General features: G+C 33.8%; 6 protein-coding genes across 7 annotated transcripts; 2 read left to right on the top strand and 4 right to left on the bottom strand.

Annotated features, from left to right (window-relative positions):
- Window positions 1–1,269: 1,269 nt before the first annotated feature.
- On the bottom strand, window positions 1,270–15,040 carry LOC149901021 (zinc finger CCHC domain-containing protein 24-like). The gene is made up of 4 exons (XM_090111891.1): window positions 14,769–15,040; window positions 4,583–4,777; window positions 2,522–2,686; window positions 1,270–1,923 (listed from the first exon to the last, which is right to left on the bottom strand). The coding sequence occupies exons 1-4, from the start codon at window positions 14,877–14,879 to the stop codon at window positions 1,810–1,812; spliced, it is 585 nt and encodes a 194-aa protein (XP_089968017.1). The 5' UTR covers window positions 14,880–15,040; the 3' UTR covers window positions 1,270–1,809.
- Window positions 15,041–31,949: 16,909 nt separating this feature from the next.
- Window positions 31,950–38,363, top strand: LOC149901022 (cyclin-dependent kinase-like 2). Its single transcript, XM_090111875.1, has 14 exons — window positions 31,950–32,024; window positions 32,206–32,346; window positions 32,976–33,170; window positions 33,435–33,604; window positions 34,203–34,324; window positions 34,706–34,892; window positions 35,581–35,653; window positions 35,749–35,820; window positions 35,978–36,044; window positions 36,277–36,359; window positions 36,729–36,868; window positions 37,288–37,397; window positions 37,713–37,801; window positions 38,160–38,363. The coding sequence occupies exons 1-14, from the start codon at window positions 31,950–31,952 to the stop codon at window positions 38,217–38,219; spliced, it is 1,584 nt and encodes a 527-aa protein (XP_089968001.1). The 3' UTR covers window positions 38,220–38,363.
- Window positions 38,364–42,712: 4,349 nt separating this feature from the next.
- LOC149901023 (SH2 domain-containing protein 4B-like) lies at window positions 42,713–80,428 on the bottom strand. Of its 2 annotated transcripts, XM_090111528.1 has the most exons (10): window positions 80,225–80,426; window positions 49,919–50,033; window positions 47,543–47,656; window positions 46,988–47,161; window positions 46,524–46,730; window positions 46,066–46,240; window positions 45,011–45,115; window positions 44,311–44,412; window positions 43,675–43,869; window positions 42,713–42,975 (listed from the first exon to the last, which is right to left on the bottom strand). In XM_090111528.1, the coding sequence occupies exons 2-10, from the start codon at window positions 50,021–50,023 to the stop codon at window positions 42,878–42,880; spliced, it is 1,275 nt and encodes a 424-aa protein (XP_089967654.1). In that variant the 5' UTR covers window positions 50,024–50,033; window positions 80,225–80,426; the 3' UTR covers window positions 42,713–42,877. The 2 variants fall into 2 exon arrangements, with proteins under 2 accessions (XP_089967654.1, XP_089967653.1); XM_090111527.1 differs by lacking the exon at window positions 42,713–42,975 and having other exon boundaries at window positions 43,406–43,869; window positions 80,225–80,428.
- A 12,458-nt stretch (window positions 80,429–92,886) lies between these two features.
- LOC149901024 (glyoxylate reductase/hydroxypyruvate reductase-like) lies at window positions 92,887–95,792 on the bottom strand. The gene is made up of 4 exons (XM_090111341.1): window positions 95,693–95,792; window positions 95,238–95,382; window positions 94,885–95,001; window positions 92,887–93,522 (listed from the first exon to the last, which is right to left on the bottom strand). Exons 1-4 carry the CDS (start codon window positions 95,788–95,790, stop codon window positions 92,887–92,889), a joined length of 996 nt encoding a protein of 331 aa, XP_089967467.1. The 5' UTR covers window positions 95,791–95,792.
- A 2,910-nt stretch (window positions 95,793–98,702) lies between these two features.
- Window positions 98,703–101,263, top strand: LOC149901025 (glyoxylate reductase/hydroxypyruvate reductase-like). Its single transcript, XM_090111490.1, has 3 exons — window positions 98,703–99,162; window positions 99,881–100,142; window positions 100,543–101,263. Exons 1-3 carry the CDS (start codon window positions 99,008–99,010, stop codon window positions 101,176–101,178), a joined length of 1,053 nt encoding a protein of 350 aa, XP_089967616.1. The 5' UTR covers window positions 98,703–99,007; the 3' UTR covers window positions 101,179–101,263.
- Window positions 101,264–101,343: 80 nt separating this feature from the next.
- bug (thioredoxin domain-containing protein bug) lies at window positions 101,344–104,649 on the bottom strand. The gene is made up of 2 exons (XM_090111491.1): window positions 104,507–104,649; window positions 101,344–102,217 (listed from the first exon to the last, which is right to left on the bottom strand). Exons 1-2 carry the CDS (start codon window positions 104,553–104,555, stop codon window positions 101,388–101,390), a joined length of 879 nt encoding a protein of 292 aa, XP_089967617.1. The 5' UTR covers window positions 104,556–104,649; the 3' UTR covers window positions 101,344–101,387.
- Between the last annotated feature and the right edge of the window lie 385 nt (window positions 104,650–105,034).

Consider the following 105,034-nt stretch of genomic DNA (forward strand, 5'->3'; position numbering starts at 1 on the left):
AAGATATAACATTTATGTAAGATGTTTTTGTAGGATATATAATAATATCGAAACAAAGAAGGGTGTAATAATTATTTATGTTGTAGATAAGTTTCACGTCCTCCTGTAGTGGTGCATATACATCAAACGAGAGAACTCATTCTAACCCCACTATGTCAAATACTTTTTGTGTAAACAGGCGCTGCGTAGAGCTTCTTTGCGCGTTCGAAAAGATTCTATGCAATGTTCTTATAGAATTAAGAAATTATAATAATCTATAGTGATCAAAACTTATTAGCAATCTAACTCAGAATCTATTCTTACACCAAAATATTAGTAAAATATGGACAGTTAATCATCAGATGGAATTCATAAAATTTATCGAAATATACATAATATCAATATAATTAATAAGTTCAACGCCCTGGAGATATGTTATACATTAATTTAATTAATATATGTAATATGTTTTAAGTAACTATAACGAAATATACATTTCATAATATACCAGTAACGAATAGTAATATATTTTATAATCTCGTTTATTTGAGTATTAAATATAAACCTCTTCTTATATAGTAATAATAATGACGTTATAATTATATTTTTTTCAATAGGAAAAGCGGTAAATTTTCTACAAGATGGCGCTACTTCTACGTATTGTGATAATATTATTTTTGTATTATTGGTTTATTGTATTTATAACAATAAATAAGTGAAATATGTATTTCCAAAATTCAAGTTCATTTGAGAGTTAGTAATTATAGTTTAAAACCGATTAAATACCATTACTTACATACATACAGAAGAAATGTTTGATTACGAATTGAAATGAATAACCTCCGAAACTATTGGACAGCGGGGAAATTATTTAACTACCAAATAGATAGCTACATTATTTTGTATATAGCCTATGTCACTATCTTATATTCTTTAAACAACGTACCGGGTTAACCCGGACAAAGCCGGGACGAATTTATAATAGTCGCTGTTGTATGAATAACATTACGATTGCATGAAGATTGCATGCGAAGTAGCGGCATCTAGGTATTGAAAGAATACACCAAATTTCTTATTGAGTAAAATCTGTGAGTAAAATGGCATAATATATCGTAGACTTATGACCTAAAATTTTATTAAAACCTCTGTCATTCTATAAGAAACTATAAAAACACTCTTGATAATAAAGAAATACTTTGGTAGCGAAATATCAAAAATAGCTTACTTAGGTACTTAAATCTATGAAGATTATCGAATAAAATAATCTGATTTTTTTGGTTAATTATATTTTATATATTATAAAGGCGATGAAAACATAGTTTGAACTATTCTATATTCATCAGAATATACATAAAAATACTTTTTTAATGTACGTATTTTGGTTTAAAATTTGGCTTCTTTTTAACATATACCTACTTGTAAAATCGCCCATACCCGAGTAATATAATAATTGACATTGGCAATATTATTTTACTATTTGTAATGAAATATTTAGAAAAGTTTGAAAACTTTAATCCAAATAATTTTATTTTTTTGGTTTTAAAAGGGAAGCGCTTGACCACGGTGAGCTGTGGTCTAATAAATAACAGTGCATTTACATCAAAGGAGCAAATGCTCATTCTAACCCCACTAAGACAAATTATTTTAGTATGAACCGGCGTAGAGCATTCTTTCATTTTAGTTTACACTTATAGGTAGATCACGAAAGAAGCACTTGCTCTAGCTCTATGTTTGTTTGATGAAAATGCACCGTTAGAGCGTGCTTGCCTAAAATGTCTCCTCAATTCTTCCTTTTACTGTCTTTGATAATAAAAGTTTCCTGTACTTTGATTAATATTCCCGTCGACAGTAATATCCCAAGGATCTGCACTTCTGACAGAGATGCTGTGGGTGTATCTTCGACTGGTCGCTGACGTCCAACCCGTCGGGTTTCTCGAGAGGCCTCTGGAATTTGAGAGCATTAATCAGTTGTTTTCAATTTGAGTATATAATAGTCGTGTATAGGATGATTTTGCATTTGAAATGACTATTGATTTATTTGGTTTTATGAAGATAACCTTATATTGTACCTTTGCTTGATGGTGAATCTGTAATTTTTAAACTAATTATTGATGTAAGTTCTTCTTTTCTTTTCTTATCGCCGATTGTTTCAAAAAGATATATCTTAATATATGAAATCTAGTGTCACAATGTTTGTCCTCAATGGACTCCTAAACCACTTAACCGATTATAATAAAATTCGCACACCATGTGCAGTTCGATCCAACTTGAGAGATAGGATAGTTTAAACATGTAGGTACCACGGGCGAAGCCGGGGCGGACCACTAGTAATACATAAAGACGGACAGTATTTTTTCAACATAGCCTTATAATTGATGTTATATCCGTGAAACAAAAAAGTATATCAACTATAATCAGATTGAGTCGCCTTACTCCATGACGTGACGGTATTGCCATGAAGCGACCTTGAATTTTTGCTCTCAACGCGCCTAAAGAAGTTTCCATAAACAAATCAAGCATTTTTATATGTGTGCATTTCTACCTGTTTATGTGGGAACACATTGATCCGGCACTTGATGCACTCCTGTCCATTATTGGCCCAGCTGTTCCCGCTCATCCATTTGCGCTTGCATTTGGGGCATTTGTACTCGCCGAAGCAGCGCTTTTTGCCCTGGTACGGGGTTAGGCCTTCGCCTTTCGGACGGGCCTGGAAATTTTTATAAATAATATTATGTAAATGTGAAAAGCTTGTTTTTAAAAAACCTCTTATCGAAACCTATTATCGGTAATTATAATCTAAAAATCCACCCCATGCCTAAAAAATCATTAATTTTGCCTACGGGTGAACTATAACTATAGTGCATGAAAAACTCTTGGCTACTCAAAATCGAATTTAGCTGATGCGACCGAAATTGGGCGGCCTCTATCTGTGCTAATATGAATCTATGGTAAACATAACATTCTATTCTCATTGTATTGCAATGTTTTCGGTTAACACGTCAATAATTGTTTATGCGTTTATTATTTTAGGCGCTTGTCTAATTTAATAACAGCTGTTTGTATTTTAAAATGGTTCTAGTAAGTATATAGTTTCTAATACATATAAGTTAAATCTGACAGTAGCATTTTTAAGCTTATGTTTACGGCTTAAAATGCTACTGTCCTTGGTTTGAGTTACTCAGGTACCATAGTATAGGTACCCAAGTAACTCAATAAATACATAATATTTAGACTCAATATTTAATAAACCTCAATTAATGTTAATTTTATACCAATAAAATATATGTATGTAGGTACATATGTAGTTCCCAATGAGTTCCAAGAAAAAATGTGTAGAAATTGTGATAAGTATCTGTTATAGTTTCTGTTATAGGTATGTTATATAACTAAATGAAAGAACTCATTTTATTTATTCCTAGTTACAAATTACATATTATTGTTATGTGCCGCAAAGAAAGCAAGCCACTTCAATGTAACGGGTGGCTTAGAGAGTAAGCCACTTCAGTTTAGAATTGTTTAGTCTAATCGCATTCAAACGTTTCAATGTACGATAGAAATCAAAACAAAGAGGTTTGTTATTTTAAGTTTGCAGCGTAAACCTGAACTCGAAGTAATAAATTATAGTCGACACTTGAACCTCTCCGAAAATTGGAGAGCCCATAAATTACTATTTAAACGATACTAAATTAAACGGAACGTTCTACGGGCATAGATTAAAAATGTTAGTAATTTTTTGGCGGGAAGTTTGACAGTTTGACATTAGAGAATGGAGTGGTGATATTTTGTCGTACTTTTCTTATTTTAATCACTTTCACTTATTATATCACCACTTATAATGTCCAACATTTAAATGTATATTCAATACATATTTCAGCACTTGTAGCATTCACTGTTATGACTTTATTCTTGGGCCTCTTAAAGATTGAAGTACTTATAATGTTAACAAATGGGGGTACAGTTGCTTGAATCAATTTTTAATAAAAGTTTAAGAAAGTTTATAGCTAGGTTTTTATAGCACTATTTTTCGTTGCCCTCGCGAATGAGATTCTACGTCTTTAGATGTTCTTTATTTCATTGGATTTTGACAGTGTGTCTGTCAGTCTGTCCGTCTATCCTGGTAGTAAACAATTAAGATCAAGCGTGATCTTGACACACAGTTCCATTAAAAATTCCTTTGAATAGAAAAATATGTAAAAATAAAACTTATTTGGCAAGCTGCCTGCTGGATCTAAAGCGCGGAAATAGAAAACCTATTTGGTGATAAATTGGTAAATAATTTGACGGAATTGTGGTACTAAACTGTTTATGTCCTTGTTTTCTATTTTACAAATAATAAAGATGCGTTTATTAAATTGAGAATACATATCAAAAAATATCTCAATATATGAAAGTATGTACGTGTACTTATGCGTGTGTAAAAAAGCCTTTCTAAAGACGTGTGAAACTGTAACTTACTACCCATCACGTGATCGCTTTCAAGCAAAGCATTTTTCCATCAATTCTGGCATAAAAATCTTAGTTATTATTAACATTTTTATGCTAGTGCTAATTCTTGAATAAAAATGTTAGTTTTGTTGAAGAGGCTGGTGCTTCTCTTGCTCACCTGTGGACAATCTCCAATATAGTGTCCTTTCTTGAAGCACAAGTGGCACATGTAGGCCGGGGGCGGAGGACGAGGTGGTCGCCGCAGGGACAGGGCCGCCAGCTGCTCCGCTAGTGAGCTGGTGTCGTCTGCTGGCGGCTGGGCAGTCCCGGTAGCAGCTGTGGGCAGCGGACCCCATACTGAGCCGGGTACCCACTGGAATGACATAAATGATAGGTAGTGACATCTAGTTGAAAAGTAGGGAATCGTGATTTGGAAAGAAGTTCGTTTTTGATTAAGGGGAAAAAAAGCTTTTTAAGAAGGAAATAGCTATAGGTAAACCAGAATCTGATGGCAATTAGGGAAATCAAAATTTTGAGTGTGCAACCCTAGGGAAAATGGACTGAACGATCTTGATACTGCTTATTTTTTATTTTGTCCTCGATATCATTAGTCACATTACATAAGTGGACAATTATACTGTACTTAATAATGAGATATCCACTTAATATTATGAAGGTACATACTACATACTTACACATATTACTTTTTATAGGTAATACATATTAAATGTATTTACACGTACCTATATTTGTATATTTCATTATCATTATGTCATGTAATAATATAGATGTAATGATAATGCAGATCAAAACTAGATTGTTTATATTTTTTTATACCTAAAATAAAACAACAATAAAATAAAATCATGTTTATTTTCGTAAGTATTAACGGATAGACACATTATAAAATTAACTTGGACAGCTTGGACTTGACAAATAGCCGTATTGGAAACTCCTGTAATAATTTTTCATAAAATTATATTGTAATCAACAAACAATATTATAGTTACCTACTAATAATATTTTTAATTTAAAGTGTCAAAACGGGTAAGTCTAATTTACCAATAAAATCTTCAAAATTGAAAATTGTGATGTGTTTGACCCTTCTTCATGGGATATTTTCTCTATACACATTATAAATAGCACCTCTTGCTTCTGATTGCAGCGGCATTTTCGACATTTTCGAAGATTTTTTAGACAAAATCCTAAAAATTATTCATCAACTGCGAAGAAACAAATAATTTGACAACCAATTTGATAGTTGTCAAATAAAGTTGCCACATGAAAATCTTTTATTTCTTAAATATAAATATGCCATCAGATTCTGGTAGACCTATATGTGCGGGTTTCATTATGAACCGAAATGAATGCATGCTATTTGACAACACTTTCAAGTCCAAAACTATAATATAGAGATAAAGAAGATTGATTAAAAGGATAAAAATAATCGTACAAAGGGTAACAATTATACCTAACGAACATTTCCAGAAATTTGCGCATTTTCTGGTATTGCGAATATTTGATTGTGCTTAATACATTATTTATACCTATTTTTATACTCTAATACAATTATAATATTTTCGCGTGTAACGGAATGTTATCTTTTAAAATAATTTTTACAACGACCTCATCTCACCGAGATGCTCTAATTAATTTTACAGATCAACGCGATATAAATATAACAGCTGTACGATACTTTGGTCATACGCATGTGTTAGATGGATTAGAATGCGTAATGGTAGTAGTTTCATCCGCTAAGAATTATACAAGACTAGCTTTCCGCCCGCGGCTTCGCCTGCGTTTTCAAAGAAAAACCCACATAGTTCCTAAAACCTATCCTATGTGTTAATCCAAGCTCAAATCTATATGTGTGCTAAATTTAATTGTAATCGGTTCAGTAGTATTTGCGTGAAAGAGTAACAAACATACACAGTACACACACAACCATCCTCACAAACTTTCGCATTTAGGTATAATATTAAGTAGGGCCAGTAGGATAGACAAATAGTTTTAAGAGCAGAGAGAAAAAGTAAATAAACAGAAATATGCAGAATTTAGTTGTATAACTGGATTTTGATGTATATGTTGTACATCGTTTATCAGAAATAATAAGTTTTACGGTATAAAAATATGTAAAAAATGCGTATAAAACTAACAATTTACAAACATACATTAAACAAATGTAGGTACAATTCGGCGGTACATTATGGTCACATAATATAATATGTATTACATGGGCGAGACGCTAGTAAATAATTATAGATAATTTTTTTATGAAATTTGCCTTTATAATATGTGACGTTTTCCGTTCGAAGATAGAAGTATGTTCGTTTCCGTTCGTTCCCGTAAAGACGCTTGATGTGTGATTAATCGATTTATTTCTGGTTTTTCGTTGAAGAACAGTTGGTCAGAATAATAGGTAACGTTTTGACCCATTTAATTTCCGTATGTGGGTGATATTTGTAAGATTCGATTAGTCTTTTTTCACATCTTCTTCGATTTTTCACATTCATATGACTCTACCGCCGGTCTTTACCATACACTCTACTTATATACATATATTCTTCTATCAAGATTGTTTATGAATTTCCTCTAATGTTTATATAATTAAACAAACCTATGTATGGAGTATGGACTGTGTGTTGGATGTAAAAGTTTCCAATAGTCATTGACAAAGATTCATTTTTAAAAATGCATGTTTTTAATGGTACCTATACCTAAGTTAGACGTGCATATTAATTTATACTAATATTATAAAGAGGAAAGGTTTGTATGTATGTATGTATGGTTTTCACGCATAAACTACTGAACCGATTATAATGAAATTTAGCACTTATATAGAGGGTAACTTGGATTAACGCATAGGATAGGTTTAATCCCGGAAATCCCACGGGAACGGGAACTATGCGGGTTTTCCTTTGAAAACGCGGGCGAAGACGCGGGCGAAAAGCTAGTTAATAATTATAACTAAAGTAGTTTTACCCGTGGTTTCTCTAAGTTTTGTTATTTCAGGTTTCTATCTGCAAATTTCAGCTGAACCATTGTAGAGAAGTTTATACGTGAAAAAACAACAAATATCTTTAGATCAGCAATTTTTACATATTTATGTCAAACTTTCAGATTTATAATATTAGTAGGAGTTAGATAACTACCATAAAATTTACGTTTCTGAACGTTAGATTATAATTTATTACCTAACGATAAATAAGAAGTTTGTAGATTGTTAAAAAATTGCTGTAAGTTATGATTGGGTATGGAAATTATTCCGTAACATACAGCTATTCCGCTTTTTTTTATACAAACAATGTTAATCGTCGAGTTTTCCAAAATATTCGCATGTTAATTTACTTTTTGATACTAAGTATTATGGTTATAACTCGTGTTTTATATCCTATCCTACTAATATTATAAATGCGAAGGTTTTTGAGGATTAATGTATATTGTATGTGTATGTATGTTTGTTACTCCTACACGCAAATACTACGCTCCTACTGAACCGATTACAATGAAATTTATGGATTAATACATAGGATAGGTTTATCCCAGAAATCCCACGGGAACGGAAACTACGCGGGATTTTTTTTAAAACGCGGGCGAAGCCGCGGGCCGAAACCTAGTAATCCTTTAATAATGCAAAACTCGAGAACTATTCTGCATTCACAATACTTTTTCATTACGTTTTTATTGTTTTTAGTCTACTAAGTATATTCAAAATATATTGTATCCATAAAGAGTCCACACCATCAAGCAAAGTTTCTTTTACCGCTCCACTTTCATGGTCATTTATACAAATATCTTATTAACCAAACAGCTGAAATATTTAATTAAAACTAAACATAACCATCAGGTGTTATATATCACAAGTGGTGAAGATCAAAAGCACGGGATGTTGACAGTGGTAACACGACGCTGATCAGCCATGTTATTGTTAACTTGGTTTGGGATCAAATTAAACTAACTCATGTTCAACTCATGCTAAAAAAACTCAAGTTTATTTATTCTCATTTACTGTGGATTTGAGAAAAATTATGCTACGGATGCAACTCAACTCATTGAACATTGAACTTTTACTGTTATTTCTTACTAGCTGTGCTCCGCGGTTTTTCCCGCAGTGCTCAGCTCCTGTTGGTCTTAGCGAGATGATAATATATTATAGCCTATAGCCTTCCTTGATGAATGAGCATCTAACACCGAAATAATTTTTCAAATCGAACCAGTAGTTCTCGAAATTAGCGCGTTCAAACAAACAAACTCGACTTCAGCTTTATAATTTTAAGTATAGATGAGGCATTATTCTTCTTTGTAATGACTAAAGTTACTACGAATAAGAATATAATAAATCATAATAAATGGTAAAACTATGTTATGAGTTATGACGACTCAAAAGTGCTTCTAGAATTGGTCTATTGAATAAATATATATTTGAGTTTGAAGTAAGAGGAAAAGGATACGGGCTACCTAAATCTATGTATACGTAATTTTATAATCTACAGTACTGTTAAGTGTAGAGTAAATATGTACTTGTACTGGCTAAATTTAAACCATCTACTTATAACACGTGGTGTTACATGTCTATTACCTGACTGTGGAAGTACACTAAATTAGTAGAAGGTAATCGACCTTAGTAAGCAGGTATTTGCTTGTACACAATTATTTTGTTGTTGTATGAAAATTATATAGCGCTTCTAGCGATTTGTAGTGAAACTAAATTAGTAGTGAGTCTTGATGTTAATAATTATGACTGAAACTTTTGCAATTATATGAACTGTTATAAGAAGGTACTATCGTACAATCCAGTTTTGTCTTAACTTACCTTATTTTTGTAAATGTAAATATTATAGGACATTATTACACAAATCGACCTAGTCCCACAGTAAGCTTAATTAAGGCTTGTGTTGTGGGTACTAGACGACGATAAATATAATATTTAATAAATACATATATAGATAACACCCAGACCCAAGAACAAATAATTGAGTTCATCACACAATTATTTGCCCTGACCGGGGATCGAAACCGTCGGCTCAGTAGGCAGTTACTTTCCCACAGTATTACTTTACTCTATGCTTTACCACTGCGCCAACCGCGTCGTCAAGCTTATTACCTTATCTCACCTTCCAAAACAATTTTGTAAACTCCTTGTTTACAAAATTGTTACACGCTTTATATTAGCTTCACCTGTATGTTTGTAAGTTTGTAACCGACTTCTTTGGACGCGATTTTGACCCACTTTAAACGACCAGATTTCGTTCAAACTTTGTAGATTTATTGAGGACCGATGGCAATACACTAATTTGATAAAATAAATAATAGTTAAAAAAAAATAAAAAACACGCTTTTTATAGAAAACCGAACTAAAAGCGTGTTTTTTAGTTTTCTTAACTATTATTATTTACTGTAAAGTTTAAACATATAAACTATATCGTTTATAATATTGTATGTACCTAAATCTATATTTTTTATTCCTTAACAGATATAGACAGCTAGGTAGTAGTATATTATTCTTAAATCGTAAATGGGGATGTGTATTTAAAGAACGGTTTACGATAAACATTAGATTTAGTTTAATTACCACATTAATTTTATATTGTTAGTACATATTACCTTTGCTATAGTAAACAGATTTTCAGGAATTGTCCAACAATTCGGGATCATGCAGATTTTTAAAACAATATGCGTCAAATAAAAAAATAATCGGAACTCACAGATTTCTTGATATAAAGTAGAAAAAAATCGTAGAAGTAATTAAATAAATTACTGATTATAGATATGTGTATAAACGTGTTTTAATTTTCATACGCGATATGAACTTTCGACTTACGTAGATACATATATATATTATACGTATTTATATAATAATATTATAAAGATGTAGAGTTTGTTTGTTTGATCGCGCTAAAATCAGGAAGAAAATAATATTTCAATGTTAGATAGCCCATTTATTGAGGAAGGATAATATACGCTATATATCATCATGATAAATATCCAAGGAACGAAGCAATGCAAAACCGTAGAGCAAAGCTAGTATTACATAATTGGTAGATAATATGTTACATTGATTCATTAGGTACTAAATATTGCATATTGTATTATACAGGTTCATATATGATAAGTGTAGGTAGATAGCATGGAGTAATCCATACTAATATTATAAATGCGAAAGTAACTCTGTCTGTCTGTCTGTTACTCAATCACGCCACTACTGAACCAATTTGCATGAAATTTGGTATAGAGATATTTTGATACCCGAGAAAGGACATAGGATAGGTTTTATCCCGGAAATCCTACGGGAACGGGTTTTTCTCTGAAAACGCGGGCGAAGCCGCGGGCGGAAAGCTAGTTTAGATATAAACTTGTATAAAAATGTTCCGGAAAGTCCTTGTACTATCTAAAGTTTTCTATTTTTACCTGATTACGGCGAACCCAAGAGGGTAACGATTTTAGCTTGTTTATATATTGTGTAAGTAATAAGTATGTTTGTGTATCTGTTTCAGCGTAAATACTAAACTAAGTACTTTCGCATTTAATGGTAGAGCTTTAAGAAGTAGTTCACTACTAATTTTCCATATAACACTATTACAGTCATTTTATGTCTCAGGGTGATGATATATAGCCTATAACCTTCCTCGATAAATGGGCTATCTAACACCTAAAGATTTTTTCAAATCGGACCATTAGTTCCTGAGATTAGCGCGTTCAAACAAACAAACAAACAAACTCTTCAGCTTTATAATATTAGTATAGATGTAACTTGTGTGGTTCTTCAAAATCCTTCAACATAAATTATTTTAGATAACTTGACAAATGGAGCAACTGAAAATAATGTTATTTTTAACAATGTAAGATAGAAAACACCTGTACCCCTGTAATTATTCATATTACATTTCAATTTTAGTTGTGTTTAGTTTTAGAAACCACGTGTTTCTCATACTGTTTTGTATTTAAAAGTTAAATTATAATTAATATGCTGTAGCACGCGTTAGTGTCTGTTACATTGACTCTTCCGCTGTTTATATCATGGCTTTGTTTCATATTGTGTAATTTTGATTGCCAGTTGTTTTATCATTAAAGTTCTAAATGTAGACTTTTCAGAATTCAGGGAGTTTTCAGGATAAAAATATATTATATGAAATCATTTTATATCGTCTGCTATCTTATTTACTTCATCTGTATCATAATTACATAATATATCTTTTAGATTCAATGAATTACTTCAGAAAAGCATGTTACTAATTATGTTTTGTAAAAGTTTAAGGATATTTTTTATTCACACGCCAAATACCTAGTTTTATTCACACACTAGATTTCCGCCCGCGGCTTCGCCCGCGTTTGCAAAGGAAAACCCGCATAGTTCCCGTTCCCGTGGGATTTCCGGGATAAAAACTATCCTATGTGTTAATCCAAGTTACCCTCTATATGTGTGCTAAATTTCATTGTAATCGGTTCAGTAGTTTTTACGTGAAAGAGTAACAAACATCCATACATCCATACATCCATACATCCTTACAAACTTTCGCCTTTATAATATGTATTAGATTAGATTTAACGTCTGCCTTTCCAAAAAGCTTGTTCTAGTCTTTATCTTATATATTTAATTAAAAAATCACAATTAAATTGAATAAGTAGTTTTACAGAGCACGGTAGACAAACATCATGATTATAAAACGGAGTGGTCAGATGTTCAAAAACAATTAATTTGTGTGTCCGCCATGACCCAATTGACTGTATTTAAATTGATCAGCTCGCATGCGCCCGTTATTACAATTATAGATTTTCCGATATAAATATTATGATTTAGATTCTGAAAGATAAATTATGCCAAATATTGTTGTTTCAGAAAATAGTGTACAAGGATGCATGAATATATAATATCTCAAACAAATAAGAAATTTTATATCTCATGCCTGTTTATGTATTACTAACGATCCGCCCCGGCTTTGCCCGTGGTACATGATTACGTTTTCTCTCCATCCTTGTTCTTCAAGGAATATTATAAGAACAGAATTAACGAAATTGGTCCCACCGTTCACGCGAGAAACAGTGACCAAGGGAAGTAGGGATTTTTTTAAACATAGAGATTTGCTTGAGCTTTTAAATTGTCAAGAGTTTGGGTTGGCTTTAGTTAACTGCCGCACGAATTTGTTGGAAATATTTATATTTTTAGTTAGCTAGGTAATGTAAGATTGTAATTCCAAAATATTATCGTTAGGAAACTTGTAGTTTTTTAGTTATTAATTTTTAAAGTTAATAATTTTTTGTGCGAAAAAAGTGCATCTATCCGTTTTGTTGTGCAAAAAAGCGGACCAAGACGTTCCATTTCACTGTACTGTGACTTTACGCTGCGGCCGGCGAGTGCCAAAAGCGACTTTAGGGCGATTCCTACTCAAACAAAAAAAAATCTACGTAGTTAGGTACTAGGTAGGTTAAAAAACTATTAAACTTTTATTTTTAATATCCAAATAGGTAGCGAGGAGCGAAGCGACGAGCGTGTTAGGTTAACTCTTGAACTGCCGCACGAGCCGAGCGAGCGAAGCGAGCGTGCCGCGGCAGCGGCCGGCGAGTGCCAGAAGCGACTTTGGGGCGATTCCCACTCAAACAAAAAAGACGTGTGGCACTCGGGGACTGCCGCGGCAAAGCTATTGCATAGCATGCCTTCAAGCCACACCTCCGTGCCCATCGGAGTGGGTAGCGTGAGGTTTTTCGTTACGCAATTTCTGGATTCGGTCCCCGCGCTCAAGGCCCGCGATAGAAGCTATGCAATAGCTTAAAAAAAATCTACGTAGGTTAAAAAACTATTAAACTTTTACTTTTAGTATTCAAATAGGTAGCGAGGAGCGAAGCGACGAGCGTATTAGGTTAACATTTGAACTGCCGCACGAGCCGAGCGAGCGAAGCGAGCGTGCCGCGGCAGCGGCCGGCGAGTGCCAGAAGCGACTTTAGGGCGATTCCCACTCAAATAAAAAAAACTACGTAGGTTTTCACAACTTGTTTGTATTTTATTTATGTATCGTAAAATTTTTGTTACTATCGTCTAAATTCTAATGCTTAGTTAAAATGATTTTACACCAATTCCATACATTTTGAGGTTAGAATAGGAAAATTGATTTTTCTCCAAAACTATTGGTTTCCTAACTTTCCCCTTTTGGTGGGAGGGTCCCCCCCTCCTCCCCCCACCCCCCACCCCACAAAAAACCTATAATACGTGCGGCAGTTCTCTAAAGAAACCCCAAGAGTTTATCTAAGTCTATAAGTTAACTACACTAATATTATAAAGAGTAAAACTTTGTTTGTTTGTTTGATTGTTATGAATAGGCTCATAAACTACTGGACCGATTTTAAAAATTCTTTCACAATTCGAAAGCTACATTATCCACGAGTAATATAGGATAGGTTTTATTCCGGAAATTCCACGGGAACGGGAACTATGCGAGTTTTTCTTTGAAACCGCGGGCGGAGGCGCCGGCGGAAAGCTAGTATCATATAATATCACATATTATGTCATTATGTGGGGATAAATGTTGAAAAGTTTAGGAACCACTGAATGCATAATTATGTACCTATATTCGTTTTTATCAAAGTTATAAAAACTGTACTGTACAATTTCTGGTAAATAATGAAAATATGTATATCAAATATATTTAGTGTCGTTTATGAAAAGTATTACCCATATTCAATTAAATAAAAAAGTGGTTTCAAGGTCTATAAGTACCTATCTAAAATCGTTAATAAATACATTGTATTTTATTTTATTGTTTTTATTATGTTTTATAATCGAAAAAAGTCACCAAAATATTACTTAATTCCAGTTACGTGTGAGTGTCAATGGTAGGTATAAAGTAATTCATATTTAAAAAGTACTTATTATTGCGTTTTTGATACCTAATTACACTTATCCATATTTCTAGTTTCGGTAATACATTGTCTCTTGTCTGGAAGAAATCTCTGCACGTAATAAGACCGCTTTCAGAAATGCGGACCTTATGAACCATGTTTGTTATTTGTGTGACTACGCATAGCATGGAGACTGGAGTATTTATTGTGTTTTTAATAGTCACATAAACTGATGTAAAAAACACATGTTATATAAACTATAAACGTATTCATATGTCTGTTATGGCACAGCTTTGGAATTGTCGAAAGTTTCGCTTAATTTCGATAGAATTCGTTTATAAGACAAAGTTTGTAACCAATTTAGGATAATTCTGACAATACATATGGCTTTCTTAATAAAATGGAACGTAAATGAATTAGAGTATTGGAAATATTATAACCTATTTACCCATGAAATCATATATTTAGATATTTATCATGAAATCGTATGTAGATATTTGGAAATGCGCATAACAATGTAACTAAGAGCATACCTGATCGTTCTGATCATGAGTCAGATATAGCCAGCCGAGCAGCGCCTGGGGGCAGCCCTCTGTCTTGCCGCACCATTGAGGTAAATCTCCGCCGAGGGCGGTTGGCGACATCGCCGCATCGGTGGCACACTTATCGATAAACGAACAACACTAATCACACAAAATTAGATGATTTAATCGAACTTGAATCGAAAATGTTTTCACGGCATGTGCGCCGGTCGGTCGGCTGGGTGAAGATTATTTTTGGATCGTGCGTTGTGCGGGATGCGCGCGCGCCGTCTAAACAGTGACTGTGGCCGCTCCTTGAGACGGGAGATGTAGGGATTAGGGACGTGTTGCTGTTCGTTTGTCGAGTTCGTTGATCGGTGTTATTTAATTGACACAGTTAGGAATGTGACGTCAGTAATTTCTTTTTAATACATTTTTTTTGTTCGATAAGTATTACACAATAAGAAGAATATATTTTTTGTAAAAACCCAAAAAGTATAAAAACAGGCGAAGTTTATTTTAGCTTATAACATCTTTTTAGAGCAGAACTCTATCAAAATGAAACCTGGAATCAGTTTCCTTTGGCTATCATTTCATGATGTAACCACCAATGAAAGTAGTTTATTATGGAAAAAATTAATAACCATAACATAATGCATTCTCTTATTTAATGAAAACACATAAAGGGCTGTCTATCCTAACCATACTGAATTCTTCTAACCCATATTTTTTTGTGTACACTATTCATCGATAATACAATTTATCGTGTAGCATCGGCACATCACTATGAAACATGTGGGCGCACCCGACGCGACGCAGGGACTCTGTAGAGTAATATTTTTGTTCAGGCCCCCCTACCATGATATAAAAGGTCGGTTTAGGTCGCCTTGTTGAATTTCGGCAAATTAACAAAAAATAAGCAACGTGCAACGTATCTGTAGCTTTTTTAGTTGAGTTTATTCTTTTTTTAGAAATTTGTAAAAAGCTTACTTCCTAGTTCCTACTGGTATGGTCAATTCTAATTTTATAGCTTAGACAAATTTATAATATAACATTGTGTTATGTGTAGCGTGTATGAACTATGAACTACAGTAATATCTTACTTCCTATCAATACAAATATATTATATCCGTAACTTACAATTATCGCGTCTTGTTAAAAATACCTCAATCATTTTTATTGGAAATAAGGACAAATATTATAAAGTTAATATTATTGTTGAAATTTGTAGCACGATCGAGTATACAATAAGTAAACAGAAATACGATTCATATTCTATCTCCTCGATACTGGGATCCAACATAACAACGACTTACATGTTTTTTTTACACGTAATTTAATGAATAAATCGCGTTTAAAATCCGTCAAAAAGTCTTTAATTTCTAAATCTTTTTACACTTTTTAAAACAATTTTGTCAAAAAATATTCTGATAAAGAATTGGGATTTTTCTCTCTTGCAAGCGTGTCATGTTTGGGTCCCAACAAAAATTACTTATTTGTACAAAATCAAGTTTTAATGATTTTGTTTTATGCAATCAGCATTTGCCAAGTTTACAAATCATAACGACTCCCTGAAATAAGAAAAAACAATTATAAAGTTCAAATCAGTTTGAGCACCTCTGCATAAGCCATAGCAAAGCGCAGCATACATACTTTCGCCTGCAACTTGATCTAGCAATGTTTATCAAAAATTTGCGCACAAGCATTCTAGCGAGCGTGATAGAACGGGAGTATGGCTAGTGCATTCTCGGAAATGCGACCGTGCGAGTTTTATACACGTTATTTATAACAAAATAACGCCCGGATGTTTATGTACGCGATATGTAGATGAAATTGTGTTGTGTTGCGTTCAGTAATCAGTTGTTGTCAAACTTATCACACTGAGGGCTGATTTTTCAATCCTTGGTCTTACTTATCCGTCCAATAAATTATTACACGGTAATATTAAAATGTCACCTGTAAACTGTAAAACGCAGGTACCTAATTAGAATACATTTTTGAAATGGTAGTTTACTACGTTATTCAACGAATAAATTTTAACCAAGGATTGAAAAATCAGCCCTGAATGTGAAAAAGATGGCACCATCTCATAAGTTCGGTTGTATCTTTTTCTGAAATGATTGATTTGGTAATACTTATTACTATGTTTGTATTTTACGTAATTTGTTCAATAGATTTTCAGTAGCTTGGTTTTCCATCAAATTAACATGTATAGGTAATTTGTAAAATGATTTTTTTTTCTTCTTTTTATAAGGTTGCTAATTTGAAATAGCGCCTTATATAAATAACAATCTAGCCTACACGACTAATAAGTAATTTTATGTTAACCTAAATTTCTAAATAACTTATTCTAAGAGAGTGTCCAATGTCACTTGCTTAGTGTCTGATAAGGGGAAGTAAGCAATGACTCTATTATACTAGGAAGTAAGTCACTTTGCTCGTGTGCTTCAGTATACAGATAATTGTAATTGTAAAATGAATGTAACGTAATTAATAAATTTACTCATACTTTACGTAATGCTATAAGTAGTAAACTCTACTAAATTAATTTTTACATTCATGATAGTAAAAACGAAGTTAAGTTCCAATTATGTCGGTATAAGCAGAATCAATTTACTTAATATGTATCTACAATATATTCGATATTTAGTATTCTGAAATGATGAAAATTTCTTACCTACAATTTATATAATAGATTAGTTATTAAGTAGAGTGCTGAAACACAATATGTCACCATTAATAATATTCAGAGGTTATGGCAACATCAAAGAATGAATTAAGTATTCATTCTTTGATTTAGACTCTTGTTTCAAAATAAGAAAATGAATAAAAATGGAGTGACGAAAGGAATCTTTAAATACGCTGACTTTTATTAATTGGTTCATCTTTACATCCATTATGGAAACGTTTTATATTTTGTTGCACGCAATCATATAAAAGTTAATTTGTAATTATAGTGTTAGCACTCCAAAACATAATCTAGTGCTGACTGTCTTCACTATTTCTGTAAATTTATGATGAAAACAACCAATATTATTAATTTTTTCGAGACCTTTTCAACTACATAGTGCATAACTATACACTTATACATATTTTATAGTAATTTAGATATTTAAATAGGGATTCATGAATTTCAAAGTTCCATGAATCTTCCATACAAACACCTCGAATTGATGCTCTTTTTGAAGTCTTATATCGACACCAGAAAGTCTATGTGTCATTCCTATTTGAAGTCGGCTATTGAATGAAATTCAGGTAGTATATAGCCCTCATGTATATTCGGCATCTGGATGCAGTCACGATTTATGCTATCGATATAAATAGCGGCCAATTTATTGACCATAATTATTCCACTTGGATTCTAAAAACGTCAATGTTACATTCCTTTGCGTGGACTGGGAATGATTGTGATTAGAAGTTGGAACGTAACTTCAGGGCTATATTTTGAAAAGGTATAGGATCATGTTCGTGGGATCACGTCAACGTAATATGTACATACTTATAAACCATTGTAAATTGCTTGAACTAAAATTGGTTTTACTATAATCATGACTTATATTGTAAAAATTACTTTATAAAAATAATGGTACTTAATATTCTGTTTTTATTTGTTATGCGGACACTTTTCTGTAGAAAAATATTTAGAATAAGCAAACAAAATACAAAAAATTCAACTTGAAGATTTTTTTATGAATAAAAAATTAATATTGATAAGTTTCATAGCTAGATTTATTCCTTTATCAATAGAACACAAAGCGTGTCGGCACAACGTCTTTAATATTAAAATCACGCTCCCGTAACAAGTCCATCAAAATCTATTAGAAAGCATCTATTCATGGTACAACCCGACCAAATAGGAATGACCTACAATTCAATACATGTTCAATACATTCTGGTGCATTTTACGAGGTCGGGTTATTGTGTTGATAGCGCCTCATTGTACTCAATTAAAGAGGGACATACTCAGCAATTGAGTTTATTAATCGTGATGTAAGAGCACTGTCACGGAATAAAATGCATTTGTATTATTATAAAAACTGACTGAACTAGCTCGAGATATATCTTTTAGTTTTGAATTAATTTTGGTTCATGAAAGAAAATAAGTAGACCGCGACTACCTACCTACCTGTGTATTTGAAAATTTGATAGTTGTCTACAAAATAAGCAGTCTACAATTGTTACACATTGGAAGTCTGGTTATTCGAATCTAACGAAGTTGTAATTAATATTATTCTGTATTACTAGAAACCTACTATTTTTAAATGTACGTGCTATTTTATTGCAAAAAATAGAGCGCTTAACAATTTTTTTAAATTCTGTATAAAATATGTTATCGAATATATTCTGTTTAGCTATGTATAGTCGTTTTATAAATGATATATTAATTAGTATACCTTTGACATCACAATCTGGCTTTGATCAACCATGAATGAAAGTTTTGTTTAGCATTTCTGATATGTAGAGCTATTTATAATGTCGTATTAAATAGATAAACATCAATGAAATAACTATGTATAAATGGTTTAAACTAAATACATATTGAGAACTAAACGTAAATACGGTTGGACATATGTAAACAGATAAGAAAGAGCGTGTGTGCCGAGCACACGTGTCAGAAGTGAAACTGCTTTGGTAAAACTAAAAAATACCAATTCGTCGCAAAACTCCATGACGCGACTCGACGTGAAGGTATTATATTATCTTAATATATACAGGGTGTACCAAAAAGTAGTGATGAACGGAAGCTGAGAGGTAGAGGACCTAGAGGGCTATCCGAATCACCCCCATGTATGTTATGCGATTTTTCGTATTTTCGGAGTTATGACGATTTTTTCAATTTTTCACCTATCGCCGAGTACGATGATATTTTCACTCATGCTGATGTCAATGATTGCGGAAGATGCTTGATTTTTTTTGTGTGCTAAGCTGAAAGATAGGCCAATTCAGTATGGTAACATTTACTATCGTTAGATCTTTGAATGGAATAAAAAAAAGAATTAAATGGCAAGAAAGATAAAATTACCCAGTATGTTCACCACTTCAAGGGCCCGTAAAAAAACAAAATCACATAAAAAAAGTTTTCCGTTTGACTTTTAAAAACTTGCTCTATCTATCAGATAGCTACCCTGAAAATTTCATTTTATTATTAAGAAGGCTTCAATCGAAAAATTTAAATCTAAATGTGGTAAGTGCAAAAATTGAATTAACATGATGATCATTAAAACCAATAAATAGGTGTTTAATTACCAGAAATTTTTAAAATAACCCCGCTGTTGCTCAATGCAAGTGCGACATCACCGTAAAAAGTTGTCTTTTAAATGCCTGAATGCCCTTTTATCATTTTTAATGGATTCTTCTGCTACTATGAATTTCCGGGTTATTTCGTCCAAATTGTGGCATTCTCTCATGTAGCCGAGGTCTTTTTAATATTCCCATTGGAACAAATCAATGGGGTTTAGGTCGAGGGACCGTGGAGGCCAGGCTTTAAGGCAGGCGTCACCGGCGCATGCGCAGGCTGCAACGACCAATCCATCTTTCAGGGTATCTTTGCCCTTTAGCCTGGCCTGCGCGGTCCCCGGACATAAACCCTATTGATTTTTTTCCGTGGGGATACTACAAAGACGAGAGACTGCCACAATTTGGACGAAATAACCCGGAAATTCATAGTAGCAGAAGAAACCATTAAAAATGATAAAAGGGCATTCAGACATTTAAAAGACAACTTTTTACGGTGATGTCGCACTTGCATTGAGCAACAGCGGGGTTATTTTAAAAATTTCTGGTAATTAAACACCTATTTATTGGTTTTAATGATCATCATGTTAATTCAATTTTTGCACTTACCACATTTAGATTTAAATTTTTCGATTGAAGCCTTCTGAATAATAAAATGAAATTTTCAGGGTAGCTATCTGATAGATAGAGCAAGTTTTTAAAAGTCAAACGGAAAACTTTTTTTATGTGATTTTGTTTTTTTACGGGCCCTTGAAGTGGTGAACATACTGGGTAATTTTATCTTTCATGCCATTTAATTCTTTTTTTTATTCCATTCAAAGATCTAACGATAGTAAATGTTACCATACTGAATTGGCCTATCTTTCAGCTTAGCACACAAAAAAAATCAAGCATCTTCCGCAATCATTGACGTCAGCATGAGTGAAAATATCATCGTACTCGGCGATAGGTGAAAAATTGAAAAAATCGTCATAACTCCGAAAATACGAAAAATCGCATAACATACATGGGGGTGATTCGGATAGCCCTCTAGGTCCTCTACCTCTCAGCTTCCGTTCATCACTACTTTTTGGTACACCCTGTATAAATCTCGTGTCACAATGTTTGTCCTCAATGGACTCCTAAACCACTTAACCGATTATAATAAAATTCGCACACCATGTGCAGTTCGATCCAACTTGAGAGATAGGATAGTTTAAACATGTAGGTACCACGGGCGAAGCCGGGGCGGACGGCGGACCGCTAGTTAATTATAATACCTAATCTGTAGAGTAGGTATGTAAAAATTGAAAAAGGTAGGTAACAAAGTTTTTAAAAGCAAAGTTTACTAAATTTTTCGCGCTTATTTTTTTTCAATCACATTGTTTAAAATTTTTTAAAATTAAGTACAATAAAGCACAACTTTCACCAATACCCAAACACGTGTGTATCCGAGACACAATTGCGTTTTATTTATTATCCTTCGCTTTTTGTTTTTACCATCTGGTTATTGAATGTGGTCCTTTGTGAGTGGTGTGAACAATACTTTTACAAGTCTTTCTCGGTTTAAAAATTATTACAGATAAAAAATACGCTAGGGTTTTGTTAGAGGTGTACAATATGAAAACAAGTTTCTAAATACATAATATTATTTACATGTATTTTTTCTATTATGAAGAATATAATAGAATCATCATCATCAGCCCATATACTTTCTCACAGAGAAGAGTATATTGTAATAAAGTATGTATATTAGAACATATAAGTACATAAATAAAATGCTTATCTGTGACTCTACCTAAATCCTTCCGAAACGATTAAGCCGAAGTTTTATATTTTTTTACATAATATACGGTAGTTTCAGAATAGCTCGTTAAATTGGTATAATATTTCATACCACTAGACTCTTGACTAGATTACCAGACAGTACTTACATTTGTAAAGATAATATACTAACTCTTTACAGTACATTATTTGATGGGTAAGCACTAACCAGTAGAGATAACAGATAAAACTGTAGCTAAAACCAAGAAGCTTAGTTAAAACCTTAGATTAAACCTAATATTTAACCTATTTTTGTTAGAAATATTTCAATAAATAGAGTTTACTGGCACAAAATAGAAAAAGTAATGGCAATTCCCAAAAATATTCCAAAATTGACAGTTGCTATATGACACGGACTGGTTTAAGAATTTTATAGACTTTAATAATTTTTTAACGAACGAAAAAATAAGTGGTTTCAAAAGTAACAGACTCTATTTTAATTGTGACGCTCTATACATTTTTGGAAGTATTATTTTGGTAAGCTGTAATTCAACTTTATTTAACGTTTAGTACGGTGTAAATATTAGGAGAAAACAAGTATATTTCTTTATTGAATTACAATGGACATGAAATATTCAGTGTTTACTGAAAATTTAATGCCCTTGTAGTTCTGCACATTTTTCATAGATGGCGCTATATTCAAAACTGCGCATATTATTTTAATAATTGAAGCTGAATTAGCTAGTGAATGCGTGTTGATTGTTTTAAAACAATTCTATGAACGCCATTGCATCTCAATTCGCTGAAGCATGTGTATATAAACAGTAATAAACTAATAACTCATTACTGAGAAGTGATAAGCTGTATAACTAGCCTAGCAACTTTGTAGACCAAACAAATATTATTACGTAACCATTTGGCGCCAATTTAAGAATTGCTGGAGGATTGGTCTAAGATATTTCAGTATGATATCGTTTAGAAAAAAATCCATTATTCCTTGAGCAGATCAACAGTATTCATTATTGCAGTTTTGTTATTTTCTACACAACTTACAAGTTACAATTTACAATTGAACAGCTTTAGGTAGAGATTTCATTTAATTATATGCCTATCTATACAAAATAGCAGAGCTTAAATAATTTCACTCATATACTATTAATCTTTATTACAAAATTAATAAAATAAAAGTTTTTAATCATTTAGCATTTATACAATTTGGATTATAGAAAGAAACCCGAATATTTTCAATATTAGATAAGTATATTTTTAATATTTTATAAAAACTATGAGGAGTTAGGTATCTTTAATTATTATAATCTGTTCCTATTATTATATTCCATAGTGCGCATTAAAAAATAAAAGCACAACAATGTAGATAATTTTGAAACCCCGTAAATAACATAGACTTAACAAACCATAGAGTAACCACGAATTTATAGCCCTCTAATCATCCCCATTCCGTTCCCACGTAAAAGCATTATTTAGGTACGGTACAATATAGGTCACTGAACTACACAATATAATGCCGATCCGTATCTTTCCCTTTGTAATAACTCTTGTGATTTGCAACTGCTGGCTTACTGTTTAATTTAACGACATTTATTGGTTTATAAGCGTTCTTAAAATTGGATGTTTAGTACCGTGACATGACCTGGTTTGTGGGAATTGTTTGAAATTTAAAGTTATAAAAGTTTTATTTGATACTAAGAATCAGAACCTTATGTTACTTAAAGCCTATATTATTATGGGCTTATTTGACCATAACCAAGTTGGCCATGTTTAGCGTGAGTGAAAGAAATGAAAAAAAGACAAAGTATGATAAAGTTCATCTAGGTAGAATTCCAACCAATACCCGCGGCCCCATCATTAAAGCGGCTCGACGGAACACAGTGGGGTTTTGGTCGGTAAGAATCCGACATAACCCACGGCTCCTTCCCCGGGTGCCGTGAGTATCTTTGGAAGATTTCCTCACTTAAAAAAAAGGTAAAATACAGCAAATATACGTCACACATAATGCTTAGGGAAAAGACTGTTTTATTCAATACTAGCGGTCTGCCCCGGCTTCGCTCGTGGTACATGTTTACGTTTTGTCTCCACAAGAACCATCCTCGTACTTCAAGGAATATTGTATGAAAATAATTAACAGAATCGGCTCAGCCGTTCTCGAATATGCGCTTACCAACACATTTTGCGATTCATTTTTAATTATATTATAGATATTTGTTTCAGTTTAGATGTAGATTACATAATAATTATAAGAATACGTCTTTATACATGCAATATACATTTATACAAAATAATGCAGGCAATAATAATTTCTTTTTGATAAAACATAGCGTGGGACTGATAAGGACGTCGATTTTGTTGTAGAAGTCTTGTAATCAATTTAATGTTTACCACGAAGAAACTTTAGCAATTTCAACTGAATTAAGGTCATGGTAATTTGCTCTAGCTTATTTATAAGTAGCGGCCTTATTTTCGATGTAATTGCAATATGAAAATTACGTTACTTGAATATTTTTTCCGCTAAGATACCTAGATAAAATAAAAATAATTGTGAAATAATGTCCAAAATCCGTGTTACAGTCGTAGCGCGTAGTATTTGTTTATTTTTTCCTTTGTATTCCTCTGACCTCTCTAATAATTGGACTATGCAACATCACAGAATTTTCGATTAGATAGATTTTCTTTCGATTCGGAAGATTTGCTTGAGCTCAAAAAGCGAGTGAATAAACAAACAAATTCTTCAGCTTTATTTAACAGCTAACATTTTTCGAACTGCATAAATTTTTTATCCTTGATTTTCTCACCTCAGCTCCGCTCAAATGATTTTTATCGAATAAAATATTGCCCTAATTCAAATTTAGATAAATACTCTACTTATCTTTTTCTTGCACGCCTCATAAGCGAAGTGCGTGAGGTAGTGCTCTGCTCTTGTATTACAAAGACAAAAAAAGACAAAAAGGAAAAGTTTTTAAATGTTTTCGTGTTAAAAATACGTCCCCTGAAATGTTTTCCTACAAAATGTACTGTCTGATGTATTGGTCTCACACCCAAACAAGTCTGTCGGTGCACATTTTGGCCACTCCCTTGACCGCGGTCGCACGCGAGGGGTGCTTGACCTGTCGTTACGTGCATACTGTAAGACGTAATGCTTAGCACACAGTGTGGTTTGGTTTAATATAGATAGTATAGTGTTATATCATCTGTGATTAAATATATATAAGAAGTTTGTAGGGCACGATTTGTATGGATATGGGATGTCTAGCGAATTTTAGATGTAATGTAATTGTTATATTTTAGTTACTAGCTGTGCTGTGCGGTTTTACATGCATTGCTCCGTTACGGTTTTAGCGTGATGATATTTAGCCTATAGCCTTCCTCGATTAATGGGCTATCTAACACCGAAAGAATTATTCAAATCAGACCAGTAGTTCCTGAGATTAGCGCGTTCAAACAAACAAACTGTTCACTTTTATAATATGAGTATAGATTTGCATCAGCCTGTGTAGTCGTTACTCAGGTAATAATAACGTAAGGGTGTTTGAAGGTAAATTTCATACTTCATGGTAATTATTGATGTTAGTGCGATTAAGCTAACGCAACGCGACAAATTTATTATTTGTAGAGTTCGTTTTTATGTAATTACCCGCATTTGATAACAAATATTTAAAATACATTTCGAATTTAAAACGAGATTTCATTATTCTAAATATTTTGCATAAATTGCATAAAAAAATTGCACAAAGTAATTCAACACACCCGAAACTGTATGATTTTCCCATACAATTCGCGGTGTTTTTCTTTACGAATATTTGTTATTTGTAGATATTTTAACCTATATATTAATACAAATACAATAATAGGAATAGGTAGGATATAACCAAGTAGGTACAAAGAATTTCTAATTTTTATTTGATAACCCAATCATGGTTAAAATATCATCACCACGGCTGAAACATCCCGTTTTCCACAGTTTTCATCACAAAAATCAACTAATACTCTTAAAATTAATAGCCATTTAGCTAAGCATGTATACAATTAAGTCTTCTATAGATAATATAGGGATGACTAAAAGGAAAATGGAAAATTGAAACACAATTTCAAAGCCCTATAATTTTAGATAGAAGGACGTCCTCGGTGATATTTAGCTTTAATATCGGTTACAGCTGATTATTAAACAACTGTTCAGAATACACGAGTTTATTACATTTTTAATCATGCCCTACTTTTTAGGGCTTATTGATTCTTTGATGTGTATGAAATTATTAAGTGGATTGTTTGAGTGGTGATGTCAGGTTGTGGAAGTCTTTAAAAAGTTATTATCAACACCTGGGTATAGAAATAAAATACCACGACCATTGTAATAATCTAAAACCAATGTTTTAAATGCCAATGTCTGTCTGTTTGTCTGTTATGCTGTAGCAACGGATAAAATAACACAGCTAGTACAACTCGCCACTGCCAAGAACTTTATTTGACATCATTTGCTTCCACAATTTTATGGATAAAAATGAAACTATACGTATACACTACTAGCTTCTTTTAAGCACTGTCTACTTTCTAGCAATGATTACTATTTGGAAATATTTTCAATCGTTTTTAAGTTTATTATGTACTGACAGTCGCAGCCGTGAGAGAGCATTTTAATATTTCATTATGCATTTTGTAGGATAATGTATTTTGATTTGAGTAAATACAGTAATGATTTTTCATATAATACTGGATACCACGTGATTCTTATCAACAAGCATTGGAGTTGCCAATACCTATCACATAAAATAACATAAGCAATCTCATTATTGATGCCAAAAGTTCCCGAGCATGTCGTGACCCTCTTACCGTCATTTCGATTCGTTGTTGAAGGATTATGCCTATACTATTTATGTATGTCCTCGTATAAAATGTATGTTTACCATTACTTTGGTGAAATTGACAAAAACATCAGCTGATAGCCATGTAAAAAGTAGTATTATCTTAATATAATATATAAATCTCGTGTCACAATGTTTGTCCTGGACTCCTAAACCGATTATAATAAAGTTCGCACACCATGTGCAGTTCGATCCAACTTGAGAGATAGGATAGTTTAAACATGTAGATACCACGGGCGAAGCCGGGGTGGACCGCTAGTTATCACATATATTTTACGATGAAGAGACATAAAAGTATATTTATACAAACATTTCTTAAACAATAACGGGACTATATAATGACTATCCACCCAGAGTAGTGTCTATAGATATTCTATTTCTATCAAATCCCGTGAACATTACTGAGCAATACCTCATAAGTTATTCATTCATGGTTCATGCTTTATAATACAAAATGAAAAAAAATAACACCTCTACATGGATGCATATTGCATGTTGCCAAATGAAGCAACTTATTGTACTTTTATTAATTTGAAATACTTGAACGTATTATTAATTGTAGGTTAATCTTCTTATATATAAAAATGAATCGCAAAATGTTTTGGTAAGCGCATAACTCGAGAACGGCTGAACCGATTTCGATAATTATTTTTTTATTATATTCCTTTAAGTACGAGGATGGTTCTTATGTAGAGAAAACGTAAACATGTACCACGGGCGAAGCCGGGGCGGACCGCTAGTATTTTCATATATTTTTTAGTATGAATTGTAATCTATTTTACCCTAATAATAATATGTGCTTCAAACGCAGTCTACGCCGTCGCGTGTTCGTAGACGCCCGTTACGTTAGCTACGCCGTAGCGATTCGTGAAAGTTTCTAGTTCTACATTAATTTGAACATTTATTTTAATTGCTTCAATTGCATTTGTGCGAAGTGAAAAATTTACTTTTATCAAGGAAAATCGGTTAAAAAGGACTTGCTATGAGTCGTAACTCAAAATGCGAGGTATTTATTTTATATCATTTATTACATTATCTTCGAAAAAATTATAGGTCAAGTAAATATTAAAAAAACATGGTTTTTTGCCATATTGTAATAAGCTTTAATAAAAAAAAATATAACGTTATTTGAATTTTCTATAGATTATTTTTGTTTACGTTGTTATTCTTTTAAAACAGATGCACCACGCATTCTGACTAGTGTTACTATAGATTTTCGTTAATTTTATTTTTAAATAATAATTTTTATTTAACTTGGGTTTCTAATTCATTAAATTAAATAAAAAAAATTTAGATAATTGACTTTTTTAGCGATAAGGCCTTTTTGTACGTGTTTGTTTTGTATGTGTTCTTTTGTATTGTTTCCTTATATTAGTGCAAATAAAGTATTTTCATTCATTCATTCATTCATAATTAATTAATTAAATTTTTCCTAATATTGCTTAATATATGAAGCATCCCAATGTCTATTTCCAAATACCATCCAATTCAAATTGTAATCTCTAATAATTGAAATAGTTTTTATATCAAGAAGTATGTAAGTTTATTTCTGTATGCGAGTGTGCTCTAAAGTCGATAGTGTAAGAAGAATGTTTTTGAGTGTATGTATATTTCTTTGGCACGCCCTACAGCCCAAACCGCTGGACGGATTTTCACTTATGAGGGTTCGTTGTAATCATCAGAATTGTTGTAGTGATATGACATAGGTACATAAAGTCAGTTTTTTCCATAATAATAATTGCCATTCTTGTTTAGTACACGATCCTATCATATATTTCGATGTAGCTTTTTGCAACGTTGCTCGTCTATACAAATATTATAAAGAGGAAAGGTTTGATTTTTTGTTTGTTTGTTTGTATGAATTGAATAGGCTCCGAAACTACTGGGCAGATTTGAAAAATTCTTTCACTGTTGGAAAGCTACATCATTTCTGAGTGACATAGGCTAGGTTTTATCCCGGAAATCCCACGGGAACGGGAACTATGCGGGTTTTTTTTTGAAAACGCGGGCGAAGCCGCAGGCGGATTGCTAGTATGTTATATTCATTTTCCCTATAACAGTCGCTTGCTAAATACATAAATAGGTATATCATCAGTTTTGTGGCCGATCATGGAAAAAGAAATCAAATAGCAAATGACGTCGACTTTTACGAGCATCGGCTTTTTATTGATTTGTAATTGTGTTGTCGCATAAATCGTTGCAGGCACGCGACGACTTTTTTATTTTCCAAACGACTTGGGTCGCCCGCGGATCTTGCAAAAAGTGGATTGGGCTGTCGATTAACGAAAAATAACTACACTTTAACGAGAAGTGTATACAGGGTGTTGAATTTTGAGCAAATACTTATAACACATAGCAACTAATTTATTTTATTTCATTCCACTTTATTGTAGTACATGCATAAAAGAAAAGAAACAAAATCATACAAGAATAATTTAGCACAATTATTGATAGTCTTATCACTAAGCAGTACTTATTTAGATCTTGATTAGTTGAAAGGAATAGATCGGGAATAGCGATTTAATACGTGTACCTGAATGTGACTTTGTAATAACTTAAGATTAAGAAGATTAGAAAGTTGCTGGGTCAGTTGAACGTGATTAATAGTTTCTCTATTTTACATAACACGCACTCATTTTGTATACGTACTATAGTATTTTTAATGAGTTTTACATATTAATAAGCATATATGCATGAAAGTTCTTATGGATGGATCAGAAGATCATTGATATTTATTTATGTATTGAGCAGTTTTTTTGAGAAATATTGTATTTATGAAACATAAAAACTTGCTTTACACTTCCACAACTTTCGTACTTTTGCCTCGGGATAATTATCTCCGAGAAACATTTATCTGACTTTCACATGAAATCTACAAGTATCTCCTCAAAACTATAAATTCCACAAATCTATAAATAAGCAAAACATTTTAGAATCGCATTAAATTAAATTTAAACGGAAGTTTGCAGCCAAAACTGAATTCGTTTTAAAAATAGGGTAATATTTGCGTTCCGTGCTCGGTCGCGTGACACAGTCTGCATTAATCCTGGATCGATCGAATCTTGTAAGTGTCCAACTTTGCTTGTAAGTATTTTTTGCATTGACTGGCTCGTTATTGATAGTTTCATATTGCATACGACTGCCTGCTAGAAAGATTTTTTGGCAATTTTTTAAGTACCGATGTAAGGTCGTAAGTCTTTTAAAGATAGCCTTTTTAAGAACCGCAGTAGTACTAATGTTGCGTGAATGTCAACTGCGGTTTCAGCGGTTTAAAAAACGGAAATTAGCCTGTAATAAACAAAGAAAATGCTTGGATATCCTTGAGTATTCTAGAGCTTTTAAATTCCGGGTATTTTGCTTCGAACTCGGCCAAGATTCGAGAGCTTCACAAGACGTGTAAGAATGTCATATCACCAACTTAAAACAACTGCAGACCATAAAGGATTTCTAACTTTCCTGTAAAAATATATTTGATGTTTGTTTATTGCATTGTCGAATTCAGCAAACTGTATACCAAGACTGATGCACCTTCAATAAAACCAACCTGAAAGCACAGGTTCTCCTATAAACAATGACACATTCTGGTTCTTCAAAATACCGGCATTTTATTAGTTAGAATCTGTACATTCTTCATTTTGGGCGTTCAATAGTGCTTAAGAGTACCCAATAAAGTAAAATTCCTAGACGAACATTGAGTTCTCTAATGATAAAATGTTGTTGTAAGAATAGAGAAGAATTAGAGCGAGCGCGCACGAGCAACTTTGTCTCCGCAACTATTTTGTCTCTCCCATCAATTTGTATGGGGAGTTGCGTCGCTACGTGCGCGCACTTCCATACTAGCCCATGGGTGAAGAGACAAAATAGTTGCGGAGACAAAATAGTTGCGGAGACAAAGTTGCTCGTGCGCGCACTGTCTTATAACGGCAAAAGCAACAAACAGTTTTAACTTTCGAAATTTCCCTTCACAGCTGGCATTTATCGATTGATTGATGACATTCGTATTGTGTCACGTAAACACCAGCTAATATACATGACGTGACAATTTAACTGGCCTTGCGGGACCACCTGTCCCCGTCTATTTCTGGCCAAAGCCCACGAGGGTTGACATTGACTCGTCATTATAGTCACGATACAAAATGTCAAGCTATTCATTTTTTATATTGTTTGCGTATGGATTCGATCAAACTGTTGTTTGAATATCGTTTGTAAATTACAAGGTATGTGGGGACCACGTGAATCGTGAATCGGGCAGTAGCTCGTTTAGCGGTTTTAAAATAGGCCGTTTTTCCGCTCTATCCAATTTAAAAAGAGTATTAGGACAGGATTTAATATCCCTATTCAATCAGTATTTGCAGGTGGTAATAAAGTGAAAGTAACACATTCTTCAAATTAAAGGCCTAGTCATCTCGGTAAGCCGTCATAATATCCACCATATGATTTTACTTCCGAAAGTTTTCTCCAATGATTTTAAAACCTTTGTTGCTCTTTCATAAAAAATTATGTAGCACACAAATATCTTGGAAATTTGCTATATCAATAACTATAACAGTTGGACTATATTTTTATAATAGAAATTCAATACTACTTCCTTTGTTGTTTTTATAGCTATTCAGTGAAATTATTATTTATTTGTCATGTCATGATACACAGCTGTATACCTTGATATAATTATAGGTAGGTATTACTAGTTGAAGGTCAGATAGGTATAGCCTATACCTAGGTATAAATATTAAGTAATAATTTGTAAAGCACACTTTAATATAATAATTTTATCGTATGGCCATCTAAATGTACAGCAATATAGTGGTGACTTTGACCGTGACCCGGCTGTCGCCGCGTGACAACATTAGTCATTTCGTAATTAATTCATAGTGAAATGTCAATTTAATCTAGTATCGATCGTGACAACTAAATACTGAATTACCTATAAAAAAAAGAATGATGTATTTGAATTAGATGTAAGTATTAAAAAGGCTAGGATAGGATATATATGTAGGTCTGAAAAACAATGTCGTGATCACCTTTCATCACATGATCACCATCACTTGCATCAACGTCTCCCTAATTTTCTTCCAGGTTTTCCTCACATTTACTGTTCGCGTGAAAATTTACGAAACCTCATTTCCATTATGCGTACGAAAGATTTGTAACTTTTGGTAGATTTTGAGATTTCAAACGTTTTGTTAGACGAGTTTTAATCGCGGACTTCGTATTTTTACCGTTTTGCACTCACTGTAACTTATAAAATGAGACAAAAAACCTTAATCTATATTAAAAACAGATAAATATTCAGTTGTTTCAGGTTTCCCGTTATAACTGAAGATGCCACATGAGCACAACGATGGGCCGCCGCGTGGCCATCTCGCCGTCCACGCCTAGGTCGCGAGCAATGGATAAGTACGAACAATTGTCTGTGGTGAGTTGGAAACACACATTGCATTCCAACTAGACAAAGAAACTATAAAGTATGGAAGTATAAGGCATGTTTTAATTTGATTTTGTTAAAAGAAAAAGAAACGTTACTCAATTACATTTTCTTATAAATAATATCATGGCATCTTGTTATATGTACAGCGTAGAATTACGATATCTCTCAGGTCGGTGAAGGCTCATACGGCGTGGTGCTGAAATGCCGCCGCCGCGACACTGGCCAGCTGGTGGCCATTAAGAAGTTTCTAGAGACAGAAGACGATGCCGCTGTGCGCAAGATGGCGCTCAGGGAGATACGGATGTTGAAGGTAGGGGCAATGTTTAGAATGATTCCGGTTCAATGTAATATAGTAAATAGTTATAACGTGTAGATATAGTGTATATATAGAGTGTGTAGGCAAGTTCCTATTGTTTGAGTTTATTGCTTTTTCATTAACGAGAGAAAAAAAAGTTAGGAAGGATAAACTATAGAAAAAATGAATATTTTTACCATTGAGATATACATATATGGAGACGACACCGCCTACATCACTTATGTTCCGCTCAACATACGCCACATGACGTATGTTGAGCGGTTTTTTTTAATGGTTTTAAAGTGAAACGCATCAAATATGCCTTCGTGTGTGTTACGATATTGCACAAATAATACAAATAATACGGAAATGTGCAAAGGAATAACTTTCATCGGTAAGAACCTAACTAGATAATAATTTTTAAAATTTAGTTAGAGCAAAAAAATGGCGCACAGATTTTGTTCGTGGTGTCTCCTCCATACGTATAGTAATATTATCTCAATGATTTTTACAAGGAATTTTAGCTAATTAAAATTATTTTTTCAAAATTACGAAATCCATATTTTCTGCTGTCAAAGGAAATAATGATTTTAGTATATACTTTGAAATTGACAAAGAAATGTAAAATGAAATTATAACTTCAGAAGCTCCGCCACGATCACCTAGTGAACATGATCGAGGTGTTTCGACGCAAGCGCAGGTTCTACCTCGTGTTCGAGTATCTGGACCACACTCTGCTGGATGAGCTGGAAGCGTCGCCAGGAGGTCTGGGAGAAGATACTGCTAAGAAGCATCTCTATCAGCTCTTGAAGGGAGTTGATTATTGTCATCAAAATTCGGTAAGTAAATTTATGTTATGCACGATTAACGAACACAAATTTAAAAGTATATACTGAGTTGGCTTAAAAATGATGTAATAACCACACATTAATATGATTTTAAAAGAGCAACTATTATAGAGTTTTCTGTTGTCTCTTTTCTTTAGAAACTACGTTCCTAAAAGGTGTTTAATAATTTGTGTCTCATCGATTCAAAAGCGCTTCTAACGAAGTCTACAATCTTTAAATTGAATCAAATGTTCAGTTGCAGTTTAAAAATTTCAGATAATCCACCGAGACGTGAAGCCCGAGAACGTGCTAGTCTCCAACAATGGTATAGTCAAATTATGCGATCTCGGATTTGCGCGAGCGCTGGCCGCACCCGGGGAGCCGTACACGGAGTACGTGGCCACCAGGTGGTACAGGGCGCCGGAGCTACTGGTCGCTGAGCATAGGTGAGTTAATAATAATGGTGTCCCACAACACATTGGTGTCCCACAACACACTGGTGTCCCACAACACACTGGTGTCCCACAACACATTGGTGTCCCACAACACATTAAATTCTCTAAAGGGCCTCTGCGTGTTGGACCTGTGTCCCCACGTAAGCCTTCCAAAGGACCGGGTATCTTCCTTCTGGTGGTACCCGTGTATTATGGAGAGAGATAATAATAAACACTAATTGCACACACAAACAAAACAAAATGAAACAAAAACAAACAAAGTAATATAGAGCGGTACAAAATAGGCGGCCTTATCGCTAAGAAGCGATATCTTTCAAGCAACCTTAGGATATAGGAAAAGTTTGAATAACAATAAACAATTGGAAAGTAGAAGTGAGTTAATATAGGAAAGAAATACACATATTGTGATACTAATATACTCGCACTAATATGTAATTCCACAAGTATAGGACATGCCCGCAAACATTTGTTGCACGAATATTATGGTATTATGTTATTAGATGTAGATGTCTCTTCTTAATGCAATCCTCAATCTCTGTAAGTTACTACTTGCTAGTACTTATTTACACTTTGATTCATTTTTTATCAGATATGGTCCAGAAGTGGACATCTGGGCGATCGGTTGTCTATTCGCGGAAATGTTGACGGGAGACCCGCTGTTTCCGGGTGATTCAGATATCGACCAACTGGCTCTTATAATCAAAACTGTAGGTAAGTTAAGAACTTATTATCAAATTCAATACATTCAATTGTTGCTAGTAATCATTCAGTCATTTGGTTAAAAAAGTGCGTTTATCTGGACACGTTCTAACACGTTATAATGTAGATTTTGAGGTACTGATTTTGAATTTCACTTTCTGTAATTTCTAATGTTTGAGTTTCAATTTGCACGCAATTTCTAAGACAAAAAAAAGACGGGTTGCACTCCGGGAGTGCCGGCAGAAGTGAAAACTTGATTATTAACGGGGACCTTTTTTGATATCCATCCGTCTTACGCTTTTTCGATCAGGTCACGTGTCCTGACGCGAGTTTAAGATTTTATACCCAACGCCGCTAAAGAAGTTTTCACTTCAAAAATACAATATATGGCAGGTAAGCTAGCACCGCGGCACCAGCAAGTGGTATCGCGCCTATCTGGCGGTGCTGCACTGTGCGCAGGCGGAGCGGGCTCAGCTCGGGCGGCGCTACCAGGCGCAGGGCTCGCGCGGGAGCTGCTGGCCGCCGCGCTACGCACCGAGCCGCGCGCTCGCCCCGCTGCCGCCGCGCTGCTGCGACACAAGTGAGTGTAGATAATATATGTGGGGGCCTGGATATATGTGGGAGTCCTGGCTGCATAGCAAAGAGCTGCTGCGGAGTAAGCAGTGCAGTTGATAGTTGAGACTCAAGCACAGAATACATAATAGTAGCTAAACGCTACAGAACGGACACTCCGCCTCCCGCCAAAATTAAACACTTACCTCACCCCGCACGATCACGCTATAGATGGCCCGCATTTTTCCGGAAGGACGATACGCAACGAAGATTGACAACATTAATCAAATTGACTTAAAGTAATTTTATTATTTTGGATTTGTGATTATCGTTTTTCGTAGAAAATGGTTAGATATTGTGCTGTTTACGAATATATTTCATCAGAAAAACGCGAATTTCTTTACGCTAGTCACAATTAATGCGTTAACACACACATTTGCACTCTCTACAGTGTGACTGTCAAAACTGATAATTTTGTATGAAGTGTCCGGGGTGTGATTCAAGTATGTGTGAGAGAAGCGCCGTAAGTGAGTTCTGCTTACATGGCACCGGCCAAGGGGTGCGCGCAGAACTTGATTGCCGTGGCGCTTCGCTCGGCCCACTGCGGCCTGTGATATGATCTGATAATCTGTGTCATGAGTGCTGCTTGAAAAGTATTATTAGTTAAGTTGAATTGAAAAAAAATTGTTCTTCAATATGTCTTTTAAAATTTACAGATATTTTGTTACCGATGGTTTTGCGGAGAGCTTTAATGCTGAATTGAGGAAAAAACTTGGCAAAGAGTCTGAGGTAAGTGCAAATCAAATAAACATTATTAAAGGTCGATTAGGAATTTTTTAAAGGACTAAATTTTTAACTTTTACAATAAATTTCAATGTTATTAGACTCCTCCACCGCAAGGCGCAGCTCGAGTGACCGGTAAACCAAGACAACAATGGACATTGAACATTATTTCTGTGAGTCTTTTGATAAATTTGTTCCAATTACAGCAAAAAGTGAATTCTCAAAAGTGTGTATTATAGTATGTAGTACTCCTATACAGTCTCTTTAATTCTAGTTTTTTTTTTTATGAATTACAAATTAATTGATTAAATTATGTTATGTTTGTAACAGGACAACAATAGGTCTCGAACAGAAAGTACTACGGGTGAGTCGCTGATCGACTATAACTATACGCCGAGTGAGTATTCTTATTTATATGTAATTTATTTATTTATTACATTACCAAGGAATTATTTTGACATTATTTTATTTCATTTTCGTAATATTCTAATACATTTAAAACATTTTGTGTATACCTCGGAAACACAAAACATGTAACATTGGATTTTTCATAGGCATATTATCAAATATAAGTGGAGGGTTTTTATTCACTCTTTAAATAATGTTACAAAATATTATAATTATTTCAGGTACAGAAGTTCAAATGGAAACTTGTGTTGTCGAGAAAAAGTCGCAATCGACAGCCGCTGCACCAGCGCCTACTGATGATGAGGTAAACGTCGCATATCTAGACGATATGTTACTTTTTTTATAGAATAATTTCGATGAGTTATTGTTAAATTTCAGGTAGATTTATTTGTATTATTGAAAAAAACCTGAGTTACAAAATTTTGAATTTTATCTTGTGGATTGTGACTTATGACGTGTCACGTGTGACTTGCAACTTCTGCCTTACAATTACTTACGATTCCTGACATATGATATTGTACTTTTTTTAACTACCTGAAGATGATGTAACTTTGGAGATTCGGACGGAGATCGGAGATTTTATAATTAAAATCGAAATTAAATTGGTTACAAAGTTAACTGTGTGTTTATTAAATAAATCTAAACTATACGACGTATATCTTACGTCCACAAGGTGGGTTGCTGGTGTCCTACTGCAGTAGGTGCGGGGGCGGCTGGTCGAGCACCACGGTCTCTCCCGCGCGCGCTCAATGACACGTTTCACACGTTCGGGGTGCCGCTCAACGCGTACCCGAAGACACCGTATATCAAGAAGTTTGTACATTTTATGGATAGAGGCTTTTAGTGTTGTGCTGTGTTTAGTTGTGCTAAGTAATGTTTTAGTACTTAAGTAAATGCTTTTGAAATGGTCATCGTCATACTTTTTTGCTTTATAAGTAGAAATTACAGCAAGTTGTAACTTGGAATAGATTGATTGCCCAAGACGCCAAACATTAATAAGTTTTATGTTTCACTTAAGTTTACTAAGTATTTAATTTTCATTAATTGGCTTTTGGCAATTGTTGGTTCAAAATTTATTTTTATTCCATATTGAGATATTTTTTTTTATTTTTTTCTAAATAGAGAGAGAGCTCTCTAACTTTGTTGCTAAACAAATTTTTACCATGACGTATACTTACCTTAGTTCTTACAATGAACAAATTGGTGATCAATAATTGTTGTTTTATCACAAGGGTGAACAGTAAATTGGTTATGGACGAAGAGTTGCTGCGCGGTCGGTCGCTCGCCAAGAAGAATATGAAGAAATCACCGCCGGATATATCTCTACCCTATGTACCGGGAGGTGAGTGTTCCTACCGAAATACACTAGCTTGTACACGCGAAATCGTTTGCTCTCATAAGCATTTTATCCAAATTTCAGTAATGATTCACCTCTTCCAATTTAAGAAGGCAAACGGTTAGACATAAATATAACTTTTTCATTTCCATGTGCGTGATCAAAAATTATTTACACAATGCTTTCTGGCTATACGCATAAGAAAGCTTTTTATAAGCTTTCAAAAGTATTTTACTTGTAAATTTTGTTAACGTCGCATTTTTTTAAAGCTATAATGCAAAAAAATCACACAAACAAATTGGCATTCTTCTCATAATACAGCTAGCAACAGTCCTATGAAAAAAGCGAAAAAGCCCCACCCGTCGCAGCAACACACATCTACTAAAGCACACGATGCCTGGGACAGTAATGTGAGTATAAAAGCCGTATTAAATCTTTATAATATTTATATTATTTACTAGCAGTCGTCAGTGAAACATTGTAATCAGCCTCTAAAAATTATTTCATTTAATTAACAAATGAGGGTATATTTTTCTAATCCCGGATCTTAGACCAATTTAACCAGTTGATCTCATCAACAAAATTACTCAAAACTCTTTTGGACATTAATTTTTTAATCAAACAGAAGACGTTTTTTTCATATTCCTGTGTCATTTATCAATAAAATTACTATTGGTATTTAAAGTTGTCGAATCCGAATGAATATATTATTGCGTCTCTAATTATTATTGCTAATAATTTATAATTTATTATTATATTTTCATGCAGCGTAACAGCGTAGACTTGACGTCGAGCCAGCGGACGCCGACCAACCTGCCCTACATGTGACTACAGGGGACAAGAGCAATTTTCCAAAAGCCCTTCACCATAGTGCAGGGCTTTCAGAAAAATGCCAGACATTATTATTATTAATTCTATCAAAACTATTGTCTTGTGAATTTGTGTGCTACCTACATAGTATGTGCATATTTCGGTCATGTTCATTTCGCCAAAAGCGCATCATTATAAAATGATTTTAAATTAATTAAAATTATGTTATAATGTGTAACATTGTGTATTTTTTATTTGCTTCTATAGTCGTTAAATATAAAGTATCTGTAAAAGCTTAAGGAATTTTAATCCAAATTCATAAGACATTGGTTAGGACTTGTTAATTTTAGCAGTGCATCTTTGTGGACTGCAGTCGCCTTTTTCATTAAATAATGATAAATTTAAAAATCATGCTTCGTTGACATACTTGTGTTAAATTTATAGTGCTTATTCATCAATGTTAATTTATTACTAAAAATAAAATTATAATTGAATAAAAAATGTAAATTTTAATTTAATTTGGAACGTTATGTTTGCTCGTTTAAAATAATTAGAAAACTAGATTGTTTTAGATTGAAATTTTGATGTAATTTAAAATGAGAGTATTTGTAAATATGTACAGTGTGTTGCCTTTTAATACACGATATTGGTAATTTTACTGTGGTTTTATTTCATTTAATCCTTTTGTTTGCTCTAGCAATGGTTAAATTGAACAAAAATCCTTCGAAACTGGACAAATATATTTTAATATATTTCTTTTTCTTTATTAAAGTGAAACTTTTATTACATCGTCTCAAACTTTTTGGTCTGTGTAGCGCATGTCGCGTGTATCGCGGCTGCCGAGTAGGTATACCTTTTTTTTTTTTTTTTTATAGTGGGGAAATCTTCCAAAGATACCCACGGCCCCCGGGGAAGGAGCCGTGGGTTATGTCGGATTCTTACCGACTAAAACCCCACTGTGTTCCGTCGAGCCGCTTTAATGATGGGGCCGCGGGTATTTGTTGGAATTCTTCCGCGACCGAGTAGGTATACCTACTCGGCAGCCGACCGACACGCGACATGCGCTACACAAAGCAGTGTTCGGAACCGTTCGAACAGTTTCACTTTTACCGTGGTTTCATAAAACCACACAACATTTTTTTGTATTTATAAAATTTTATCACGCTATGTTTTGTGAAATTTTCTTAGTAGGTCTGAAGATTCAGTAATTATAAAATAGATTAATTATATCCCTCTGTGATAAGTGTCATGTTAGAACCTTTGCTGGGTCAGATGTGGTCAGATATAGTATGTTTCTTTTTTAAGGTATTTATTTTTAATTTTGTTTTTGTGTGCATTGTACAATAAAGTGTTTTCTATTCTATTCTATTCTATTCTATTCTATAAAGGTGAAGGGCATGGGAGATAAAAGAAAACAACAATTCATATTTGAAATTATTCTAATTGGCAGTATACAAATAATAATAAGACAAGAAAAACTACAATAAATGGCATAACAAGAGTTTTTCTGAAACAATTTTACTTTGGCTCAATCTGTCCCAATTTCGGGAGATATTCAAAATAATACTGAAGTATCCAATCGTTATGAACCTTTAAAATTATCACAAAAAGCGAGTCTAGATAGTTCTTAAACGATAATTACAACTAAAAATGCATTTACGAAATAGAGATCTAAATCGGCCAATATTTATCTAGCACCTTAAGGCTGCAGTCTAGCAAAATTGCGTTTTCAACAAGTTATTTGACAATTTTTTCCCGGCTAATGAAATGATAAACTGAATTTTTTTTTCTTGTTTATCAATTAGTGTTATATACGCAATGCGCGTGAATTTTTTCACATTTATAAAGTTACTTTATGTTACCTTAATCAGGCTTTCAAGATAAGTCTCTTTCCCCCAAAATCATTTCGAGCTAAGTTTGTGCACTCACTACGTTGCAACCGATTACAATTTACATAATCTGATCAGCGCATTATTATCCTTATATAGTCGTTATTAAAAACTGCTGAATACAATTGCCGAAAAACTTATGATTTTCTTAATTAGAGCGTTATAAATTCATTAAATTTCCCATTTTTTGCCTTACAAAATCGATTGATAAATACTGCTAAAAGTTATTTTTTCCATTAATTTATTCGAGTTGGTTGAAGACCAATGAGTATTAATCCTTTAAAAAAATTTTTTTTTGAATTTTGATAATTCTTTAAATATTAAAAAAATATTTAAAATAACAAGGAAAAATCCTAGCGAATTTCTTTAGTCGCGCTCCTTGGGCCGGAGCGTTCTGACGTGTGCTCTACGCTCGATTTTCCTTCATACCGAAGTGAAAGTTGCTCTACTTCATTAAATTTAATATTTTTGTTAATTGATTATTTTTATCTTAGTTTTGTGCAAATATTCGTATTTTTAAACATTTGATTTCGATATGGAAAATAAACGAAAAAAATACGCGTGTAACTACTAGAAAAAAAATTATCTTCGAACATAAAGTTAATGAAACCAAATAGATTGCAAAGGTGATTGGCAACAATTTCTTTATTTTACGGGGTGTCAGTAAAGGGATGTATATTTCTTTAAAACTAAAGTAAGCTCATAAATTTTCTTATAATATAATTTTTTTGAAGTTCCAAAAATGTTTATTTTTCGTTTGAGAAATACGAAATATAATATAAACTTGTATTGAGAACTTGAACTTCCCAAGTTCATCCGGGGAAATCCCCATACGGGGAAAATGATTTGTTTACTCCAAAATTGATCCGAGGTATTTTAATTTTTTCTTCTAGTCATTTTCAACGTAGCGGCATGTTGTTTGATTATTAATTTTGTAACTTAAATACAGGATGTTGGTTTTATATTCTGATCTTACAGACGCGCTGACAAATTTAGTCCACCATTTCTAGTTTAGTCTAACTACAAAACTACCAAAAAACTCTAAGTACCAATATTAAAACGAATGGATTATCATCACATCATCAAAATTCAGTGGGGTTGAGAACTAAACAAACAGAAGTAACAGAGACGCGAAGAATAAAAAAAGAGGACGAAAACGATAATTCGTTGATGCTTTCCCTTTTCGACGTATTGTTAGGGTACATCACCAATCTGCAAAAAACAAAACTGATGATTCCCAATTGCTGATTAAAAATGAAAAACAAATAATCGACAACAGTGGTGAAAATTTGCTGATCACAATGAAACATCCTTCAGTGGTAGCAGATTTACTCATTTAAAATGTATCGGTGAACAGCGTAAGGGAGAGGAGGACAGGAAAACATTATTAATGTGGATGGTGGATTGTATATAGGGTGTAATCGATAAGTATGTGCAGGCGATTATGACGTTATTATTGCAGGTATCAAAAAACTTAAAACTGATATCGAAATTACTTTACCTAATGAGCAAAATGACAATAATAACTTTTTAAAAGTATAACGAGAAATATCTAAAAAATTTACTTTATACACTCCCATATCAAAAAGGGAAAATGGGACTAGTAGAAGTTAAATGTCTAATTCCGGCAAAAGACATGAATGCGGAAGATGCGGTTAAAAAAAAATTTAATATTTGAAATACAATGCAAAAAATAACACTTTTGTCATAGATAAGAATCATGACTATTTTTTCCAAATTCAGGGACAACTAAACGTTGCAGAAGCAGAAGTCTGCTTATTTGCTGTTTGGACTGGAGTGAATCATTCGTTAAAAATAGAATATATAAAAAAGTATGTAACGTTTAGGCAAAATAAAATGATGGACCATTATTGGATTTTACATAAATTGCCTACTGTCAGAATTGATTGATTCGAGACTTCAGCATTCGATGCCCATCAAGGACCCATCCTATATCATTCAAGCGATTGAAAAAAAAGAGATAAATCCAGTGCAACCGATAAAGCATCAGAATGCTAGCAAAAGATTTATTAGGTTTATCAATATAAATCTATATATTATACATAATATAATAAATCTGTAGAAGACGCGAAGACTGACATCCGCGCGGACGGAGTCGCGGGCGGAAGCTAGTCAGAAATAAATATCTTTTGTTTTCATTTGCTTATTTTTCTATTTTATAATTTTTTAACACAAACATTACATTTTTTTTATTAAATACAAAATTTGTTTATCCGTTTTATTAGTTAAACTGAACAACTTTCACTAAGAAACTTAGGTCGAAAAAAATGTATAGAGTTATGCATTTTGTATGGAAAGCTTATTTTTTTTATATTTCGTCCAAATTTCTTTGTAAAAGTTGATCAGTTATATAAACATGAAGTTGAAGATATCAATAGAAAGTATTCGCAAATTTTGTGTACTGATAAAAAAAATCACCCGGTGTAATTTTCACGAAAATTGTTTCAAATTGTCATTTTTGGTACTTATTACGAATATTAAATTATACGAATGATTTAATTTTTAAAAATTAAGTGGAGCAACTTTCCCTTAGTACATTTGTATTATTTACATATAGGATGACAGGATGCATTTGTTTGCACTACTAGACCAAGCCCTTAAGCACAGAAGTACACATTTTCCAAGACGATCTCTTGTCAAATAATCTTATAATAGAAAACATAAAACTATACATATAATGACTGAGTAAAATGGTCCCTATTGCTAATAGTTATATGGAGCTTAACGTAAAATTCGAATTAGTGAACGTAAACAAGATGGCGGCGGTTATATGACAGGCGTTTGCGCGGGAGGACATGACGTCACCAGCAGCTCGCCACCGCTCTCCGTGATCGGGACTTCCCTGTGATAATTGATGAGATCGACTGGAAAAGAGATATTATTTTTTAGAAATTAGTTTAGTATAGATTATTTTTGTGGAACGTTAATAATATAGTTTTGACTGGTATAAAATAATTCATAAATTTTTATACAACGGTTTATAGTTTTTAAAGTATATAACAGCACACATACATAAAATATACAATGTATATTAATTTATGTATGTGTGCTGCCCAGATGTTAGATATTTAGATGTGAAAATAATGAATAACATAGAGTAGGTACATAAAAGTTAAAGAATAATGCAATGCTTCTAATTCTGGTCTAATTACTTTATCAAATATGCAACGTATGATAAATTACATGAATTCAAACGAATTTTCACTGGAAGCTTTGTCTGAAATGGCGGTACTCTATGGTACATGTATAGGTACTCTCTATGGCACGGGCAGCGGTACGACACTCACCCAAGCTGCTGTGCACGGGCTGCCCCGCGCCCAGCAGGCGGTACCCGCGCGCCGCGTCCACGAGGTAGTGCTTGCAGCGGTACGACACTCACCCAAGCTGCTGTGCACGGGCTGCCCCGCGCCCAGCAGGCGGTACCCGCGCGCCGCGTCCACGAGGTAGTGCTTGCAGCGGTACGACACTCACCCAAGCTGCTGTGCACGGGCTGCCCCGCGCCCAGCAGGCGGTACCCGCGCGCCGCGTCCACGAGGTAGTGCTTGCAGCGGTACGACACTCACCCAAGCTGCTGTGCACGGGCTGCCCCGCGCCCAGCAGGCGGTACCCGCGCGCCGCGTCCACGAGGTAGTGCTTGCAGCGGTCGTGCGCGCGGTACGAGATGGCATACCCGAGCGCGCGCTCCGACACGCGCACGAGGAAGCTGCCCGCGCCCGCTACACGTAATGCTGCTTCCGCTTCTGATCGGCTTGTTATGCCTGTAAGGGATATGTTGCAGTAAAATAAATAAATAAATCATTTATTGCATAAAAACATGGTAGAACGTAGAAGGTAAGGAATGTAGAACGTAGAGGTAGAAGTAGACGATTAAATGCGTGTGACTGTGTTGTGCGTGTGTGACTGTGTAGTAGATTGCGAAAAATATGTTGTCGGTTAGAGGGTAAGGTATATTGGGCTGTAGACAAATGGCAGAAACGCTTATAGAATAGAAGCCACTATCGATCGAATCGACATAAGCTATATGTTATATGTTTTATAGCTATATGTTTTGCTAATAGTTCGAACACTAGACAAAAATTTATTTTACCAGCTGAAAATGATAAAATTTTTCAAAACAAAATAAATTAATAAATGATCTATTCAAAACGTCAACGTTCGTCTATTATGTTCGTTCGTGTTTCTAAATTCATTCTACGTACCATGAAACCAGTCAACAGGTTTGTTCTCATCAAACACACCGCGCGGCAGCTCGTGTGTCCTGAACCATTCCACCACCGCTTCTCTTGTTAGTGGCTTGCTTGCTGCAACATTTTGTAACTTTAGTAAATGCCGCTTGAAGGACCAAAATTAGAATGACATAAATCCAGCTCAAAGGACCAAACTATTTATTAAAAAATACCAACTTAGCAAAGGTTCAACCACAGTTATACTGTCAATTATAAACAAAAGAAGCATTCAATACACGGATAGAATTAAAGCCCAGCCAAATAAAAAATCGACCCCGAGGACCCCGAGCAGTTTTGGAATTTTAAAGCAAATAATTTTAGAATGACCTTAATCGTTACAAAAATAGAGTATATTCGCAAAATAAAGTTTAATTTAATTTCGAAGGATAATTTTTAAACGGTCAATAATAACCTGTCCCTTTCCATAGTCCAGTTATTTCTTTCCATTTTCTGTAATAGTCCTACATCGGCCGCGGACTGCCCAGGGCTGTTTCTCTATATAGTGCAGTCATGGGCAGGCTGCGGCTGATGTCCCATAACACATTAAAACTCTCAAAAGGGCCTCTGCGTGTTGGATCCGTGTCCCCACGTAAGCCTTCCAAAAGACCGGGTACCGTCCTTCTGGTGGTACCCGAGTATTATGGAGATGGATAATAATATATAAACAACTAACCCTGTGTGGGACAGACCGCCTCAGGTTCAGCACTGCGGCGGTGCGCCTCTCGCGCCGCGCGCGCTATCTCACGCATCGCTGCTTCTGCTTCTTTCGCTTTGCGTTCTGGAAATGGATATCAGTTATAAGCTTTTTTTTATTAAAAAAAAAATTCTTCATTAACAAAAGATTTTACACAAATATTGAAGTCTCTGACTCCCAACCTAGGTAAAAACCTGTATGTCAGGAGTCAGCGCCCTCTTCCAAAGATCTTTTGTTTCTTGATCTCTCTTCTTTTATATTATCAACTATATAATCTGTTTTACATAAAAATTAATTACCTAAGTAATTAACTTATAAGTAAGTTTACAGTTTCTTAATGGAATAGGTTATTTATCTCACGTTGATTAAAATTATTGTCTGTTCTACTGTCATAGTATCCTCTAGCTCAGCCATACATTTATAGCACTTCTCCGTTCTGTTAAATGTGTCTTATACCTATCTTTAACAAACAGTTGAAGGGCTCGAATTCACCTGCTGGCAAGCAAGATCGTGCACTTCGCCAGCTGTGGCCAGTTAAGCTACACTATGGTACCCGTTCGCAATATACATGTGTCCTGTTGTGCTTGCAGCTACCCGCTAAGCTAAGACGCTGCTTTCCTAGAAGATGCCCCCTAAAATTATTACACGTACCCTGTTCCTTCACACCGCGTCATCATCCCGTGCCTGCAGCTGCGCGTCCCGCAGTGTACGAGCCCGCCTCGCCCGCAGCCCACGCACGATATTACCACATATTACCCGCTAAGCTAAAGCGCATCACACACATGTTACAAATGACCCGAAATTTAACACAAAATTTCGGGTCATTTGTAACAGGATGGCGGTTCTACAGGGGTCTTAGTACGCAATGACAAAAAGAAAAATGATGGTCAGAACGCTGATACCGGATACCTTAAGATACTGCAATATTTTATATTAGAGAATCTTAACATAAAATATTATAGTATATTCACCGTGTGTGATGCGTTTAAGACGCTGCTAGTCTAGAAGCTATCCGTTAACACTATTACACTAACCCTGTTCCCGCCACACCGCATCATCATCCCGTGCCTGCAGCTGCGCGTCCCGCAGTGTACGAGCCCGTCTCGCTCTCAGCCCGCGCAGTATGTCCCCCGCCCGCGCGGCCGCCACGCGCCGCTCCCACGCGGCAACACGCAGGCTGACACCGTCCCCACGGCATACGTTCGAATCCTTGATCATATAAAAATGTTACGATCAAATAACGAAATAACACATTGAGCATAAAATTGCTCGATGGTTAAGACCTGCAAAATTAGTGTTGTGGCTATAATGAACCGAAATGTAATTCGACCACAACGCGTTGTGGCAATGAAGACATGACGCGAAAAAAATCAAGTTCAAAACATTATTGCTCTACCAGAACACGCTTTACATGCTTTTATTACTTAAAATAAGTACTTATCTAAATTCGCACACATTTCTTTTGTTAATTTCTACTTTTTGTGATGTTTACCTGTATATCTTTCTTCCCCTCAATAAAGTTGAAATGCAGCGTGTTCTTCTTAAGGTCCAGCTTGATGTCGTCACAGTAGTTCTTGTCCAAGTCCTTTTTGCCCTCTGTGTCCAACTCGTCCATCCTCTGCCGCAGCTCGTCCACGGTACAATACAGGTCCAGAGTGTCTTCTAAACTGTCCACCGTTTTCGGAGATAAATCAAATTTCTGTAACAAATACACGAAAACAATAGAATCTTCCTTCTGAAAGCTCATCTTAAGGCCAATTTTTACAGAATTTAATGGAATTTTACATCAAGTATTACCCTCGACTAGGTAGTTTATTTTTGTCTAAAATATGAAAACGTGTTATAGAGTAAGTGAAGAATAATAATTATACGCGAGAAATTTAACTTAATCGCAGATGAATAAGTTTATTACCATTCGTTGATACCTTTATCAATTGATTCTAGAAAAAAACCTACTTGTTCCAAGCTGTCCAGCGGTTTATAATCAATGAGATGTGTGAGCTCCTTCTCAACGGACTTGCGCAACTGGTGCGCTTCCTCTCTGGCTTGCGCAAGCGCACGCTGCCTCGCCTCCTCCGCCAGGATGCTCTCGATTGACTGGTCGTCTGGATGTTCACCCATTACCCAAACCTGTCACATGAATGCAGAAATATTAGCTTATATTTATCATTTTTCATTCATGCTAAGAGCGGACTGCTGGATTCATATAGACATGAAACAATTTCCTACTATTTATTTAAAGGTCATACTTTTGTCCCCATATTCCCAAAGTACCTCAAATATCTGCCGCTGGCATGTAACAAATACAATCTTAGCTACAATAGAATTTGTACAAATTATGAAATTAACTACCTTCTACAATTTTAGAAATATTTATTTATTTATTATTTACATAAAATACGAAACATTAAAAGATGCGAAACATGGCATAAAACTGCATTCCTGATTAAAAAAACAATCAATATTACTGTATACCCCTGTATACCCGATTATAAATAAGACGTAACTTACCCAAGGCTCCCCGTCTTCCCCTTTCAGAAACTGCACTTGTTTCTTCCCGTTGAATTTTGGTCGTTCGATCTCCTCTTTGCTCACTTTCTCGTCCCAGACTTGCCAACGACGCACCTGAAATGTTTTAATATTATAAGCATTAGTGTAAGGTTCATTTAAAATTAATAATGTATACGTGATGTAAATGTACCTACCCTGTGTACAGAATTTTATGAGCAAATATAGTTTTAAATTTTAATTGTAAACAAAATCGGACTTCGGTTACGAGTAACCTGTTTTTCTAAAAACTCTTCATAGATGGCGCCAGGTGCTTCGCAAACTAATACAAATGCAATAGTAGTGGATCATTGACAGTGGTTTAGTTTCTCTACATTATTTTACTTTTACTATTAATAAGCAGTGCTGCCAGCAACATGTTGCCTACAACTCCGCCGCATATTCATTCAACTTTATCGCAAATGTTTTTCATGAATTCGGGGTTTTGGGTGCTATAGTGAAGCGAAAGTAGTTTAAATCTGGTCTCAGAACCGTCTTATAAAAAAACTTATATTATTTGTTAATTTAAAAAATGCTGTTATACATTGTAGTTACAATATATTACAACTTGGAATGCTCTGATAAATAGCTAATAAATAGTAAAGCATGCAACATCTACAATATACGTAAAAACAGGTAAAAACATAAACTATAATAAAAATGCCACACCAGCCACATTGCTAAACATAATTGCAATAAAGATTTCAAACATCAAATCGAAACCAGTCGAATCACATTTTTCAAAAGTTGCCATGCGTGATTATGTCAAAATATGACAGATTATAATATATTGTTAGTCGAGCCGGTTAATTGCGAAATTGGCAACACCGTGTGTAATTAGCCATGGACTATTTGTCTGTTTGACAGGTAGCAGACAGGAATTAACTATTTTAAAATTTAAAAAATAACGGTGAAGTTGCAATTTCTATAATTTCAAAGCACTTAATAGCTAGTTTTTTTGTCATAATAGTGTCACAGAACACTTTATTTAACTGTTTTTTTTTATTAACTGTTTAATTAAAAACGAGCAGCACTATTATTTTTTCAAAATTAATTTTTGACATTTACTGTCTTTAAATATTACTAATTAATTAATTAAATAAAAATATCGTCTATAAATAGTTTTCCAAATTATTTATAACATTTATTTTTTATGCAGCATTAATATTTACATAGGTAGGTATAATATTTTTATCAATGTATTATGACATGTTTTAGACCTTGGAGAAATGTAAATCTAGTGTTAGGTTTTATAAGGTCTTTAAACTAGTTTCTGAGCTTCGCAATTTCACGCTTGCAGATTTATAACGAAGCTAATAACTTCAATAAGATATTTTTGAAAATTTTCATAAAGACTTCATATCCTAAAGTCATACTTAATTTTCGGTGGTTAAACGAAAATTTGTTGGCAAATGTGACTTACCTACCCATTTTTCTTTGGATCCTGAACATTTTTACGGATTTCATAAAATAACTTAGTATTAACCCATTTTAATTTATAAATAATTAGACTGTTTTGTTAGTTTAATCTGCAAACCAATTTAAATTGAAGTTCGCATGATTTACCAATAACCTTCGATCATGTAACTTCCTCTATATTATTTATTTAAAATCTAATAATAAATAGTAGTAACTTACTGGCATTATAGAAGTGAAGGGTAATTTGAAATTGTCTAAGCCCAGACCTTGAGTACCTATGCGGATTTACCGGTTATTTTTAGCGAACAATGATACGTGTCGAATAACCGTAAAATCGGTAAGGATATCGACTACTAGTTTCGTAAGCTTAAAGTTCAATAGATTGCAATTATGTGGTAGATGTTTATTCGGTGTTTCATAATTTTGTTCTTGAAAAAAAATTGTAGTTAAGTGATAGTCAAATTATTGGAGTACTTCTGAACTTATTTAATAATGATTCACTCGTATAGTCACTACTTATGATCACACGGATAATCAAAATCTCGAGTGTGTATGATAACATTTTTTTAGATATCAAAATTTAAATATTTACTATGGCAAAATTGTCCACCACACATCCACCCGAGTTGACTTTATGTACTTAGTTTTTAAAATTTTAACAGTTGTTAATTAATAATAAATTATTATCGTAGGATTATCGTATACCGACGCAGTCCTATCATTCATTATTAATTTAAATATAATATATTATATTATTGTCATAAAAAATAGTTAATATTTATACATATATAACAATAGTTTAGTGTGGCTATAACACGACTTTCTTTTGTAAACGGACTAAGTATATAATAAAACTGTTCTTTATTTACTATTATTTATTACAACAAAATTATAAGAAGAAAATAACTAAAACGCGCTGACCTGTTCTTCTCTCATCTTGCAGAAGAGCGTCTGCTTTTGGGTTTCGTCCAGCTCAGCGAGGATCTCCGGGTCCACCCACATGTCTCGCAGGATCTGCTGCAGCATCTTGCTGGCTCTGGAACAATTTATTGGAATTTTATTGAAAAGCTACACCGTTTTTATATTATGTAGAGAAAAACCCTCTTCAGTAAAGCTATTTTTTTAAACCTAATAAAGTGGAATTAAAGAAATATAGTAAAAAAAACGGACAAAATCACCGAATTTAATGTACCTATGTGGTGAAAATGGGGAAAGAAATCTGAAGTCTTCGATTTATATTCATTAAAAAATGCCAGTTTTTGACGCAAGTGTCTAATAAAGTTATTAATACAATATTCAAAACAATTGCATCCATATTTGTACAAATTGTGGTTTCCATCTTTATTGCGCAACGCTTAGCAAAACCAAACTATTGCATTCCATAAAAAAAGCCTTTATCCTTTCGTCTCCGAGCGTAACGAATAACCTTAGAAATATTAGAAAACGACAAGTCTCAAGTCAACATGTATTTGTGCGAAACTAAGTGAAATCTTTCTGTAAACAAACTAACTGTTAACGAATTTTCTCGCGCCTATTCTGTTTACATACCAATGATATTTATGGTCAGTTTCGTTTTTAAACAAAGTTATTAGCATCGTACAAAAAGCTGAGTACTTTTTTGGCGTGACAACGTCTTATAATTCGATAGAGCCGGCTGCACGCACGAAAAAACATGACTCATGCGGCGTTACCTCGCTCTGAGGCGTTCCATGTAAGAGCATATACGCACTATGCGGGTAGCCGCATTGCGGGTAGCCGTCCGGCTGACCGCAAGCACAATTATGTACGTAATATTCATTTCTATGCGCACTGTGCGGTCTGCGGTAGCCGCATCGCAGTGCGCATAGAAATGAATATTACGTACATAATTGTGCTTGCGGTCAGCCGGACGGCTACCCGCATAGTGCGTATACGCTCGGCTTGAAGTGCAAGCGAGAGCGCGGAACGAGCCACAAAGAAGCACAATCGGACGTTGTCACGTTCAACTATCGTCAGTAAACCGACTTTACAGACAACCAATTTTTTTCTTTCTAAATCTCTTCTTTCTGCTCTGTGCTCAATTAACAGAGGTATTAACTGGTATGTATGTCGGAGAATTTAAATAACCCTCCATAATTAATTATAATTAGGTAGATATGTGAAATAATATTAAATAATGACTCAGTGCGCACACCTTGCGCGGTCGATGGTAGTACCGAGACTATATCATCGAGCTACTGACTCAAGGAATATAAACCATAGCATGGCCCGTAAGCCCATGCATTTCATATCAATTCAATATCGACATTATGTTGTACACAATAGAGTACATTATAACAGGAAGGCACATAACAACTACTCTGTTATGATTCTCTCACACGGCCATTCTGACAACGAGCGCGTTCTCGCGCGAACAATTCGACGAGTAATTTTGCAAATTACTTACTGCGTTGTTATTTCATTTTTTGTATTCAAACTCTTTTCCTTCACGGTTTGTAACTTTTCACACCGACTCACAAATTATTACTCATCATCGTCATCATCGGCGATATCAACAACTGCTACTATCGCCTAAAGGCGAAGCTTTGAATGTATTGTGTGTGTTTATTATATTGTAAGTGTAGAGCTCTGAACAAATACTGGAACTACATGCAGCGCGGAGCCTGACATGTACTGTAGTCACATGAAGCGCAATGCTTCGCACAAAATCTGGAACTACATACAGCGCGGAGCCTCATATGTACTGTGACTATAAGGAGCTTAAAGCTACCCACAACAACTGGAACTACATGCAGCGCGAAGCCTGCCATGTACTGTGATCACAAGGAGCGCAATGCTACCCATAACATCTGGAACTACATGCAGCGCGGAGCCTGCCATGTACTGTGATCACAAGGAGCGCAATGCTACCCATAACATTTGGAACTACATGCAGCGCGGAGCTTGCCATGTATTGGTGTGTGTGTGTGTATTATATTGTAAGTGTAGAGCTCTGAACAAATACTGGAACTACATGCAGCGCGGAGCCTGACATGTACTGTAGTCACATGAAGCGCAATGCTTCGCACAAAATCTGGAACTACATACAGCGCGGAGCCTCATATGTACTGTGACTACAAGGAGCTTAAAGCTACCCACAACAACTGGAACTACACGAAGCGCGCAGCTTCCAATGTACTGTGATCACAAGGAGCGCAATGCTACCCATAACATCTGGAACTACATGCAGCGCGGAGCCTGCCATGTACTGTGATCACAAGGAGCGCAAGCGCTACCCACAACTACACGAAGCGCGGAGCTTCCAATGTACAATATGACATACACGCCTTGCTATGTCAAACACAGAGCTATTATTGAGCTATTAAATTGTGGTGTGCATGTGTGTTATGAAACTTTTGTGTAATACTTAGATTAACTATACGGAACTATGTAACAACCGAAGGAATAAATAGGTAAAAATAATAAAATAAAACAAAAATAAAATTAGACGGAGTATGTATTTATTTATTAATAATACTTTATTGTACAAAACAATGTAAGGAAATCTAGTACAGACTTATAAGGTAAAAATATTTTACGCAATATGCGGCCTTATTGCTCACACACAGCAATCTCTGCCAGGCAACCTGGAAGTTACTGGAAGTAAGGAGTAACTTGTGGACTACATTTTTTTTTTTTTTTATTCATTGACTCACTATCCAACTGCGGCCTCCAGTTTGAGACTCGATTCGATACCTCTCGTTATCGCAAATTTTAGATTGTTTTGCATGGACTGGAGAACTTCTCTCCTAACTTAGTAATTAACATCGTATAACACGCCATCAATTCGTCGTCCAGTGACACTATTTACAGGAAAACACAAAACTTGCACTTATAACTTGATGTATACTAGGTATAATAACAACACTTTACAATTGGGGCAGAGTAACAACTAATAATTAATTTACGAAGACTGAACCAAGTCTAAAATTCTAAAGTCGCACCGACTTCCATATCATTTACCACTATCGACGATATCACATTGTCATAGTCTACCTTCCGACGATTCAATAATCATAAATGACTGTTAAAACAAGTAAAATAACATTGATGTTACAATCGGCTTTTCTTTCTTACTAACACAAAATCTTCAAAATCATCATCATAAACATAATGCTGTTTTTTTCAATACGAGCCTTATAGACGTACAATTGCTCGTCCATCCTGACTTTTGTGTTATTTCTAATTTCAAATAGGTTAACTACTAAAGCGTTGAAACTCGTACTAAAACATTATTACGCGGTGGACTTGCAGCCTATAGACAATTGCAATGGGCTGTCGCCTGTGCTGTGCGTTTCTTTCATACAATACAATTCAAAGTAAGTTGAATTTTGCCAATAATTGTAGAATGCCAATATCTACGTTCATGATTTTCAGCGATAATGAAACAATGAACTTAAGAACAGACATAAACCTTTTAAAATAACCCGTTAGCGCAACTCATCCCGCTTGTAAAACTCAAAAGAACACTGTCAACACAAGTCTATGAGTTCGCTGCAAACGACGTAGCTTGATCGGCTACTATTCCTTTCAGCGCCTTAAATAAGACAACAAAAACACAGCGCTTAACATGCTCTTTTTTTTTGTGAAGACACATTTTTAACAGGAGCTAGGTGACAATATTTACCAGTAAATGCGTCAACAATTACTAATGCGCATTTCTTAAACTCGTAAGTGCCATTCGTATCGATTGTAATGTATGAAGTGGCTCTGACACATTTTCTATCGGATGTTAAGTCGACTGTCCAGCTCTAGAGGGCCTTTTATTAACTTTGCGATGTTAAAACGTTCAATGTACGTTCTAACGAAATTACACTAAATTTTTGCAGGATTTCTAAACTTAAATGTTTCAAATAATCATGAAATGATTGTATCAATAAACGAATGATAACACTTCATTTGCACCTAACAAAACAAGAAGTTTATATAGCAGGCATTTTTTTTATCGTATGTGACAACCTTAAACTTAAATCAATAATGTCATTTCATCGCACATGTCGCGAATCTTTACTATTTTTGCCCGAATTGAACATTATGTGGAGACAATTAGTTTCTACTAATCAAATCTACATGCGGTATTCTTGCACCCTTGCGTAGGTACCGACATCGAAATCAAAAGCTTGTATGTAAGCCCATCATCTATGAACACGAGGAGAAAATCTTTTTCTTATGACATGATGCTTTGAGACTATTTTAATCTGTTAATATTTTAAAATGATAACGCTTAATTGATTATGCTTGAGGTCTTCTTAAACCTTTTAACTCTATTCAATAACTATGATAACAACTTTCTGTGTCAGTGATTCTTTGATTTTAATATTCGATTTTTAAGTTGATCATTACTTTCTCGTAGGAAAATTGAACCATAATAATCTATTGAACAGGAATCTGTGTGTACTTCAACAACGAGATTTGTCCGAAAATCGTTAATAAAGAAGCAGACGTCATTATTTTTTGTTTTGTTAATTTCTCCGCAGGTGGGTGTCCGTATGCGAAGTACGCCAATCCTACTTTACGTCTTTTTTATTTATTTCATACAATAGGGGCTAAGACTTAAGAAAAGCTAGGAGTAATCTCTCTACAATACCTCACGAATAAATATCTCTTATTTATCTGACGAAGCTACCGTTCGATGTTATGAAACCTTGTTGTGAATACCTATTCAATGTTGCAACAGCAACTTGCATTTATTCCAATTAAACGAAAACTCTGATCAAGTGAGACTTTCAATACTCTTCTTAAACAAAAGAATTTAACCTCTTATAATTTTGAAAACTCGAGAACATCGTTGAATATAAAAAGTAGCTATGAAGTCACATAATTTATCTAGTCCTTGGTTAACAACAAGGGCATTACAAAGCCTTATAAACGTTGAAAGAACTATAGATTGTGCTAGTGTTGTATTCACAAGTCTTATTTCCATTTCACAAAATTCGTGCTTTTCTTTCAATGATAGGTCACACAGGGTGAACATAATTAAAATCATTGGAATCCGCGTCTATAAATTCAATATTATTGTCCGCAAAAACAAATATTTTTTATTTTAAATTCACGAATAATTTGACTCCCATTGTTATTCATAATCAAACTACGTCCGGCTCTAGTAAAAACATCTCAACCTGTTACTTCATCCCCGAAAGTACTCGAAAGTCTACAACAACCAAAGCTCATAATATTTACATCATTAACAGTTATAGGTAATGTTGTACGGGCGAATGAATAGGTTGATACAGTGCCAATTCTTGTTACGCGAGTGTATACAAACTCTAGAGGCCTGGTCATGTTATCCATGGCTATCCTTTTACAAAGGAAAAAAAAAACAATCGGACCCGCTGTCAATAAGGCACTTGAACTTAACGCCGGCAACATCTGTGACTGTAAGCAGGGTATCGTGCTGTAAACACACATTAACAGGGTATTGTTTCTTAAAGAGCGTGCCGCCCGTTGCTTAGAAAAACAAACCTCTTCTATGTGACCAAATTTATGACTATAAGTGCGTTGTTGTACTTTTTCTTAAATATTCAACGGACCTTTGTTATTCTTAATGATTAAACTAACTGATTTTGTTTCATAGGCGAGATTTACCGTCACGTTTGTAATGACATGTGAACACACAGTTATAGCAAACAATTTGCAACATGCGACGCTTTAATTGATTTGTGCCAAAATGTCTATCAAGACCCACAAAATCAATCGGCATGTATCATAATAATTCAGATCATACCTGGTCATCTGCAATACCTTCTACCACGAATTTACTATATTCGCGTAGTTCCAGCCCCTTCGCAGCCGGTCGGTTAGCACCAACTTTGTAGTGGAACACTCGATGTATGTTGAAACTCGATCACTTTTTAACCATACCATATCTCAAAAAGGTATTTTCGTTACACCATTATGCTGCCGTAAACTCGCTATCATTCGGGTTTCTTAATTATGCGTTAGACCCGGAAACAAAATGTTTCGTTTCGGGAAAGTGTATCTGCCATTTCTTTTAACAGAGATGCGCACGACATGATGATTGCGAAACCCACACACAACATTGTCGTTGTCGTGCTAACATTCTCATGATTTATTGGTGGAAACTGTGGTTCTTCTCAAACCTCATTACACTAGCTATATCTTCTTGAATCTCACTAACACTATCACTCGTTTCACTCACTTGCAGATTTGCACCGTTAAACAAAGTCTTATTCGTATTGGAATCGGGGGTAATAAGTGCCGATCCCACCGCTGCTGTCGGAGAATTTAAATAACCCTCCATAATTAATTATAATTAGGTAGATATGTGAAATAATATTAAATAATGACTCAGTGCGCACACCTTGCGCGGTCGATGGTAGTACCGAGACTATATCATCGAGCTACTGACTCAAGGAATATAAACCATAGCATGGCCCGTAAGCCCATGCATTTCATATCAATTCAATATCGACATTATGTTGTACACAATAGAGTACATTATAACAGGAAGGCACATAACAACTACTCTGTTATGATTCTCTCACATGTATATAATAAATAAAAATATTACAGAAATATAAAGTCGGTCAAGGCCTTCAAGCCGTTTCGGAGAAGCTTAGTTTAGTTATAAGCACTTAGATGAGCATTTAAATGCCCCCAATATATTTTACAATACAAGAAATTTCTATATAACATCAATTAAATATTAAAAAAATTTCAAATAAACAGATTTATGATATTTCCAGCACAATCATGACAGTGGCATTATGGATAAAATTTGACGAGGAAAAATTTCACAAAAGTCATAAAAGCGGAGAAAAATAACCTTAAAAAGTCATAATAGACCGGGAGATACTGACACAAAATTTCGAGTCATTTGTAACAGGATGGCGGTTCTACAGGGTTCTTAGTACGCAATGACAAAAAGAAAAATGATGGTGTGAACGCTGGTACTGGCGGCTTAGTCGCGTGGGCGTTAGTCCAACTCGTCGGAAAATAGCGAAAGTCAAACGATTTGTAACAGTATGGCACTTATTTTTCCTGTAAGTTTGAGGATCAACGAATATAAATACAAAATTTCAAAGATCTAGGTGTTGGAAATCTTCACTTATATAAATTAATAATAAATTTATTTTTCAAGTATGACAGCACTTTTTCCCCCTACTAGAAGTATGGCAAATATAATAATGGTCACATTTTATCAAATACTCTCCAAAAAGCCAAATGCAATACTGGTACAAAAAGATAGGCGAAATAAAAAAATTTTGCAGATTTTCGGCGGTATGGCGACCATTTGGAATCGTCCGAAAAGTATGGCATGGCGATTTTCGTAAATGGCTGCACGACGATGGTTACCTGTGCAAAAGTTAGCTTGGTACAAATGGTTGAATAATTGTTTTTTTTAAATCAACACATTCGCGTCGGTATGGCGGGCTGTAAGTCATACCGGAAAAGTATGGCATGACACTACCGCCTACTTCTTTTTTATGGGCTATCGGTAAATTCTAAAATTTTTGTGTTACAAATCGTTTGACTTTCGCTATTTTTCCGACGAGTTCGACTAACGCCCACGCGACTAACCCACCGGTACCAGCGTTCACACCATCATTTTTCTTTTTGTCATTGCGTACTAAGACCCCTGTAGAACCGCCATCCTGTTACAAATGACTCGAAATTTTGTGTCAGTATCTCCCGGTCTATAAATCATATGATCAACAATGAATAAACAGTTTTTTCTTACGATAATACCATCTCCATTGATCTGACTGTCAAAGATAAAGTGCCTTGACATTTCAAAGATAAAGTTTAAATATATGGAAATCCTCTTGAAAATATTGTTATTGGAATTATTTTTAGATAAAGTCGATGAATCAAATCGTCGCTTGTTTGTACTCCTTCGAAACAGCTTCATCGATTCTTATGAAATTTTGTGTGCACCCCTAAAATCTGAGAGTAAGACAGAACAACGTTTACGGGCTCAGCTAGTAAATAGATAATCTTAGGCATTCGCATATGTTTCCTCTTTCAAAAAAAACGAGGTCATAATACGGCCCCTGTTTTTTACACGTCTACACTATTCTATGAACTATGTAAATAATAAACATTTTCCAATGTTTATTTTTGCCATTTAAATGTGTTATAACTGTGGTTATAACAACATTCGCAGCGATGGATTATTGTTTAACATTCCACACAATAAAAACTGTTTGTTCAGCTTTAAAACTATTTATGTATGTATATGCAAAAATTTAACCCAATTAACTTAATAAGCAACCTTTCTAATCGAAAAGGTATAATATTCACGAATTTATATTTATTTTGTATTTAAATAGGTATTTGATATTTGGAGCGACCTTGGAGCGACATTTTAATCTTTGATGAGGTACTTTATTTAATCTCAATTTCCATACATTGAAACTGTATTATTTAAAAAAATTTAATAATTACTTTAATACGTCCAGCTTAGACGGCCAGTCATATTTCGTATCTACAAATTATGTCTACTGTTCTTATTCTTTCGTACAAATAACAGTTATTTAACGGTTTTTTTAAGATAAATCAGGGCTATATACATATTTACACATACTATTAGGGCGTTTGTCCACTACAAGGAATTTTACGGTCCGGCATTCCGATTTTTTACGGTCCGGTATGGCACGCAATTAATCTAAATACTAGCTTGTGCACTATACGTAATTTTACTGTCCGACATTTTACTTTTCCCTATTCCGGATGGTTTTTTGAGTTTACGAGTCGCTGTAGGTATAATTGTTTTCGAGTGCCCACTTGCTTGGATTTTACTCTTTTTATTGCATATGCCAATTGAAAGCAAGCTCTTGTTTTACTTTCTTTTAGCTGGCAATGAGATTTGAGAAGTCGGTATTGTTATTTTATATACATTGACCAAGCATTGACCTATAATTATTATCTAAGTAAGTGTTGGTAAGTTAAAGTTCAAGTGGGAATAGATTTAGCTCCTCGTCACCGATTAAAATAAATAAGTGAAACACGCATTTTAAATCTCTTACGGAACTTTACTTTTTATTATAACGAAGTAATATAATATTTCACCTTCTATATTTTTACTCGTTTCTTGTAAAATGCGAAAACAATCATTTATGATAGCATTATACCGCCATACTTCCTTGAACTGTACCGCACTGATCCGAGTAAAGACGGACAGGTGCACAAGCAATTCATCGGTTTTTTCATGCCACACCGGACCGTAAAAAATCGGAATGCCGGACAGTAAAATTCCTTGTAGTGCACAAGCGCCCTTAAAGGGAAGCATGAGTCAAATGTGCCATATGACTAAAAAAAATTCTATGTCAACAGTCCCGTTCTTTAACAGGGAATGAATCACGCACGTCGATCGTTTCATAGAAATGTAAAGAATAAACAATGGGACATAAGTACGTGACGTGTGCATTGTGTAGTTTTATGACAGGAACACAGAGAGCCATTGAGCAAGCGCCCTGGAATTCGTGACCACAGAGTAAAAATCGAACTGTCATTGTGGTTTGCAGAGGCGGGAAATGTTTCTTAAGTTCACTATGGAAATTCAAAGACAATGATGAAAATGGAACTGTCATTGCGAATTGGCGGGAAATATACAAATTTTGCATTATGGCCAAGAACTTTTGGGCTATTGGTGTGGATTCAGTTTGTTTTTTTTTTCGGTTGACGAAAATTAATATGTACCTATTATACATTTTTTCTGAATTATTTAAATATAAGTGCACAAAGACGTAACGATGATAGTGTCTACTGTATGAACCTTATTTCTTATGTGGATATCTTGTTACTTGTGTGTTATCCAAATACAAAAGGTCTCTATAATGTACACACATAGAGCTTTTCAAGATAATGAAAACACGAATAACTACTTAGCAGTACGGGTGAAAGTATGGTGCTGTGATAATGTTTGAAGATAACAATATACGGGCCATTGTATGCACTCACCTTTTTTTCTTCCAATAGTTATTAAAAAGTAAAAACATACAGAATACAGAATACAGAAAAAGCTCTGTATACTAAATTTTAACGGTTCAGTAGTTAAGCTTTATTTAACAGCTTAAAATTGTATAATATACAATTGTTAACCTAGATAGAGAAGAAAGATTGAGATAACCTTATCTCATTAAAATAAATTACAGAAATATTTGAATTGTTAATTTGAAATTGATGCGTCGATGATATAAGTCCAATAGACTTATTCAATTTTAATAATATTTTAAATTAAATATGTTTTTTTATATACTAAAAGTTTAAAACGAATATTTGCTACATAGCTGCATAGGTACGAGTATTGGATACGCTCTTTTACAAAACATTTTGCACGGGTTTTCCAAAGAATATGAAATGCAACATTTTCTATAAAACTAATTTGAGTTAATAAATAAAGAAACGTAGCTTTAACGTATATATGTTTTTACTTTTTATATTAATACATAATTATATTTACATATTCACTTGTTTCAAATCCCTCTAAGCCAAGCGTCGCACCTAATTTATCTGCATGTATTTACCTTACAAAAAGTAGTCCAAGGCAAAACTAATATGTACAATCCTTTTGTCCCGAACAATATACTCATTTGTAACATTTCTATACATCTCGTGACCAACACACAGACACCATTATCCATCATTATATCTATTGTTGCGAGAGTCACGTCGAAGTATTGCACTTAAGACTGCTTTTGTATCCCTTTGAACCATGTTGTTAGTGACTTTTCATAAGCGTAAAGCCACAGATAATAATATAATACTATACGTATAACTAAATGTATTAGTTCATTGTTTGGTGTTTGTTAATTATTTCAGAACGTTCTAGTAAAAGAATAAAGAACAACGTAACGTTTGTGTAAATTCATTTCCAGCATGCGATTTGAAAAAGTAGCCAGAAACTAGGCTGATAATAATCGATATTCCTATAAAACACCAACAAAGCTAACTTTGAATGACATAATAACCTGAAGACGTGAAAAGCAGGTTTCATTTTTCATTACAAACATCAACATTGCAGTGAAATATTATATAAATTTCAGTTCAAATATAAACGCTAACCAGTATTACAGGTTAAATAATTATTATGACTCATTCCATAACGGTCGGATTTGTATAATTTGTACGCCCCAAAATACGTAATCTTCTATAGTAAAGACTAAAAGTGAAGGTGACGAACATGCAGACTGCAGTCGTTTAGAAACTGGTTCTCTTGGCTGTATAATGTTGTTTCCTTAGCCGGTGTAGCAAAGACAAAACTTGCCGCGCCTTTTGACATTTGTTTTTTTTTTCGTTATGTGCCTGTAACCATTTCAAATCTTAGTGTTATCCAGTATACTCAGTTATCCTATATATTTGTAAAGCCTATGATTATTATAGATCAATATTTAAATAATTTAAAATTTTAACAGTAATTTGTTATTATTTAATTAAATTGTTACAATTTTATGAAAATTTTTAATTTGTTTAATTTAAATGTTACAGCCACATTGAGATTTATTTTAAACAGATTTAAGTACTTTAAGGCTTAAGCCTAATTTGTGATTCGTACGTAACAATTTTTGTTATTGGAATCCCATTTCCTAAGCAAAGAAAGCCTCGCCTACAAGTGAACGACTGGGCGCGGCGGCTCGTCAAGGACATAGCACAAAGGACTTGGCGGGCGATATGACTTGCAAATACATACAGTACTTAGAGCTTTGAAAATTGAATCGTGATATTATAACGAGAAATAAACACATTATGGATATTATAATAATCTAAAATAAGTTACACGTAGTAGTAGAAATTATTGATCTTGGCATTCTTTGAAATAAAATATATACTTACTCTTTTTCTGATTTTTTTCTATCGTTTATAAACCTTGTTATCATGATGTCCGCGAAGGTAATACTTATTAATTATTATATTAAAATAAAATAATATAATGAAAATAGGTTAAGTAATTTAAAATTTTGCTTTTCGCTTTTTTTAAACAACAGTCGACCTACTCCAAATTCATACAATTAGCGGAAGAAATCTGGGCCTTCAGTTGATGCATTTTTAGAAAAGAAAAACATTTTCACGGTGTTAAATAGGTGTCATGTAGCTGTGTAATGTGTTTCTCCGTTGTTAACCCAGAAACGGTACAGTTAGTAATTTGCAAGCATTATCTTGAACGCAAAAAATGAAACAAAAACCAAACAATTATCCGCTAAAATCTAAATAATCCGCTTCGCTTACGCGCATACAAAACATTCATTTTTCCACATGCATTATTTTGTACACCCCGACCTCGTATTTTGTGTCTTGGCCGAGCAAATAAACAAAAAACATCCTTGTGAAATCTAGTACGCTTGAAAAGTTAAGAATTTTAAACAAAGCGCGTCTTTATTCACCTGTCAGGGTGACAGATGTCAGGCGGAATGGCGGCAAAATTGTAAAAAAATGGAAAGTGGATTGCACAAAGCTGACAAATAAAAGGCCCATGTCATGAAAATTACGCAACTTGTCTATTTAAAAAGCTGCTTTCGCGAATCATACAGTGCAGGCAATTTTATTTCATTACATTATGCGATTATTTTATTCTATACGTTAACTTTCACATCACAAACACATTTTAAAAGAAAATTTATGAGTACGTTATTTCTAAGAAAGGCGGGTGCAACAAAGCTTGCGTAACCTTAATGTTAAGCTGTAATCTACATAAACGCGTAAAATGAAGATATTTAAACAAAAATAAAGAACTGAAAAACATGCTTTAATCAGAAGAAATTATTGTATTTTCACCGATCCTTGATAAGTGTGCAAAGTTTGAATTAAATCTGTCCGTTTTAAGTGGGTCAGGACTCAGGAGTCGGTTTCAACTTTCAAACATTACCTATAAGAGGTGAAGCTATAAGCGTGTCATAAGACTAAAACATACAAGCATCAGTGAGAACCCAGCTTATAAAATTAATTTCACTTTGCCGCTTGTTACGCGATTATTCCAACAATACAAGAGAATTAGCAAATAACAAAAAATGCAAGTTATTATTACGAAATAGCAAATGTTCGCGGTCAATGCTCCGTCGCAGTGGCAATCTCACTACTAGAGCTAAAAATTACACACCGTTCTAATTATTATCTGTTATCATATAAAGAGAAACTAAATCTGTATTCAGAAATGATTTAAGGATGTTAATAATCATCTATGCTAATCTCAGTAGTGAAACACAGATAAAATTATACCGATTACAAACACATATTTTAGATTAATCCATAATCCTTTATTAATTATACCTACTAGGTAATATATGTAAATTATGTACTTTTAAAGGTACATTATATGTATAAAACATAAAAATTATTCGAAAGTAAACACTTTAAATACAGTAAATAATATAGCTGAACGGTTTATTGTTAATTTTTCAAACCTGCAAAATTATCAAAAAATTCCAACGTTACGAAACAACCTTATTTTTTGCAAACATGTGCTCTAGTTAACTGCGCGATCTAAAATTTAATCTAGAATTGAATTTTAATGTGCCAAAATTGGGGCCGCGTAGTATGGTCGCCATGTGTAGGTACTAGGTAGGGCTGCTAGCTTATCCGAAAGTTATACTTATTATTTACCTGATTAAGTATAATAAAAAATATTTTAGCAACGGTGTCAGCTGTAGGTTTGCCTTGAATCTATTACCTATAGTCTAAGATCCCACCGCAGGATCAGTGCGTTCATCGGTTTTTTGCTGAAAACCGAATTTTTATGTATATTTATAATAAGGAGAATATATATCGACTAGGTTGCCAGTCAAAATTTGGCCGCAAGCATGTTTAATTAAAATTTTTCTAATCGATTTTTGGGAAAAAAATTCGTTCACTTGTTTTTTGAATAAAATGTAGTCTACATCACGTCAAATGACATAAAAATTCTAAAAAATCACGGTTGCCGCTTTTCACCTAGCCGCAACATCTTGGCAGCCTGGTGCAAACAGGTATGATTTCGATTCATTTTTACGTTTATAACGCACATTTATGAATCATATATCAAATTAAAGCTAATTGTTTTCTATTTATTATCATATATGGTTGCCTAATTAAATCCCGCCGCAAATAAGGGTTGCTGGCTTTTAAAAATTATAAATATAGGATTAGTGCGTTCATCGTTTTTTGCTGATAATCGAATTTTTATGTATATTTATTATTAGGAGAATATATATCGACTAGGTTGCCAGTCAAAATTTGGCCGCAAGCATGTTTAATTAAAATTTTTCTAATCGGTTTTTGGGAAAAAAATTCGTTCACTTGTTTTTTGAATAAAATGTAGTCTACATCACGTCAAATGATATAAAAATTCTAAAAAATCACGGTTGCCGCTTTTCACCTGGCCGCAACATCTTGGCAGCCTGGTGCAAACAGGTATGATTTCGATTCATTTTTACGTTCATAACGCAAATTTATGAATCATATATCAAATTAAAGCTAATTTTTTTCTATTTATTATCATATATGGTTGCCTAATTAAATCCGGCCGCAAATAAGGGTTGCCGGCTGTTAAAGATGTTGAATATTTAAGGTTGAGTGTAAACATGCTTGCGGCCAAATTTTGACTGGTAACCTAGTCGATGTATATTGTCCTAATTATAAATACATATAGTTACATAAAAATTCGGTTTTCAGCAAAAAACCGATGAATGCAATAATCCTATATATTTATAATTTTTATAAGCCAGCAACCCTTATTTGCGGCCGGATTTAATTAGGCAACCATATATGATAATAAATAGAAAAAAATAGCTTTAATTTGATATATGATTCATAAATGTGCGTTATGAACGTAAAAATAAATCGAAATCATACCTGTTTGCACCAGGCTGCCAAGATGTTGCGGCCAGGTGAAAAGCGGCAACCGTGATTTTTTAGAATTTTTATATCATTTGACGTGATGTAGACTACATTTTATTCAAAAAACAAGTGAACGAATTTTTTTCCCAAAAATCGATTAGAAAAATTTTAATTAAACATGCTTGCGGCCAAATTTTGACTGGCAACCTAGTCGATATATATTCTCCTAATTATAAATATACATAAAAATTCGGTTTCTAGCAAAAAACCGATGAACGCACTGATCCTGCAGCCGGATCTCGTACTACTAGTTTGAAGATTCAGCACTGCTACCAAAATATTCTTTGGCTTTATATAAGATGAGTGTGGCTGACAAAAAATATATTAAGTTGCAATTTTTTTTTTCTAATTTTTTTCAAAAAAAGCAAATTACTTCAAATATTTAATGACAATAACTATATTATGTAGGATGATACGATGAGATGTATGATTAATTGATGTTTCTAAACGTGTGTAAGGTTAGTTTATGAACGATGATTAGAATGGAAGAACGATAGACTATGAGTGAATCAATGTGTGAATGTGAAGTAGAGAGCGAATGAGGAATGATCTTTCTCTTTCATTGGGATCGTGGGTGAAGACGGCTGTTTCTCTGTTAAAGAAATTTCTAAAAAATTAAGATTGTGGTCTGAAAATAAATCTCAAGAAGAAAGTGTTTTTCATTTGGCCCCGATCCTACATGCATATGTTAGGATTATTAAAAGAAAATTAGTTCAAAAGCCTGGACATCCAAAATTTTAAGGAAATTAATACTGTACCTATAATACTTTTCGTAGGCAACCCTAGACTTATATGTGTGCTGTGCGTACCAAATTACAACACGTCTACCAAAAAACACTGTTACAGAATTCTGCGAACATTCTAATTTATAATAGAATTGTCCGCAATAGTTAGCTTTTAACTATTTATACAACTGTTTACAAAAAGTTGAAGCAATCATCAAATAAAGAACAAAATTTATTATCTACTAATTACCTATTTAATTTATTGGCTAAAAATATTATTATAATGACAAGTACAACCAACATGACAACAGTTTCTTAAATATCCTCATTTAAAAAAAAATCTCAAACTACTGAATCAATTTTGATAATTTGATGTTTGAAATGTAAGCAAAAAAAACTGTACATGAACGTACAGTCAATAGTAACACAACTAATATCAGCTAACACCACTTATGGTACAGTAAAGGCGACAATAATCTCCATCAAGTAATGAGACATAAAATCAATATTAATTACCTCTAAGTAATCATTTCAATGATTTCCTGGTTGTATGTGAAAAATGCGGTTAATGCATGTTAATTCTAAGAAATGCATATGTAACATGGCGACCTTCCTGCCATCTTCCGATTGGAATCGGAAGCCATTACGTGATTCGAGTATGTTCTTTATATTGAGTTTGGTTTCCTAGTTACCTGGGATTGGTAAGGAAATGCTCCAGTTTTCTAATTTTTTTTCTCTATACGTGTAAGTTAGTTTGTTTCAGCCTCGCCATAAGGTTAAGATGTTTTTAAATAGTAACAAAGGTCCGTTGTAATCACAGATAACAGAATAGATCTCTTTGGTTGTAATAATATTATAAACGTCTCTTTTCTAGCTGGAGGCAGTTCGAAATATAAATTGTTATTGGCATTTTTATTTTTCAATTACTTGGAGCTTGGAAAGTAGCAATTTTGTTACATCGCATCCCCTTTCATGGAACGGTACGGACGGTATTTAAAACTTATCTACGCCGACATGATCTTTTATATGTATATGTAGGTTAATGCAGATGGCTCTTATACATAAATCACTACTCACTACATAGTATAAAACAAAGTCGCTTTCTCTGTCCCTATATGTCCCTTTGTATGCTTAAATCTTTAAAACTACGCAACGGATTTTGATGCGGTTTTTTTTAATAGATAAAGGGATTCAAGAGGAAGGTTTTAGCACAGTATTACCATTATTTCCTACAGTAGTGCGACGAATGTACTTGTGCAGAGAAACGGAGGGGAACTGGCGGGGGTCGGGCGACGCGGGCCGCGTAAAGCAAACACGCTTAGTTTGCTTTACCTAGCGCGAAAGGATGACGCAGTCGTATTTTTTGTGTAATAATTTTATTATACATAGGTACTTACATATTCTATTATGGCGCGCACAAACTGTTCGGTTTACGGATGTAAATCTACATTGAAATCCCAGAAGGAAACAATATTTCAGAAAGATTGTATTAATTGTATCTGTTGAATTAAAATCAAAGCTATGTATATATGTTGTCCTCATTATTTTCTAATCAGATTGTACATCCCAATGCGAATGCATTACTTAGTTAAATGTTATAATATACAATTAAGAACATCCAAAAATAAAGTGTCCACGTAAATAATATTTAGCAGTGCAATATCTGTAATTATATATTTATGAACAAATAATTACATCAGATTTAATAATCGCAATTATTTTGAATGTACATATGAATAAAGATTTCATCATAATATTAATAATCACAATTGTTTTATTTCCCATTTGTTGCAACCCTAGCGTATTTTCGTGTGGCAGCGTCATTACCTACGCTGGCGGCGGCATCGCGCGACATCAAAGGCGATTCCTTACTGTAGGAAATAATGGTAATACTGTGGTTTTAGTATATAATTTATTAGGTTTTAGACAAAGCGGGCGAAGCCGCGGGCGGTAAGCTAGTAATAAATAAATAACAAATATTAACAAACAAATATTTTCCACATCGAACCCACATAGGGTCACTAACCCCTACATCAACCAGGTCATATAATAATATAGTAAATATCTTATCATTTTAGCAAAGATTGATGCGTTACTTCGAAACGAGATAATTGCAAGGGATACATCAATCTTGAGACCTCCACAAGTGACTAGACACAATTTATAGACATTGACCCTAGTGCCCTTAAATACTGGCATTTTAATGAACCTACATTCAATATTAGGTATATCATACATTATTGAAAATAACTTCGTTTTAATTGTAAATTAACACAAGACATAATAGGAAAGAATTTTAGTCTAATAAGACGATAAAAAAAAAACAAAAAAAATATTCCAACAAAACTTTCTTTTTAATCTTGTCGTTTGAAAAAAAAACATTGTAAACACAAACAATGTAAACTATAGCATAATACAGAAAGTCGAGAGTCTGAAAATAATCGGCTACTTGTATTATGTATCGATTAAAGTAAATACAACGTATATTATTATCATTGATAAGCAATTATCTAATTATCTGTTTCATTGTAACAATACCCATTGTTTTGTTTTTTACCGCGAATTCTTATCAGTATTTAGTTGTAAACACACAATAAATTATTACGGAATTGGCACCCTAATTTTTTATCTATTGAAAACATATTGCGTTACACTTTTAAAAATGTAATTTCCGTGTATTTGAAAAATAACCCAGAAAATTGTGTTTTTAATTAGACTAAATTTGCTGAAAAAGTAATGTATTTGCGCGCAAAGGTACTTTTGTGTCGGTTTAATTGAAAAGGCTCGATGTCGTCGATTTATTTATTTTATTTATTTATTTATTAATAACTCTTTATTGCACAAACTAAAATATGACAAAAATAACATTAATACATTTAGTTCACATAATAAAAATAAATACAGATTTAGTTCACATAACAAAGTTATGATCTACTTACATTGCGTCAAACACGGAAAACCATAAACTATAGATACTACGCATCTTTTTTACATTGCAATCTAACGTAAATTGACGCAAATGCAAACAGGAATGCGACAACTGAACAAGTAGAGTAATAATATTACATACGACAACGCAAATACCTCAAGGGCAAGTATCGGATATTAGATTATATACACGTGAGTAGACATGTGTGAACAGCCTGTGAGTATCTTTGTTTGTGAAATTTTAAAAAAGCCACCTGTCAGCTGTCACTTGTCACACGATTCTTAAGTTGGGGCCACCGAAATTTGCTATTTGTAAGACTTCCTTATCAAAACTGCTTGTGAATAAATCTACAGATAATTTGGACCTTATACAAGATAAACATTTTGAATTTAATATTAAGTCATACTTATAAGTAAATTGGCATACTTGGAATATTCTTATTTGTACTGTTCCTAGTTGTATCATAAAATGATAGGTACTCTAATATTATGTACCATTTAACACATAGCAGTAGATAACTTTGAATTGACTTATTCCAAAATGTTATTCAAAATATAATAAATTTTTTGCTGGCTATTTCACTCATGTAAATGGCAACACTATCACAGGCATATATTTATAAACAATGTCGCATTTATTATATTATCAGTTCTTAATAGGTACTGCCTAATGTTTAACTTGTTACGATAAAGTTACCGGTTCTTTCCCTTCACGAGCATCAATACAAAATACGAAACCAGAAGAAAAATAAATTGCGTGATAAGGAAATGAGCCCCCATGGCCCATACCCCTATAAACCTACATGCATACTTAACTGTATTTCAACACCATTAATAAATCATTCCTACACAGTTCAATAAATATGAATTTAAAGTTTTGTAATCAATTGAAAATATTTCTATCTCGTCATTTCGAATTTCAATAGCTTCACCTATTAATTAATATTTTCTTTCCAACAAGGATGTTAAAAGAAAACGTTCTATTATCACTTTGACTACCAATGTTCTGACTTCTTTGAATACCATAATGTAAACACAGCACATACTCGACTAAGCTCGACTACACGGTACACCCGCATATTATTTTAATCGCTGTCGAATATATTATTTTTGAGGAAAGCAGATACAAAATAGTATTGAGGCGTGTCAGCTCAATGAACTGGTTGCGTGGTGACAGATAATGTAATTCAAAAGTTAAATTCGATAATTTTCACTTATTTTTCTTACATTAACATTCCTATCATTTATACGTGTTAATGCGATAATCACAGATAATTAAAACTTATTTTTAATCTGTTAAACGTCCATAAAAAAACAATAGGGAGTCGTTTTAAATGCAACTTCCCGGCTCCCGCTACTGCTATAACATTTGGAACAATCGAACACGCTGTCTTTTGTTCATATCGCCGGTTGATTTAACGGGTCAAATACCAATACCTATACCTTACCACCTATACAATACCTTACCAAAAAGTATTTTTCTAACCGTCTCACGTCTGCTAAATTTTTTGACGTCCTAAATCGAAACGTTGCGTGTTCCTTTACGTAAGTAACACGTAATGTAAGGAAGTCTGTTGAATGCCAATGTCTTATGTTACATCAGTTTATGCTTTAAAAATACGGCCATTGTTTTAATTCGTGGGTCATATTGCAGATTTTCGTCCGACCAGTCTCATTCTTAATTTATTTAAAGCCTTTTTTTGAACATGTAGCTTTGGTTAAGAACTTAAGATCTCTAATGCTATCATTAGCTTCGCCAAGGCCCAAGACTACTTTTAAGTTTCAATTATTTAAATGCAATTTATTGATTATTGCAATACAGTGTACCTACTTTAAACTTAAAACTACAATCTTTCTAGTTTCTTATAAAATAAATATATTTTTTTAATTTTAATAAGTTTTATTCATTTAAAAACAAAATTTTAAGGACGCGCTAAATTTTACGCCCTGATTCGTTACATGAAATAGATAAAACATATTATACATAATATGGACAAAAAGAGAAACACGTTTTCTAACTAGGATCGTCTGTGGCCTTATCTGTGGCCGTATTTCGACATTCTTTGTTCTCAATCTCGTCACTGCATTCCACAGCACGCATAAGTAATTTATTTGACAAATCCTCATCAGAATACCAAAATAACCTAAATTCTGAAACGAAATTGCATGCTCATTTTTAAATCTACATACTTACGCAACGTATTTTGATGCTGTTTTTCAGTCTATTGACTTCCAGGATTTCGAAGCAGATTTTAGCATAGGTATTATTAGTTACGTTTGAGACAAAGCGGGTGAAGCTGCGGATGGAAACCTAGTTGGTAATCTATACCTACTAATATTATAAAGCTGAAGGGTTTGTTTGTTTGGTTGTTTGTTTGAACGTACTAATCTCAGATTTGAAAAAGTCTTTCGGTGTTAGATAGCCCATTTATCGAGGAAGGATATAAGCTATATATCATTATGCTAAGACCAACAGGAGCGGAGCCATGCGGGTGAAGCCGCGAAGCGCAGCTAGTATATTATAACAGTTAAATAAGTCAGTGGTTAGTCTACGCTTCCTACACTTTTCCTACATTACATCACTTCGTGTACCACCGTTACTGATAAAATACGTAACGGTACATAATATAATATTGAAGGCACGTGTCGCTTCTCAAATTACATAAACTTTATTTCAATATTCTACACGTATTATTGTTGTGACGACTGACGAATTTACATACCTGGCTATAACTAGGTGACCTGACTTTCTAGCATTGTTTTGAATAGGTACTTTTCAATTTTCATTTCATAAATAATGTATTTATGACTGACTCAGTCATCATCATCATTTCATGTTTGTTTCCATTGTAGGAAACAGGAACATGTAAGCATTCTATGAGGCTCCCCATTGACCAGCTGGGTAAGTGCAGGTTGGTAGATGTCAATAAATCAAGACATTCTCGCACTCAAAAACACTAAAATATCAGATGAAGAAGACAGAAAAATCCTCTACTATTACGTTATACAAAAAAAAAACTAATAAAAGGATTGATATCTAAGCTACCTCAAAAACAAAACGTGAAAAATAAAGAAAATCTAGGCCCGCCCCTCCAAAATACGCCAGTAACAATGTGCATGACGCATGGAGTATTGTCCCTCCCATTCGGAGCAGAACGATTGCTACTGTTTTTAGGTCTATCGGAAATACTAATCGCTATACAGTTTATACGTTGGATAAATGACAACACGTTTATTATTGTTAAGTAGGACAAATGTAAACAAAGTTTTAAAGGAAGAAATTTTGTACCTGTTTATCGTTATTATGAATCATTACTCTTATTACCTACTCATTTATTTAAATTTAAATAAATGAGTAGGTATTATCAAAGATTATCAATAACTTATAATGTAGTACTTAATCAATTAAATTCTGCAGAATTTTGATGATACATAAGTCCAAATATCTTTATAATTTAGGTAATAATATTTTATATATGCATTAAAATAGATTTCCGAAAATAAGATAGTGCTATCTTGTTTACCTGATTTACAAAATTTTGTTATATTGCCGTATTTTTATCAGAAAATGTAAACAAATTAAGCACACGTGAAAGGTGTGTTGCGATTTGATAAGAAAAACAGATTTACGACACATTAACCTGTACATAACGTTGATAATTATTATTAGATAGTGAATGAGAACAAAATAATATACTTATGCGGCAAATGTTCTGGCAGGAATCCCTTAGAACAAATGGGATATAAGAAATAGTTTACGAAATATTCACAGACCTACCATAAAAATTTCACAAAACTCGGCCAAACTCAAACTCAAACATTTATTTATTCTTCAGACTTCTTATAAAAGCACTTTTGAATCGTCATAACATATTTTTAACACCGATTCGGAAAGTTGTATACTAATAATCTATGGAGCTGGAACTAAAACTAAACTTGTCTGAAGAGATTGAACTAAAAAGATAACTTATGAAACTATGATAGGTAATTCAGGTTATAATCATTATCTAAGTTTATAATTAACCTTTTTCCTACAAATTGCGTGTTTACATTCCAAAGCCTATATGTCGTCAATCGTCATAATCTCAACATAATTATTATAATGTTACCTATATTATGTTACAATAACACACGGTAGACACACTGTATATAATTTATCTGTGACTAATACAGACAACAAAACCAGTATTGCCTTTGCTTCTTGCTCGTTAGCGCGGACAAAGCAAACTGAAACTTTCATTTCAATATTAAATCGTAATCCTTTGGAATACGGTATTGATTGATTTGACCAGTTCAAGTTAAGAATTGAACAAGGAACTGGCCTTGAACTCAAAACAAAGCATGTATTATGTGTCTTTCTAAAACACACAGCGTTGGATGAAGAAAGCAGTCTATGAATCCTATATATCTCTATCAAATAGGGTCACCTTACCGAATATCGATGGATCTTTCACCTCACTAGCAAGAGCGCGTCCCTAGTATGTCATCTGTCATCGCCAATTTGACATCGCCTTTGAAGCGCTGTCATCTGCCTCTGCCGGCATAGCGTTTATGAATTCGTGCGCGTTAACATCGCGCAGAATATAATTAGTATTTATCTCTAGTAAAAGTGATCAGATTAAGTTACTTTTACCTTAATAAAACACATAAAGCGTTAAATTTTAGTAGTAATTGGTTTAGGAATGGAATTAGTTCCAATATGAAACACAAAAGACCACGTTGTCGGAAGAAAATTCGAAAACCGGTGCTTTGGTATGTATAATAGTGGCGGGAACTCTTTTTCGTCCTCGGAGGACGAGAGAAGCAATGGTTCGTCACTGTCCAAGAGACCGGGAGACGAGAAATTCCGTAAGTACAATCAGACTTGTCATAACATGTCCGGACTCGTGCATAGAATTCCATGCAACACGTGGCATACATATTTTCACAGTATTTGACACAAATACATCAATATTTAGATGTAGGTAATTAATAATAAAACACAATGCATGCCTATAGTGAGACCGCTATATTATCATCGGGTTTCTTTATCATACACAGGCACATTGGTTACTGTGTCAAGTATTGCTTTTAACCAAAATTGTGAGATATCGTTAGGCTACCTAGGTAGAAGGTACTTAGGTTTATGGAATCGACCGTGATCCCCTATGACTAACGAGCCCCAGCAGCAGGTAGTGAGGTATCTCAATCACTTTGACCATTCAATTGTAACTACCTCAACAAAAGTGAGTACCTACTACTTAGTGCCCACTACTACACAATTAAATCAAGACAATTAAAAGGTACTTATATATTAGATATTCTAAAGAGTCGAAAAGTAAAAACCGAGAGAGTAAAAACCTGTCTATCACAATATTCTAAAGAGAAGAAATTGTTAATTAACTATTATAATATAATTTCAATATCTATCATGTATCAAACATGTCACATATAGATTTTACATTACTTAGGATATGATATAGAATGTATAATGTGAACAACGGTCTCACACAATTTTCAGTATGAGGTACTGATTACTACAAGTTGAGATTACCTAGTTTATGGTAAATAATTCTTAACATAAAGAGCATGTTTTCATAGTCAATTGGCACCAGAATAAGCTTTGATTCTATGGGTACTTATTTGAATAAGTATTGAAAAATCATAAGAAATAGACATTGCATATTAGATGTAGATATGTTTATATACATTATCATCATCAAGGACCCATATTTACCATATCCCCGAACAGTTGAATGATATCTTTCTTGGTTATAATGTTACCGATGATACTCATGTTTTTCTAATTCCTTTCTTACTTAAGTGAAAGAGCTTGCCTTAGAATTAACACACTCAGGTGTGATGACAATTCTATAATATCAACGGTAAAGTAACCAAGATCTTTGTATTTTTTATTTGTATCTTCTACAAAGATATGTACTGAAAATATGTTCAAGAAAGGTGTCCTCAATCATGATTAGTATGGTTAGTGATGCTGAAGGAACTGGTTTAGAAAATTCCAGAAAAATATATGCCATACTTACATTCAGAAATGCTTCTCGCAATAAAAGCTGATGGCTCCGCCAGGTTGATATTCAACCTGAGACACCTAGGTATTAACCAGGTAATTTTGATACATATCACAGGTTATAACGGTAATTAAATTTTTATAAAGCCAGAATTGACTTGTACAATCAGTTATCATTGGCCTATTTTCTGCCCGCATATGGCAGCCATTTCAAATGGGTCGCGGAGACCCTACAGGCTGAAGGTGCCGGCTTTCTGTTTTATTTAAACTATTAACTTTTGGTCTACTAAGACCAATACAAAATTAACTTCACAGGTCCTGTAGACTGTGAGGATTTTGGAAGAGCTTGATTGGCATTACAGCCACATAAAGTCCATTACCTTCTGGTTTAGTTAAACAATTATCTTTTGGTCTACCAGAACTATTCCAATTTAACTTCACAGGTCGCGGAGACCATGAAGATATTGGTAAAGCTTGATTGTCACAAAAAGGGTCACAGCCTTCTGATTTATTTATTTAACAGTTTTATGTACCGTTACAAATTTTATAATCATATCATAATATTAAAAGAAAAGGAAACATACATAGCACATAAGGTAACCTTATCGCTTATCAGTGATGTCTTCCAGACTGCCCATTTAGTTAGACTACCTGGATTATTCTAATTTAACTTCAGAGGTCTCGGAGACCATGGAGATTTTAGTAAAGCCACAGAATGGGCCACACCTTTCTAGTTAGACAATTATCTTTTTGTCTTCAAGGATTGTTCCAATTTAACTTCTCAGGTCGCGGAGACCATAGAGATTTTGGAAAAGCAGGTTTGGCACATCAATTACAAAATGTACATTGTAAATCTAGATACTTGTGCCTCATGGGTGACACTATAGAAAATATGTCTGTGTTATTGCCAGTCCTAGAAGCCTCAAAGATAAAGCATACTGTTGTAGACAGTAATCATGTCTTGCACTAAAAAAGAGTTGCAGACAGTTCTATACATCTGAGAGGTGGCAGACGGTACAGTTGTCGCCTCCAGGTATTTCTCTAGAGTCTCGCTCACAGCAGACCAAGAGAGAAAGGCTTTATCCCTCTACATGCTATACAAGACTTAAGAGTTGTGGAAAAGAAACATAAACAGAAATGTCTTTGTAAAAGAACAAGTTTGTCACTTCCTAACTTCAGATGCCGCGGATGCGGGCTGAGTAGGACATCTGAACAGTACTTACCTGTCAGAGAAGTGGAGAGGGAAGCAAAGGACTTGGCACAAAAATTTCTGAGTTATATGTAGTATACATAGGTATGCAATTCTTTATTGCTTCTGAGCAAATTGAAATGGGCGCACATCCTTTAGCCCAAGCTAGCAATCAGGTTAAAATCAAAATACAAAGGTTGCTAAGTGCTAACTCATTTAGCTCTCACAACTGAGTAACTTTACCTAGCTGAGAAATTAGGATAACTCTTGGCACGCTTCCTAAATGGCTTTTGGTTTAGATTGCCGCTCAAGAAATCAACCTGTACCGGAGTGGCTTCTCCTACCTTGTACAACAGGAAATATATTTCGGAGGCTCCTGATATGGACCATGTCGCTACCCAAAGGAGTGCTTTAGTGCCAAGGCGTATTTGCCATAGCCCGCTCCGAATTTTGCGACATCTGCAGTCGTTGATGGAGCTGACGCCTAGACTGAATATTCCTTTCCAAGGGTAATCCTACAAGTGTACTAGCGCATCTCGCACCCCGGGACCGGGGCAGATACATAGCACCCAAGGGTGGCTTATGGTTAATATAATAAATAATAATAATATACGGACATTTCTCCGCAGCTCGGCGTCAAGCGCCTAAAGAAGGCTTAGGGTTATTGACTATTATGGTTATAGATGTTTATTAACCCTGAAGTCATGAGCACTCAGACCATTGGTGAATGGCCTTATCCCCCAACTGCTCAGTCAGAAAAGGGGGGGGGGGAGGAAACAACCCATGGTAAAACAAAGGAGAAAGGGCAGTTAAGTTGTGGTGCCCCCCCACAGTGCCAACATATGATCCTCCAAGCAGAAGGTGACTTTCATAATGCAAAGAATGCAATGCTAATAAAAAAAAAAAAAAAAAATCCTTGTAATCTAGTACACAGAGATTCTATTTAATTAGCTTAATTCTATAATAAGCAAGCTGACCCTGTTCCCTCAGGAGCTTTTATGCTATTATTGGGGTCAGGCCGAGAAGCTCATGACATGAACATGACTTCTGAAGATCTCAAAATAAAGTTTTTTATCACAGCAAAAGCAGATTATAATCTGACCTAAATTTGGATATAAAATGGATACAACAACACATTATCCATCAGGTGGTCGGTTGTGAGGACACCCAAACACATAAATAGGTCCAGTGACCCATGTGGAAAGGATGGTTCAAGTAACAAAGGACTAATTTTCAGTCTTAAAAGTAGATAATTGATTCTTGTCTATAAAGGGGCGGACCCTTAAAGCTTGCAACACAAACCTTTATCTCTGACTAGATAAGGTCCTTCCAGATCTTAAAGACAGTAAACGTAGCAGCCCTGTCCAGCAGTGGCTTTAAGAAGGTGGTAAGAGCACCTACCCGTTGAGGCAATGGAAAGACCATACAGTCCTTTATAAAGTTTTACTGTCAATCAGTCAATTTAGCCAGTGCCAGTGAGTCTGGTTTACTTTAAGGTAACCTTAAACTGTTTAATGAATTATTTTATTCAGTGTAATTAATTTAAGATCATAGTAACGATCAATTTATATCAATGTGTAACAGACATGCTTAATGCTTAAGGTACAGTTGTGTTAACATTGGTTATTATAGTTATTTTATATACAGATGTTATTTACTGTAGTATTTAGCCTTAGAGGCATTGTTTATCATTGGTGACATTGATCTTCCTTTGAGTTATAATTTTTAAAATGTTATTTTTATCTTTATATTTGAGCTTTGATTTGTTTCAAAGATATAGCGAAATAACTAAGCAGTTCTTAGGTTCTAAGACTTAGTTCATTAGTATTGGCTTATTGAGAAGATTATCTAAGGAGAATAATTTAAAATTTGGAGGATATATGGTTAGCTCTTACATGAAAGAAAAACAATTTTGTTGTTGCTACATAACCCCCTTGTATTGTTTTTAGAATTTAAAATATAACTTTATTTTACAATACAACAGGTTCATTTAACATTCTGTAAGGAATGAAATTTAAGTTGTTAATACAGCACTCTTAGGCATTACAATATTAACAAGATAATTTATTTTCAACATAGCGTTTGTATGTCTTTCTTCACCAGCAGATATCAAACACATCTTCATCCAACGCTGTGTGTTTTAGAAAGACACATAATATTGATGTTTTGCATTAAAACAAAACATGTATTATGTGTCGAATAAAACACACAGCGTTGCAGTTTACTGCTTGCTGATGAAGATGCTATGCCGGCAGAGGCAGATGACAGCGCTTCAAAGGCGATGTCAAATTGGCGATGACAGATGACATACTAGGGACGCGCTCTTGCTAGTGAGGTGAAAGATCCATCGATATTCGGTAAGGTGACCCTATTTGATAGAGATATATAGGATTCATAGACTGCTTTCTTCATCCAACGCTGTGTGTTTTATTCGACACATAATACATGTTTTGTTTTAATGCAAAACATCAATATTGTGAGATTGAAAGTAGACTGGAGTTCGAGAGGGCTAATGATTGTGACCTCGTACATCACTATGCTATGGACACCGTTTATTTACCGATTTCGTCATCAAATACAAGGTATTTTTGGCGGTAAAATTAATAATAGTGAAAACGTTTGCCATACAAAATCGATTTAGATATCTAAATCCATGGTTAACCTCGTAAAACGTTAGTAACGTAAAATATAGAGACTTATTATTGTTATTATTTTATACTTAGTGAGAAAATTTGCAAAATTGATATGATTTTCAGTCATCATAAGTTTTATCCTGATTCTCCTCTCTATATAGAAACTGCTTTCCGAGCGCTGGTTAATAATTTATTTCGTATTTTGACGGTTTTTAAGCGCTTCTTATAGAAGTTTACTTGAACAAGTATAACTGTTTGAGTTACAGCCGGTATGTTTTCATAATATTACCATGGTAATGTTGCCATTGCCACCCGTATTGCGAAATCTAAGACGTCCAAGAATCATGTTTTAGTATCGGCATATGCGCTTATCAACTAGGCATATAAAAACTTGTATTAGTTCTAGGCATAGAGAGGAAGTGAAACAAGGACATTACACTATTGTTTAAAAAAATCTTCAAAAATTAGGTAAACATCAAAGGCATGCAGAGCAGTTATTAGATTTTTTTTGCTAAAATAATCTGTGATTTATAAAAAGTTAAATTTTTAAAACATAGGTAGTTATCTCATGTTCAAATTACAAAACGTACCTAGCAGTTACAATCAAGGTTTCCCTCCAAAATTTAGGAACATTGCATTGTAATGTGAGTGAAGGTGAAAACAATATGACGAAAAAAAAACACATCTAATCTTAAAGACTTAGCAGTGTTTGCTAATTTTATCATAAGTACTTACTGAAATCTAATTAAATATCTCATTTACCTAGCAAAAAACCTTAAAAACTGATAACTTTTCATTGATAGGTAACATTTCTTCGAAATTGAGCTACATAAATATTTACAAAGCGGTGCACCCGGCTTCGCCCGTAACTAGGCCATTAGCACCAGGGATTACGAAGGGTCCAACTGTGAAAGAATTTTTTTAAATTGGTCCAGAAGTTCCTACGATTTACGCAGTCAAACATAGGTACCTACTCTTCAGCCTTATATTAGTAGTAATTGTGCCCTGCTGTTTTATCTGTTCCTGTTGGTCTTCCGATGGATAAATTTTAAACTGAAATAATTTATCGAATCGTTCCAGTATTTCCTGAAATTAGCGCGCTCAAACAAACAAAATTATTGTTTGTTATGTAGATTATTTTTGAGAACGTTTTTAGAGATATTTTAATTTTGAATAATTTTGTACAGCTTTATTTGTAGGTACTTTTTTTTGAACTGACTTCAAAAACGGAGAACCGCATCCGTATCCAATCGAAATCTAATTCGACTGTATTTTTTTAGGGTTTGTTACCTCAGAATTTGTGATTGGTAGAAACAATTTGATGCATTTTTTATTTGAAAGCTCGTGTCTTCCGATTGGTTCCATTTAAATTTCGTTTAGTAGGAACGTACGGTCTACCAATTTGAAAATGGAAGACCGCTTTGCTTTTTGTAATATTAAAATATTTTGAATTGGTTGCTGTAATTAACTTTAATTGATGGCATGTTTAATAAGTGATTAGTAACATTTTAATTAGCTTATATTTAATTTACTTAATTTACACAAACTGAATCCACAAAGAGTATTTAATACAAATTTAAGGAAAGGAAAGAGGAAGTTGTTTCAAGTTTATGGACTCGGTCTAATTAGGTCGTTATTACACGATTAAGTCCAATATTAAGTCATTACCGACATGTTACCGACCATATAAATTAATGAGCGTAAACAATACATAAAATTAATTTGCATTTACAGTATAGGTATTCTAAATTCGTTAGATGGCTAACTAGTAACTACTTTCAAATTTATATTAAAGTTTACTTCGACCAGCTAAATCTAAAACATAATTCGAAATTAGAATAATTAAAAAGAAAGCGGCAGAGGAAATTGCGAAAAATATTTTGCAAATGCACTTACAATTCACTCCCGCGAGCGAAAAGTGAAAACAGCTCTCCAATGCGTTCCGATTCACAAACAGCACAACACTAGCACAAAATTAAAAAGTTAATAATTTCTCAATTCAAAATCTCGCTTCTATTTTTCGAAATAAAAAACAAATACAAAATTCGAATTTCAAATTGATGTCGTGCGGGCGCGCCCGACGTGGCTGCGCGCTAAAAACCAACTGACGATTGACGAATAATTCCTATAGAGATCGGCGATCGCTCAACGCGCGTTGCGTCTACGTATCGCGTATGTGAAATGTGAATCCGCATTATTCCAATCTTTGTTATAAACGATAAATAAAAAGTTAAAAAATAAATTGATTGATGCGTCATGCACTGTATATCACGATAAACATGATTTAAATTGAAAGTTACTTAAAGATAAAACTGTTAAGTGTACCGTTGAATAATGCATTCATTAGGTTCCGCATGCAATTCATTTCAAAGTAGGTACATACCTTCATTTTATTAACTGGCAATCTTTTTTTTAACTAGGATTTAAAAAATCAATCCGTCAAAAATGATTCGTTTCTTTTTTGAGGAATTTCCACATTTTTTTCGTTTGCTTGCTTACATTTTTTTTGTGTAGGTCGCCAACTGTCGTCAATCTCAACAAAATAATTAATATATCATAGTTTTATAATCAATATTATGTAAATATATGGTAACAGTATACTACATTACACATACGATTAGCTGTTCAGTGCCAAGTAAATCACGATTTGAAGCAAGTTAAGAAGATTGCAGCAAGATTGCAGCAGACATGACTGACAGTAGTACGAAAACAGGTATGCACTTTTCGATCGACATACATTAACGTAATATTAGTATACGAGTTATTTTAATTATTAGGTAATTATATTTATTATTTATGGAGAACGTAATTTGTAGGTTTGACTGAAGGTTAGGTAAATGGTATTTCACGAAGAAGTCGACTTTTTTCCAATAGATTATTAAATAAAACAAGGAATGAGGATTGAACAAGGAATAAGAGAAAAGTTTAATTTTCATAAAGACAATTTATTATCTTGTAGATAAACATTATCTGCTTTTCCACATGATATAGAAAAAATGACTCATTTAAAAACTTTCTAATCGAATTCACTGATAAAGATTCACGTAATCAGAAATCAAAATTGCAAATTTTAGAAATTCTAACTCGATAATTTAAGTACTTAATTTTTAAATATATTAACTAAATTAAATAATAATATTTAAAACAAATTAGTTAACAACGAAGATTTTAAGCAAAATTTGTGACACCAAAAATCCTAGCAAAAAATGGATGTTTGTGCTTATTTGTGTTTTGTTCGCTATAATATACATAATATACATGAAAAGTTCATATTTTAGATATATCCTTGGCATATACTTAGCAATATTCCACAATTACAAACTGTTCGATCAATTTGTTTAACGTGTCCATGTTTCTAATCGACCTTAATAACCTGAGTGCAAATGACGCAAGCACGATAACCTTATTAAAACCGCAGACATCAGGAATGTAACTAAATACAATATATTTAGTGTTTGTTGATATGCCTATGCCCTATACATCCCAGTATTTCTGTTATCACACAGAATGTTAGTAGTTTATATCATTTTATTAAATATAGAAGCCTAGTTAAGCATAGTTCCTACTTCCTAGTATTAATACCTATCATCGAACTATGTATTAGGAAATATTGGCAATTTTTACAATTTTTCGAATCTTACTGTTTAAAATTGGTATAAAAAATATTATTATAGAATATAAATGTTCTAACTAACCTAAATTTAAATATGAAAAAATAATGTAGGTATAATTCTCGTGTCGCGGTGTTTGAAGTTTAAACTCCTCCGAAACGGCTAGACTGATTCTTATGCAATTTGTGCGCATATCGGGTAGGTCCGTTTCTACACATCTATTTTTCCTACTCTGTGATAAGGTAAAACAACTTTTGCCGGGACAGCTAGTATTTATTATAAACATTTTGAAGTGAAATTTCTAAAGGCGCGAAGAGAGTAAAATTTGAAGGTCGCGTCATGGCAATACTGTTACGTCGTGGAGTAAGGCGACGATTTTGGTATTTTTGAATCTTGCCAAAGATGTTTCACTTCTGACACGTGTGCTCGGCACACGCTCTTTTTTATAATTATTACCTACTTCATCCAGACAATCCGTTGCGAAGCGAACGCGAACTTTATAAAACTTAGCTCTAAAGTCTAATACTTAACTATAAAACTAGATAGAGATTTGTTACATAACACTTTCAAAGCAATAACGCAATAAATATTTAATTTCATACGTTTCTTGCAATGATTTAGCGCATTTCGCTCGCTTTCACTGTGTGTGCTTGTCAAAAGTGATCTCTTAGAATAAAACGTCATAAAGTGTATTATGACCTTATCATTACGCTGTTTGAGGCCATGAGAAAGGTGATCACTTGATTGTAAAAAAGAGAATAATGTTTTTCGTAGTAGTGGATAAATTAATTCTTTTGGTGACATGTTTCTGTGTACCTATATTTTTTTTCTCTGCTTATCCCGACTGCTATAAAGCGTAATAAAAAAAATAGTCTTGAAATCTATACTAATATTATAAAGAGGAAAGGTTTGTATGTATGTATGTATGTATGGTTTTCACTTTTCACGCATAAGCTACTGGACCGATTTTGATGAAATTGGGCACAGATAATCCTTAGACCCTGAGAAAGAACATCTAAGGCTATCTTTTATTGCGAAATATGTACCACGGGCGAAGCCGGGGCGGACCGCTAGTATCATATAATGGGAATAAGGCAGCTTTCTACAGGTGAAATTAAATACAATATAACAGAAGTTGTTCTTGAGTATATCTATTAGAAACGTAACAAAAACAAAGCTTTCTGATGAAATATGGAAGATACTGAACTTTTTTTGTGCCTTATTTGTCAATTTTTTGTGTCATCGTTGACAAAGAAGCTGCTGGCTCATCTGATGCCAACACCACCAATAGCTACCACCGTCAATGCACATTTGCAAAGGCGTAATGCAAAAAAACAATTGCAATTTATACAGACTAAAACGAACGAATTGAATTATGAATTAGGTGTTTGCATATAAGTACTGAAAAATTCAAGGTGTAATTTAAAACATTAATTACTCTTTAAACTCGAAAGTGGGTCACTGTTACATCCTTATCATTAATAATCTCACACAAAGGCTTGTACACACGCCATAACAAAAAAGTTTTACGTTTAAAATAATATTTCAAAGGGTTCCGTATGATATTTAATTTTTAAGTTACCATTCTAGATAAATATGCACATTTTATTCAAAATTATGCCTAAACTCAATAGTTTCCTGCGTTTATTTCTAAAATTGGGTTATTTGGCAGAAATCACGCTTGTGATATGATAGCATTTATAGATTTATAAAGAATAAAAAAATTCGATCACGAGGCGGGACTCGAACCCGCATCCTTTCGCGCCATTCCGGGGGCGGATGCCTGACCAATTCAGCCACTTGTGACCCGCCAGAGCAATTTATTCTAAGCCGAATTTATTCTATTCTTTCAGTTTTATGTCTAATTTCAATGATAGCATTTATTAATTTATAGTAAGTAGGTAAATTACTACTAATAATTTCATGAACATGATATCCACATTTTTTGAAACACTTGACCTAGTTATTCCAAAACCTGTAATATAATATTATCCTGTAAACAATACTTACTTGACATATTCATAAAAAAAGTAATTAATCATCTTTCTGACATTATGAGTGATCGCTCTTTTTAGGGCCAACTCTGGAGGTCATTAGACTCATAAATACGCTTTAAGCAAAACTCAAGTGTCTTCTTAAAAGTAGCGTTTATGTAATAAAGAAAGAGGTTTACTGAATAAATATTATGTATGATGCTTCAATTTGTATATAAATCACTATAGTCTCAATATGCGGTTTTGCTTGCTACTTTTATACGCACAAATAACTGACTCTTTAAAAATATATTCAATGGAAAATATAAAATTCTAACCCAATTTAAAAATATTATAAAGCTAATATTATAAAGGTAATGCAGTTGGCTCTTCAGTCTTACTAAAATTACCTTTATTTGCTATGATTTCGCCTAAAATTATAATCTATAGCGCTACAAACATCTAAAATGGAAAGTGTTGGATTGCATGCGCAAGAGCCTAATTTAAAGTATGTATGTAATTAATGTTGCATTAGATAGTAGATACCAAGGGTCCCCGGGGAAGGAGCCGTGGTTGTGTGGGCCCTCATGTATGTAATGTAGTATGTAGAAATACATAATATAATAACTGAATATTAATCGATTGCTCAGTGCTCTATTACGACATAAACGACAAACAAACATTTAAATAATAGGTGATTTGATAAGTAAGATATATAAGATAGATAATAATATCAGTTTTTTTCTTTATTGGAATTTAGCTATTATGTAAAATGATAGAAAATCGAAAAAATGGATGAAACAATGTAAATGATAAAACTATATTTAAAAATTCCGAAACCGATTCTTGCCATGCGCAAAAAATGGCGTATGTTTTCTATTTTTCTTTTTATCTTTTAAATATAATTATAACTTTCAGCGATTTCGCGCCACTAGCGTCATTCCAGAGTTATCTAATTATAAATAGACGTAATTAGTGTAAAATAATGCTAAAAGATAAGAAATCAAATCAAAGCTAAATGGGCATGGATGTGAACTGTTATGATGTAACCACTTTCCCTCATACAATGCAGTTACGATGCAGTTTTTACGATAATGTAGTGAGAATCTCTAATTAACTGGATTATTTAATATATTTTAATGTTAATTTGAGAAGCACTTAATTGTGCAGATTGTTAGTGAATTTTTTTCGTATCTTATTTTAAGCTCATATTATCTGTGGCTGTGTGAGTGCATTTTGTAATTTGATAAATATATAAAAACAACTGTTTAGGTATCTTTAACAGGTACCTATTATCTAGGTATTTTTGGTGTAAAGCAACTGAATATATCTATGAAGTCACAAATAGGATTCATAAAAAAGTTCTTCTTTTTGTTATTTTTTTTCTGAACATTTTCTGTCCTGAAATTTTTAATCAATGTCATCATTACGTTTAATTGTTCTAAATTCGAATAAATAATAACCAATCACGTTTCATCTCGCGAATCACATGATGCGCCGACGCAAATTGATGTCACGGGATCGAAATTGAAATGTTTTGCCATATTGAATTTATTAAAGCTTTATAAATGTTGTTTATGAAAATTATGATGTCAAATTTTATAAACTACGTAATCTCACGTATTTTATAGACGATAGTAATATCGAAGCATAAAACATCTATCATATAAAAATGTTAAAATGAATCGCAAATTGTAAGTGCATAACTTGAGAACAGCTGAACCGATTTAGTTAATTCTTTTTTTATAATATTCCTTGAAGTGAGAGGATGGGTCTTATGGAGAGAAAACGTAAACATGTACCACGGGCGAAGCCGGGGCAGACCATTAGTTAATCTATAGTAATGCTATAAAGCTGAAGAGTTTTTTGTGTGTTTGGTTGGACGCGCTAATCTCAGAAACGACAGGTTTTATTTGAATAATTATTTAACTTTTTAAAAGATAGCCCGTTTATTGAAAAAAATAAAGACCAATTCGAGCGGAGCAATGCGGATAAAATCTCGAATAAATTACGAAATTAACATATTTTGAAAATTCATTCTTAGAACGTGATTGTAATATGAAAGCTATTTACAATGCCTAGTACTTAAGTCAATACGAGGTAAGAATATAACTACAAACCATTCTTGTTATTATGGAAGTAATAGCGGAACTACGACTTTTCTTTGTTAGGCATTTCCGATTTCCTATAGTTATATTCGGATGCATTCACAATCTTGTTACATGCCGGATGAAGAAAATGTTGGAAAATACATATAAATAATAAAAAATGAGAGGCCACGGTTGCATTTAAATGAAACCTATGTTTTTGTTTTGGCTTAGAAAATACTACGTCATATATTCAAATTAGTAACGAACATTATGAAGTACCTAATGAAAGAATATAGAATTTCATTAACAAAAGGTTTCCAAACCAATTAAATAAGTAAGTAATAATATAAATAATTATATCTTTAATGCTCTCTCTCGTCTGTGGATGTATTTCGGAAACAATCTTGATCGTTGTAAAACTTTTTTTTCTGAGCATATGCGATATAGTACCAAAGAAATAACATCAAGATGCATTAATTATTTTCATGCATAATGAGCTAATTTGTAAGCAATATGATCACATGACTTCCCCCCAATGGGCACTTAGAATTATAAACAAAAGTAAACTTTATTCCCTGGACTTCAAGTACATTTTACAACGATAAGGAACCTCTACGTGGGATGCGTTATTAATATGCATGGAAGGTTTTGAAATGTTCTATTGTGTGTGACAAGATGCTTGAATTTTTATTTGGCTTTGCTTGCTTTTATTAACATTGTATATTTATGTGTTCGTCGCCATGTTTGTAGGTATAAGGTACTCCTTTGCCGTATAAGGTACTCCTAAATAAGTTGTTTCGAAGCTTTCCTCTTACAAGGATATTTGGCAATAATGGCTTCAGGCCTATTTAGAGCTTTAAACACATTTCCATTTGTGATATGGTAACTAGGTTGTATAGGAAATATTAATCTATAATAATTAAGTAGTATATTAATTCTTATAAATTTGTCTTAAATGGGTCACGCATAAAATGATTTGCAATGAAAGAGATTTCCAGTACAAAAATATAAGTGTAATAATAGAACACAAACAGTTCATAACACTCGCGGTGCTGTACAAATGTATAGTCAGTTTAGCTTTTATAAATAAGTATACATATTTCAATTTTAATCACATGTCACAATATAATAAATAATAATGATATATCAAATAAAATGGCAACACATATCAAGTGCGAGCGGAAACGACCAGTGTTACAAGTTAATAACACTTGTGTATAGCTGGCAAATGGCTGGCAATTATTCTGTGCAGACTGGATCGCCATAGTGATACGTAGGGTTGTCAGAAATTTGACAAAATCTATATTTTGATATTTTATTTTGTTTTAGTGGTTGTACCAATTAACATGCTAATACTTGTCGTAAAAACTTATTTCAAATCGAATCAAAATTACTTTAAAATGTCAAAAAAAGGGGAAAAAGCAAAGAAACAAGAGAGTGGAGAGAAAATTTAGAGTACGTGCCTATTGAATTTTTACAAGTTAGCTTTTTAGTTTAAATCCCAAAACTTTTAAGATCAGAAAGTCGTATGAATCATCCTGTTGACTTGTCTAGAGGGACAATCATATTTTATAATGCTATAAATCGCGGATGTCAGTGGGTGGTGATCATCGCTTGCCATCCGGTGACGCGAACAGACTCTGTTGCTTTTATTTTGGTTCAATTTATTCTCAAGCAGTATATTATGATAAAGCATGCTTTTTGCAATTGACACTTACATAATAAACTAATAGTATGTACTTAACTCTAGTTGCGTTTGTTTGTATCAATGTCATCTGCCGTACAGATTTGCATGATTTGCATGATACAGGGTGTAATCGTTTAAATTTAAATAAATAAATAAATAAAATCTTTATTTTGCTTTAAATCGTTAAGTGTGCACAGGCGATTATTCCGTAACTATTGCAGATATCAAAAAACTTTAAATTGATATCGAAAGAAATTTAAGATCCCTTTAAATTAAGATCCCTTTACCTAATGAGAAAAATGACAATAATAACTTTTACAAAATAAAACGGGAAATATCCAAAAAAGTTACATTAAACACTCCCATACATTGAATTTTCCATACATTTTGTGTTCAAAGCAAATGTTCGAAGTGGCGTCCTCGTTTTGGAATACCATTGTATTCCACATCGAGCTCTATTTACAGTTTCTCAATGAATTTTTATTAAAATTTGTGAAGTAATTTCAGCACAAATTCAAAAAAAGAACCAAAATTTTTCATATTACATGTTTAGGATAGTCATATCTCGTAAGTGCTAAATGTATCGGAGTGTGATGTAAAATTTTTGGATATTTCCCGTTATATTTTTAAAAAGTTATTATTGTCATTTTACTCATTAGGTAAAGGGCTTTCAATATCAGTTTAAAGTTTTTTGATATCTGCAATAGTTACAGAATAATCGCATGTGCACACTTAACGATTACACCCTGTATAGTTTAAATCTAAATCTAAAAGAATTTAGACTAATAATTTTCTTCACTGAAGTCAAACTTACAGGGGAGTTATTACCAATATAAATTAACACCAAACTGCTGCCACATTATATCGTTTGCGTACGAGCAACGCGTCGAGCTATTTGCAAATTTTTTTATAAATTTAATTAAATTATTGACACTGGCAACCCTATTCAAATTATGCAGATGGCAACCAGTTACATCATCGTTTCGCTCCAAAATCTGAGACGATTTCCGGACTCGTTACTTCACCCGATCACTATAATTGATTTTTTATCACCGATGTTTGGATATACATTACGTTTTATTGTTAAATGCAATTTAATTACGTTAAAAATACGATAATGAGAGCAGGTTTGCTGTTAAATTTGCCGTTCACTCCATTAATTGATCAAGTTTTTTCTCATACTGTAAAGTGTAAATGCAATCTGACATAATATTATAGGCAAAAATTATAAGGTCTCTAATTATGTGGTGTGACCGTGTGAGTTGTGACCTCTAGATAAGGATGTTTCTGAAAACATCTATCTTAATCTTTATTTTTCTTTACATCTGCCTTTTTACCCGTCTCAGTTTCGAATCATTAAAATTCGATTAAAAAACAAACCGTCTTATCTAGATCTATTTTATAAATAAATATTATCGATTTCATTTTCAATTTCTAATACTTTCAAGCACCAAGAATTCTTAGTACATCTCTAAGAAAACGATTTATAATCTGTTCCAACAGCATTCTCATAGTTGATGTGTGCCACTTGCAATCACTTGCTGTAAATTATTGGTAGCTTTCTGTACTGGGAGAAGATGGTAGTAAGTAATAGATCAACTTTCATAATTACATATAATACTCCTATATAAAAACAAATAATATGTATCGTTCTTGGGTAGAGATATTTGAATGAAAAAGTTGTCTTAGAACTGATGGTTTAAGTTGTTACTTATTATTTTATTTTTAAGAGAATATTTTGTATATCTATTAATACCTAACTTAAAACGAGACTTATAGGTATTGTAAGTACGTGGTTGAAGTTACAAGCAAAAGCTAGATATACATAATAACAATATGAATTAAATAACACCTAAAATTATTTCAACCAAAACCGAAAATTGTTATATCATACATTATCCATAAAAACCTTGTGTAAGGGAATCATGCCTCGATGCGTCGCAAACATAATATAGTAAAGCACCATAAAATGCCAAATTATTATAAAATAATTTTAAATTTTCGTACCATGCCAGGTGCGTAGATGTTTTTTGTAACATTTTTTGTAGTGTTTGGAATTTAAAGTGAACAGTATAGCTGATTTCAAGGTATATTTTTGTTAAGTGTAGATTAAAAGCGGCTATTCACTGATCTCAGGGGCAAAATCCGTACGAAAAGGCGAATGAAATTTCGTTTTATATGGTAACTGGTTTATATGGTAACTGGATAAATCTCATAGCGTTATGACTTGTGGCCGTTGCTTATGGCTTATAATATTATGCTAATAAAGATAATAATTATCTGTCTATGTATAATGTAACAAGATCTATTCAGTTTCGATCAACCGTTTTTGCAAGACCATTGTTTATGTGGATGAATCAAATAAATAATTATAAGTAATATATTTGAATTTATCAAGTGCATTTTGGAAACAAGTTTATTTTCTTACTTGTTTTGGGGGACCTATGTACCTCGTTATGGCGTAACAGTGGAGTCCTAAAAGTGGCTGAAACGAGACTAGTACTACCTACTTTTCTTAAACTTCAAACAGAACACGGTCACCACTATCAAGGATTCGCATAGTACATTCAGATCATGCGGCAATTTCTCCGTAATCGAGTCCAAGCGAAGCGGAACGCACAATTGACACGTGGGAAAAGGTCTACCTAATCGATATTTTTGTTTCACTTTTAGCTGCATTGCTTGACCAGTAGTGTAAATGTGATTACTGGTAAGTACTAGGCAACGTTTGATCAAAATAGGGTTAAATGGTGCCTAAATTTATAAGCTCTGAACTCAATCGTGTATCTATTTATTAACACACAGATAAAATTTGAATCACAGAAAAGTGTTAAAATTACAGTTAACCCTGTTGAGGCATGAAAAATTGGCTGTAACTTTTAAACTATTAAACTATTACTTTAACTAGTCTCAAAACTATCACTTTGCATACATGTAATTCTCCTTTGGCGGTGACCTATCGGCTACAAACTGCTCAGAAAAATAAAAAAGAAAAATTCAAAAAACCGTATAATGCAAAAACGTACTTCTGTCTCCCCTGGGACTGTGTACGGTTTATACTTTATAGTAATAAACATAATTTACAATTTAATTACCTCCTATACAGATTACATATAGGTATGTAAATATAGTAAAATAATAAAAATTTAAGATAACAAGAGTTTCATATCGCGTTTGCGAATGATAATCGTGAGTTTATGATACAATTAATTAACTAACGATGTCCATCAACAAACAAATACTAGATCTAGAATGTACTTTCACTGCTTAGGGCTACCGCCCATCAGTTTATAGAATATTTATACAGTAATAAATTATTGTCAGCTGTGTATTCCGCTAACCAATGATAGAATTGAAAAGTAAGGATAGTGCAAGCTTTGCATAATTTGAAGAAAAGATAGCGCTTTAAGAATATTTTTTATATAAAACTGGCGAATAAAAATTGATGATAACGTCTTATTATTAATTTTTATTATTTTATACGATTTTTATACCTATATTATGGAGAATTAGATGTAGGTACTATGGCACACTCAAATGTAAAAAAATGATTTCTAATTATTATATAACTATATGCATGTTTATTATATTAAATATTTGTTATTGGTTTCTACTACGAATATATGTATAACCAATCATGAAATAAGTAAATAAATAATTACAATTAAAATTCAGGTGAATTCACAGCCCTAGCTTATTCACAGACTAAAAATCGTATGCACTGAAATTGCGCGCAATTTTTCATTAACGCGTCGCCGTGTCGCTTCTAAAACATTTCTGCACTTACGTGAGAATTTTCTAATTAACTGATAGAAAGTGGCTGCGTTTTTAATCATTTCGCGGGTTCCGAGCGTCAGATGACTGATTTTTGTGCATTACATACTTCTATATTTATTTGAGTCGAACGAAAGTGTGCAAAAGCATTCCACGCAGAATTCCCGCGCAAAGCGTTACAGAAAGTATATTTGGTAATTAATTTTTTCGTAGCGAACATAATTATATGTATACATTCGTTGTTGTGAAAGGCATTAATTAACTAAAACATTACCTAAGATGCTAATGATCTAGGATTATGAGTATTACATAAGGCAATTTAACGTGATTTGACAACTTTCTCGGTCAGTTTTAATTTAACTTTTAGAATTCCTAGACCAGTTTTACATCATAATATTTATCATTATTATATCCTTATTGCCTTATTTACATGTTTTGTTAAAAGAAAGTAATGTAAAACCACAGGTAAAACTAATAAGTAGATAAGTATGTAAATTTTATATCCATGCCAATTAGATTGAAGTAATGTAATCTTTAGTTGAAGTTTTATTGTTCTAACGTCGCCTCGAAAGGGATACTTCACTATTGCGGTTACATATAACACTATAACAATCTTATTGTTATATTTTAATTTAATGAATTAAACTAGTACCACCTTGGCCACGGACACCGGCGGCGCGACCGACGGCGCGACGGGCGGCGCGGCAAGTCGCGCGGCGCGGTAAGCATGCCACGGGCAGTTGCGTTCGCCGCCGCGACCAGTGTAGACGAGGAGACGAGATGGCTTTATCAAAGTTAGCTCGACGTTGTTTGGAGAGTAGCAGCTTTTTTGCTCAAGATTTAATGTTTGGAAGATATAGTGGAGTACACGAATTAAATAGAAATCGTGTTACAGACGGAGAATTCCACCAAAAATATGAAAAATATAGGCATGATGAAAAATTATGTTGCGGGTGGCTAGACTTCCAAATAGCTGGTCTAGCTAGAATTTCTGCAATAAAAGCTTCCGTCTCCATTTTCGCGAAAAAAAAAACAAACTATTTTAAATTAAGTTCGCTCCGGGAGTAGTCGCCGCGTCTGCCGCTCGACTCCGTGGCCTGCGCCGTAATAACTCATACATTTGTTTCGATCGCTAGTCGTGCCGCGCGATTCGCTCGGGGAAATTCGCCGGTCGTCTCGCTGGTCGCCGCTGCTCGTGGCATGCCCAGTACATTTCCATACATTTGATTCATTCGCAAGACGCGCCGCCAGTCGCGCCGCGCGAATTTTCGCTATAGCGAATTGTCCGTGGCCAGCACGTACTGTTAACCATGCAATTTCGATCATAATATTAAAATTACATAGATATATTCTACGGCATATATATAAAAAAACAAGATCAATATTTAAACATCATATTTATTTACATTAAACTTAAACTAGTCTACTTCAATTCTGCCGGCATCTCCGTTCCGTTTAAAGCTGCTATAATATTCTTAGCTGTCAACTCTGCCATAGTATTCGTTGCCTCTATGGTAGCACTACCAATATGAGGTAAAACAACACAGTTCTTTAGCTTAAACAATGGATTGTCAAGTGGTAAGGGTTCAGGAGTTGTCACATCCAATCCTGCTGCTCTAATCGTACCATTTTGTAAGGCTTCTATTAATGCCTCTTGGTCTACAGTACCACCTCGACTCGTGTTAATAAAGATCGCTGTTTTCTTCATCTTCTCAAATGCGCCTTTATTGAACATCTCCTTCGTAGATGGGTCTAGTGATACGCAGCAGATTACGAAATCACTTTTAGCAAGGAGTTCGTCAAAGGTAACTTTCATGGCGCCGATTTCTTTGGCTTCGGGTCGATCGCTTCGGTTGAAGTATAGTATTTGGGATGTGTTAAATGACTTGATGCGTTTGGCAACGGCTTGGCCAATTCTACCAAAGCCCACAATACCAACTGTGGTGCCGGTTAGACCTGGCCCTGTCATCCAAGTTAGGGACCAGTTTGCCCAACCTCCTGTTTTTGCAGCATGCTGCGCTTCTGGTAAACGTCTCGATGTTGATAATAGTAACGCCAGCTGAAATAGAAAAGACGATATAAAATACGAGAGAAACATATTATATTATACAGCAAACACCGTTTAAATTATATTATACAGCAATTTACTATAAATTCTAATTAAATATTCGATCGTGAGACGGGATTTGATCTATCTTTCTCTCAGACTAATAACTGACTAATTATGTTTGCCATACCGTTTTATAGCTTCCTGTAATATAAGTCTATGATTAACTAAATGGCTATATAAAGTACTAGCGACCCGCCCCGGCTTCGCACGGGTGCAATGCTGATACTAAATACACTACAGAAAAACTGTGAACGTTGTATATAAAAACATAGCCCGCTCTGGCTTCGCACGGGTATAAATTAAATAGCCGGGCGGCCGGCCGGTACCGCCGCAAACGCTACGTCCCACAATTTTTAAATCTGTAATATCTTCGAATATATTCACTTAAATCATACGGTGTAAAGGGCCATATAGATCTACATTAAATTAACAATGTATTCAAGGTATTTAATTGGTTAAGGATTAATGCTGTATTGGTTAAAATCGCTTCGAAAATTAGCCATTATTTGTCGTAAAAAGTAAATGACAAATAAAAAGTTATTGTGGGTTATCCATAAGAGATAGACATATACCATTGCGGACTTTTCTGTAGACCTTTTCAATGTGTATAATATTTAGTACATTATTTTGATATAACTCGTAGGGTTCAGCCTGCGTTTGGAATGTAAGCGGAAAAAGTGTAATTTTTTACGACATCACATTAGAAACCTCAAAAATAACAGTACTTCTCCACTATTTAATGGATGTTATTATACATATAAACCTTCCTCTTGAATCACTCTATCTTTTAAAAAAAACCGCATCAAAATCCGTTGCGTAGTTTCAAAGATTTAAGCGTACAAAGGGACATAGGGACATAGGGACAGGGAAAGCGACTTTGTTTTATACTATGTAGTGATGATATTTTTAAGATTGTCCTCCTTTATGAGGTCTAACCGTAGTACCTACTGATCACATAATACTAAGAGCTCGAATAGTAATTATCTGTGCCATAAGCTTAAACTCACGTACCTGCAGCAGGGGCTATTTTAGAATTGGACACTTAAGGTGACTAGTAGAGCTAAACGCGAGTTTGCTGCTAAATTATAATGCTTTAAAGTATATGATTAACTGCAGTAAAAAATCTCAGATAAATATATGATATTCTTCAAGAGATATACTGCGCGCCTTGGCTCCTTACTTGTGATGTGTATAAGCAAGCAGGGGGGCAATTTAGAGAACAACTGAAATTGCTCCGACCGCCGATCAACCGAGATTGTTCCAATATTGCCCCTGCGGTAGATACGTGTGTGCAGTGTGTGTGGGCCTTACAGTTAATTCTGCTGTAGCATCAGTCAAAACTCCAGGTGTGTGTCCAACTTTGATGCCTCTTTTCTTACATTCGGCTACGTCTATATGGTCGTAGCCCACAGATATTGTTGCGACAACCTGAACAATATTAGGTATATTGCTATGTTTAAAATATGAAAAGCATATAACCTATATCGTGATAGAAAGTTTTCAAAAGAATAATGATTATAATAGCCTTCTTGATACGAGGATCAGTATCCACCTTGTAATTCTAAATTATCGATATTGTTTCTAGAACTTAAATACGCTTGCTATTGAGACTTAAGTTTTGGACGAACTTTTTGTTTAATTCCACTTAACAAAAATATACTTACCTTTAAATCAGTACCAGCTGCATCCAACACGTCTTTATCGATTCTATCTTTCATAGATACAAAAATCGCATTCATTCCAGATACAGACTTTAGCAGATCAGCTCTTGGGATCGGTAAAGGTGTTTTCCAAGCTATTACGTCACATCTAAAAAAAAATTATACATTTGCGAAGAATGCACTAGAGTGCAGAGAGATGAGAATGCACTTGCGCTTCCCTGTCTACACTAAAAAATGCACTATGCAATTAATAAAATCTGTCTAAACTCTTATTGATAATATTTTTTATTGTTTTATTATTTTATCTCCGCCCGTTGGGGCGGAAAGATGGAAACTTTGGAATGAAAATTCTTTACAAATGCGAAGTTAATAAAAATTCCAGGAAATATGGAAAGGTGATAAATAATCAGAGAAGACAATTATTTGTCTATTGCACAATTATAAAATTTTATACTTACTGTTTCTTTAACATTGTCACACCGTTTTCAGGCATATCAGGCCGAGTAATTAAAACTTTAAATTTCCCAGATTGACTCATATTCCTAAGGAAATACATTTTCAACCTCTTCATTGTGGTTATATTAATTATTATAAAGTATAAGATTTAGTTTTTACGTGAAATTGTATACCTAAAATATCAGACTTGGGTAATGCTCAAGGATAATAAACATGTTCCACCTTTTATTGAATTTCTGTACGCCTTTACAAATTAAATAAGCAATACATCTCACATTAAAAGAGCAATTATTATTTCTAAATAATAAATAGGTACGTACTTAATTTCGAAGAGTTTGCTACAAACTATTTAATCAATACATTATTAAATATATTACTCCTAATAACTTTTACTAAGTGACGATTTATTACTCCTCCCTTAAGTACATAATTTTACAATAACGTAGGTTATTATCGGCTGTTAAAAATAATTTGGAAAATCCAAAAGTGCACGCCTCATAATTTTTTTTTAATAAATATTTATTAATTATTATTTTTGTTTATTTAATAACAATTAAACCACATCGAATCAGACCCTGAAAAATGAAAGGGTTCTATTCCTGAGCATACTCAAGCGTAAGAGAAAAAAAAAGACTCGATTAGTAAAGTATTTCGGTCGCTATCGTGTTAACAAGAAAAAGGATCCGCACATACAGACACACGGACGTCCAAGACAGAACTTTTTTAAACTCAAACTCAAACTCAAACTCAAACATTCATTTATTCAATTAGACTACTATTTAGTAGCACTTTCGAATCGTCATTACATAGTATTTTAACATTTACCACCGATTCGGAAAGCAGTATCTATGGAGAAGAATCGGCAAGAAACTCCATAGTTGCTCTTTTAAATAATGTCAATAAATTTACATAATATGTAACTTATATCTACCTAACTACATAATATGCCAAAGAACTGTCCTGTGGTTTTTACGCGACAACCCTCCATGGGTCTTTATCGTCCATATATTCCTGAATACTGTAGTACGCTCTCTGAACTAGTACATTTTTTATGTAAGTTTTAAATTTAGTACTACTAAACTCTTTAATATTATGAGGAATTCTATTGTATAAGCGTATACCTTGACCCATAAATGAATTTTTAACTTTAGCTAATCGGAAAAATGGCATTTCAATTCTATTCTTGTTCCTTGTGCCATAATCGTGTCTATCTCCTACTCTTGCGTGTAAGTCAGAGCTTTTGTGTACATGCAAAATATTATTAAATATATACTGTGATGGTACAGTAAGGATACCAGTATTCTTAAAATGATCTCTTAGTGAGTCCCGAGCACGTAAATTATATATAGAGCGAATGGCTCTTTTCTGTAAGATAAATATAGTTTCTATATCTGCAGCCCTGCCCCACAGTAGAATTCCATAGGACATAATGCTATGAAAGTAGCTGAAATAAACCAATCTGGCCGTATCTTCATCGGTGAGATGCCTTATTTTTCGGACTGCATATGCAGCAGAACTGAGCTTACCTGCAGCGGTGTTGACATGGGCTCCCCACTGTTTTTTAACTAGTTTAAATAACAAAAATGACATCAAAAATATCATGAACGTTAAAAATAGTGTTTTTTCTTAATATGTGTGTGTATGTATTATCTTACAAGTGCAATGTATGATACATAAAGACATTTTAAGTTTGAAAAATCAGATGTTTTGCGCGAAGTGACAGTAGTACCCACCTCAACGCTTCGCTTATGAGGCGTGCAATAAATAGGAACACACAATTTAAGTTATTTTGTGTGTTATGTTAAAATTAGTCTCCGCAGCATCGCTGTGAATCTGTGAATCTTAGCTGTGAATATAATAAGATGTTGACTAGACATTTGATTGAATTTTAACGTCTGACAACGTCGGACTATGCGTGTGCTGAACGCACTCTATAAAGTTATTAATCATAGTGCAGGTCCACACTGCAAGCCTAGCGCGGTTGCGACGGCCGCGGCGGGCGCAAAATATCAAACGTATGAAACGCGCCTTTGCGTCCACATTGAAATGACTATGGCGGAAGCCTAGTGCGACGGTAATGAGCGAGCCAGCGCGCGTAGTTTTCAAACTCTCCTATCCGCGCGTTCTGGCCACACTACGGGCCTAGTCAGCGAGCGACCCAATGCGCGGACGGCGGGGGTATCAAACCAGTTCGGTCTTGTCGCTCGACTTCTTATATTATATCCTTTATTGTTTTTCGTAAAATAGCGGTAAATACTTAATTGTTGAAGTGAAACTTCTTTATTTATAAGTGCGATTCAATCTAAAACACTTATATACACCACAGTAATTTTGTAGGGTATAATCTCAATTCTTCATATAAGATTCACCCGTTATTCCTCTGTTTTATTTATTTCGTGTACAACTTCTATAATGATCTCATCTCAAAATCGGACTGTCCAGTAAAAATAGCAAATCGTCCAAAGTTTGCAACACCCGAAAAACGTCGAACCGCTACTTGAGCTCGCGCGTCGGTGTGGCCACCGCGAGCGCCCGCTCGTCGCGCCCGCCACCATGCCACCGCGCATTCAGTGTGGACGCACACTTATAGTACATATTTGGTATAAATGCATATAATAAAAATTAAAATAATTTAATTATTAATAAATTATTAGTAAAAATGTTCTCATTCCTGTTTTTATGGGTTTTTATTATTTTAATCACAGATTTTAATGTACGATGTGTGGTATACATTACTAAAAAGCTTACAGCTACCTTATGAATAATCGTCGACATTTTTTTCTAACAATAGTCAATTATAATCATTTTATGTGGATCATAAAATGTTTAGTGAGTGTTATTTTTAAAAATTTTCGTAATTTATCTACAGACGACGCAACTATAATTATTCTGGAACGCATCTTTTTTGACAATTGACATCAGCAGTCAGCTGACTGTTGACAGGTGACGGATGTCATCACAAATTCATTGCAAATTTACAGCTGCTTGTTCTGCCTTTTTTCATAAATCATAATTGTTATCGCTCAAAAAGTTCAAGGTTAGAAGTTAGATATCGTCTGTGAAGTGTGAATAAATTAGATGTGAACTTCGTTAACATACACCTATAATGTCTGGTCTGTCATTTATAAATTCGACTAAAGGAAGAGTAATACTGGGTACAGTGTTTACGCTCCATTTAGCGATATATTTTGCGAAACCATCATTTTTCAAGCCAGAGACTAGAAAACCGCAAGAGGTCCCGCCGAAATATCTTCCGTAGACATAACCTTCAATGTACGGAAATTAAATTGTAAAAAATTAACGAGTTTCATTGATTAATGCTTTATAAAAGGATCGTAGTTTTTCCTGTTAGCTTAGTTAGAACGGGAAAAGTATTTGATTTAAACAGGAAAATGAGTCAGTCAGGAAAATTTAAAGTGTTTGTCACTCGCTCTGATATGCCAGAGGGTGGAATAAATATTCTAAAGAAACAGTGAGTATATTATTAAATATGCATTACATAGGATGATGATTAGATAAGTTATCTTTTACTTCTGATGTCTGAAGATTCATTTTCTGAAAAGAACATAATATTAGATGAATTCCTGAAACTGAATTTTATGAATATTGTTGAAAAAAGAAAGAACTAGCATAATTCTGGGGTTGACTTTAGAAACGTGCGGCACGAATTTCGGCGCGATTTTAATTTTTATCGATCGATAATGATGCCCCTAAACATACATTAACAGCTTTTCGTGAGGAAACATGTAATTACAGAGAAATCTTTTTTTTAATATTGTATATGCTATTATCAGCTTCCAACATAAGTTGTTTAAAATAACTGTTTGTGGTACGAAAACATGTAGTGTGTAGAAATGATACCTACACATATTACATAATATTATATTTCACAAATATCTAGCTTATTTCCAATAGGCTCATACATATATCCACAAATGCATTTACAGCAAATTATTTTCAAACCTACAAATAATGTATAATATAAAAGTAAAATACATGGGTATTGCATAATATAAATGAAGTACTTAGCTAAAAATAGCCAAAATACCAATTACCTACTTCCTTTAATTAAACTTAACAAGTTTCATTAAGACCCAGCATCCATATTATTACAGTGTGTTGTGTATGTAGGTATATAATTTTTCTAATGTACTAAACATTGTTGTAAAAATAAATCTTAATTATTACAGATGTGACGTTAGACTATGGGAAGCTCCACTGCCCATTCCAAGAGCTGATCTCCTCAAATCAATATCTGGAGTGAACGGTATATACTGTTCCCTCACTGAAAAGATAGATAAGGAATTATTAGATACTGCAGGGGAGGGGCTAAAAGTTGTAGCGACAATATCTGTAGGACACGATCATATTGATGTTGCGGAATGTAAGAAGAGAGGGGTTCGCATTGGGTATACCCCTGATGTGTTGACAGATGCTACGGCTGAATTAACTGTGAGTAAAGGACATTTTTGTAATAAAAGTAATTCTGACGGTGGTATACCTAGCTGCTCAGCTAGCATTACAAATATACCTTTTGGTACCATGTATTGTGTTTTTTTTACGATAATTATGTTAAACTCATCAATTCACTCAATGGGACATATTTTCTAGAATCACGTTAATATTTTTAAAACTTATTGCAGAAATTTAAGCTTTCTATGTATTGTATCTTACTTCACCAGCCTTAATTTTGTGTTATTCTTGCTATAGGCACCTACTGATGTTTGTAACCATGTGTGACATTTGGAAAAAGTACTATAATATGTACTAGCAAAAAACCCTTGTACGCATTCTACAATTCTGTATGGTAAGAAATAAAAAAAATAAACTGATTTCTTATTTATTTTTACAGCTAGCGCTTCTACTATCGACATCACGAAGACTTCCAGAGGCGCAAAATGAAGCGAAAACAGGTGGTTGGGTTTCCTGGGCTCCAACATGGATGACAGGACCTGGCTTAGCTGGAGCCACTGTGGGCGTTGTCGGCTTCGGCAGAATTGGCCAAGCCGTCGCCAAACGCGTCAAGTCTTTCAACACAGCTCAAATTCTATACTTCAACAGAAGTGAACGACCAGAAGCTAAAGAAATTGGTGCAGTTAAAGTTACATTTGACGAACTGCTAGCTAAAAGCGACTTCGTTATCTGCTGCGCCGCTTTGGTTCCAGAAACAAAGGAGATGTTCAATAAAAGTGCATTTGAAAAGATGAAGAAAACTGCCATTTTCGTGAATAGCAGCCGAGGTGGTACTGTTGACCAAAACGCGTTGATAGAAGCCTTGCAGAATGGTACGATACGAGCAGCGGGACTCGACGTCACTACTCCCGAGCCTCTACCACTCGATAGTCCATTGTTCAAACTGAAGAACTGTGTAGTTCTACCTCATATTGGCAGTGCATCCATTGAAGCGAGAAACACCATGAGTGAATTGACAGCAAATAATATCATTGCCGCTCTGAATGGCACAGAAATGCCAGCAGAATTAAAGTAGATGTTATTATAAGATATAATACACTATATTTTTTGCTATTTATATCTTTTTGATATATTATTATTTTGAATATATTTTATTTATCAGTATACATAGCCTTTTATTGAAATTTCCGAAACAGGTAACTACTACATTATACAGAGTTGAATTAAAAAAAACAACATATAAAAAACAAACACCATTTAATAAACACTTAAAAATAATTAGTCTTAATCATTATGCTCATGTTGAGCGACAGATTCCCTCCAATTGTTTTGCACCATTTCCACAATCATTGTCCACCATTTTGATTCCATGAAGTAATAAATAGAACACACAACAATAAACAACCATGACAATATTAGAAAATAGTCAGTTTCCTTTTCAACTACACTTGACACTGGGCCTTGAAAGTCCTTAGACATTACCAACAGTCCCTGGGGATTCTGTCCAGTTATAGCATTAACAAATTTACTGAACAAGTGAATATTATATTCAGTTCCATTAAATTTGCCCACCGGTCGGCCATTGTGAAACATCTTTAAAGTAGGCACACCTACAATACCATATTGGGCATTAATTCCGGAATGTTTTAAAGCATCTAAAGCCACCATTTTGATATTTGGATATGATCTTGATAAAGCATTGAAATGTGGGGCAGCATGTGCACTAAAAGGGCAAGCCCTTGCAAAAAATAGTACTAAAACACAGTCAGCTTCCACATCTCGGCCGGGAACATCAGGTTTTGATTGCAGCAACTTCCCTAAAGCACTTCCATTGATTATTTCTACCGATGGCTCTAAATCCTCAGGTTCATAGATAATATCTTTACATTTTACAAGTTTTTTGGTTTCATTTGATGTCTGTGTTTTATTTTCGACAGTAACATTTGAAGAAGTGACATGGAAGTATAGATTTGATAAGGTACGGTTCATGTCAGATACCACATTGGAAAGTAGTGATTCTGAGTCGTCTACTGTCTCCATTTCCATGTCTTCGTCTCTTGGCACATCGATAGCGACTTCTTCGTCCATATCATATTGTTTACTTAATGATATGCCTGAAACAAAATACATTTTTCAACAGAATTTATCAACGTCCATATGGAAATGAAATTCCTTTTCGTTGCAATACTTATTCAGTATTAAACATACTGCATAAATTAGTGTTGAAAGAAATATCATGAATATAGTTGAATTGTAAATTCGTGTCCCTTCGTCCAGCATACTCACCACAACTCACCATGGAATCCTGATATTTCATGAATGTCAAAAAACTGTTCTGAAATAGTGCTAAATAGTGCCCAAAGGAAAAAAATAGTGCTCTTGTACTTGCGAAGTTATAGCCATAGTTCGATGAGTATGCTGGACGAAGGTTTCGCCCAGCATACTCACCTCCGTCCAGAGAATCTGTATACGCTTCAAACATAATTCATACTTCAAAAAATAGTTCCCAAATAGTGCCAAACGGTGCCCAAAAAGAAAAAACAGTGCTCGAATAACTTCGGAGTTACAGGCTTCGTTCAGTGAGTATGCTGGGCGTAGGTTCTACGCCCAGCATACTCACCTCAGTGCGCGAATATCGAACGAGCTATAGGAACAATTTACGTCTCAAAAAATTGTGCTTGAAATAGTGCCCAATATCAGTCCAATTTTTGCTTGACTTTTGACCTAGAAAACCATTAAATTTGATTGTAAACTTCTACATACATTACATTGAGTACAGTCGAATACAATATTATTAACTTTCTTTCTAACAATTTTTGTCTTGTGTAAATTATTTGTTTTGTTATATTGTCTATGTAAGGGAGTATTTACTTTAGAATCGCAATATTATTAATTACACATTATTTTAATAATACTTTATAATAATATGATTAAGCCTTCGCGCGTCGCATGGGACCCCGGTAGCTAGGAACAATGATTTTATATATTTGTCTAGATCACGGCGCTTGAAGGATTAAGATATCAAATGAAGTAAATCATGCATGAAAAATAAAGTTGCTGTTATTAATGCTTACATTACAACTGACAAAATTATTCAAAATAATCATTTTCCGGATCAAGGACGGTACCACAACGTTTACGGAATTGACCTGTATTCCTCATGTGATAAAGTTCAATATAGTGTGGCAGTAATGGATGCACGTACGGTCAATAGGTATGGGGCTTACGACGCGCGGCGCCCGCGACGCTAAACATTTTTTTATATGTATATTATATACAATATTAAAACTACAATTTTTTCTATTTACATTGATTATATTATGAATGTTAACAAAAGCTGTGAACTAGTTAACTAGAATTCTGATTACTTTGGCCCTTTAAATAGTAATAAATAACGTAAGTAATTAAAAATGTTTTTTATTGCTAAACCTTTCATTGATGAAACTATTGGAAAGAGTTTTAAAAATTTGTATAACTATGTCACAGTACTAGTTTTGACTGGTTATAAGTTTTGCCTGCAACATATATACAAAAAGAAACTGTATAATTTCCTTTTTACAATTTTTCAAGATATTAATTTTATTGGCTGCAAATGACTGTTTTTATTCAGACAAACACACAATGCATTGAAGTAATAGACTTCATTTACGCTTAAAGTTTCATTCATTTATTATTATTTATAAATATATAATAATGCATTTAATCGAAAGTTTTTGACATGTGAGAAAATACCATAATTATTTCCAATAACATGAAGTCTACAATTAGAAAGTTTAATATTTTTGTCCAAAAACATGTGTCGACGACTGTACCCCATTTTACGTTAGTATGTAGAAGTTTACATTAAAATTTAATGGTTTTCTAAGTCAAAAGTCAAGCAAAAATTGGACTGATATTGGGCACTATTTCAAGTACAATTTTTTGAGACGTAAATTATACCTATAGCTCGTTCGATATTCGCGCACTGAGGTGAGTATGCTGGGCGTAGAACCTACGCCCAGCATACTCACTGAACGAAGCCTATAACTCCGAAGTTATTCGAGCACTGTTTTTTCTTTTTGGGCACCGTTTGGCACTATTTGGGAACTATTTTTTGAAGTATGAATTATGTTTGAAGCGTATACAGATTCTCCGGACGGAGGTGAGTATGCTGGGCGAAACCTTCGTCCAGCATACTCATCGAACTATGGCTATAACTTCGCAAGTACAAGAGCACTATTTTTTTCCTTTGGGCACTATTTAGCACTATTTCAGAACAGTTTTTTGACATTCATGAAATATCAGGATTCCATGGTGAGTTGTGGTGAGTATGCTGGACGAAGGGACACGTAAATTCGAAGAAAAACAATTTTTTATAATATTGATGCGTGACATTTATTATTTGTCATCAGAACTAAACTTACCACAAGCGAGCACCAATATTAGGATATGGAAATTTTTAAATAAGTGCATTTTAGTCAACGTATTTAGTAAATAAATATTTAATTTTTCATTTCAGGAATACTGTGTATTATTTTTTAGCATTTGACATTTTATAAACACAAAAAGGAACGTCAAAAATTAAATGTCATTTAATTTGACAAACACAAGGTGATATCAGAACTTACGTTCCATTTCATTCTCAAATAATATAATAAAGTTACAAGTTACATAATCTATGAAACATTAATAATTACTTATGACCTTAGATCATTAAGTAATGATCTAAGCTTATGACACTCATATCACTGATATCCTTCTTATATCAGTCATATTTACAACTGCACCAAGTTGAATATTGCACACGCGAGTTGAAATAAAGTTAAAAAAATCTTATAAGATTTTCCTTAGCGAACCAAATATATCGTCTTTCACAACTACTCACACTTATCCTACTAATTCCTACAGACTGGTTCCTACTATTCCTACTAATAGTACTAATATTATAAATG

The sequence above is a fragment of the Colias eurytheme genome, chromosome 17, assembly GCF_061535395.1.
Source record: "Colias eurytheme isolate Ceu_HAF_F1 chromosome 17, ilColEury1 Martin Lab GWU primary, whole genome shotgun sequence".
Classification (NCBI taxonomy): domain Eukaryota; kingdom Metazoa; phylum Arthropoda; class Insecta; order Lepidoptera; family Pieridae; genus Colias; species Colias eurytheme.

What these genes read in the sequence shown, in the direction of transcription:
- LOC149901021 (XM_090111891.1), bottom strand. Translation starts at nt 14,879, where the DNA reads ATGTCGCCAACCGCCCTCGGCGGAGATTTACCTCAATGGTGCGGCAAG. An exon ending in CTCATGATCAGAACGATCAG is followed by an intron (nt 4,778 to 14,768) that starts GTATGCTCTTAG and finishes ATGTCATTCCAG; the next exon opens with TGGGTACCCGGCTCAGTATG. An exon ending in ATGTGTTCCCACATAAACAG is followed by an intron (nt 1,924 to 2,521) that starts GTAGAAATGCAC and finishes CTCAAATTCCAG; the next exon opens with AGGCCTCTCGAGAAACCCGA.
- LOC149901022 (XM_090111875.1), top strand. Translation starts at nt 31,950, where the DNA reads ATGGGCCGCCGCGTGGCCATCTCGCCGTCCACGCCTAGGTCGCGAGCA. An exon ending in TCTTATAATCAAAACTGTAG is followed by an intron (nt 34,325 to 34,705) that starts GTAAGTTAAGAA and finishes AATATATGGCAG; the next exon opens with GTAAGCTAGCACCGCGGCAC. An exon ending in CAGCGCCTACTGATGATGAG is followed by an intron (nt 36,360 to 36,728) that starts GTAAACGTCGCA and finishes TACGTCCACAAG; the next exon opens with GTGGGTTGCTGGTGTCCTAC.
- LOC149901023 (XM_090111527.1), bottom strand. Translation starts at nt 50,023, where the DNA reads ATGCTGCAGCAGATCCTGCGAGACATGTGGGTGGACCCGGAGATCCTC. An exon ending in AGGGGAAGAAAGATATACAG is followed by an intron (nt 46,241 to 46,523) that starts GTAAACATCACA and finishes TATATGATCAAG; the next exon opens with GATTCGAACGTATGCCGTGG. An exon ending in ACCTGTTGACTGGTTTCATG is followed by an intron (nt 43,870 to 44,310) that starts GTACGTAGAATG and finishes TATCCCTTACAG; the next exon opens with GCATAACAAGCCGATCAGAA.
- LOC149901024 (XM_090111341.1), bottom strand. Translation starts at nt 95,790, where the DNA reads ATGTATTTCCTTAGGAATATGAGTCAATCTGGGAAATTTAAAGTTTTA. An exon ending in GTGACAATGTTAAAGAAACA is followed by an intron (nt 95,383 to 95,692) that starts GTAAGTATAAAA and finishes ATTTTTTTTTAG; the next exon opens with ATGTGACGTAATAGCTTGGA. An exon ending in CAGCTGGTACTGATTTAAAG is followed by an intron (nt 95,002 to 95,237) that starts GTAAGTATATTT and finishes AATATTGTTCAG; the next exon opens with GTTGTCGCAACAATATCTGT.
- LOC149901025 (XM_090111490.1), top strand. Translation starts at nt 99,008, where the DNA reads ATGCTTTATAAAAGGATCGTAGTTTTTCCTGTTAGCTTAGTTAGAACG. An exon ending in ATAAATATTCTAAAGAAACA is followed by an intron (nt 99,163 to 99,880) that starts GTGAGTATATTA and finishes TAATTATTACAG; the next exon opens with ATGTGACGTTAGACTATGGG. An exon ending in ATGCTACGGCTGAATTAACT is followed by an intron (nt 100,143 to 100,542) that starts GTGAGTAAAGGA and finishes TTATTTTTACAG; the next exon opens with CTAGCGCTTCTACTATCGAC.
- bug (XM_090111491.1), bottom strand. Translation starts at nt 104,555, where the DNA reads ATGCACTTATTTAAAAATTTCCATATCCTAATATTGGTGCTCGCTTGT. An exon ending in AATATTGGTGCTCGCTTGTG is followed by an intron (nt 102,218 to 104,506) that starts GTAAGTTTAGTT and finishes ATTTTGTTTCAG; the next exon opens with GCATATCATTAAGTAAACAA.